The sequence below is a fragment of the Salmo trutta genome, chromosome 21 (genome assembly GCF_901001165.1).
Source record: "Salmo trutta chromosome 21, fSalTru1.1, whole genome shotgun sequence".
Classification (NCBI taxonomy): domain Eukaryota; kingdom Metazoa; phylum Chordata; class Actinopteri; order Salmoniformes; family Salmonidae; genus Salmo; species Salmo trutta.
Window position 1 is genome coordinate 25,216,854 of NC_042977.1, and position 138,317 is coordinate 25,355,170.

The window sequence follows — 138,317 nt, forward strand, 5'->3', positions numbered from 1 at the left end:
ATTAATATATATTCAAATTTCTGTCATTTTACTATAATACAAGGCAAATTACATGCATTTTAATACTCACATTTGAATAAATCCTAATTTATCTGATTTGGGGGGTTTTGCAAAGAGAAATACTGTAGGTGTCCCCAATGCAAAGCATAGCCACCAGGGGTCAGACAAGTGTCAAATGGTTTTGTTCAAACTGCCATTCTGATATTCAAACCAAGTCCAGAAATATAATATATAATCTAATTGATTTATTTTGTGGGCTCATGAAGTCATGCTAGTGCCATGCGCAACTTCACCAAAGCACTATCAGTGACAGTTACATTTCAAAACAGCTGTCATTCACAACATTTTACTGCAGGCAAAATACTAATATTAGGCCTGATGGAATATAAAGTAGATGTGGGTTTGCCATCACACCGGGAAAAGCCTAGTTATGATTATACTATACAAGACAACACAAAAAGTATTCAAGAAGTATGCTGTGGATATTGAGATATATTAGACTATGTGGAGAGACTGGGATGCTTCATAGACCACGTCCTCCTGTCTCCCCTCGGAGACCCCTAGACCATCTGCCATTATTCTCTAACTGAGTCTAGCAGTCATTGCTGTTTTCTGTTCCGCTGCTTGTTTTCACAGCCTCCTCAGAGAATAAACACCTGTTAAGGCAAACAATGATGGGAGTGGTCTCTACTCTTTTAGCGCTTCACATCTCTCACACTCTTTTATTATGCCTTCCTTCCCTCCATTCTGAGAAAAGTGACTGAGGAGAGGACAGATTTTCCAGTGCTAACTTTACTGGGGCTCAAGGGAGGGTCCAAACAAAATATTGAGCTTATGCATTCCCCTAATGTCTACTGGCAACTATGTCTATGGACGACTAGTTAGCGTTGTATTCTCAAACAGATCTTGAAGGGAAGCCAACATCATGTCGGAAGTTTTAAAACCGAGCTACATCACTTCAGTCCCAGAAGACTAGACTACCCCTCTTCACAATCTGCTATCTATCATTAGCCAGGCACTGCTACACATGATGAAGCTGTACAGGCACTTTCTCAGACTTTACCCCTATGTCTTAATTGAGCAATAGACACCATAGGATTCTGATAGGAGTAGGTGTAATCTGCAGTGGGTTTCAGCCATGCAACGGCATGTATCCAGGCTCTTCTCTGTTGACATGAATAACTGAATAGTTATGAAGGCTCTGATCTCGTTTTCAAACAGAATTCAGAATGCTCTGTGAAAGACTTCTTATTTGAGCTAGGTAGACTAAAGACATATTAGTCATAATACTTTGGAGAATAGGGAGATTCGGAAGGATGAGATAGGCCCTCTGATAACAGATAAACTCTTTCCCAGAAATAGGTTGGAGAAGGCCGTCAGTGAGGTATAAACTGAGCTTTTTTAAAAAACTTTTATAACCCTACTAACAGTAGGGCCCTACTAACAGTAGGGGGGATGCTATGCCTCTGCTTAGAACTATAAGTATAAATATAAGAAATCTAAGCTCAGGGCTCCAGCTATGCATTTGGTTTGCTAACCTTCCAGCTAAATGTCAAGATAAAGCTTCTTGGTTACAATAGAGACATAATTGTTTTTTTGTTTTGGTGAAATAGTGCCCCTTGTGTGCACTTCCGGTAATGCCGTATTCCCTGGAATGGTACAGAAATAGTATGAAAATCTGATACCGCCCAACCCAAACTAACAGTATTAATATTTGCCATTCTAGAGTACAAGGTTGCTTTTATTTCTGCTACAGTCTCTGCTCTTTTTGTTGGGAGAGAGAGATATTTGATTTTGATTAGGATCTCTTTTAGTCCTGATTTGGACTAATCTTCCAAGAGTCCTTAAACATTAAAGCACAATTTATAATACGAACACATTTTCACATATAACACACTGTTACAGACATAATACACTGACATATTGACCAGATAAATACTCTAACAGTCTGAAAAGATAGAGTGATTCCTTCATCTACCATAGTCCCACACAACCTTCCAATTTATTATAATTAAAATGGTTCTAAAGTATTGTATGAATTTATATATTGAAATGTTTCTGGTTTTCTCAGATAAATTATTCAATTTCTTTATTGCTCTAAATCGAAATGTTATTTTGCCTATTTCTCTTTTCTGTCTGGATAACACGGATGACAGACAATCTATTCCTAGTATTTACTGAATGTCTGTCTCTTACCAACTGAATACTGTTGTGAATAGAGTTTGGCTGTTTTAAATGGTGCACATTGTGAAATAAAATAAGCATGTATTTTTTTTCAATTATCTTGTTGATTGATGACCAACCAATAGCATTGAGCATGACTCCAACAGAATAACCATATCTCCACCTTAAAACAATCCTTGCTGCTTTGTTCTGTTCAATCTGCAGCCTCCTAAATTCATTTGCTGATGCATTTCCACAGACCACAGAACAGTAGTTTACCTGACTCCCAATTAGTGCTTGGGTTGTTTGCTTAAGAATCTTTCCTGGTAAATATTTAGCTATCTTTCTGATCATGCATACCTTGGTTTTCTTGGTGTTCAAAACAAGTTTGTTCAGGCAAACCCACTCCCTGATATTTCCCAGATCTACTTGTAGAGCTTGCTGTACCTGTTGAACCAATTGTCTTGCTGTATAAATTGTAGCATTATCTGGAAATATAGTAGGTTGAGTTTCAGATAAGGCATAAGAAAGGTCGTTGGTATATATTAAGTAAAGAAGGGTCCCAAGGCAGCTGCCCTGCGGTATTCCACAGTTTAAAGCATGAGGTGAAGAAAACAACCCATTGATTTAGGTGGACTGTTTCCTGTCAGTTAGATATGACTGTACCCAATTCCATGCTGCCTCCTTAAAAACATAATGCGATAATTCTGTCAAAATTATTTAATGATCCACTAAATCAAATGCTGCACTAAAATCTAAAAATAGTACACCCACAAACCTGACATTATCCATAGCATTAAGCCACTGGTCAGTCATGTCAACCAATGCAGTGGTAGTGGAACTTTTTTTGCGATAAGCATGCTTATTGGCTGTAATCAGATCATTCTTTTCCATGTAGTCCCATATTTTTCTACTCACAATACCCTCCATTATCTTACTGAGTGAAGGGAGTAGACTATTGGCAGGAGTAATGGGTTCTTTGCTGTCTTTCGGGATTGGACACAATTTAGCATGCTACCATACATTTGTAAATGTCCCCTTTTCCAGTTACCAATTAAATATATATTTCAGTGGAGCTGCAATCTGGGGAGCAGCATAGCGAACTAAAAAAATTGTCCATAACCTGTAGATTTACCATCGGATAATGACTTCAATAGGTTTAACACCTCCTCTACTGACATCATTTGTAGACTAAAAGAGCAGGTGTTTTTGCTCATGATATGATCATCAATCCATTGGACAATTGCTTGTTTGGGAGAATGTGTGTTTACATTTTTGCTCAGTAAATTCATTTTCTTTGTAAAAAAAATCTGCAAAATAATTGGCAATGTCAGCTGGTTTTGTGATTGTTCTCCCGTCAACCTCCACACGAGATGGGCATGATGAGATAGATGTTCTAAGTAGGACCTTAACTGTATTCCATACCTTTTTACAATCATTTTTACAATTAAATATTTTTTGTAAAATAAAGTTTTTTTTTCTTTTACGATTTAAATAAACTGCATAATTACGTAGTATTCTATAATTCTGTTAATCCATTTCTAGTTTAGATTTGGCTGCTAAGACTTTTGCCATATTATTTGAGAGAATGCCTCAGCCAGTTATTCATCAATCCATAGAGATAGACGAGCCCCAACAGTACTCTTTCTTACTGGGGCATGATGGTCCATTACCTCAGTGAGCAAATCAATAAAACATTCTGTAGCGTGATTTAAATCATCCTCTAGATAAATCAGCTCCCAGGGTACAGTGGCCAAATCATTTTGAAATAGCTCATGATTAAATGTTTTAAAATTTCTCTTGACCATAGTTATGGTCACAATATTATGGTCTGTCCAGCCCACTGACATTGATCTGGCTTTTAAGCATTGCAATAGTATATTACAGAATATCAGACCAATGCATGTGTCCGAACGGTGACCTAACTTAGTTGATGATCTAGTAGTATAATGAATAATTTGTTTAAAACCACAGCTCTCGGAATATATCATTAAATGTGGTTATATTTGAATTATTATGATCCTTCCAATGTATATTAAAATCACCCAATATAAATACATCTCTGTTACTATCTGTGGCCTGGTCAAACCCAGTGCATAAGTCATCCAGATAGGACATCTTAGAGCTAGGAGGTCTATACACACATCCTACCAATATGGGTGCCTGGTGAGGCAGATGTACTTGAGCCCATAGTGCCTCTATTTGACATACATTAAGGTCATTCGTCCTCTTAAAAGGTATATGATTCTGAATGTACAGTGCTACACCCCTACCATTCCTATTCCTGTCCCTTCTCAGTAGACTATATCCATGGATGTTCATTTTCCCATCATTTACAAATGCATCCAAATGTGTTTCGGTCAGAGCTATAATATGAATAATATTTATGTTGACCAAGTTAAAAACCTCATGTATTTTGTTAGGAAGGCTACATACATTAACCTGAGCTATATGCAACCCTTTCCTTGTCAAGTGAAGATCAATAGATCATGTATTCGTTATAGTTGAAGTTGTCAAGATACACTACAACACACAAACTCGGATTTAAACAATGGATTAAAATAGCCAGGGAGTTACTCTAGAGTCCCGATACAGTTGGATTAAAATAGCCAGGGAGTTACTCTAGAGTCCCGATACAGTTGGATTAAAATAGCCAGGGAGTTACTCTAGAGTCCCGATACAGTTGGATTAAAATAGCCAGGGAGTTACTCTAGAGTCCCGATACAGTTGGATTAAAATAGCCAGGGAGTTACTCTAGAGTCCCGATACAGTTGGATTAAAATAGCCAGGGAGTTACTCTAGAGTCCCGATACAGTTGGATTAAAATAGCCAGGGAGTTACTCTAGAGTCCCGATACAGTTGGATTAAAATAGCCAGGGAGTTACTCTAGAGTCCCGATACAGTTGCCTGTTGATATAAAGTTTATCCATCACCAAGGAGACTCGTTGATTCCGGCAACGCTTTTCCTTCGTGATGGGATATCCGTGGGGAAGTGATCATTCATTCCAAAATCTGTGTTTCTGAGTTCTCTGCCCAGCTCTTCACCATTTCCTTTTGCTTACAATGTTCAAAACATGCAATAGCCCGTGGCCTTTTTCCAGAGGCCTTACTCATTCTATGGACTCTGGAGACAGTGACATTACACACAACATCAGTGGGCAGGTTTAGTTGAGTCGACATAAAGTCTCGGACTGTGTCCTCACAGCTTCTGCTGTTGTCATTCTCTGGTATCCCTGAAAAGATTAGTTTGCCCCGTATTGATCGACACTGTACATCAAGCAAGGTTTCTTTAAGTTGTTTGTTCTCCCTTTGCACCACCTCCACCTTGCCATGAATAGAGTCTACAGTACCTTTCAGCTCTGTGTTCTCTTTCCTTAGATCATCAATCTGACGTTGGCTGAATTCTAGACTGTCACATAATGCTTTGATGTCCTCTCGTAATATATCCAAGATATCAAGTTTGACAAGCCTTTCATTGATGGATATCAACAAGTCAACATCCATATCCGTAAACCTCTCCCCACGCGCGCCCTCTTGCTTGGGGATGGTTTTATGCCATTGTTGATACCGCTTGGCCAACTTGGCTTTGGTTTGTTGCTTGGGTTTGTTGTCCTTAACAGTGCTTGAATCCTCAGAAACCAGCGACAATTTTTCTTTGAGTTCATAAGTATCTCTCGTCAATGAATCGTTCAAGCTCTTCAATGGATTCTGAATCATCCAGCGTGTTTACAGGCAGAGTAAAACAACGGATGTATCTTTCTGGGTCTGTACAGGCCGTCGGTAGATACACCCCCCCCCCCCCCAAAAAAAAAATGTTACGATTGTGTACTCACTAGGACTGTTATATTGAAATATTTCCTGCAAACAATTAACCAAGGGAAAGAAGAGCCAAATTGAGCACAGCTCCCGGGGAGGAGAAACAGACAGGTGGGCAGATGCACTCGGAACAGAATCCGTGACACCCGTTTCAGCTGCAAGGGAGAGAGAGTAAAGGAAAGGAAAGGAGAGACTCGAGAGTCATGAAAGAGTTGCTCTGCCGGGAGACAGGGAGCGAGAGCCTGATGCTGTCATGTCATGTGACACAGGGTGAAATGTAAGGTGTGCTTCACTGGCGTCAGCACTTCTCCCTACAGACAGGAAGCGGAGTGCCCTGTCTGCCAGCCAGCAAATCCATGCACCCACTACACCACCATCTCAACCTCCCTGCCTCTCTGAAAACAACATGATGTTAGACTTCAAGAGCAGCAAAACTGTAGCTTTTACCTTGGACATAACAGCCAGCCGTTTCTCAACTGGAGAGAAAGATAACATTCAGTAACCTTGAGGCAAATCCTTTTCTTTTCAGAATAAAGTGCATTCCTGAATCACATTTGACAACACTCCATTTGGGCTGCATGAATAGAAGTGGTTGGGAGACTACAATAGTTGTTCTCAAACTAGAGGAATATTAACACGTTAACAACAATAATAACGTAAAGTCGTTCCAAAATACGACTAACCCTTTCTGCTTGAGCCAGTATGAAGAAATTGGTTGTGTTTCCTGAAGTGTGTGTGTGTGTTCTGTTTGCTCTGCGACTCAACTTGATCCAATTTGATGCCCTCATCGAACCTGGAGAAGAGGCGTTAGCACTGGGCCCAGTACTTAGCCAGCTCGGGCCCAGTACTTAGACAGCTCGGGCCCAGTACTTAGCCAGGTCGGGCCCAGTACTTAGCCAGCTCGGGCCCAGTACTTAGCCAGCTCGGGCCCAGTACTTAGCCAGCTCGGGCCCAGTACTTAGCCAGCTCGGGCCCAGTACTTAGCCAGCTCGGGCCCAGTACTTAGCCAGCTCGGGCCCAGTACTTAGCCAGCTCTGCAATCTCAGCTGGCATCACTCCACATTTCCCTCTTTTCTTGGTATTCTTGTTCTTGTTTTTCTTCCCAGTGGCCCCTGGAAATAGGTAGTGCAAAAGTTGTACAAGACTTCAACAATCAAACAAGAAATACACTAATGTAGATCTGACATGAATTGTTTATGAAGAAACCCTGGGTTAGAAAAAGGTCTAAACCGGCTGTTGACGCAAACTCACCTGTGTTATTGTGTTCAGGTGCTCCGGGAACTAAGTAGTCTGGTATGTCCAGTGAGTACACCTCTCTTCTGAATTTAATCTCATCATCCTCAATTCTGGTGAAGAGGTTCTGATGAGAGGGTTGCTCAGTACTATCCAACTCCAGAGGGGTATTCCCCCCTCCCATCTTCCTGCTCCTCTTCCTCCAGTCTTTCTTCTTTTCCCTCTGCAAATGGACAAGCAGGGCTCCCTCTGTTTGCCTGGTCAACTGCTGTGTCTGGGACAGCTGTGTCATTATCTTTCTGAACTTTCTGGAGGAATCTCTGAACCTGAAGACAGATCAGGACATGAGTGAGTGATCTGCAAGTACAAGACACAAGCATGAGCAATAAACACTAAATCAACAGAGAAGCATGACAAGTTTGACAACAAAATAATACTTTAAAATAGGCCTAATCAGTGCTGAAGTCATTTCTACTGGGCCTGCAGGATGATGGAGCCATTTGCTGCAGACAGTAAAAACGGCAAGTCTTGCCCAGAAGATCAATTCAGTGAGCTCATACAGAGAGATGAATGGAAAAGCACTGCATTTAAGCCCTCCCACAGTGCGACACTACTTTATAATGTCTCAACTCTGTGCCAACTCAGTAGAAACACACTGATATCTACTTCAATGGTGGGGGAACCTATAACTGTAGGTGAAGCAAGTCATTAAGTTTCTCCTTATTTGAAGTGCTGTTTGTGCACACTCAAGTACTTTGACAAGTTTCAATTTCTTTGGGATAAGAAAATCCAGCACAGTCAGCAAACAGAGAAAAGCAGCATTTCCTAGCGTCTCTATTATGGTGTGAATAAGCATCTGAGTTTATAGCGACCAACTGAACCCTCTGAAGGTCAGCCAGTGATGTGAACTTCCTACATCAGCCGTCCAAAGGTAGTCTTACCAATGAAATGTGACTGACTCAAATAAGCGGATGATACATGAACTTTAAACAGCACGGCTACCCTTGAACCAGTGCAGTGTGCCGGCGCATTGTAAATAAATTCAGTCGGCCGAAAACAGTGGCTGCATGTTTAAAGAGATGCAGTGTGTCAGAGGGTGTCAGAGGAGGGCAGCCCTGACAGGGAGGGGGGTAAGGGGATAGGTGGGGCTCCTGTGGAGTCTTGGCTGCTCTCCCATTCTCTCCTCTGCCAGCGGACACTGAGTGAACACAGGCTACAGGCAGCTGAGTTAGACATGATGCAGACCTCTCTGACAAAGCTTCCCCCGGTGTCAACCACAGCACATCCTCCTCCTCACCACACTCATCCACTTTCTCAGAAGCTGCTATGAACTGTGGGTGTGTGCTCTAACTACCCAGCTACCACCCGGTTACTCAACCCTGCTGCCCTACATACATACATACTGTAGACATGGAATCACTGGTCACTTTAATGTTTACGTACTGCTTTACTCATTTCATATGTATATACTTTATTGTACTCTACTGTATTTTGGTCAATGCCACTCCGACATTGCTTGTCCTAATATTTATATATTTCTTAATTCCATTATTTGACTTTAGATTTGTGAGCATTGTTGCTAGGAACACAAGCATTTTGCTACGCCCGCAATAACATCTGCTAAATATGTGTATGTGACCAATAACATTTGATTTGATTAAAAACGAGGGTGACTATTGGTATTGCTATCTACAATAATTTCTGAATAATTGGTCAAATGTTTACAAGGCTTACTTTTTGAAAGGTCTTGCTCAGCTTGGGCTCTGTGGCATCTCCCTCTTCAGTAAAGAAGGTGCGCTTGTTGATGTGGCCGGATGCTCTCCTACCTCCATGTAGCTTCCTCTTCCTCCCAACCTTCCCACCCTGGTGGTGACTGGGGCTTAAACTTCAGCACACTCTCAAACCTAATACAGCAAAACATGAAAAGAGATTATGTGAGATTGTCCTGGTCAAAAGTTGTGCACTATATAGAGAATAGGGTTCCATTTGGGATGTAGCCCAAGTGTGATGTAGTAATGCTCACGTACATGGGGTCGTGGCTGCGCTTTAATCCCAGTTTATCCCAGGCTTCCTCTACAGACATCTGAGGGTTCTCCTCCACATCCAGTTCATGACTGTGTCAATCAATAGATCAGTAGACATCATTAGCCTAACGAACAATCACAATGATTGAACAAGGCTACATCCCAAATGGCACCCTATTCCCTATATTATGCACTACTTTTGACCAGAGCTCTATGGGGTGCCATTCGGGGGGGCATGCAGAACAATTTTGTTAAATTTCACAAAGCATTGTGTAGGCTTAATCATATATCAGTCCCCAATACCAGCCTTTGGGTTGGAATGGACCATGTGATTCTACAGAATCTATTTCCAGAATCCTTGGTTAATTGAAACATGATGGAGTGTTTATCATTGGACATAAACATCTCCTTAGATCAAACTGAAATTGAAAAAGACAGTGGATAAGGACTTTCATTCCTTCCCCAGGCTGACACTTTTACATTCAATGCATCATAGACAATATTTTAAACCTTTACAGCTTGAACCATAGTTCAATTCAAACCCAGCCAATTGAAGCAGTGATATTCAGAAATACTATATTGGTTGAGCAATAGAGGACAATTCTGAAAAATGAGGCAAGGGATGGATATATAGATACATTATGTCATGTAGCTTACCTCCGCTTTACTTTTGCAATTCTTCTATGTGGCGTTTGATCACCATCGTCACCTTCACTATTAGATGCTCTTCTCTCACTCGATCCATTGTTATTTTTCTGGGAATACCCATCCTGTGTCTGGAGGGAAGAAACGTGTACATTCATTCATCCCTTCAACATTACACTCTACATTCATGTTTTCTGATCAAAAGGATAAAACAGGGAAAAGGAAGTTGGCATGTGGTATAAAACATTGCTACAAAGCCAGATAAAACAGATATACTATGCCATATAAATGAGGGCAGTGTTGTGTTGTATGGGATCAGTCACGGACAGGATGGAAAATCCCAGAGGAGAGGGAGACGTCGAGTCAGGCAGTGGTGCACGCCACTGTTCTCTATGACAAGAAGAGCCATTACAAATGCGTGGGCCTGTGTCACATGGTCCTTTCATTCAAAGGAACACATCTTCGGATAGTATGATGCATTAAATACTCTGACAGAATCAATGCACAGTTTGGAAAAAGGCCAGAATTACAAGGACTAAAATACGTTTTAAAAATGACGTCTGTTGGACATAAAGTCATTTTGAGTAGATCATTGGGCTGCCTGGCTACTCTAATGGCATTGTTAGGTTCTTGATATAATAATTTGAGATAGAAATCATTGCTATGTTAATATAGTTTCAGTCTCCTCAACGATACAGGATAGTTGACTAAACTGAGAAACAGAAAAAGCATGTATATAGGTTGGTGGGGGGACTCATCTCTTGACTCAGTGGACTTGGTGTTTGAGGCAGCTCTTTTGTGATTACCACCATCACAAGGTTTATCATCATTACCACTGACATGGTCTGCTTGCTGTTGGCCCTAATCACACTGGCCAGCTACCACTGACATGGTCTGCTTGCTGTTGGCCCTAATCACACTGGCCAGCTACCACTGACAAAAGTCTGCCCAATCAGATCGATCACTTCACTAGTGCCCACCTGACTTCACTTCAGTCTTCCTCCAAACTCTGACTCCCCTGGGTCACGACAGGGAGTCGGCTCTCCATCGGCTCTGTTTCAATGAGTACACTGCTTGATTAGTCAATGACTATTGCCAATGCTTATATAAATGTGTCTATTTCAAAACAGGATATGAAATCCATGGTATGGAGAAGATTCCAGATGAAGGAGCAGCTCTTATAGTCTATTATCATGGGGCTATTCCCATTGACTATTATTACTTTCTGGCAAAGGTCATCATTCAAAAGGGACGGATTGTTCACTCAGTTGCTGATGACTTTCTGTTCAAAGTTCAAGGTAAGATCTTCACAGTTCCATTTCCCAGTATCTAAATCTAAAAGTGAGATGTTACATTCAGCCCTCTGTATCTAGTTGATCAGTAAAGTGTATAGCCTACAGCTGCCGTAGTCCATTCTTACTACATGAACTACTTAGACCCTAAAAGCAGGACCTTTTCTTGTTCTCTGTAGGGTTCAAGCTGCTGTTGGAGGTGTTCAGTGTCATCCACGGGCCCCAGGAGGAGTGTGTGAAGGCCCTAAAAAGTGGCCACCTTCTGGGCATCTCACCTGGAGGCGTGAGGGAAGCCCTCCTCAGTGACGAGACCTATCCACTGCTCTGGGGGAAGAGAAAGGGCTTTGCACAAGTGGCTATCGATTCCAAAGAGGTACATATTGGTTTTTGTCTCCTGTCTTTGTTCTTACAGGGTGTGTCCCAAATGGCACCCAATTCCCTATATAGTGCTCTACTTTTGCCTGGGAGAGTGGAGGTTCTGCTTTTCCTCCTGGCCCCTCACTGAGATCAAATCAAACGCAGCCTTGGTGCTTTCAACAGTGGGATCCTTCTTCTCCACCTGGAGTGAATGTGGATCTTCTTCATGCAGATTCTCAGGAGCTGCTTCCCAGTGGATGGCATTCTTCCTCATCAACTTTCTCCCCTTCAAGAGAGAGAGCATCGGAGCAACATTATCTTTTTTCTTTCTTTTAGGTGGACTCTATGGTGACGGACAGACATAGGCAATGTTTACTTGCTACTACGTACAGCTCTTTTCTGTGCAGATGAAGTTATGAACTCCACAGGCAGTCCCATGCTTGCCTTAAGTTGGGCTTCTTCATCGATCGGTCCATCCTCCTCTTCAGTCTCTTCATCTTCTGACAGCTCTTCTCCATGCTCATCCTCTGCCTCTGAGAGTGCAACAATAGGCAGAGTTACAGACAAAACCTTCAGTTTTCAAAGCTTGTGAAAAAGTAATCAAAATGCATGTCATTGTCAATCATTAAAAGGTGTGAGGTATGTCCAATGAGCTATACAAATGTACGATCCCTACACACAGGGAGAAAAAGAAGATAGTGAAAAGTGAAAACAGTGCAACACAGTTGACATTGAGTGTTGTACTTGTAGTGAGCTAACTTACTTACTGTACAAAAGCTCTTGAGCACAATTAGTGTATCGTCCCATGATCATCTCCAGCCAAGCTCATTTGGCTAAAAATAATGTCGACAACCACATTCCATCTTCCATTATCAATCATCATGTTGTTCACACTTGCTATCTGATCAAATTCAGACATAAAATATACAAGCTAGCTAACATAAAGCCTATTCTACTGCAGTTCATTCCACACACGTCGTTTTGCCTCGATGACATTCGTTCCTGCTTGTGTCACATGAATAAGGAACCGCTTGAACAAAGAAGACAATAATCTGTAATCTTCCTGCTATCGACTTTCCAAGGGGATCAAACCAGTGCTAAAAAAGTATGTAATTATTTCATTAAAATGTGGTATTGTTATTTATGCAATAACTAGTATAGATGTCCATGCGGTAGCTGTACTAACATTAGCTCGTTATGCATTGATGTCAATGCTAACGTAATTGAGGTCATTCAGTCTCAAGAACTAGCCAACGTTACCACAGAAGTATATATTTGTACCTACTGTGTAAATTAAACGTTTGCTAGGTAATCGAGGGAAATGCGATTCATAACGCGCAGCTTTTTCATTACTGTGTCTAGTTTGCTAAGGTGTCTAGTTTTAAATTGGACTTTAAAGTTGTAGCTCACTAGCTAGTATGCTATTCGCTAGCTAGCTAGTTATTACAGCGCGTTAACGAGTGGTGTCAAGACAGTACACAGCTAACGTAGCTAGCTAACTCCGCTCTCACAACGGGTGAATGAATGTCCTTTACTTTCATTTGTCTTTAGAGTCTGGCCCTGGAATGATCTGTCCCCAATATTATTTACGCTGGAAGAATAAAGGGTTTGTGAAGTATTACCTTTGAAGAACTTAACTAGCTAGCTACATTTTATCATTTTTCGTTCAGTGATGCTGCAAATGCAACCATTTGATTACTTGCTATTTGGGTTGTTTATCAAATAACTGCACTTCATCTAGCTAATTGTTAATTTATGCATGCTGATTTCTTTATTTGTATATTAACCAGCATGTGTAAAACATGCTCTCATTGTAATTTGATTTACTTTAATGTATTGCTATTGTACATTAGCCCTCTTCTCTCCATTCTATACTCCAGGCCTGCCCATTGGCAGATGGTGTCCTCATTCGACTTGGCTTCCTTTGGGAGAGGCTAACTGTGGCAGGCAGAATGTCAAATGGGAACGAGTCCTGCATGTTTGGTGATGGAGATGATTTTCTAGCCTGCCTCTTTCACACATTTGAGGAATGGTCAGGATTAGGACCCCTGGAAGACTATCTGAGCTATCTGGAGTACCTGGCCTGGGTTTTCACCCCTCTGGTTGTCGTTTTCATCATGCCCTTCCTCATTGTGATCTTCCTCTACCTTTCCATCCTCTTCCTCCATGTGTACAAACACAAGAACCAGCTTAGGGAGGCCTACGCCAACAACCTGTGGGATGGTGCTAGAAAAACGCTGGCAACGTTATGGGATGGCCACGGGTTCATCTGGCACGGTATTTATACAAGTGGCGAAGCGGTCTAAGGTACTGCATCCCAGTGCTAGAGGCATCACTACAGACCCTGGTTCAATTCCAGGCTGTATCACAACCTGCCGTGATTTGGAGTCCCATAGGGCGGCGCACAATTGGCCCAGCGTCGTCCGGGTTAGGGTTTGGCCGGGGTAGGCCGTCATTGTAAATATGAATTTGTTCTTAACTGACTCGCCTAGTTAAGTAAAGGTTAAATAAATACAAATTATACGTGTGTGTATGTCAGGGGATGTTGCAGTGTGTTTGTTTATTGCTTTGTTTACTTCCGTTCTACCATGACAATGACTATTGCCAATGCTTATATAAATGTGTCTATTTCAAAACAGGATATGAAATCCATGGTATGGAGAAGATTCCAGATGAAGGAGCAGCTCTTATAGTCTATTATCATGGGGCTATTCCCATTGACTATTATTACTTTCTGGCAAAGGTCATCATTCAAAAGGGACGGATTGTTCACTCAGTTGCTGATTACTTTCTGTTCAAAGTTCCAGGTAAGATCTTCACAGTTCCATTTCCCAGTATCTAAATCTAAAAGTGAGATGTTACATTCAGCCCTCTGTATCTAGTTGATCAGTAAAGTGTATAGCCTACAGCTGCCGTAGTCCATTCTTACTACATGAACTACTTAGACCCTAAAAGCAGGACCTTTTCTTGTTCTCTGTAGGGTTCAAGCTGCTGTTGGAGGTGTTCAGTGTCATCCACGGGCCCCAGGAGGAGTGTGTGAAGGCCCTAAAAAGTGGCCACCTTCTGGGCATCTCACCTGGAGGCGTGAGGGAAGCCCTCCTCAGTGACGAGACCTATCCACTGCTCTGGGGGAAGAGAAAGGGCTTTGCACAAGTGGCTATCGATTCCAAAGTGGTACATATTGTTTTTTGTTTCCTGTCTTTGTTCTCACATTATGTGTCCCAAATGGCACCCTATTCCCTATATAGTGCACTACTTTTGACTGGAGCCCTATAGGGAATAGAATGCCATTTGGGGATAGACAGTACATGTCACTTCTTACTCTCACACAGGAGCATAACTTTATCTGAAATCCTCTTAGATATTTAATGTCTTCTTTACATCTTTCAGCCAATAATCCCGATGTTTACTCAAAACGTCAGGGAAGGATTCCGATCTCTCGGAGGGTTAAGTATGTATGCTTAACTATTAATATTAATTTTAACTTCATTATAGCTCAAATTAACGTGAACATTTTATATTTCTCAGGCTTTTTCAGATGGTCGTATGAAAAGTTCCGCGTGCCGATGGCCCCTGTCTATGGGGGTTTTCCTGTGAAGTTTCGTACATACCTAGGCAACCCCATCCCATACGAGCATAACATTAGTGCAGCAGAATTAGCTGAAAAGGTAAGTCATTATGCAACTGTAATTTAATGGTTACTTACGGTCTGATATGTAGAGCACACAAAAGTCAAATGATTGGGAAAGACGGGGTCAGAGAATTTTCCTTTTCTGATTTACAGACACAGCAAGCAGTTCAAGCACTCATTGACAGACACCAAATAATTCCTGGGAATGTCCTTCGAGCATTACTAGAGCGATTCCACAGCAGGCATAAAGACAAATAAATATCCTTTTGAATAGCCTTTTGTTAGTTAAATGAAGCAGTTACTTGTTTATAAGACAAACTGTTAGTATTATCATGTGATCAATTGAGTGTTTAACTAATTCCCGGTTTCTGTTATTTCACTATATTAGTACTTTTTACACTCAGTTTGTCACAAACCGAGTACAGAAAATAAGGTAAATTGTAAAGGTGTCATATAACCTACAACTGTAACTATAATGGTTAATGTCAAATGTGCAAATTGAAGACATTTGTGCATTGTTGTATGATTCCACAATTGATTTGCACAAATTACTCAAAGTACCACTGGCAACAATTTCAATTTAAGAGGCCTTTCTTTTGCTTAACAACTGCAAATATTGGAACAATATAGCAATTGATATACAGGGAACAATATAGGTATGGAGACTGGGCCATTTTCTTTTCTTTCATCTGTGTACAATGTTTGCCTTTTGATTGAAATAATTATATATCTTTAATTTGTGGATTTTGTACATTGTTGTATTATGTAGGTATGTACTGTAGCCTATGCACTTTTAAAACATATTGAAGTCCATTGTCAGTGTGATTCAAGACGGAAATTATTTGTAATGTTACAATAAACATGTTTTAATGAGTTTTGCTGGTTACAAGTAATTCCTTTAAAAATACTCTTTATACACTGAACAAAAATATAAACACAACATGTAAAGTGTTGGTCCCATGAACTGCAATAAAAGAAAACAGACATTTTCCATATGTACAAATAAAAAGAAAATGTACATCCCTGTAAGTGAGCATTTCTTCTTTGCCAAGGCAATCTATCCACCTGACAGGTGTGGCATATCAAGAAGCTGATTAAATAGCATGATCATTACACAGATGCACCTAAAGGCCACTCTAAAATGTGCTGTTTTGTCACAAAACCCAATGCCACAGGTGTCACAAGTTTTGAGGGAGTGTGCAATTGGCATGCTGACTGCAGGAATGTCCACCAGAGCTGTTGTTAATTTCTCTACCATAAGCCACCTCCAACGTCTTTTAGAGTTTGGCAGTTCATCCAACCAGCCTCACAACCGCAGACCACATGTATAGTGGTGTGTGGGTCAGCAGTTTGCTAATGTCAACGTGAACAGAGTGCCCCGTGGTGGTGTGGTTATGGTATGGGCAGGCATAAGCTACGGACAACAAACACAATTGCATTTTATCGATGGCAATTTGAATGCACAGAAATACTGTGATGAGATCCTGAAGCCCATTGTGAGGCCCATTTTTTTTTTAAGGTGTCCATTGATTAGGACCTAATTAATTTATTTCAATTGACTGATTTCCTGTAGCTCAGTAAAATCTTTGAAATTGTTGCATGTTGCGTTTTATATTTTTGTTCAGTACACTTAAATGCAAATGGAGCCACAGACAGCCATTCCAAGATAACAGTATTTGGGAAGTGGTTTCAAACAGAATATACATATTTCTTTAATAAAACCTCTGGGTAACTTTTCTGCACTAGTGTTTTTCAGGGTTGTAATGTTTCAATAAGACTGATCAAGTAATTATTTCTGGCATATAAGTCAAATGTAACTAATGTGTAAGTTCACTGTAATGTGTAGCCTATACTAAAACCCATTTAGTGTATTTTTCTGTACTAACTTGTCGAATAAAAACACTGCCCACTGATGCCAATCCAAAGTTGAGAATTACATAATATTTCCAATAAAGAATGACGGGATTTCTTCAATGGATTTTGGGGATATTTCTCAGCAGACAAACTCCATCACACTTACATCTCAGTAATGAGCAACACCACAAACTCAGTGTTAAACTACATTGTTACTACTCTTAAGAACAAAGCGAAACTGCTTTGGTTAATCTGCAGAGATGCTTAGAGCTCAAACTCAGGCCTGCAGAGATCTGAGTTATGGAACATTGTTGGCATCCACCTCACATATTGTACAGCTTATTTCAGTCCAGTACTGTCTAGTTATTAGGCTTTGACACCTGTACAGCTCTCCCTGCCTGTCCTGTGTGATATCCTGTTCACCTATTAGCCTCTGGTGGGTTGCAGTAGCCACTGGTTATGTCCCAAATGGCACCCTAATCCATGTAGTGCAGTACTTTTGGCCAGGACCCATAGGGCTATAGGGTCTGGTCAAAAGTAGTACACTAAATAGGGAATAAGGTGCTATTTGGGACACATCCATTGTCAGTGGATACAGCCTCTTCAATAATGAATGAAGAGCTAAATAGCACCTATTATCTAGTATGTCATCATGCAGAATGTAAATTTTACCCACACCTACCTATTTGCATACTGTATACCCACAGTATTCAAAGCCAAGAACTCAATGCACTTAAATGTATCGGGGTGTAAATGTGCTGATCGTTTGTTCATTCACTGCCCATTCTGCAAACACTGCATTATATCAATAACAATGCTGTTGGAATGCTGTGGCTCTAGTGAAAATATATGAATCATAGTATAATACATTACCATTATTCCCATATCTTTAGAGTTGCATGCACATAATGTGACAGGCAACCTGTGTTAACAAAACACAAATTAACTAAGTGGAGGCTGAAAAAATGGCCACAGTGTACTTTATTAAATTAATTTTGGTACTTTGTGTTGCATTAGAATCAAATAAAAATTTACAAAAATCCAATATATACAAAAATGTCATGTTCTGTTTTTACTGTTCAATTTACAATAACATTAGTTTCAATCTGATTTAATGCAGTTCAAGCACTTCAGACTTTCATTACACAATGCAACTTACTTAAAATACCAATAATTAACAGTTTTTTTGTTTTTTTGCATTTTTGTCATTTAATACATCACATACACCACACTATTTTAATCTGTATTACATCATATGTAACTGCCGTCTTGTGGCGGCGACCTCCACCCTTCACAATCAGGACTCTGAGAGGAATGTTCTTTTAACATGTACATTTGCATACATTTATTTACAGTTATATAGTTTTGTTTTTCAATTACTATTGTGATCTTCCGTTTGCAACTGAGACACTAAGGACATCTGTACACTATGCTTTAGAAGTTAACAAAATGGAATGACATTCCTATGTTAATTTGTTACTGTGCTTGTACTAATGTTATATTGGCTACAGTAGGGCTGGAATAGTATGATACAATACATCACTGCTATTTGTCTACATTACTAGTATCTAATGTTGATGAATACCTCAGAACAAAACTCAACCCCCAATAATGGATCCAAATCAATACATAATATTAGTAGTTCCTTTTCTTTGAAGTCTTCAGTATGACCTGCTACAAGAAGGACAATTCCATTTCCTGGGTCAAGGGTTCTCATTTAAACTGTGAGCTTAATAGGTCTATCTTGCATTATGGATAATTATATAATAGTATAAGCACAGTAACTGTATAGAAACACATTGCTATTGGGCCGTGAACAGAGAACTTTGATAAACCTAGAGACCTCACACCACTTTGATCATCATAACCACAAAACCAGAGGACAAAAACAAATCCTTATGAGATTGAAAGAAATTAAACAAAAGCATAGAAATATTTTCTTAAGGCAAACAAAACAGATATAGGCCTAAGCAGCTTAAATAGTCACAACCATGAATTCCTCTTAAACAATGAAGCGGGTTTGTTGACAAGTGCATTTTCCTGTTGTCTCAGTCTGCTTGCTGATGCACTTACAGTGGTAAACAGAATACCATCCACCATCAAAACACTGAACGCCTTATCATTTGTTTCACATTTGGATTTATGCTCTTGGTAAGAAGATCAGTACAATATCATGTATGAATGACGTCAGAGGAGGGTATTCTGTTCAGAAACCAAGTTGAGGTAGGTATATGTACAATTTACACACTTTTTCAGAGATGATGATGAACAATGGTAGTCTGAGATTCATCCCTGGATGTGCTAAAACATTTGTACAACATTTTTTTGTTAAAGAATAAGACGCCTTCCTGAAAAAAGTGTTTCTGTATAGATGGGTTTACAGATGGTGTAATAATAATTTCATCATTATCACCCACAAGACCAAAGGAGATTTTCCCACTCCGTTGTGACAACAGGGAATGTATTTTTGATGTACTAATAATGACTCTTTTGACCTTTCCTGACCCTCTGCCCTATAAAAGTGACTGACACATATTCATATTTAACCCTAAGCTCAACACTACTTTTTTTCTAAAGATAGAACGACTTAGAAATAGTAGAACATTGGCTAGATTGTAACGCACAAGTCTCATATTTTTACAGTGACTTGCAAAAGTATTCATCCCTTTGGCATTTTTCCTATTTTGTTACATTACAACCTGTAATTTACATGGATTTTTATTTGGATTTCATGTAATGGACATACACAAAATAGTCCAAATTGGTGAAGTGAAATGAAAAAAATTACTTGTTTAAATAAATTCTACAAAATTAAAAAAGGAAAAGTGGTGTGTGCATATGTATTCACCCCCTTTGCTATGAAGCCCCTAAATAAGATCTGGAAGCAACCAATTACCTTCAGAAGTCACATAATTAGTTAAATAACGTCCGCCTGTGTGCAATCTAAGTGTCACATGATCTCAGTATATATATACACCTGTTCTGAAAGGCCCCAGAGTCTGCAACACCACTAAGCAAGGGGCACCACCAAGCAAGCGGCACCATGAAGACCAAGGGGCTCTCCAAACAGGTCAGGGACAAAGTTGTGGAGAAATACAGATCAGGGTTGGGTTATAAAAAAATATCTGAAACTTTGAACATCCCACAGAGCACCATTAAATCCATTATTAAAAAATGGAAAGAATCTGGCACCCCAACAAACCTGCCAAGAGAGGGCCGCCCACCAAAATTCACAGATGAGGCAAGGAGGGCATTAATCAGAGAGGCAACAAAGACCAAAGATAACCCTGAAGGAGCTGCAAAGCTCCACAGCGGACATTGGAGTATCTGTCCATAGGAACACTTTAAGCTGTACACTCCACAGAAGAGTGGCCAGAAAAAAGTCATTGCTTAAAGAAAAAAATAAGCAAACACGTTTGGTGGTCAAAGGCATGTGGGAGATTCCCCAAACATATGGAAGAAGGTACTCTGGTCAGATGAGACTAAAATTGAGCATTTTGGCCATCAAGGAAAACGCAATGTCTGGCGCAAACCCAACACCTCTCATCACCCCGAGAACATCATCCCCACAGTGAAACATGGTGGTGGCAGTATCATGCTGTGGGGATGTTTTTCATCGGCAGTGACTGGGAAACTGGTCAGAATTGAAGGAATGATGGATGGCGCTAAATACAGGGAAATTCTTGAGGGAAACCCGTTTCAGTCTTCCAGAGATTTGAGACTGGGACGGAGGTTCACCTTCCAGCAGGACAATGACCCTTAGCATACTGCTAAAACAACACTCGAGTGGTTTAAGGGGAAACATTTAAATGTCTTGGAATGGCCTAGTCAAAGCCCAGACCTCAATCCAATTGAGAATCTGTGGTGTTGACCTAAAGATTTCTGTACACCAGCGGAACCCATCCAACTTGAAGGAGCTGGAGTAGTTTTGCCTTGAAGAATGGGCAAAAATCCCAGTGGCTGGATGTGCCAAGCTTATAGAGACATACCCCAAGAGACTTGCAGCTGTAATTGCAGCTGTAATTGCTGCAAAATGTGGCTCTACAAAGTATTGACTTTGGGAGGGGGAGGGGGGTGAATAGTTATGCATGCTCAAGTTCTGTTTTTTTGTCTTATTTGTTTGTTTTACAATAAAACATATTTTGCATCTTCAAAGTGGTAGGCATGTTGTGTAAATCAAATGATACAACACCCCCCCCCCCAAAAAATAAATAAAAAATATTCCAGGTTGTAAGGCAACAAAATAGGAAAAATGCCAAGGGGGATGAATACTTTCTCAAGCCACTGTAGAGGTGGTGTACTGGGTGAGTCCAGCGGGTGTTCATTCGGGTGGGACTGACAGCAGTTGTTGTATCTGTACATTTTTCGCAATATACATGAATACTGAGGAAACCTATGAGGATATCACTGTATGAGGACACAGTCAGACACACCCCTCTTCTGAAAAACAAGACTCGCGTTGTCTATTTGTGGCCATGACCCCAATAAATCATCAACACTGGGACTCCCACTGAAAATGAAAATAGCAGTTGAAAGCAAATAATGGTATATGAACAAAACATGATAAAATCTCATGTTAACATGGATCAGATTGACTAAAGGAAAGCAACACAAGCTAAAGACATGCAAGGTGACATTGAGAGAATAATTTACTACATGTTTTATTGATGAGGAGATGGAACCAGGCCAAGTGACCTTCAATGATTCACTAGTTAATAATGAGCAAATCATTTGACCTCTTTAAGTGTATCATCAATAGCAGACCTAAATAAGTGATCCCAAGATAAAATAGAACAAAAGCACCAGTGTTGTGCCATTCATGATAATTTGCTCATTTCTAAGCCTGTGCTTTCTTGATTTCTCCCTGTGCCGTTTGGTTTCTGTCTTCATTGTAAATAAATAGAAATCTGCTTATTTTAAATTAACCTTAAAACACAGACAGGTTAATGCAGGGGTGTTAAACTCATTTTGCCCCACAGGCTGCATTCAGTCTTCACCAAGGTCCGGAGAGCCACACTTAAAATTGGTTATATTTCCTCGCCGTCAAAGTTTGCTGAAAATTGCCCTCTATCCATCGCTTTTGGAATTTTTTATGCTCCCTGACTGTCTAGCTTTTCATTTCGGTGGCTGTTCTGTGGTATGTTTTACTCAACTCCATTAAATATTCAGAAGTGAATGCCGCTACACGTTCAAGAGACTCTCCAAAAAGTTTTTCTTTTGTAATACATGCAGAAGCACTGGGTAAAATCATGTCCACAGCTCTGTTTTCTTGGAGTTGAATTCGGTGTAGAGCAGCATAAAGAGACTATAAATGTAAGTTCATTATCATTTCTACAGTTTCATATTTGTTGTTGTTGTTGCCATTTCAATGTCGATTGAGATCGTGTTTCCTCAGAAATAATTCAAAAAAATGTATTAATAAAAAAATATATATACACTCAAACAGGATTGAAGGGGCTCGCGGGCTGGATGCACATGACAGCCCTGGGTTAATGAGAGAAACTGAAAAGATAAGTTGTAATAAAACGTGTTGCACCATTTCTGCTCATCCACACTGAATTCAACTCAGAAGAAGTAAACAGAGCTGTGGACATGATTTTACCCCCAAAACGTTTTTAGAGAGTCTCTTGAATGTGTAGCGGCATTCACTTCTGAATATTTAATGGAGTTGAGTAAAACATACCACAGAACAGAAGGGAACAGACATAACTAAGACAATTTGTGTGATGTCGCAACAACAAGGCAAACGATGTGAAAGCAAATTAAACCAAGAATTTCCCACATACGAACGGATATGAATAATTCAAATAAGACATTTCAACAAAAACAATTCAACAAAAATAAATCTGAACCATTCAGTAGAGATTTAAAATCGAGCTCTAGTCGAAAACAACAGACACATCTTTCTGGACTGATCAATGGCCTTTTCTCACTCTCACATTGAAAATCATGGTTTCCTTCCCTCAATGTGCTCTGATTAATTCCACAGAAGTTTTGTGCTTGTTTTTTTCCCTCCTCCTTGTCACCCTCTTCTCTCCATAGTTCAAACGAACAAGACATAAAAAAGAAACGCTTGTGACCTAGAACTGAAAGAGAAGCTACACACTTTCTTTTTGTGAAGACACCTTTGCAAGATATTTGAAGATACTTTTAGATATCACATCCACAGTCATAGTGCCTGGGGCTTAAGTCAGAGCATAAAAGGTGAAATACTTGTTGTTTCCTGCTCAAAAGACCATCTTGACACCATTGATGTTGGATGTTGACAGCTACCATGATAGTGGTATACACCCTAGAATTGGTACTGATCTTGTGTTGAGTATAGGCTACAGCAGCCTTCACACCATAGTGCTGAAGTGCATGTCTCTAGTTCATTGCACTACAATATATAGCTGCAGACAAACTGACCACTGATTGTAGCATCTACACATACCATCCTGCGCCATGCTTTTCCTCTCTTACAAGCACGCATGAGCGCGCACGCATACACACACACACACACACACTTCCCTCCCACACACACGGATGGCAATACACTTTTACATCAGTTAGGTAAAATGTAAAAAAGAATGCGGCATCTATGATGACAGTAGATCCTGCAGGTGCTTCAGTTATGAGAGTAGTTTGGCTGAAGTGGCTGCTCGTTTGTCTCTTATCCTCTCCTCCTCTTCGTACAGAACAGCACTATATGGCCCAGCAGACTGATCCTTATCAGCCATATGGACGCATGGCAGCCCAGACCACAGCTGGACGAGGCTGGACTGTAAATAGGAGCTGCCAGGAAGGTTTTCTTGGCATGCCGCCTTTTATCCAGGCGAGAACAAAGATGAGGTTTATCCTTCAGTCTCTCCACAATACACGAACATTCCGGTTTTATTTAGCATATAAACAGCATGATTACCAGGTACAGTACTAAGCTTCTTCAAAGTAAATAGCAGTTACTGGCAGTCATAGCCACAACATCCAGTAGTTTCAGACCTTTTGGCACTAGGACAACATGGCTGATGAAATCAGATCAGAACTCATGGACCAGTACACATGTAAAGTATGACAGACACAACGCCCTACTCATGTCGCTAATTACATCGTGTACTACTTTGTCACCTGTTTTCTTTGAATTAGAAATAACTGGAATCATTCTAAATATGAATCAGGACCATTAACTGACCTTTTTTCCCCTTATTTTTGTTAATCAACACGTCCACTATATCAGGGATATTACTTGTATCCTATAAATGTAAACTACATATTTGCAGGTCTAAGATGTTGGTAATAGAAATTAATCTAAATATGAGATATCGTAGGTAAACATTAATAACCTGTTATAACCTGTTACGAACCTTCATAAGGATCTGTTATGAAGGGGCATGATATCATTCATTAGAACACTGCTTTTATTATGGTAGACTATTGGGCTACATTTTTTTAGATACAATAACAACAACATCAACCAAATAAACCCAAAAAGATGAACTCTGTTTAGAAAACATGAATATATCCCTCCGTCACATCAACTAATAAATTGTGTCTATTCTTGCCCATGACAATCAACATCATGGTTCAATGCTAGTATGTAGAGTGAGACAGAGAGCTAATAACTTATTATTGCCACAGTCCTGCTGTAAATCCGAGTTGATGGTCATCCTTTGTTACGGTTTTGCATTTCCAAGGATCCAACATCCAGGCATCCAACATCCAGGCATCCAACATCCAGGCAGCAGTGTAGGGCTACAACGTGGTCTCGTACTCCAGGCGCTCCTGAACTGTAGTGTCATCTTTGTACTGGAGTCTGGGCGGCGTAGGGGAGCAGTCGATGGCCAGGATGGCCTTGCGTATACTCCTGTCCAATACGTGCCTCTCCCAGGCCGGATAGCGGTTCCGACACAGGTCTATTTTGATGACCGTCTCCTCGATGCGTGGGGCACGGGAGGACGGCGTGGAGGGGACGGTGGGTCTCACCTGAAATACGGGCATGCAGCCGTCCCTCTCTGTGTATTTGCCGTCCCTGCCAATGGTGCCGTCCCCCGAGATGAGAGGCGCACCACGGTTGGACCTCAGCGAGTTGGTGGCCCCCTCGGCGGGCAGCGTGAAGGCAGCCGTGGGGTCGTCCAGCACGAGGCTGGGTGAGCGTCCAAATCGGGGCCCGTTGGGGTGAAAGAAGGCGTAGTACATGAGCATGAAGACGATGCCGGTGAGGAAGCTGCTGAAGATGACACAGAGGGCAGGGACGGCAAAGGCGTCGGTGCTCTGAGGGACGCGGTACAGGTACCACAGGGCACTCAGAGCAGTGTTCTCCAGCAGGATAACAAAGTAGTAGATGAAGAGCCTACACCGAGTACGACCCTCCTTCACATTAAACCAACTGAAGATGTAGATGATCCCCACGACCATGTCGAAGACAATCTCCTCCCACTTGGTGATGCAGAACTCGGTCTCACAGTGGACTATCCAGAAGGTCATAATGCACCAGTGGAGGACGATGAAGATACCAAAGTAGAGCTGGAACACGGAGGCGAACAGGGCGAAGGTGATGACACGGGCGGCAATGGTGAAGAAGTGCCAGCAGAACTGGATGATGACGGCCAGGTAGCTGATTGGCTTCTTATCATCCCGGGAGTCTCGTAGGGCTTTCTGATAGGATGCCAAGGCCCAGGCCAGAGACACCAGGGAGGCAGCCGCTGTCATTCCTACGGAGACACAGAAAGGACAAAAAAAACTCATGAGATTCGCAGTCACATTCACAGTTATAACATAATCAGAGAGTGTGGTAACCCAAACTGTTATAGACCTATATCCATCCTGCCCTGCCTTTCTAAAGTCTTTGAAAGCCAAGTTAACAAACAGATAACCGACCATTTCGAATTCCACCGTACCTTCTCCGCTATGCAATCTGGTTTCCGAGCTGGTCATGGGTGCACCTCAACCACGCTCAAGGTCCTAAATGATATCATAACCGCCATCGATAAAAGACAGTACTGTACAGCCGTCTTTATCGACCTGGCCAAGGCTTTCGACTCTGTCAATCACCGCATTCTTATTGGCAGACTCAACAGCCTTGGTCTCTCAAATGACTGCCTCACCTGGTTCACCAACTACTTCTCAGATAGAGTTCAGTGTGGTAAATAGGAGGGCCTGGTGTCCGGACCTCTGGCAGTCTCTATGGGGGTGCCACAGGGTTCAATTCTCGGGCCGACTCTTTTCTTAGTATATATCAATGATGTCGCTCTTGCTGCTGGTGATTCTCTGATCCACCTCTACACAGACGACACCATTCTGTATACTTCTGGCCCTTCTTCTGCCATACAACATTCCTTCTGTGGCCTCCAACTGCTCTTAAATGCTAGTAAAACTAAATGCATGCTTTTCAACCGATCGTTGCCCGCACCCACCCGCCCGACTAGCATCACTGCTCTGGACGGTTCTGTGTTAGAATATGTGGACAACTACAAATACCTAGGTGTCTGGTTAGACTCTACACTCTCCTTCCAGACTCACATTAAGCATCTCCAATACAAAATAAAATCTAGAATCGGCTTCCTATTTCGCAACAAAGCCTCCTTCACTCATGCTGCTAAACATATCCTCGTAAAACTGACTATCCTACCGATCCTGGACTTCGGCGATGTCATTTACAAAATAACCTCCAACACTCTACTCAGCAAATTGGATGCAGTCTATCACAGTGCCATCCGTTTTGTCACCAAAGCCCCATATACTACCTACCACTGCGACCTGTATGCTCTCCTTGGCTGGCCCTCACTTCATACTCGTCGCCAGACCCACTGGCCCCAGGTCATCTATAAGTCTTTGCTAGGTAAAGCCCCGCCTTATCTCTGGTCACCATAGCAACACCCACCCGTAGCATGCGCTCCAGCAGGTATATTTTACTGGTCATCCCCAAAGCCAACTCCCCCTTTAGCTGCCTTTCCTTCCAGTTCTCTGCTGCCAATGACTGGAACGAATTGCAAAAATCACTGAAGCTGGAGACTTATATGTCCCTCACAAACTTTAAGCATCAGCTGTCAGAGCAGCTTACCGATCACTGGACCTGTACACAGCCCATCTGTAAATAGCCCACCCAACTACCTCATCCCCATATTGTTATTTATTTTTGCTCTTTGCACCCCAGTATTTCTACTTGCACATTATCATCTGCACATCTATCACTCCAGTGTGAATTTGCTAAATTGTATTTTTTTTGCCACTATGGCCTATTTTTTGCCTTACCTCCCTACTCTTACTACATTTGCACACACTGTATATAGATTTTTTCTATTGTGTTATTGACTGTTCGTTTGTTTATCCATGTGTAACTCTGTGTTGTTGTTTTTGTCGCACTGCTTTGAATTATCTTGGCCAGGTCGCAGTTGTAAATGAGAACTTGTTCTCAACTTGCCTACCTGGTTAAATAGAGTTAAATAAAAAAAATATTACAAAAAAAAACCTACATGGGAGTAATGTGTGGAGTTTTTCCTTCCTGTAAGTCTGCCATGATGTGATGACTCTTTAATAGATACTGTACCGGTACGTATAATGTCTCAAAAGGATTATTCACAAGAAATGTGTGAAGAAAAAATATATTTCCAGGAAGTATTTAAAGAAGAACATGGATGGCGTGACTTTTCAAAGAGCCACGCAACACCAAACAGAACCGGGAGCCAAACAAACGTTTTTTTTTGCACCAAAACACAAACACAAGCACATTTGGGAGACAAACAACCCTTCAGGAGGAACTGCATAACATTATATATTCCTCCACTCAGTGACTCTCTGCAGCGCAATTAGCTCAATATGAAACCCATTCTTTTCCAAGCTGCCTGTAAAATACAGCAATTCACAAGGCCCACTGGTGGTGTTTAGCTCTGAAATAACTGAACTGAGGGACTGTATTGTTGCTTTGGACTCAGTACAATCCAGTAAAGATGGCTGTGGTGATGGCAGAGGTCCAGGGCTCCCTGGCTGTATGACACTGGGTTTGACACTGGGTTTCTCTGAGGAGCTGGGTGCCATGGTTCCAGTGCCAAGTACTCATGGTGCTGGAGTGATTGTCCTCTATCAAGAGTGAGAGGAGACCATCTCCTGGCCTCGATACCAGAGGGAGACAACAGCCTACACACGCACGCACGCACGCACGCATGAGCACGCGCGACCTCCCCAAGATGTCTCTACGCACACACACACAATACTTTGGTCTGACTGACAAGTGCAAGAGGCAAAGAGCACAAGTGGACAGACTGAATTGACTGCATTTTACTATCTTTGTTAAATCCTATTGAATATATCTACTGTTTATTATTCCTCTGTAACCGCAGGTACTGCAGGATTTTGTTCCAACTTGGCACCACACCTGACCAACTGAGCTAATTGATCAGTTCAGTGCCTAAGTTCAACACGCCTAGTCTTCCAGGTCGGTTAAATCAAAAGCATGAAGTGCCTGCAGCACACCAGGACGAGGGTTGCCTACCCCTGCCCTAGGGATTCAATGGGAACTCTTCAGACTACAATCTGACTGTAAACACTGAAAGTAGGAGCAATAAGAGGTTCATTGGCAGCCATTCAAGTTCATACTACTCTTTAATCACATGGAGGAGGACCCCATGAATATCCTGGGATACATCCAAAATGGTACCCTATTCCCTATAGCCCTCCAACTCAACTCTGGACCTGAAAGCCAGTTCCACTGTGTTCTTTCATTGTTCCCCTCTAATCAGGGACTGATTTTGACCTGGGACACCAAGGTGTGTGCAATGAATTATCATGTAGAACAGAAAACAAGCAGGCTCCGGACCTCGTAGGTTAAGAGTTGAATACCTGCCTTATATAGTACACTACTTTTGACCAGAGCCCTATAGAGCTCTCTGCTGCCAATGACTGGAACGAATTGCAAAAATCACTGAAGTTGGAGACTTATATCTCCCTCACTAACTAAACAACAGCTATCTGAGCAGCTAACCGATCGCTGCAGCTGTACACAGCCCATCTGTAAATAGCCCATCCATCCAACCTACTACCTACCTCATCCCCATATTTGTTTTTTGTTTATTTCTGCTCTTTGCACACCAGTATTTCTACTTGAACATCCTCATTTGCACATCTATCACTCCAGTGTTAATTGCTAAATTGTAATTACTTCGCCACTATGGCCTATTTATTGCCTTAGCTCCTTACTTCATTTGCACACACTGTATACAGATTTTCTATTGTGTTATTGACTGTACTGTTGTATATCACATGTGTAACTCTGTATTGTTGTTTTTGTCGCACTGCTTTGCTTTATCTTGGCCAGGTCCCAGTCGTAAATGAGAACTTGTTCTCAACTGGCCTACCTGGTTAAATAAAGTTAAATAAAAAAATGTAATAAAAAGATCCGCCCACAATACAGGGAACGGTGAATATACAATGGTGCGGTTAGTTGATACATAATGAAGACGGTTTCCTATTAACACAATGAGTAGCAGAATGGGACGTCACCATCCGGCCACTCGCCATTTTTGGGGGGAAGCTTAATAATAAACCATGCTATTCAATCATGTGTAAATTAAAAGTGAGGAACAGTCGTTATTACAGGGCATAACAGCTACTTACTCTTTCCCATAAAGTGAGCCAGAGTCCGCTCAGAAAAGACACTTGCTCCATTGTTTTATTACATCCTCAAGAGCAAAGAGAGAGTGAAGCAAACTGGGAAATGAATACTGGTCGAGCTGTGCCGCATGACCCCAGTTTATCCAATAGTCTAGCGGCCTGGCTGGGTGGACTAGTTCTTGATCAACCTGTGAGCATATTGTGACTTTAAAGGTTATAATAGATCAGACCATATTTAAAATGGAGATGATTACTTTTTATTGCAACGCAGCTCCCTTGACTCCTCTTATAACAAAGAGTTACTACTGTGAATTACCCACAAAGACATCTGGCAACAAGCTGTGCTCTGTCTGGTGGTAGAGCTGTCCCGGATATCTCCGTTTTACTTTTACCAGAGATGGCTTTGATGATGGGGCACAAAACAAAATCCATACTTGACATTCTCTAGACCAAAGACTGTTGTGGGCAGGATACTTGTCTGTCTAATCTAGATCCTGGATTATGATTTGACTGGCTGCTATGGACATTTTTGTCCATGTAGCAACAACCTCATACATAAATCAATTAATTATCCTGGAACTGGATGAATAAATCCAGCTTCAAAAGTTGAAAATGAAAGCCATCCAAACACCCTTTCAAATGTAAATGAAGAGTTTAGATGATAGAGAAAATATAGGACAACTTCAATGTATGTGCATATCAAAGCATCAATATCTTATTTAGAACCTCACTCAAAACTCTTTGGCTCTTTGTGGATGGATATGTATCTGGAACCAATGTCAATCCTGTCACCTCACTCAAGGAGTCTTACAGTACAGCAAAGTGTTACCCAATTACCCTTTCTGTAGATACCCTTTGTGTAATGTCTCCCAAATAGTCCCTATGAGCTTAAGTGTAACTGCAGTATATGCATTACTTATCTCCCTGTTCCTGGCCTTTAACACCCAGGACCATTACAGTCAATTGCATTTTGTAATCAGACGTTAACATATGGCTGACTCCTGTGCTTTTTAATTATTTTCGCTTCAAAGTCAAACTCAGTCAGTTTGTTGAGAGAGACGTCCACTCTCTCTTTTCCAGGATGTCAGAACTGGATGGCGTGATGTATACAGTAGAAATATGACAGAAAATCATTGTGTTCTTCCAGTTCTATCTACGCAACAAAATGCTAACTAGAACCAGCTGTCCCCATCGGAGAGCCCTTTGAAAAACGAGTTTTGAATAACCCTTTTAGGTTCTAGATAGCATGTTTTTGCGTAGACAGAAGTGGAAGAACTCAATGACGTTCTGTCATGTTCCTACTTTTTTCTACTGTCCGTCTCCTGTTTGTATGCCTATCAATAATATAGCTATGCCTTAAGCAGATGCTTTTTATCAACTGTATCTATCTACTATATTGATTGGCCTATCTATTTACATGTTTTGTATTTGTTTGTCATTGATTAATAACAGTCTTTAACCCAGTTAGATGCAGGCCAGGCCATTAGGTGTTGGGGCGTGATGAAAGGGTTTAATGACTACTGTGTGGAGTGGGCTGATTAACAGGCTGAGGCCCGGAGTGGCAGGGGACTGGGAGGGGGATGCCATTCTTATTCTGGAGTGCATGCACGTGAGTGTGTGGGTGTGTGTCTGAGGAAGGAAGCAAAGCCCTTCCTCTGCATGCACGCACGCACGCACGCACGCATGCACACACGCACACACGCACACGCACACGCACACACACACACACACACACCTCGAGGAGGAGGAGGAGGGGAGGGAAGCCAGAGGAATCTGCCAGGCTGCCACAGTCCAGCAGCGTGCTGCCTGGCTACTGGATAGTGTGATTTAACTGGTGATGTAATGCTCCTCCTCTCCTCTCCTCTCCGCTCCTCCCCTCCTCTCCTCTCCGCTCCTCTCCTCTCACAGAAGCTACAGTAATTTGGGAAAGGGGGCGGCTGGGGACCAGGGAGGGGCAGGGTTACGTAAACCACAGCAGCATCACTGCAGCACTGGGGCTGCAATGTACCAAATGGCACCCTATTCCCTATGTAGTGCCCTACCTTTAAACAGACTAGTGCACTATATTAAAGGGAATTAGGGGCCATTTCAGACAGCAAAGGCTTTGGCCAAAAGTACTATACAGGGTACTATATAGTATAAGCACTATGTAGGGAATAGGTTTACATTTCAGATGTAGCCTGTGTGGAAATACCTGCTTCAGCAGCAGCAGGGTCATTACTGTTGGCAGCACTGGGAAATGGATATTGTGGAAATAAAACGTTGATGAGTGTCTGCTTCCTGGTTTACTGTACAGTTGAGATTTTTCAGTGTGAGTGGTTTTCTCCTCATAGACTCGTGCCTTTGGCATTGTCACTGTGTTGCTGACAGTTTCTTTCACTGATTTGCCACTGCTTTTATAAAATGGCACCATATGATATTCTCACTGCAAGCAACAGAGCTGGATAACTAACTCTCTGGATAACTCTCTCAGTGATACTTTAAGTCAGTGAGTGAGTGGGTGAATGAGAGGTGAATGTCTGTGGCCATGGCCGCATGACCAAAATAACACTTTTCTTAACCTCAGGGATTTAAAAAACACTGCCAGGATTGGCCTTCTAAAATACAACCAGAACAAGGGGAGAGTCAGACATACTGTTGTGGTAAGGAAGAAGACATTACCTCTATGAACTTATCTAGCAGAGAGAGGAATGAAGACAAGTGTTTTGAAGAGCACACAGAGAGGGCCTGGGACAGGCCTGAAGCAGCCTTATCAAACCCATTAACACAAGATTATTTGGAAAAGGAGAAAGCAAGCTCTTCCCAACCATGGTGGGTTTTTAAATACATTGCCCAGTTCATCAGATTATAGGATGTATTGTTTTATCTAAATACTTCAGACAAATGAATGGTGTGTGATATGCCACTGGGTTAAATGGTTTCTTAAATCAACACAAGGTATGACTTGACTTGCATTTCATAAAGCTCTCCATGTTAGCTCCCTGTGATAGTGCAGTGTGTTGATGCAAGAGGAGGATTTTAAAACAATATGTCTAATTTCTCTTGTTCTTTTCCAATATGAGAGTCACCAAGTCAAATGTGATTGGATATTCAAGCAATAGGTAACCAACAGTGATGTACCCTTGACTTTGGACCGAGAGGGATTGCTGAATACCACTTATTTTTCACCTGGGATAGTACTTACGATTGCAGTGAGGACAAAGTAGATATAATTCAGGGAAAGTGCTGCAAGAAATACAGTCAAGCTGAAGAATTGTTCACTTACAGGTGCTGGTTAGATAGGCCTCCTGGAGAATATTCCTTTTCCCAGGAAGGAAGTGTGTCACTCTGACAGAGTGTAAGAGAGGAAAAAGGCTGACGACTGATGAGGTCTGGCTCACTGCTAGTGTGGGCTAAAACCACAGTAGCTATGGCAACTTCACTTAGAGAGAGAAAGTGGTAGGGAAATCTAATGAGAACGAATGAGAGAGTGAGTGAGAATATGAGAGAGAGAGCAAGAGAGAGAGAGGTAGAGAGGAAGAGATAGAGGGCTCTATTTCTGGCTGGCGTTAAGGACGGCACTAGTGTCAAACGCACATTAGTTTGCAATTTTGTCATGTAAAAACTTGCACACTGGCATTTTCCAGCCCTAACGCCAGGTTCGGCAATTTACCTGTCTTACATGAGCTCGCTTGCGCTCAGATGGGCAGGGTGGAAATATTTGAGGTGGGTCCTTGAAAACATGATCCAAAGTGCTAATTTCAGGCAGCGCTGACAGGGATATTTAAGGCCAACCTAAAGCTGGTTTTAGCGGTAACACAGTTGGTTATGGCATGAATTTTGACAGCGGAAACGCAGCCTATCCAAGCGTGACGTACACTGCACATGGAACAAGATCAGTGGTGTAAAGTACTTAAGTAAAAATACTTAAAAGTTCTACATAAGTAGTTTTTTCGGCGTATCTGTACTTTATTATTTATATTTTTGACAACTTTTAATTTTACTTCACTACATTCCTACAGAAAATAATGTACTTTTTATTCCATTCATTTTCCCTGACACACAAAAGTACTCGTTGCATTTTGAATGCTTAGCAGGACAGGAAATTGGTCCAATTGTCACCACTTCCGCCGAAGACGGTCCCTCACCTTGTTCGGGCGGCGTTCGGCGGTCGACGTCACCGGCCTTCTAGCCATCGCCGATCCACTTTCATTTTCCATTTGTTTTGTCCTTGTCTTACACACCTGGTTTAAATCCCCCAATTACTTGTTCATTATTTAACCCTCTGTTCCCTCATGTTTGTTTGTGAGTGATTGTTTATTGTATTGCGGTCTGTAATTGTGGCCTTGGATTTATTGACGTGTATTGTGATTATTGTTGAGTAAAATTGCGTACATTACTCATATCTGCTGTCCTGCGCCTGACTCATCTACACCAGCTACACACAGACACAGTACACCAATTCACACACTTATCAAGAGAACATCCCTGGTTATCTCTGTCTCTGATCTGGTGGACTCACTAAACACAAATGCTTTGTTTGCAAAATATGTCTGAATGTTAGTGTTCCCATGACTATCCGTAAATACATTTTTAAAAACACAAATTGTGGCATCTGGTTTGCTTAATATGAGGAATCTGAAATTATTCATACTTTTACTTTTGATACTTAAGAATATTTTAGCAATTACATTTACTTTTGTTTATTTAATAAGTATATTTAAAACCAAATACGTGTAGACTTTTACTGAAGTAGTATTGTACTAGGTGACTTTTACTTGAGTCATTTTCTATTAAGGTATCTTTACTTTTACTCAAGTATGACAATTGGGTACTTTTTCCACCACTGAACAAGAGTGACCTGATGTGCTTTTGGTGCCTGTATACTTCGTATTTAGAAGTTTTTGTCTGCCCATTGCAATTGCGAAGTAGTCAAGACTGTCGATAACAGGTTTGGCTCCTGAAACCGCTTGGAAATAAATCTTAAATCACCAAAGCTTTATTAAAATATGAAGTTTGAGAGGAGAAAAACAGTGAGCTGACATTCCCTTTTTATCTATGCATTGTAGGCAGGCCCACATTATTTTAGCCAAGCAGGTCCCGTTTTGGATGTGCGTGGAACCCTCCATAGTCTGTGTTGTTTTAATATTATATGCCGACATGGAGAAATGATGGTGCCTATAAGTGTGATATAGCCTATTAAAACATGTTGTTGTTTTGTTTAGAATTTGATTAGAATTATTCACCTCTTTTTACGCCTTATCAATAATGAATTGAATCTTGCTTAATGACAATGTTTGGCATGTCCACGCTCAGCCATGATGTAATGTACAGTAGGCCTAGCCCCTATATCAGTGTGAATGCTATTGAAGCCATGCAATTACTTAGAACATTGTGGACTGAAATGGGTTCATGTTAACATATTTAGCAAAGATAGGTCTACATTTTGTTACTTCATTTCTGTAAGTCATTTAACAAACTAACATTGGAATTGAAGTTGATTCCAAGACAATACATAAAAGACCGTAATTACACAACTTGAAACAACCACATATTTCGCCATGGAGCACATTCTGATTGGCCAGTAAGGGGCAAAGCCTATACATACCCACAACTTGTTCATCGTCAAAACCCATCCCGATATTGAACAATCATATTTTCATGTATTTTTATAGAAAATTATTAATGAGCTGAACTGAATGGGGGACTAAAACGGTTAGGTCAAGCCAAGGTCAGCGATGCCACATGGGAGGGTTTTAGGTGCTCTATAAATCCGCCATAATGTCCTCAAGTCTTGGTGAGCCGAGGATGGGATTTTCAGAGCAATTAACTTTCCCCATCAATCCATCCACATTTCTCTGTCCCATTGTACTATAGCAGCCTGTGAATATCAAATGGAAGAAGAGGAACCTATAAATACACTCTCTCTTCTTCTCCCAAGGCTCCTAGACTCAGAGAAGCTACAGTGATTAACATCTTGCATTATGTGCATTTTCCACTTGTAAATCTTATGCAACTCCCACAGTATGAATAGAATTGTTTTGAAATGATGGCTGGAGGGAGACTGACAAGAGGAAATACAACTGAGTGACTACATCCCCAGACTCGTCAGCATCCTCTCCATTGTTTTTTCTCCCTCTCAAGCGCATCACAGATTTTCCAAACCCTCGTCTCCCCGCCGCTAACGTTAGAGGAGGCCAATCTTCTTTTAGGACAGCAGAAAGAGCATAAGTGCCTCTAAAGTGCGGCAAATACTCTACTTTCCGCGGCTCAGCACAGCAGAGGAGAAGGTAGAGCAAAGCAAGGCTGTGGAGTTGTAGGGACGATGGACAAGGGGAAGACTTGTGATAGTGTTCAAGCCCACAGCAGACCTGGAAGCCCTCCACTGGCCTAAATGTGGCCAGCCTTCTTCCCCCCCTGCGTGCGTTTGCTTGTGTGTGTGTGTGTGTGTGTGTGTGTGTGTGTGTGTGTGTGTGTGTGTGTGTGTGTGTGTGTGTGTGTGTGTGTGTGTGTGTGTGTGTGTGTGTGTGTGTGTGTGTGTGTGTGTGCGCATATACGAGCGTGAGGCATGCGAGGTGTGTGTGTGCCAGCCCAGCCAGTGTAATTAAACATGATTCATTGCCCCGGAGAGAGGACCACACTCTTTCTGTACTTAACATTACATTAGGCCTGCATTTCTAAGAGCAGACTTTACATTGATGTGATTCTGTTTACACTAACAAAGAAGTATTCCACACAGGCCTGGACCACAATAGAACACTTGGGTGGTGGTGTTCTTTTAAACCGTGGTGCCCCAGCTTGGGAAACCCTAACAGTGCAATGTGACTGATTTACAACAGACAGAGACAACGAATGGGAATAGTGGGGGATGGAGAGAATATGTGAAAGTGTGCTTTCAGGAAATACATTGGATGGCCTGTGTGTTTACAGTATGTGTATAGTGGCAGATAGATGAGGTGAAAGGTAGAGTGTTAATACAGGGTGTGGGTCCAGCCAGTACCTTGGACGGCCTGCAGTTTGTGGGTCTGGATGATGATGCAGAGCTGCAGGACCAGCTGAGGAGCGCTCTCCAGGAAGGTGGCCAGGAGGTGCAGCATGCTGACGTCAGCAAACTCATACACCATCCTCCAGTAGAACCTCCAGCGGTCATGGTCCCCACTGCGCCGGCTCCGGATGCCCAGGTAGATGGCGTGGAAATACCTGGAACAAAAGGAAACAATACATCCATAAGTCAAATTACAGGACACCTAGTGACCTTGTCAAAAAGTTTGGATCCATTGGCGTAGCAGCTAATGTGCCACCCCTCGACTCCACAGTATGACCCCCTTTGGTTATGCATGTATATAGAGAGTCATATCATATTTGTGTTTATATGTGCCACTCAAATGTTTTTCATCCATTTTCATATTATAATCCTATCTAGAAGGAATTTCACCAAGTCGAACTTCTAAAATTGTGTCTTACAGCTCCTATCCAACAGACTGCATTCAGCAGTAAGAGGGTTTCTGATGTTGTGTTGGGTTATGCTGTGTGTTAGCTATGCCTAAGGATGCACATGAATTTGATGTGAATTATTTAGTGCTGTGGCAGTTGATTCTGTGAATACAGACATAGTGTGGATAGAAACAATAAACACAGAGAAAGTGATGTCATTGTTACATAACTTCAGCTTGGTATTGTAGATAGAATAATGATAATGATACATTTAAGTCCCGGGGGGATTTGGTACTGTGTATGGCAAATATACTACGGCTAAGGGCTATTCTTAGGCACAAAGCAAAGCAGAGTGACTGGACAAAGTCCTTAGCCGTGGTATATTGGCCATATATCACAAACCCCCGAGGTGCCTTATTATTATTATAAACTGGCTACCAACGTAATTAGAGCAGTAAAAATACTTGTTTTGTCATACCCGTGGCATCAGCCAATCAGCATTCAGGGCTCGAACCTCCCATTTTATAAGTACATTTAACTTGTCATTGCAAAGGATTAAATAAATAAAGACCAATTGTTTTCTAAAAGTGGACTTAATTGTTACACATTGAAAATGTCTCAAGTGGCACTTAAGATTAGTTAACCTCAGCATTGGCAGAAACAGCTATCAGCTTGCTTGTTCTAGGCTGAGTTCCAAATGGCACCCTATTCCATTTATAGTCCACTACTACCCATAGGGCTCTGGTCAAAAGTACTGCACTATAGGGAATATGGTGCCATTTGGGACTCAGAGGCTTCAAGTGGATGGAACATCACTTTTAAGCTGCTTGCTATTGCCAGCTAATTAACTACATCTATATTTACAATGCTAATCTAAGCATTTAAACATAAAGGCTTGAAAGAGCTTATTTCTCAAACATACACTTTTACTGTCAGAGAGAGACATGCGCAGAATTAAGATGAGGCTAGCTATTGACTACAGCTCCACCAATCTATGAAATCCTCACACACACACAAAAATAATATGCTCCACTGGCAGTCTGGGCAACCGTCCAAACATAACCGTCCAGAATCTACCGGCTCACCACAGGGCTATTTGAGTACAGCACTGTAAACTGCTTCTACTACTCCATTACCTGAGAACATGTTCAGGGGAGGCCGACATGGTGACCAATTAGTGTCTGTGTTTTGGTGCCCCTATAATTTTTGTAGCTCTCTACATTAAGAGCACTGATATTAAACTAATTTTGTCACAAATAACCACATACAAGTGCCGCATCTGTAAAGTTCATGTGGAAATTATGGAACTGCAGTTGGATGTTTTCGCAAAACTGCTGCTTTCAAACTTCGTGTAGGTGTAAGCTTTGACTGTTAATACTTTCCGTCAGTGCCTCATATTTTGAAAGGACTGAGGTTGAACACTTAGATTTTGTTTATACATTTGTACTTATCACAACATCTCATCTGCGATTGTACCACATTTATCACATTTATATAGCAGAAATACTACTACATCTGAACAGTCAGTGTTGCACATTTAAGTGATATGAATTAAAGGTTTCTTAAGATGACTTAAACTTTCTATGACTCTGTGTAGGCCTTCAAGTCTCCAGGGTTAGCTAGTGATTATTAGGGTAACTGCACTTCAGAGGTTTCTAAGAATCACATTTCTGCTTTAAAACAGAACACAGTAGACAGGATGCTTATGAAATTCTGACTTGGGTTATGGTCATTGCTAAAGGTCTAATGACTGAATATGGCCCTAATGAAACATAGCCAGACTGTGAATTGATACACCGACTGATCCAACTCCTGTTTTTCCAGGACGCAGCTACTGAGGAGCCCTGAATTTGACTCCAACAGAGGCCCTGCCTACTGGCCCCTGAGTTGTATTAATTTGGCCCCAAACGAAGAAAGAAAAGGACTGGAACAGGGAGCAACTTCCTAAACTTGTACAATAAGAAGCGCTTGTTTTCTGTTTTCAATTGATGAACGCTTTTAAAAAAATTGCTATGCTGTGCCCTAATGTATACGACCCTGCCAGCCCTGTCCCAGCACCAGTCCTGCCCCGCGGTGCCAGATGCCCCATTCCCAGGGTGTGTCTGGGGTCCTCACACAGACACATTATCCCCCTGACCCACCTAGGCACACAGCCAACATACTCACGCTCACAGGGAACAGAGGTAAACTAATAGGATCCGCCCCTTTTTTTCAATTTTCACCTGAAATGACATACTCAAATCTAACTGCCTGTAGCTCAGGCCCTGAAGCAAGGATATGCATATTATTGGTACCATTTAAAAGGAAACACTTTGAAGTTTGCGGAAATGTGAAAGGAATGTAGGAGAATATAACACAATAGAACTGGTAAAAGATAATACAAAGAAAAAACCTACCGTTCTTTAGTATTTTTTTTGTACCATCATCTTTGAAATGCAAGAGAAAGACCATAATGTATTATTCCAGCCCAGGTGCAATATAAATGTTGGCCACTATATGGCAGCAGTGTATGTGCAAAGTTTTAGACTGATCCAATGAACCACTGCATTTCTGTTCAAAATTTTGTATCAAGACTGCCCAAATATGCCTCATTTGTTTATTAATAATGTATTATGTTCAAAATTGTGCACCCTCCTCAAACAATAGCATGGCATTCTTTCACTGTAATAGCTACTATCATCCCTAGTTTCCAATTGGCTCATTCATCCCCCTCCTCTCCCCTGCAACTATTCCCCCAGGTCGTTGCTGCAAAGGAGAACGTGTTCTCAGTCAACTTACCTGGTAAAATAACGGATAAATAAATAAAAATAAAAACTAAATAAAAAAAATACTGTAAATTGGAGAGTGCAGTTAGATTAACAAGAATTTAAGCTTTTTGCCAATATCAGATATGTCTATGTCTTGGGAAATTTTCGTGTTACTTACAACCTCATGCTAATCGCATTAGCCTACGTTAGCTCAACCGTCCCCTGTATTATGACATGAATGCACTTCAAACCCAAATGCTTCGTCTCAGTCTTCAGCTACCATAAATCTTTGTTTTTAACGGTTGTAGTACTAAGTCAAAATATTCCCAAGTATGGTTTTTGGCGCAAATTATTTTATTTTGATGTTTGTACAATCAAATCAAATGTTATTTGTCACATGCTTTGTAAACAACAGGTGTAGACACAGTGAAATTCTTACTTACAGGCCCTTCCCAACAATGCAGAGAAGGAAAATAGAGAAATAATACAAAAGTAATAACACATAATAAAAGTAATAATAAATACACAATCAGTAATGGTAACTTGGCTATATACCACTTCCATATTAGCCATGATAATGGTACTTCCTGCTTGAGTTTTGCTTGTAAGCAGGAATCAGGAGGATAGAGTTATGGTCAGATTTAACATATGGAGGGCGAGGGAGAGCTTTGTACGCATTTCTGTGTGACGTAAAGGTGATCTAGAGTTTTTTCGCCTCTAGGTGCACAGGTGACATGCTGGTTGAAATTAGATAAGACATTAAAATCACTGAACACTAGGAGCATCGCGTCTAGATGAACATTTTCTAGTTTGCTTATGGCTCTATACAGCTCGTTGAGTGTGGTCTTAGTGCCAGCATCGGTCTGTGGTAAATAGACAGCTACGAAAAATATAGATGAAATCTCTCTCTGTAAATAGTATGGTCTACAGCTTATCATGAGGTATTCTTTGTATTTGTTAAATATATATATATATATATATATATATATATATATATATATATATATATATATATATATATATATATATATACACATACACACATTACCAGTCAAAAGTTTGGACACACCTACTCATTTAAGGGTTTTTCTATATTGTAGAATAATAGTAAAGACTATGAAATAACACATATGAAATCATGTAGTAACCAAAAAAAGTGTTAAACAAATCAACATTTATTTAATATTCTAGAATCTTCAAAGTAGCCACACTTTGCCATGATGACAGCTTTGCACACTCTTGGCATTCTCTCAACCAGCTTCACCTGGAATGTCTTTCCAACCGTCTTGAAGGAGTTCACACATATGCTGAGCACTTGTTGGCTGCTTTTTCTTCACTCTGTGGTCCAAATCATCCAAAACCATCTCAATTGGATTGAGGTTGGGTGATTGTGGAGACCAGGTCAACTGATGAAGCACTCCATCACTCTCCTTCTTGGTCAAATAGCCCTTACACAGCCTGGAGGTGTGTTGGGTCATTGTCCTGTTGAAAAACAAATTATAGTCCCACTAAGCGCAAACCAGATGGGATGGCGTATAGCTGCAGAATGCTGTGGTAGTGGTGTTGGTTAAGTGTGCCTTGAATTCTAAATAAATCACTGACAATGTCACCAGCAAAGCACCCCCACACCATCACACCTCCTCCTTCATGCTTCACGGTGGGAAGCACACATGCAGAGATCATCCGTTCACCTACTCTGCGTCTCACAAAAACATGGCAGTTGGAACCAAAAATATCAAATTTGGACTCATCAGACCAAAGGACAGATTTCTACCGGTCTAATATACATTGCTCATGTTTCTTGGCCCAAACAAGTCTCTTCTTATTATTGGTGTCATTTAGTAGTGGTTTCTTTGCAGCAATTTGATCATGAAGGCCTGATTCGCGCAGTCTCATCTAAACAGTTGATGTTGAGATGTGTCTGTTACTTGAACTCTGTGAAGCATTTATTTAGGCTGCAATTACTGAGGCTAGTGATTGCACTTGAAGAAACTTTCAAAGTTCTTGAAATTTTCCAAATTGACTGACCTTCATGTCTTAAAGTAATGATGGACTGTTGTTTCACTTTGCTTATTTGAGCTGTTCTTTCCAAAATATGGACTTGGTCTTTTACCAAATAGGGCTATCTTCTGTATACCAACCCTACCTTGTCACAACGCAACTGATTGGCTCAAACGCATTAAGAAGAAAATAAATTCTACAAATTAACTTTTAAAAAGGCACACTTGTTAATGGAAATGCATCCAGGTGACTACCTCATGAAGCTCGTTGAGAGAATGCCAAGAGTGTGCAAAGCTGTCACCAAGGCAAAGGGTGGCTACTTTGAATATCATTTTTTGGTTACGACATGATTAAATGTGTGTTATTTCATAGTTTTGATGTCTTCACTATTATTCTAAAATATAGAAAATAGTACAAATAAAGAAACACCCTAGAATGAGTAGGTGTGTCCAAACTTTTGACTGGTACTGTATATATTTTTTTACCCCCTTTTTCTCCCAAACTTTCGATCTTATCTCATTGCTGAAACTCCCCAACAGGCTCGGGAGAAGCAAAGGTTAAGTCATGCGTCCCCTGAAACATGACCCGCCTAACCACACTCCTTAATACCCAGAAACACTGTTCAACTGGCGAACGGTGTCAGCCCGCAGGCACCCGGCCCGCCACAAGGAGTTGCTAGAGCACGATGAGCCAAGTAAAGCTCCACAGGCCAAACCCTCCCCTAACCCGGACGACGCTGGGCTAATTGTGCGCCGTCCTATGGGACTCACAGCCATGGCTGGTTGTAGCACAGCCTGGGAATGAACCCGGGTCTGTAGTAACGCCTCTATCGCCTCTATCACCACAAGGATAAATAACTAAATAGCTTCCCTGTGGCTCAGTTGGTAGAGCATGGTGTTTGCAACGCCAGCATGATGTGTGCAACGCCAGGGTTGTGGGTTCGATTCCCATGGGGGGGCCAGTACAAAAAAAAATAAAATGCATGAAATGTATGCATTCACTAATGTAAATCGCTCTGGATAAGAGCATCTGCTAAATAACTAAAATGTAAATCACTGCGATGCAGTGCCTTAGACCGCTGCACCACTCGGGAGGCCTACCATGAGGTATTCTAACTACAATGATGTAAATTAAAGGATTATGTTTCACAACTGAGCATCAAAACAACAGTCTTTTATAATATCTAAACTCATGAGAAATATCTCCACCAAGCGAACCCATGATGAGTTATCTTAAAACCCAGACATATGCATATTCTGTGCTCTTTTGTCTTTCTCAATGTGCTAAGGCGAAACATCTTCTGAATCAGAGAAAATGCATCACTCCTCTTAGTGACATCATGCTAGTTCATTTCCTCCATTGATTTGATAATGAGGAAGGAGGCCTTTTTCCCGTCAAGAACTGTGTGCCTCTCCCTTTAGGAAGCCACTCATCATAACCCCTGGCCTGTACTACAGTAAGTAGTACAGTAAGGACAGTAAAATGATGACGATGGAATCAGTACTTGCTTTGGGTACTCTCTAATTGGAGCATCATCTAAAGATATACTGTTGCGTTATAAATAACCTATAATACAAGTGGTCCAACCACTGCTTTAGGTACAAGCCAAGCATCAAACTTCCTTTGTCCTTTCGGCAAATATTTTATTGTTAGGAGTGTGTATCGGAGGCGAAGTCAGGTGCAGGAGAGCAGAGCGCACTTTTAATTCCGGTCAAAATGACAGCACAAAAATAACATAAAATGTGCCCAAAACACGGAACATAGACAAAAAGTAATGCGCGTAACAATATCCACAATATCAAAATACACGTAACACAAACAATCCTACACAAAGACATGACAAGAGGAATAAATACATATGAATTGATTGGGGAAAGAAAACCAGGTGTGCAGGGAACAAGACAAAACAAATGGATACATGAAAAATGGAGCGGCGAAGGCTAGAAAGCCGGTGACGTCGACCGCCGAACGCCGCCCGAACAAGGAGAGGAGCCGACTTCGGCGGAAGTCGTGACATTTATAGAATAACTAAATAGCTTCTTCCACAAACGTTCTTATTACAGAGATGTATGGAGAAGAGAACCTCTGCGTCATACAGAATTATTACAACCCTCCATTACTCTTGCATTTATGCCTCTAATTTGCATTAAGTGTGTTCTAGAAGTGCCAGGATAAATGTAAATTATTTGGAATCCTGACCTATTTTTAGAGGAGTTGAATCTTGCACGGAAATATAGATTATTTTTTTTACTGAGCAATTTACTGAATAGTATCTTTGGGTTAAACGAAGCAGTTTCTGTTATGGTAATGAATAACTAATTAGACTTAAAGAAAGAGACGATAGGATGAGGGAATTTGAAATAGGAGCCTATGATGTAGATTAATTGAAATGATTAGCTGTTTATTAGTCCTCTGCTGATACATTACACTTTAGTATAACAATGTCTGGCATGGAAGCTCTACAAAATCTACATACATGCATGATTACGATAGTGTTAAAATATTGTGCAAACTACAAGAATACTTCCCTCCTGCCCTGTCAATGATCCAATGACCTATTCATGATTTATCAATCAAAACAGGAATACTATTACTGGTGTGTGTGCTAGTCAAGGTCCAGGTCTGCACTGGGGAGTCTCAGTGGGATCTTCCTGCCTGACCTTCTCAATGAATGGGCTTCAGGCCCTGAACAGCATAATGATGCACTCCACCCCACACCCTTAACACTGCCATGAAGACAGAACAGACACTAGCCCTCCTCACTCACTGCTCCTCCACATTGTCAAGGCTAATCTAGAGATCATCTCAACAGATTACTGCTCACATGTTCTCTTGATGAAAAACAAAGCTAATCTTCCAGGTTGATCCAGGACACTACCATGATGAAATACTGTGCAACACCATAGAAGCAAATAGTACTGCAGTACTGAATTAGGACCATTTGTTTGCTATTTCCTTCGAAAACATATCCCGCTCATAGTAACTACCCATTTCATATCATCCCCAGCACCAAGCCCCCCCAGTATGTGAAACGCTGGTTGTGGCTGGATAACTGGATGGGTAACTGGCCTCTGGATGATGTTATTACTGCAGCGGAGAGCCGGGGCTTTGCATGGTGTGGTGATAGTCGCCATTCTAAATGGGATTAGCCAAATGTTGTTGTGCATCCTTCCCTGAAATGGGATTATTTCTACCACTCAGCCAATGCCAGTCTGAAGAGTGGCTCAAGAGACGTGCATAGAGCAACAATGCCTGTGGATGGGCCCATAGCTTACTGTACAGTGTACACACAACACGCCTGCCTGAGTAGACACCCATAATACAATACACACAAAGCAGGCCTGCGTCTATGTTTGATGGCTGAGCTAAGAAACACTGACATTGTCCAAATAGCACCAGACTGAGAAACGTGATGATGACAGGCTCCACACAGGGCTGTGTGACTGACTGACTGTGTGAGGCATGCAGGACAGGGAAGCATCCTCACAGGCCATGCATGCCAACTCACAGGATCAGTGGAGACCGAGCTCTGATAGCTCTCCCAGCTCAGACCTTTGATCACCGTATTTCAAATCAGTAGGGATTCTTAAGACTCTCCTAAAAACATCTGTTTGCTCCTCTTAAGGATCAATCTCTCCAGCTTCTTTTAAGACTGGCCAATGAAGAGTATGGTAAAGTATACTCCCACTCACTGCAAAAGAGGCAGTTATTTGTTTGATTCATTTCTAGATACTGTATATGTCTTAGATATGATTCATTGCTGTGACACGATACAAAACAATCAAGTTATTGTCTGTTCAATGTTTCTATCAGTCCTTGAAACAAACTAAACAATGTCATAAAACACATACACAATTCTCAAACATAACAGCACAAATGCTTAATCAAATACTTGTCTAGTCGTTCCATGTCTCTCATCGGGTTTTAATAACCATGATCGTGCTCATTAGGCACACACAGAAGGAAACATTTCTAAACCGAGAAGGAGCTATTTGAACTTGTCTAACAAGAAAGCTCATCTTCATTTTCAAAAGGTTTCCTGCTGTCTCGTGCCTAATGAACACAACCCAAGATTTTTGCGTCCTGTTTGTTACTTCTCATGCTGCTGGCCTGGGCCTCTGGCTCTGTTCTAATGAACACGACCCAGGTTAGTTCGTCCTGTTTGTTACTTCTCATGCTGCTGGCCTGGGCCTCTGGCTCTGTTCTAATGAACACGACCCAGGTTAGTTTGTCCTGTTTGTTACTTCTCATGCTGCTGGCCTGGGCCTCTGGCTCTGTTCTAATGAACACGACCCAGGTTAGTTTGTCCTGTTTGTTACTTCTCATGCTGCTGGCCTGGACTTCTGGCTCTGTTCTAATGAACACGACCCAGGTTAGTTCGTCCTGTTTGTTACTTCTCATGCTGCTGGCCTGGGCCTCTGGCTCTGTTCTAATGAACACGACCCAGGTTAGTTTGTCCTGTTTGTTACTTCTCATGCTGCTGGCCTGGGCCTCTGGCTCTGTTCTAATGAACACGACCCAGGTTAGTTTGTCCTGTTTGTTACTTCTCATGCTGCTGGCCTGGGCCTCTGGCTCTGTTCTAATGAACACGACCCAGGTTAGTTTATCCTGTTTGTTACTTTTCATGCTGCTGGCCTGGGCCTCTGGCTCTGTTCTAATGAACACGACCCAGGTTAGTTCGTCCTGTTTGTTACTTCTCATGCTGCTGGCCTGGACTTCTGGCTCTGTTCTAATGAACACGACCCAGGTTAGTTCGTCCTGTTTGTTACTTCTCATGCTGCTGGCCTGGACCTCTGGCTCTGTTCTAATGAACACGACCCAGGTTAGTTCGTCCTGTTTGTTACTTCTCATGCTGCTGGCCTGGGCCTCTGGCTCTGTTCTAATGAACACGACCCAGGTTAGTTCGTCCTGTTTGTTACTTCTCATGCTGCTGGCCTGGGCCTCTGGCTCTGTTCTAATGAACACGACCCAGGTTAGTTCGTCCTGTTTGTTACTTCTCATGCTGCTGGCCTGGGCCTCTGGCTCTGTTCTAATGAGCACGACCCAGGTTAGTTCGTCCTGTTTGTTACTTCTCATGCTGCTGGCCTGGGCCTCTGGCTCTGTTCTAATGAACACGACCCAGGTTAGTTTGTCCTGTTTGTTACTTCTCATGCTGCTGGCCTGGGCCTCTGGCTCTGTTCTAATGAACACGACCCAGGTTAGTTCGTCCTGTTTGTTACTTCTCATGCTGCTGGCCTGGGCCTCTGGCTCTGTTCTAATGAACACGACCCAGGTTAGTTTGTCCTGTTTGTTACTTCTCATGCTGCTGGCCTGGACTTCTGGCTTTGTTCTAATGAACACGACCCAGGTTAGTTCGTCCTGTTTGTTACTTCTCATGCTGCTGGCCTGGACTTCTGGCTCTGTTCTAATGAACACGACCCAGGTTAGTTCGTCCTGTTTATTACTTCTCATGCTGCTGGCCTGGGCCTCTGGCTCTGTTCTGTTTGCTGTTTCTCTGTGGGTTCTGGGGCCGGTGGCGGTGGCTATTCTGTTCTCTCTCTGTGTGACAGAGCTGTTCTCCCGATGGCTCTATCCTTCATGTCTCACTGGTTCTGGTATCATACTGTAGGGTCCAGCCTTGTCCCCTTCATCACTGTCTAATTTTACTCCATCCCTCCCCAGCCATCAGTGGCCCAGTGTGGTTATCACCCCCGTTCCCCCGCACATACACACTCCCACTCCTACTGACAGCTCCAGAAACACACACAGGCGCGCACACTTTCTCCCCACCAATATATCTCTCTGCTGCCAAAACCTCAGCAGAGAGGTTTTGGGTCCTGTCAATCACCAGACCAGACTACACTATCTTTTAAAACTTTATACTGTCTCTCTCTGTGTGTGTGTGTGTGTGTGTGTGTGTGAAATCAAGCCACTCAGACATTTTAACTGGTGATCCCATCTATACAGCACTGTATAGTCTAATATCTAGTTCAGACAGTCTCAAGTATTGAGTGACACTCATCTTTCACAGTTGGAGAGCACTTGACCTGCTAATGGTTGCTGGAGAATGGTAACTGGTCAGTGGAACAAGCCTTTGCTTTTATGGGGGAGACTCAGGTGGAAAGAGCCAGGCTCTGAGGTTGACTGGCAGAGACAGGCTACAAGCCCTGGGAGACAGAAACACCATGGAAGAAAGGAACAGAACAGGCAATGTCCCAAATGGCACCCTATTTGCTATATAGTTCAGTACTTTTGACCAGAGCCCTATGGGCCCATGTCCAAAGTAGTGCACTATGAAGGGACTATGGTTCCATTTGGGACGCAGTCACAGGCTGAGGCTGCAGTGCCGGATCACACCTGATCTTTAAGCGCTCCCTCCGTTGCTAAGCACCACCATCACCATCAGCTGCATGTATGCAATCCTCTCTAGAGGTCTGTGTTTCTATAGTGAATTTTACTGTATAGTGGCACGATTTCATGCATCAACTCAGGACCCTCGGGGTAACGCAGAGGAGACAGCAAACACTCATCGTAATTACCAACATGGGCTTGAGTCAAATGGTTTGCAAGGACTATTTCCCTATCGATCTGAATGCCATTTTGATTGGTAACCACAGCAACCACTTTACCTCTACCGTCGTATTCATGAGGATTTCGATACAGCCAGGAGAAGTGTGGAGGGAATTTCCATCTCTCACAGTAAATCAAAGCTTCACTGCCACACCACTGTTGACCAACTAAGTCTGCTAATTACTGCCTTTTCCTGCTTCTCATTGTCAATCAGAGAACATCAGAGAGAGAGACACTACAACGAGACACACTGCACACTACAACCGTGCTCGCTGCAGTCAATTAGAAGACCAGGGTGACATCACAACACAGAAATACTTCACCTCTAATACTACTGATCCTTTAAAGCTAAAATCCTTAGGTTCTACATCCATTTTTGGTTGATTCTTGAAGAATATAACTTATAAATGCCTAATAAGCTTAGTTCAACTGTCGTACCCCATCAAAACCCAAAATATACATTTGTTTTACTCCAACGTTTGTAAACAACATGAACATAAACAAACAGTGGATAAACTCAAAACATGTTTAAAACGATTTGATACAATGGATGGTCAGTCATTGCATCCATAGCTCTGTCTCTGAATTTGAGAGTGGTTACATTTCTCTAGCAATGCTTTGTTATTGTTTGAATTAAGGATTATATCTTTAAGGTCTGTCTCTCTCTGTGTGTGTGTGTGTGTGTGTGTGTGTGTGTGTGTGTCCCTCATGGCTCAATCAATGCCTCATGGAGCCGGAGCCAGCGAATCCCCAGCCTGCAGCTCAGCCCAGTCCAGTCCTGCCTCCTTCCCATACATGATGAATGCCTCCTATGCCGCTGCCAAGAGGAACCCAATCAATTGAACCTTGTTATTCAGCAATTATCAAAGGACCACTTTTTCTGCATGATGCCCAATGAAGAAGGTCAATGGGATTCACCACCATAAATAAAACTCTCACCGGGATATTACTGTGCACTAAATTCTTGACACGGCCATATTTCTTGCATTTACCAGTTACAGCAGACACATAGGTTCCAGGCTTATAGCCATTGACGGTCTGGAGGTAGAATGTCACAGAGAAAACCTTGAGTGATTGACAGCCACACTTGATGTTAAGGATGTACCTGAAGCATAAACTGGACGGTGGAACCAGATGGCTTGTCACTCCAGTCTTTAAATGCAATCCATGAAAATAATTCAGTACGTCACCTTCAATTGTTTTCATCACCTAATAACGGATTCACTTGGTGGCACTGTATGCCATCCTGTCATTTAAAATCTCATTCACTTCATCAGTGGATGCATATAAGATAAATAAATCCTGCAGTTCTCAACACTATTCCCACTAGTATTCCAGATCGATAGTCTGTCCGTTTTCATGTTTTGTCCAAATGTGTCTTATCTATAAACAGAAGGACAGCCATCGCAGAATGTGTTCAGGAGGACGAGGAGGAGGAAGAGGAGGAGGACAAGGAGGAGGACAAGAAGGAGGAGGCAGTAACCATGAAGCCACAGAGAGCCATGTTGTCAGTCAGAGAGCTGGCTGGGCTGCCTGGGCCTCTGTCAGACTGCTCTGCATGCCAGGACCCACAGATGCTATCACTGCTATGTCACAGCACATAAACTTCAGTCTACACTGAGCCCTATTCAGAGAGAGCGGCATGTAACTGTGACACTCCAGTGAGGCAGATAGAAGCCTAGCCTAGCCTAGCACAGCCCCTACTAGCCTGAGAATCAGCCGGCATAAAGGGGCTCTGCTGTCAGTGCTTTGACTCCTGGACACATTGAGTCAACACAGACACACACACACAGGCACACACGCACACGCACACACACACTGCTGTACAAGGCATCCTCCTTTCCAGTTAATGTGTCCCTCATTAGGCACATGGAGAGCCTGTCCCCTCAGGTCAGACTGCTCATAGTGCTGAGTGTGGACTATGGGTGCTTCAGCACAATCGTCATACTGTATGGGCCACATTACCAGACTGTACAGATACTGTACTCTTACACCTGCAAATTTCCCTCCAATGCCCTCTCCTCTCCCTCCATGTTATCATCCCAATTAAAATCCCTGAAACAAAATGGCTGAGTGTGTGAGGTGCAGCGTGCACATGGCATATGCACCCAGAGCAGTGCACACATGAGTAACCTAGAAGATTACATTCAGCCAGTAGTGACATCCAGGCATGTCCAGCAGCCGTAAGCCCCTCTCTCCCGTGGTTCCTCTGAAATTCACCCTCAAGGTGCCAAAGATGTTCCCCCTCTCTCTCCTGTGGCCGTTTGGTCTTGTTCATATTTTCTTGGTTATAGCGGAATAGATTTGAGACCATTTTATCGGCAGTAAAGATTAGAAGATCGGTGAAGATAAGCAAAGATTCCCAGTTGAAATTCATGCAGAGATGGAATCTATACTGAGGCTAGCAAATAGAGGTGTATAATGCCTATGGTCCTGTACTGTACAGCCATTAAGTATAACATCACATTATAGTAGGTACAGTACACAGGGTTACGCATAGACACCCACAGTTTCCATTAGTTTCCAAACATTTATGGCAAACAGGCCTCCCTGAAAAACACTTTTTTTTTGCTGTGCAAGCAATGATTCCTAAGACCAGAGGGCAATTTGTCACTAAAGCAATGTAACAGATGGCCCAAATTTGTAACTGTGGTATTGGCTCTATGACAAATAGCTGGGGTATTGAGATCTTTTGGTGCAACCTGCAGAATCTCAGTTTGAAAACAAAAAGAAAAATCCTTGTTTCTTCTATCTTCTTCCCCTTTGCCACTAACTTGATACTGCTTAAAGTTCATTTGAATTGCTTCCAATGGTACTACATTACCGTAATTTCCGGACTATTGAGCGCACCTGAATATAAGCCGCCACCCACTCATTTAAATGTTTATTTTTATTTTGAACATAAATAAGCCGCACATGTCTATAAGCCGCAGGTGCCTACCAGTACATTGAAACAAATTAACTTTACACAGGCTTTAACGAAACACGGCTTGTAACAAAAATAAATAGGCTTTAACGAAACACGGCTTGTAACAAAAATAAATAGGCTTTAATGAAACGGCTTGTAACAAAAATAAATAGGCTTTAACGAAACATGGCTTGTAACAAAACATTTAAAATTAGCAGTAAACAGTAGCCTACCAAGAAAGTCATTGGTCACTATCTTCCTCCTCCTGTGCACTGAAACCACTGAAGTCATCTCCTTTCAAAAAAAATTGAAAGCGGGAAAAATCCATATATTAGCCGCGTCATTGTTTAAGCCGCGAGGTTCAAAGCGTGGGAAAAAAGTTGCGGCTTATAGTCCGGAAATTACGGTAGACACTATCGCATAGACTAACTCCTCTGCATCCCATGTGGCTTATGAGTAACTACTGGACTCAAGAGTTGAAAGTTGATAATCACTGAGAGCATCCGTTTCGTGCAGCAGTACATATATCAAAAACATCTGACCCTTAATTATCCAAATTCATCGCATTAACATTTGTTAACTCAATCATAATAATGATGTATAGAACACCAGTATTTGAACTACACATAAAACACACATGGATTTGAGTCTTAAATATAAATACAAACCAAATAGGGCCTACTGTATAATATCTTCATGCTTTGTATGCGACATTTAACATTTATTGATGTATGACTATGGATGCAGGGGGTTTTGTGTGCGTGCTTATGGATGGTCAACTGAATCAAAAACCGCTTATTAAACCCAGATGGATGGACCGGATTCCTCTCCAAATCTGCCTTAACTCTCTTTGTAATCCTAGATATGAGATATCAGGCCAATTCATTTCCTCAGGGGGGTAATGATAGAGATTAAAGAGATGAGAACACCTTTTGGTGCTTGCGCTGCTTTGGCTGGCTGAGGAGGACTTTCATTGAACCAGTACTGTCATAACATAAGATGCAGTGCTGCCCTGTAAACATTAAGTATTGATGTACAATATATCTTGGGAAGGAACACTGGTCTTCATAGACATCATGCAGAGTGCCGGCTGTAAAGTGCAGAAATCATAATTGGAATATGTATTGTTAAGTATTATTCATCTTAAAAAGGGCTGACGAAATGAAACCCTAGACAAAGAACAAGCTAAAGTACATACTGTACTTGCTGTGTGGCTAATCTACTACATCATCCATCCAGAGACAAAGAAATTCCATTCATTGTTGAAAGATAAAACATTTCTAATACATTGTATTATTTCCCTGACTTCTCCTGTCCTGGGACAAAAAAGGTTGACACAAATGCAATACTGTCTGCGTGATTTCAACCAGTGACACACTGACAATGACACCTTGAAACCAACAATAGAGTGTATTTGCATACATCAGGGTGTGATGTATGTCCATCCATCAGCTGTGACAGAAGATGTGATCGGGGTAGGGTCACCCACGAGGGCTGATCTCATCTGAACATTATTGTCAATACATTGTCATTACTGTGGTCATAATGTGTGTGTTTGCATGTGTGCGGTTTCGCCTGTGTGTTGGAGTAGCTGACTCAAGAGGATGGGAGGGAGTGGTCCCCCTGGAGGATGCTGGTCCGTCTGACCCATTTGGTAATTTCACTGCCCCTCCCCCACGCCCCCCTTCCCTTTGAGAAGGGGGCAATTGCGGCCTGCAATTCGGGGCATTCCTGCATGTGGTCATTCCTGCATCTGCAGGAACCCCTCTTTATACTTCTATTGATACATTTTTAAAGCTATGACAGGCAGGAGGCGGGGACGCTCTAGTACAGTAGATGGTGTTAATGCACAATAACATTGGATGCCAGCCGTTGATAAACCCCACAGAAGAGGGGTGGGGGCGACAATGGTAGCTAGCTAGCCGTACAACAATAGACAGTGTGCTTCGTCCCCGCCTGTCGGGCACTGTTTCCTGCAGTTCTGTTAAGGACAGCGAGGGCAGGTGTTCGGCAGGCGGGAGCGAAGGACACTGTGTGCTAGCTTAGCCAGCTAGTCCGGCACACCGGAAGTGGGGATGACACCGTGTGCTAGCTAGCTAACTAGCATGCTAGCTAGTACATGGAATCCCTAACTAGCAAGCTAGCTAGTTAGCTAACACACAGTGTCGCCCCGGCCTCCCGCCTGCTGTGGTAGCGGGAGGCGGGGGTGACAGATAGACAGTGTCCTTCGCACCTGCATGTCTGGCACGGTTTTCTCCAGATAACAGCAGGTGGGAGGCAGGGGCAACACCATGTGCTAGCTAACTTGCAAGCTAGCACTCGGTGTCGCTAACTAGCAAGCTAGGTAGTTAGCTAGCACACAGTGTTGCCCCAGCCTCCCACCTGCTGTGCTAGCGGTAGGCAGGAATGACACCAATAGACAGTGTCCTTCGCCCCTGCCTGTCGGGCAATGTTTTCTCGCAGTTCTGTTAACGATGGTAAAGGCAGGTGTTCAGTAGGCGGGAGCGAAAGACACTCAGATAATACTTACTTCCCTTTTGACCCACATTCAAAAGTGTCACAAGCATGAGGATGTCATGCTCTAGGGGGGATGCACTCATGCAAATGGTCCCATACACGTGTTTAGCAGATCTTATTGCGGGTGTAGCGAAATGCTTGTAAACCAATGGGATGATTGAGGGGGAGTGTTCATGAAGGAACCAAATGGGAGAATTCCCACATTCAGAAACGCCCCGAATTGCAGGCTGCAGTTGCACACCATTGTTCCCTCTTCCGTCTCCCTTCCCCCCTCTGTCTCCCCTCCCCGGCCCTTTCCGGCACACAGGCTGGGCTGAGGCCCTCCTCAGGGGGACATTACAGCAGCTGTCTGCAACCATCGATCCCAGACGATAATGTCCCAGTCTGGGCACAGGAGGCCCATCACTGCCTGGTCCCCATGCCCAGTGCTACTCCACAAGGTCCATCCATCACAAAGTGACATTGGATGCAGCAGCTTAGTCCCATTTGATCAATGAAACTATGATTTGATTGATAAATAATTTACACAAAAATGATAAGCATATAGCATGACAACTAGATCTTATAAGAATATAGATGAAAAACATTATCAGGGTAAAACATTCTGATACTGAGTGACAAATTACTGGATTCATTTCCCTAATTGGTCCCTTTCTGTTCATTATACCTGTTGTTCAAATGCTGAATTTCTGTCTAATTTGTCATTTGACTATCAGTCATGTAATAATAAAGGAGACCGGACATTTTGTAGAGACAAAGACAAAGGGAATGAAACATTTGGCAAATTGAACGTACTGCTTTTAAGATGTTGCTTTAAAAAAGGTCCATTGCAGCCATTTTTATCTAATTCCAAATCATTTCTGGGTAACAATTAAATACGTCCTCCAGCAATTTTTTTACTTTTACTGTTGAAAAGCGATATCCCAAGTATGAATACAGTAAAGTACACACACTTAAGGGTCCAAAAATATTTTTGGGCAAAATAATGTTTTTTTTACACACAACTGCAAAGTTTAAGGAGTAGGGCATTCAAGGAGTTGGTCTGATGGGAAGTCGTAATGTCATCGGCCTCCCCCTTTCTTGATGAACAATAGAGGAGCAATAGAGAACAAAAGTGGATAGGCTTGTGCTATGTCATGACTTACCTGGACCACCTATTGAGATGTACCTTTTATTAAGTAAATCAGGTGATAAATGAGGTGAAAAGGAGACTAGAGTGTCACTTTAAGTGCCTTACTCTTGTGTTACTGACTTGTTGCACCCTCGACCACTACTATGATTATTATTATTTGACCATGCTGGTCATTTATGAACATTTGAACATCTTGGCCATGTGCTGTTATAATCTCCACCCGGCACAGCCAGAAGAGGACTGGCCACCCCTCAGAGCCTGGTTCCTCTCTAGGTTTGTTCCTAGGTTTTGGCCTTTCTAGGGAGTTTTTCCTAGCCACCGTGCTTCTACACCTGCATTGCTTGCTGTTTGGGGTTTTAGGCTGGGTTTCTGTACAGCACTTTGAGATATCAGCTGATGTAAGAAGGGCTATATAAATACATTTGATTTGATTTGATTATTTTTACCATTTTAATTGAAAACAAACAAAAATAGCTTCTTAGCAAAGAGCAATTTCTCAAGCAATAATTTTGCTAGGACTGTCTGGAAGTGGTCTGAGTGGGGAGGGGAAAACTGAAAACTAGCTGTTATTGGCCAATAGGTTTGGAACTCTCTTATTGGTCTATTAACTAATTTAATGACGTCACCAGGCAGGCCAAAACTCCATCCCACCAAAACTGAAATTTCAGGTGGTCTTCTCAAACACCTCTTACACTAAAAAAGCATTACCATAATTTTCACAATTTCACAGTATTATTCCAACCTCATAGTGTGGAAATATATATCTGTCAACTGCGTTTATTTTCAGCAAACTTGTGTAAACTTGTGTAAATATTTGTATGAACATAAGATTCAACAACTGAGACAGAAACTGAACAAGTTCCACAGACATGTGACTAACAGAAATGGAATAATGTGTCCCTGAACAAAGGGGGGGGGGGTCAAAATCAAAAGTAACAGTCAGTATCTGGTGTGGCCACCAGCTGCATTAAGTACTGCAGTGCATCTCCTCCTCATGGACTGCACCAGATTTGCCAGTTCATGCTGTGGGATGTTACCTCACTCTTCCACCAAGGCACCTGTAAGTTCCCGGACATTTCTGGGGTGAATGGCCCTAGCCCTCACCCTCCGATCCAACAGGTCCCAGACGTGCTCAATGGGATTGAGATCCGTGCTCTTCGCTGGCCATGGCAGAACACTGACATTCCTGTCTTGCAGGAAATCACGCACAGAACGAGCAGTATGGCTGGCGGCATTGTCATGCTGGAGGGTCATGTCAGGATGAGCCTGCAGGAAGGGTACCACATGAGGGGGGATTTCTTCCCTGTAACGCACAGCATTGAGATTGCCTGCAATGACAACAAGCTCAGTCTGATGATGCTGTGACACACCGCCCCAGACCCTCCCCCTCCAAATCGATCCCGCTCCAGAGTTCAGGCCTCGGTGTAACACTCATTCCTTCGACTATATACGCAAATCCGACAATCACCCCTGGTGAGATAAAACCGCGACTCGTCAGTGAAGAGCACTTTTTGCCAGTCCTGTCTGGTCCAGTGACGGTGGGTTTGTGCCCATAGGCGACGTTGTTGCCGGTGATGTCTGGTGAGGACCTGCCTTATACAACAGGCCTACAAGCCCTCAGTCCAGCCTCTCTCAGCCTATTGCGGACAGTCTGAGCACTGATTTAGCGATTGTGCGTTCCTGGTGTAACTCGGGCAGCTGTTGTTGCCATCCTGTACTTGTCCCGCAGGTGTGATGTTCGGATGTACCGATCCTGTGCAGGTGTTGTTACACGTGGTCTGCCACTGCGAGGACGATCAGCTGTCCATCCTGTCTCCCTGTAGCGCTGTCTTCGGCATCTTTCTTTTGGTATTTATCAGAGTCAGTAGAAAGGCCTCTTTAGTGTCCTAAGTTTACATAACTGTGATCTTAATTGCCTACTGTCTGTATGCTGTTAGTGTCTTAACGACCGTTCCACAGGTGCATGTTCATTAATTGTTTATGGTTCATTGAACAAGCATGGGAAACAGTGTTTAAACCCTTTACAGTGAAGATCTGTGAAGTTATTTGGATTTTAACAAATTATCTTTGAAAGACAGGGTCCTGAAAAAGGGATGTTTCTTTTTTTTGCTGAGTTTATAACACAGGAAATCAAGTTTTGACTTCACTGGGCCTTTAACTACCGACTTTTTCTCCCAGACATCCCTTGCAGCAGAGCTCTTTCAGTTTCAAAAAAATATCATTTATACACTATACACAAAAAATATCATCTATACACTTCATTCTCGATAAAGTATTTGAAAGTTAAATCTATGAAAATGTAGGAGATGTCCTTTAGATGGACATAAGGAACTTGGTATTATGTCCTTGGAAGCCCTTTCCCTGGGTTGATTTTGTCCAGCCTAACACTAAGTGCCCTTCAGCAGCGCATTGATAAAAATGTGTTATCACCATGGGATCATTTCTGTGGGCAGGCTTGGCACTGTGACAACACTACAAACACTTGCAGTTGGTTGCCAGTTTCGCCAGACAGCTTACATATATACAGTATGTGCATGATATATGAGTGTAGGTTATAGTGACGTGTTTGGTGTTTGCTTTGGAACAAAGATACAAAACAGAACATCAATTGTGGCGAGTGGCGACACTTTCTGGATCAAGATGAATAGTTGTGGGTCAGATGATCTGAGATCAGTAGTGGACCGTTGTGGTTAGGTAAACAGTACACAGTGATTAGGAGTACTACAGACCCAGATAAAGTGCCACAGCTACAGTCAGCTGAGCCCCATCCTGACAGGAAGAAATATAATTGAGCCCTCCGGTTGCCATTAAATGTAGCTCGTCTCTGGCTACAGATCAAATTGAAGAACAGATTTCCCATTGACTTGGCTGGAACACTGTGAGGGCATCACTCAATATCTGTTTCTAGCCCAGGATTGCTAGGGAACATTCACCACCTCTCTAACCAACGCTTACTACACACCCAGACCGGAGAGGATCAATGGTGCTACCAACACATAGAAAATAGTGATTTTTAGTAAGTGAAGAAAAAATTCTAAACATTGATTGAGTTATTTTGGAATTAAACCTGAATGTTATATTTGGAGAATACTCTACAACAAAAAGCAAGCTTGCAACCTAACCACTTCTATTCAGGATTCAGTTCTATTCAGAATATTACTGAAGGTTATCTGAGGTTTTTGTAGCTGTAGTTATAGCGGTAGGTAAAGATGTTCAAGGCAAGCCATTCACAATTCCATGAACTGCATAATAGAGAGAGTAAACATTTCTATAGATGTTCGTCATATACTGAAATACGCAATGTTCTTTTCAGTAAACCACTGAACATTTGAGGCATAAGAGACATGTATAGAACTGGCATAAGAGAAATGTATTATATCCTTACAAACGTTATTCACAAAATACATTCCACATACCTCAGCTGTCCCTCATATTTCTCCAAGCAATGTATAAAACACTGTCTGTCATTTAATACGTCCAACAGTCCCCTTGACTAAAACCCTTTGATATCCGTTGTCAAATGCAAGGACGTTTACATATCATCAAAGGCAACATAAATAGCTCTCTATGACATCAAAAGGAAATCTGGTGTTTGGGATTCCTCCTAGACCAAGTCTAATCCCTGACTTGAGATGCATTCATATCCCTCAAAGTTTGTCACCGCCTCGCCACACACCGGCTAATAAACGCTGCATCCCCCTAAGCCATAAGGAGCATGGGAGAAAATAGTTGTGAGAGAAACTTTGCATTGTTTGCTGACAGCCATTTGCCTCTCATGATCACATAGAACAATTTTATCCACAGGAAGGAGGGTAGTAAACAACTTTATTCTACTTCAAAAGTTTAATAAAAGTACTATTTCTGGCAACCTCACCCCACTGTAAGTCTAGTCATCATGTCTTGTCATTAACCTCTTGGACTTACCCTAGGATAGGGGGCGCCACAGCGCATTTTGAAAGAAATTCGTACCCATTTTAAACGGCCTACTAATCAAACTCAGAAGCTAGGATATGCATATAATTAATACCTGTGGATAGAAAACACCCTACAGTTTCTAAAACTGTTTGAATGGTGTCTGTGAGTATAACAGAACTCATATGGCAGTCAAAACCCCGAGACCGATTGAAACAGGAAGTGGAATTCTGAATTGTGGACTCAACTTCAGATCTTTGCCTATTAATCACACCGTGAGCTATGGTTCATTGAGCACTTTCTATTGCTTCCACTAGATGTCCCCAGTCTTTACAAAGTGGTTTGAGCCTTCTACTGTCGAAACTGAATGAATGAGACGCTGTGGAAATTGGTCACAGGGGGAGGGCCATCACCATTATGACGCCGGCGGCCCTGTCTACCCCCTCCTTTCGAAACGTTTTGAAACACAATACAATCGTCCCCCTCGAATCTTATTGGCTCTCTTGTTGAAACAGGCCCTGAAGATTTATGTTATACAACTTTTGACATGTTTGAACGAACCTAAATGGGGGGAAAAATGTTATTTTTCGAAACGGCTGTCCCGCGCCCGACGGAGCATTTGGATACAGCCTTCAGACGCGCTAACAACAGCAAGCTAATGGAACATAAAGGATGGACTTTTTCGATTGAAAATACATTTGTTGTGGACCTGGGATTCCTGGAAGTGCTTTCTGATGAAGACAACTAAAGGTAAGGGATTATTGACAATAGTATACAAGATTAGATGTGATATGCGATTGTTCCAAGATGGCGCCGAGCTGGATTTACTAGCTAATTTTCTGAGTATCGCATCCCCTTTTATCGCAAAGTGTGATTACCCAGTAAAGTTATTTTTAAATCTGGTATGACAGGTGCTTTCAAGAGATATTCATCTATAAATCTTAGAATGACAATATTACATTTTAAAAATGTTTTCGAATAGTAATTGAGTAAATTGTAGCACTGTTTCCCGGGATGCATTTGAGGGAAAATAGTTAGTCAACGTCAGGCGCCGATGTAAAATGCTGTTTTTATATATAAATATGAACTTTATTGAACAAAAGAATGCATGCATTGTGTAACATGATGTCCTAGGTGTGTCATCTGATGAAGTTTGTAAAAGGTTAGTGCTGCATTTAGCTGTTTTTTGGTTATTTGTGATGCATGTGGTTGGTCGGAAAATGGCTATGTTGCTACTTTTACCATGTACTCCTCTAACATAATCTAATGTTTTGCTTTTCCTGTAAAACCTTTTTGAAATCGGACGACGTGGGTCAATTCAGGAGAGGTGTATCTATAAAACGATATGAGACAGTCCTATATTTGAAAAGAAAAAATTTTTAATTTCGTTATGCTAATGTCGATAGGAGTTTTTCGCTGGATGTTGATGGGAATAAGGCTCAGCTAGTTAACCTCTCTGGGGTATGTGGGATGCTAGCGTCCCACCCGCGGGACACACTATTCAACAGCCAGTGAAATAGCAGGGCAGCAAATTCAAAACAACAAAAAACTCATAGTTGAAATTTCTCAAACATTCAACTATTATATCCCATTTTAAAGATACACTTCTCGTTAATCCAACCACATTGTCCGATTTCAAAAAGTCTTTACGGCGAAAGCATAACATTAGATTATGTTAGGACAGCGCTGAGACAAGAAAAACCACACAGCCATTTTCCAAGCAAGGAGAGGCGTCACAAAACAGAAATACAGCTAAAATGAATCACTAACCTTTGACGATCTTCATCAGATGACACTCCCAGGACTCAATGTTACACAATACATGTATGTTTTGTTCGATAAAGTTCATATTTAAATTCAAAAACCCCATTTTACATTGGCGCGTGATGTTCAGAAAATGTGTTACCTCGAAAACTTCCGGTGAATGAGCACATCAATTTACAAAAATACTCATCATAAACGTTGATCAAATTTACAACAGTTATTGAAAGAATTATAGATACACTTCTCCTTAATGCAACCGCCGTGTCAGATTTCAAAATAGCTTTACGGCGAAAGCACATTGTTCAATATTCTGAGTACAGAGCTCAGCCATCAAAGCAAGCTATACAGTTACCCTCCAAGTTCTGGAGTCAACAAAACTCAGAAATAGTATTATAAATCTTCACTTACCTTTGCTGATCTTCGTCGGAATGCACTCCCAGGACTCCCACTTCCACAAGAAATGTTTGTTTTGTTCGATAAACTCCATATTTATGTCCAAATACCTCCGTTTTGTTTGCACGTTCAAATCACTATTGCAAAGGCATAATGCGCGAGCGCAAAACCCGAGACGAAAAGTCAAAAAGTTCTATTACCGTTCGTAGAAACATGTCAAACGATGTTTACAATCAATCCTTAGGGTCTTTATTTTTAATTTTTTTCTCATTGGTCACAGGCAGTCATCTTGGTAAGTCAGCTCTTATTCTCTCCCCAGTAACAGTAGAAGCATGAAATAAGGTTCTAAAGACTGGTGACATCTAGTGGAAGCCTTAGGAAGTGCAAAATGAACCCTAAGTCACCGTATACTGTATAGGCAAACCCTTTGAAAAACTACAAACCTCAGATTTCCACACTGGTTGGATTTTTCTCTGGTTTTTGCCTGCCATATGAGTTCTGCTATACTCACAGACATCATTCAAACAGTTTTAGAAACGTCGGAGTGTTTTCTATCCAAATTTACTACTAATATGCATTTCTTACCTTCTGAGCCTGAGTAGCAGGCAGTTTGCTACAGGCATGCCTTTCATCCGGACGTCAAAATACTGCCCCCTACCCTAGAGAAGTTAAGGAATAAGCCTTCTCTCTTCACTGACTCAACACTCTGAGTAATTTGCTACAGCTGTTTCATTGTTAGATAAAGAGCTTTGTCCCTTATTTGGTTATTTGGTAAGGGTGATGGTTCTATGTGGAACCATAATGACTCAAATAACCCTTTGAGCCCTTCAACAGTTCTTTGCAGATCAGAAAAGGTTTCTTTCATCTTTTACTACTAAAATGTAGGGGCGTACAAATATTTTGGGGCTTGGTCTGCTCACAGCTCTTTTTGTGCAACCGTGAGTGAGAATTTTATTCCAGTTCACCTAATCTGTTGTGTTATGTCATTACATGTTAAACGTCACTATGGCCAGTAATGGTGTTTTGTGAAAGTCTCACAAAAGGTCTTGTGTTTTGAGAAACGTTGACTAAATCATTGGTTCTTAATTCTATCCTCAGTGAGCCCCAGCCATTCCTGATCTCGTTCCAGTACACTGGATTTAACGTGAGAATTAAAGTAACTGCCCAGTGAACATCTCACTTGCTATATATATATACATATATATATATACTGTTTAAGACATGCTCTGGAACTTTGGCGACTACTAAGTATTTTTTAAACATCCCACTTTGGGCTGAATGTGCCAATGTGTAATTCATACATGCATCATCTATGAGCAGAATTACTGTCTTACCTCAATTAGCCATGAAATCACTAGTTTGAAAGCAACGTTTTTTTCTGGAAAATGTGCAGCGCCCTTTCCCTACATTTTCCCCCAACTGGTCCAGCACCATTGCAATTTGAGTTCAGCCAATGAGCTTCAGCACCTCACCATACGAGTGACAGCTAGCAAGATGCACATCATGCACACACAGAAGCGCAAGAGAGAGCGCTATTACATGGTGCACATATCTGCACATATGTGACATAGTATGCAATTTTCAGGGACCACTTTTGGCTCGTGAATGCTACTTTCAGAACTACTGGCTAAAAAGTATAGAAAAGTACCGGAGAATTCCTTCAACTCATATCCAAATGATGTTGTTGACTTGTCCTATAGTTGTATGTCGCCAAAGCATAAATTGGAGGGGAAAAAAACACTTCAAAAACCCACGTCAAACTTGTATCTCAAACAGACCGTTTAAAAAATGCTTGCTATTTCCTTATAGAACATGATGTCATCTCCCTGAGGAGGAGCTAGCCAATCAGCGGTCTAGAGGAGGATGAGCTGGCCAATCAGCGGTCTACTTGCATTAATATTTTTAATGACTTGTATACACCCACACACCATTCTATTGTATTTAACTAGGCAAGTCAGTTAAGAACAAATTCTTATTTACAATGACCGCCATCCCCGGCCAAATCCAGACAATGCTGGGCAAATTGTGCGCTGCCCTATGGGACTCCCAATCACGGCCGGTTGTGATACAGCCTGGAATCGAACCAGGGTCTGTATAGGTCACATTTTATAGAAATCTGGAAACACTGGGCAGTTACTTTAACACAATAATAACACCTATGTAATTTTAACTATATAATACAGTGGGGGAAAAAAGTATTTGATCCCCTGCTGATTTTGTACGTTTGCCCACTTACAAAGAAATGATCAGTCTATAATTTTAATAGTAGGTTTATTTGAACAGTGAGAGACAGAATAACAACAAAAAAATCCTGAAAAACGCATGTCAAAAAAATGATTTGCATTTTAATGAGGGAAATAAGTATTTGACCCCTCTGCAAAACATGACTTAGTACTTGGTGGCAAAACCCTTGTTGGCAATCACAGAGGTCAGACGTTTCTTGTAGTTGGCCACCAGGTTTGCACACATCTCAGGAGGGATTTTGTCCCACTCCTCTTTGCAGATCTTCTCCAAGTCATTAAGGTTTCGAGGCTGACGTTTGGCAACTCGAACCTTCAGCTCCCTCCACAGATTTTCTATGGAATTAAGGTCTGGAGACTGGCTAGGCCACTCCAGGACCTTAATGTGCTTCTTCTTGAGCCACTCCTTTGTTGCCTTGGCCATGTGTTTTGGGTCATTGTCATGCTGGAATACCCATCCACGACCCATTTTCAATGCCCTGGCTGAGGGAAGGAGGTTCTCACCCAAGATTTTATGGTACATGGCCCCGTCCATCATCCCTTTGATGCGGTTTAGTTGTCCTGTCCCCTTAGCAGAAAAACACCCCCAAAGCATAATGTTTCCACCTCCATGTTTGACGGTGGAGATGGTGTTCTTGGGGTCATAGGCAGAATTCCTCCTCCTCCAAACACGGCGAGTTGAGTTGATGTCAAAGAGCTCCATTTTGGTCTCATCTGACCACAACACTTTCACCAGTTGTCCTCTGAGTCATTCAGATGTTCATTGGCAAACTTCAGACAGGCCTGTATATGTATTCTTGAGCAGGGGGACCTTGCGGGCGCTGCAGGATTTCAGTCCTTCACGGCGTAGTGTGTTACCAATTGTTTTCTTGGTGACTATGGTCCCAGCTGCCTTGAGATCCTTGACAAGATTCTCCCGTGTAGTTCTGGGCTGATTCCTCACAGTTCTCATGATCATTGCAACTCCACGAGGTGAGATCTCGCATGGAGCCCCAGGCCGAGGGAGATTGACAGTTCTTTTGTGTTTCTTCTATTTGTGAATAATCGCACCAAATGTTGTCACCTTCTCACCAAGCTGCTTGATGATGGTCTTGTAGCCCATTCCAGCCTTGTGTAGGTCTACAATCTTGTCCCTGACATCCTTGGAGAGCTCTTTGGTCTTGGCCATGGTGGAGAGTTTGGAATCTGATTGATTGATTGCTTCTGTGGACAGGTGTCTTTTTTACAGGTAACAAGCTGCGGTTAGGAGCACTCCCTTTAAGAGTGTGCTCCTAATCTCAGCTCGTTACCTGTGTAAAAGACACCTGGGATCCAGAAATCTTTCTGATTGAGAGGGGGTCAAATACTTATTTCCCTCATTAAAATGCAAATCAATTTATAACATTTCTGACATGCGTTTTTATGGATTTTTTTGTTGTTATTCTGTCTCTCACTGTTCAAATAAATCTACCATTAAAATTATAGACTGATCCTTTCTTTGTCAGTAGGCAAACGTACAAAATCAGCAGGGGATCAAATACTTTTTCCCCCCACTGTATGGCTAACCAGTGTAAAAAACCCTGTATGGTTCTTCAAAAGGTTCTTTGTTTAACCTTTGAGATTGAAAAAGGTTCCTTATATAACAATTCCCCATAAAGGTTCTATAAATAAAAAGTGTTGTAACCATAGCGGAACCCTTTTTGATGCTATATAGATCCTTTCTTTAATGGTTCTTTGTAAAACCTTAGGAAAGGGTTAAATGTTCCATTTAGAACCTTATGAACATGGTTCTTTATAAAGCCTTCAAAAATGGGTTCTACAGTGCATTCGGGAATTATTCAGACCCCTTGACTTTTTCCATATTTTGTTATATTACACACTTATTCTAAAATCGATTAAATTGTTTTTCTTTCCCCCTCACAATACCCCATAATGACAAAGCAAAAAACAGGTTTTTAGAAAAACTGAAATATGACATTTAGATAAGTATTCAGACCCTTTACTCAGTACTTTGTTGAAGCACCTTTGGCAGCGATTACAGCCGTGAGTCTTCTTGGGGTATGACGCTACAATTTTTTATGTAACCTTCATTTAACTAGGCAAGTCAAGCTTGGCACACCTGTATTTTGGGAGTTTCTCCCATTCTTCTCTGCAGATCCTCTCAAGCTCTGTCAGGTTGGATGGGGAGCATCACTGCACAGTTATTTTCAGGTCTCTCCAAAGATGTTCGATCGGGTTCAAGTCCAGGCTCTGGCAGGGCCACTCAAGAAAATTCAGAGACTTGTCTCGAAGCCACTCCTGCATTCTCTTGGCTGTGTGCTTAGGGTTCATTGTCCTGTTGGAAGGTGAACCTTTGCTCTGGAGCAGGTTTTCATCAAGGATCTCTCTGTACTTTGCTCCTTTCATCTTTCCCTCGATCCTGACTAGTCTCCCAGTCCCTGCCACTGAAAAACATCCCCACAGCATGATGCTGCCACCACCATGCTTCATCGTAGGGATGGTGCCAGATTTCCTACAGATGTAACGCTTGGAATTCAAGCCAAAGAGTTCCATCTTGGTTTCATCAGACCAAAGAATCTTGTTTCTCATGGTCTGAGTGTCCTTTAGGTGCCTTTTGGCAAACTCAGAGCGGGCTGTCATGTGCCTTTTACTGAGGAGTGGCTTCCGTCTGTCCACTCTACCATAAAGGCCTGATTGGTTGAGTTCTGCAGAGATGGTTGTCCTTCTGAAAGGTTCTCCCATCTCCACACAGGAACTCTGGTTCTTGGTCACCTCCTTGACCAAGGCCCTTCTCCCGATTGCTCAGTTTGGTCGGGCGGCCAGCTCTAGGAAGAGTCTTCTTGGTTCCAAACTTCTTCGATTGAAGAATGATGGCACGTGTTCTTGGGGACCTATAATGTTGCAGAATTTTTGGTGCCCTTCTCCAGCTCTCAGAGCTCTACAGACAATTCCTTCAACCTCATCGCTTGGTTTTTACTCTGACATGCACTGTGAACTGTGGGACCTTATATAGACAGGTGTGTGCCTTTCCAAATCATGTCCAATCAATTGAATTTACCACAGGTGAACTCCAATTAAGTTGTAGAAGCATCCAGGGGCGGAAATCCCGGGGGGGGGCGGGGGTACACGACCCCCCCATCCTGGGAAAAATATGATTTGTCCCCCCCAATATATCACTGAAACATAACTATGTAATTTAAATAATATTAATAATACGCAATGAAAGCAATTGTGCTGATTATAGACACATAATAGCGCGTTTTTAAGTTTCAAAAGATTGCAACCCTCCCAACCTTTGACTCACAATGGTTTGATCCACTGCCAGTTCCTTAGTTGGCAAGGTAACAGAGGGGTCGTGTCTACTGTCTGAAAGGCACTCAATGAAAGTAACTGACGTGAGGTTAATCTAGTCAATCGCGCACACACACTAGCTGAATATGCAGAGCTAGCGCGCAAATATTAACTATTAAGCTAGCTAGTACCTATTCCATTTATGTGGCGTCGTCAAAGATGGAATCTTTGCTATCGTCAATTTATTCCAAGATCAGCATGCAGATGATGTAAGTTAGTGCTTCAAAGTCCCTGTGATAAGGTTAGCGATAAACTGAAGTCCAAACTGAACAGAACTACACTCTCTTCTACCATTGTTTTAAATATATTTAATGGTCTCGTTGCAAAAGCTAAATTGTCGCAAGGGAACTTTTATTTATTTATTTTATTTCACCTTTATTTAACCCGGGTAGCAAAGATTATAGCAAACACCACTGAAACGGAATTGGTGCTCGCTAGCTTTGCAATTCAGCTATTGTTGGAAGCCAGCCAATATGAAACAAACTATTAAAATTACAAAAGGTTGCAGCATATGTTGTGTAAATGGTGAACTCATACAGCTGTCAACTCTTGTCATTTTAATCCGTTTCACATTTGCTAGCTACCTTTTAGATCGAAGCCCAAATAGAATGATAGAAGATAAGATGATAGAAGCCCATCTCCTACTGTAAATAACCTACACACTGTGTGTGTGTGTGTAGCCAGCCAGCCAGTCAGGTAGTAAAAATGGCCGGACATCAGAGTATTTTTCAGTACACCAAAACGCAAAGTAAGAACCCTAGTAGCCTAATATCTCAAAGACTAGTTGATAAAATGTTCATAAGAAATGAAATTCTAATAGAAATGTTTCACAATGATGTCATTAGGCAGAGCAGGCAACAGATGGCACACAGACAGCAGAGTTGGGGACAGATATGCAGGGACAGACTGGCAGAGACAGGGAGTCTCAGGTAAGTTTGTTGAGTCTTTGTTTGGCAACATTATGAAAGGTTCTCAATTTTTTTTACTTGTAAAATAGGAACATAATTGGAAAATGCCATGGATACCCCCACTCTCAACTTAAACTGGTGACTGAACTAAGATTTGTTAAAGGCAATGGTATTGCTGTTGTGATTAGTTGTGTAGTTTTGGGTACCGGTAGTTAGGAGTACGGCAAACACCTTATTTCTTTGGTTCCTCAATATACATTTACCATATTACAATGTAGGCTATGTGTTACAGCACTACTTTTGGTGTCCCCCTCAAGAATTGCTCTTGAGAGAATTTCATGTAATTGTCCCCTCCAAAGTTGATATCAGATTTTCGCCCCTGGAAGCATCTCAAGGATGATCAATAGAAACAGGATGGACCCGAGTTCAATTTCGAGTCTTATAGCAAAGGGTCTGAATACTAATGTAAAAATGGTATTATTATTATTTATTTTATTACATTTGCAAAAAAATCTAAAAACCTCTGTTCACTTTGTCATTATGTGGTATTGTGTGTAGATTGATGAGGAAAATGTTTTATTTAATCGGTTTAGAATAAGGCTTTAACGTAACAAAATGTGGAAAAAGGTTCATGGTGTGAACACTTTCTGAATGCACTGTATATAGCAGCAAAAAGGGATCCACTATGATTACAAGCCAAATAACCCTTTTTTGTGTGTGTTTAGCACCATGTTCACAATGAAAACTCTTTCTCATCCATCAAATAAGCACAAGGGCCTATCGATTTACTTCATGTGCATGTTCTTAGTAATGTTTACTGTCACACCCTGATCTGTTTCACCTGTCCTTGTGCTTGTCTCCACCCCCTCCAGGTGTCACCCATCTTCCCCATTATCCCGTGTATTTATACCTGTGTTTTCTGTCTGTCTGTGCCAGTTCATCTTGTTTGCCAAGTCAACCAGCATTTTTCTCCTAGCGCCTGTTTTTTCTCGTCCTCCTGGTTCTGACCCTTGCCTGTCCTGACTCTGAGCCCACCTGCCTGACCATTCTGCCTGCCCCTGACCTCGAGCCTGCCTGCTGCCCTGTACCATTTTGGACTCTGAACTGGTTATGAACTCTTGCCTGTCCCCGACTTGCCTTTTGCCTACCTCTTGGACTATAATAAATATCAGAGCTCAAACCATCTGCCTCCCGTGTCTGTATCTGGGTCTCGCCTTGTGTCATTATAGTTTACTGTGACAGTAGGGGTGAGTGGTTTTAAGGCAGGCATGATGAGGTCAGAATGGTTTGACTTGACAGTGGGGACTGCAGCAGTAGGATTAGCAGGAAGTGAATGTATCAACACCAGAGCCTTGGCCTGAATAATCAAGCCCAGAGTTACCTCTGTAGAACTGTCATAGTGAGATTCGGCATGCCTCCTCACCGCCTGGAGACAAACTCAGAGAACACAATCAACGAGAAGTGACAGCAGCAAACTAGACTACTGCAGCAGTGACAGAGCCCCTGTCACTCGCCTGCTATCGGTTGATAATGGAAGAAGTGTGGTGTGCTAGTTTCTTTCTTTACACTGGTCCAATCTTACGTTTCTATTTTTAGAAATGAGAACTATTTTGTATTTAACAGTTTGATATAATATTGGAAAAGTGTGCATTCAAGATCACACACACAACACACTCAAGGTCAGGGGGATGGTGTCCTGTGAGTGTAGGGTTGTCTAGTGAGCCTAAGGTGCCGGGACCCCTGACACTACAATGGCCCCCCAGGCCCTGTGATTGGATAGCAGCAGGCAGCAGTATCCTGGCTCTGAGGAGAGGACTAACTGCCTGCACATCATGGCTCACGCTGCAGCTGTCCTGCTGACAACGCACTGTTCCCTGGCCTGGCCTGCACACAGCCACAGTCACACACACAGCAGCCTTGCTCTGACTGAGGACTCAGGGAGTGACAATCTTCAAAATGCACATAGCACAGGTCCTCTTTAGAGAGCATCTCTGTCACACAAACAAAAAACATGCACAAACACCTCATATGTTAGTAAAGGTAAAGGATGGAATGACAGAAAGTGTCCGCTTATGAAGTGGCTAGGGAAAATCTAGTATCTATTTTCGGTACAAAATTGAATATGTAAAACATGCAATACAACAACTGTTTTGCTTTAGGCCATTTCATAGATCAGAGGAAGAGCCTTAATATTGTGAGCTTGAAAGTAGTGTGGGTGTTTGATAGCAGTATGTAGGTGATTGTAATCTGTTTCTGTGAAAACATTTTCTTTTTCAGATTTCTGCCAGTTACCATCAAACAACAGACAGTGTGTGATGACAATCACTGCTGATGTAATTCTATCACCACAAAATACCATTAATGAAGCACATGCTTACATATCAGCCATTTTTTTTTTACATTTTTGTCATTTAGCCGACACTCTTATCCAGAGAGACTTACAGTTAGTGCATTCATCTTAAGATAGCTAGGTGGGACAACCACATATCACAGGCATAGAAAGTATTTTTTTGCATCAGAAAGACACGGACAGACAGATAGACAGACATACAGACAGGTTAATTTCTCAACAACATCAGAAATGAAAGAAAGACAAAGAAAAGGCATAGCCATTAGTCTCTACCTCCATTGCCATGGAGACCAATCAACTCGGCAGGAGCCTATGTTAAAGACCATAATCTGAGATGCACAGGACAGAAGCCTGCCAACCGCAAATATGAGCACCCCTGTAATAATTTGTAAAAAATATAGAGAGAGATCTGAAGTCTTAATGCAGGCAGTTCATCATAATGTGTTACGATTCTGAAGTCATTCATGTGTTTGAAATATTTAAGTCGGTCAGATTTTTTGTAAAGAACACTTTTATCACTACATTCGTAAACTGTGAGCATAATGCAAGGGTTTAGGGATGAAACGATTAGTATTACCGTTTCAAATGTGAATGATCATTAAAACCGTGTTTCATTACCACGGTTTGAAAAACTCACGGTAAATACTGTCCAGCATCAACCAAAGTTAGCAACAGTCTGACGCAGGCGCAGCATGCAACGTGTGAAAAAATGCGGAAGGCAGTGACAGCGCCGGGAGATTTTCAGCCTTCTAAGAGGACCAAATCTGAAGTGTGGTCGTATTTTTAGTTTTACAAGAGTGCTGAGGGAAACTTAATCGAAGATGGTCACCCTGTCTGCAGAACATGCAAAAAAAGTCGCTGCGAAAGGGGGCAACACTCCAAATCTCTTGAGTCATCTTTGTGATCATCACTCACTACTTTATAGCCAATACAAGGTAAGTTAACTTTTACCTCAATGCATGATGTGGGGACTTCGGAACGGGGGAAAATGTCATGGTTTGTCTGTCTGACTTGGTAATAGCTTGTCAATAATGTAAACTGAAGCTTTCAGTGTTACCTACTCTTGTAAAAACACTACACGTTGTTCTGCTGCTGTATGCGTTGGGTGTCTGCAGACTCTATTCACCCATTGCACACAATAACACGTCATGTAGTTTAGTCACCCAACCAACATATTTTGTTCATTTAAAATCCGGCAGACGTCGACTTGGTTGTAAAAGTGTTCCAACAGGAGAAACACTATAGACTCCTATACAAGACTCCTGTATTTATGTCAATTGTTGGGCTCATTACAATTACTATCACTGTCTTCTTAAGACTCATTTGTATTTATGTATGTATGTGTGTGTGTGTGTGTGTGTGTGTTTGTGTGCGTGTGCGTGTGTGTGTGTGTGTGTGTGTGTGTGTTAATAATAATGTAACACAATAATAATAATAATACATTTACTATTCCCTTGTTTACAGAGTGGGCGAGCAGCAGGCAAACCCAGTGATGCTACTGGTCCCTCCTCATCTACAGTTGTGACACAGACACTCGAGCAAGCATTTAAAAGGCAGGCTGCTTATGCACCCACATCAAAACATGCTCAAGACCTCATTGCAAAGGACATGATGCCATTTCAATTTGTTGAGAGGCTTGGCTTTCTGAGGCTGATGAAGGTTGGCGTGCCTCACTACAAAGTGAGTGCTGCTAATTTTATTTGTTTGTTTATTTGCTTACTTAAGGTTGTGTATATTTAAATCTGCACTAGGGAAACTTTAACCTCTCATGGCCACATGGTGCCATCTTTAATGTTATTATTTTAATATTTATGCACATAAAAAATTCATAGTGCTGCTAATTTTTTTTGTTGTTAATTGGTTTTCAATATAAAACTTGGTGAAATTATTTCAGTGTGTGTATCAGTACTTTTTGAAAATGTCCAGCACATTTGAATAATATTGATAACCGTGATAATTTTGGTCACTATAATCGTGATATGCCATTTTCATACCGTTTCATCTCTACAAGGGTTAATATACTATGTAGTGGATCTATTCTGTAATTGCCCATAATCAGAAGTTACTGCACTTTATTAATAGATCAAGAAGCTCCTGAAACACGTCATCCTGACTATCTTGTGTCAGCTCTAAGCCTGGGGTATATTCAACATCCAGGTGGTGGAGAGAGATCCTAACGTCCCCCCACGTGGTGGGCAGATTGTAGAGGCATGGACCCAGGACTGCCTGGCACGTTGGCCGATACCCAGGCCTCACACACCATAGAGATCCTATAATTCTATAATGCACGCATGCACACGCACACACACATGTGAGACGGTTGTTTTCAAATGAAGCCTCTGTGTGCCAATTCAAGACTCTGGCACACACACTCACACCGACATGGAGCCTGGGAGGGCGGGTGCTAATCTTTGAAAGATGTGCAACCTGCTGGCCAGCCTGAAGAGCTTGTTGGCACCATGACTGCTCTATTATTGGCTCTACTCTGGGAGGCCATTTCGGAGAAGTAGCTGTAGTAGTTTCAAATCAAATTTTATTTGTCACATGCGCCAAATACAACAGGTGTAGACCTTACAGTGAAATGCTTACTTACAAGCCCTTAACCAACAATGCAGTTTTAAGAAAATCTCTAAAAAAGTAAGCGATAAGAATAACAAATAATTAAAGAGCAGCAGTAAATAACAATAGCGGGGCTATATACAGGGGGTACCGGTCCAGTGTCAATGTGCAGGGGCACCGGTATTGGGGTAATTATGTACATGTAGAGTTATTAAAGTGATAGATAATAACAGAGTAGCAGCAGCGTGAGGGGGGGGGTGTAGCCATTTGATTAGCTGTTCAGGAGTCTTATGGCTTGGGGGTAGGAGCTGTTTAGAAGCATCTTGGACATAGACTTGGCGCTCCGGTACCGCTTGCCGTGCGGTAGCAGAGAGAACAGACTATGACTAGGGTGGCTGCCTGTTTGATGGTTCGTGGGAGGGCATAGCGGGATTTCTTATAAGCTTCCGGGTTAGAGTCCCGCTCCTTGAAAGTGACAGCTCTACCCTTTAGCTCAGTGCGAATGTTGCCTGTAATCCATGGCTTCTGGTTGGGGTATGTACGTACAGACACAGTGGATACGACGTCCTCAATGCACTTATTGATAAAGCCAGTGACTGATGTGGTGTACACCTCAAAGCCATCGGAAGAATCCCGGAACAAATTCCAGTCTGTGCTAGCAAAACAGTCCTGTAGTTTAGCATTTATTGACCAAGTCACTGGTGCTTCCTGCTTTCATTTTTGCTTGTAAGCAGGAATCAGGAGGATAAGAGTTATGGTCAGATTTACCAAATGGAGGGCAAGGGAGAGCTATGTATGTGTCTGTTTGTGGAGTAAAGGTGGTCTGGAATTTTTTTCCCTCTGGTTGCACATGTAATATGCTGATAGAAATTAGGTAAAACTGATTTAAGTTTCCCTGCATTAAAGTCCCCGGGCACTAGGAGCGCTGCCTCTGGATGAATGTTTTCCTGTTGCTTATGGCGGAATACAGCTCATTGAGTGCGGTTTTAGTGCCAGCCTCGGTCTGTGGTGGTATGTAGACCGCTACGAAAAATACAGATGAAAACTCTCTAGGTAGATAGTGTGGTCTACAGCTTATCATGAGATACTCTACCTCGGGCGAGCAAAACCCTGAGACTTCCTTAGATATCATACACCAGCTATTGTTTACAAATATGCATAGGCCCCCGCCCTGTGTCTTACCAGAGGTTGCTGTTCTATCCTGCCGATAGAGAGTATAACAAGCCAGCTGTATGTTGTTCAGCCACGACTCGGTGAAACATAAGATATTATAGTTTTTAATGTCCCGTTGGTAGGATATACGTGCTTTCAGTTCGTCCCATTTATTTTCCAGCGATTCAACATTAGCTAGCAGAACGGAAGGCAAGGGCAGATTAGCCACTCGTCGCCTGATCCTCACAAGGAATCCTGATCTCTTTCCACGAAACCTACGTTCCTTTTTCCAGTGAATCTTAGGGATCTGGGCCTGGTCGGGTGTCCATACTATATACCTCGCGTCCAACTCATTGAAGAAGAACCCCTCGTCCAATTCGAGGTGAGTAATCCCAGTTCTGATATCCAGAAGCTCTTTTTGGTCATAAGAGATGGTAGCAGCAACAATACAGTTGAAGTCGGAAGTTTACATACACATTTAAATACAAATACATTTAAACTCACTTTTTCACAATTCCTGACATTTAATCCTAGTAAAAATTCCCTGTCTATGGTCAGTTACTATCACCACTTTATTTTAAGAATGTGAAATGTCAGAATAATAGTAGAGAGAATGATTTATTTCAGATTTTATTTATTTCATCACATTCCATGTGGGTCAGAAGTCTACATACACTCAATTAGTATTTGGTAGCATTGCATTTAAATTGTTTAACTTGGGTCAAACGTTTCGGGTAGCTTCCCACAATAAGTTGGGTGAATTTTGGCCCATTCCTCCTGACAGAGCTGGTGTAACTGAGTCAGGTTTGTAGGCCTCCTTGCTCGTACACGCTTTTTCAGTTCTGCCCAAAAATTTTCTATAGGATTGTGGTCGGGTCTTTGTGATGGCCACTCCAATACCTTGACTTTGTTGTCCTTAAGCCATTTTGCCACAACTTTGGAAGTATGTTTGGGGTCATTGTCCATTTGGAAGACCCATTTGCGACCAAGCTTTAAGTTCCTGACGATTGTCTTGAGATGTTGCTACAATATATCCACATAGTTTTCCTCCCTCATGATGGCATCTAATTTGTGAAGTGCACCAGTCCCTCCTGCAGCAAAGCACCCCCACAACATGATGCTGCCACACCCCCGTGCTTCACAGTTGGGATGATGTTCTTCGGCTTGCAAGCCTCCCCCTTTTTCCTCCAAACATAATGATGGTCATTATGGCCAAACAGTTCTATTTTTGTTTCATCAGACCAGAGGATATTTCTCCTAAAAGTACGATCTTTGTCCCCATGTGCAGTTGCAAACTGTACTCTGGCTTTTTTATGGCGGTTTTGGAGCAGTGGCTTCTTGCTTGCTGAGCGGCCTTTCAGGCTATGTCGATATAGGACTCGTTTTACTGTGGATATAGATACTTTTGTACCTGTTTCCTCCAGCATCTTCAAAAGGTCCTTTGCTGTTGTTCTGGGATTGATTTGCACTTTTTGCACCAAAGTACGTTCATCTCTAGGAGACAGAACGCGTCTCCTTCCTGAGCGGTATGACGGTTGCGTGGTCCCAAAGTGTTTATACTTGCATACTATTGTTTGTACAGATGAACGTGGTACCTTCAGGCATTTGGAAATTGCTCCCAAGGATGAACCAGACTTGTGGAGGTCTACAATTTTTTTTCTGAGGTCTTGGCTGATTTCTTTTGATTTTCCCATGATGTCAAGCAAAGAGGCACTGAGTTTGAAGGTAGGCCTTGAAATACATCCACAGGTACACCTCCAATTGACTCAAATGATGTCAATTAGCCTATCAGAAGCTTCTAAAGCCATGACATCATTTTATGGAATTTTCCAAGCTGTTTAAAGGCACAGTCAACTTAGTGTATGTAAACTTCTGACCCACTGGAATTGTGATACAGTGAATTCTAAGTGAAATAATCTGTCTGTAAGCAATTGTTGGAAAAATTACTTGTGTCATGCACAACGTAGACGTCCTAACTGACTTGCCAAAACTATAGTTTGTTAACAAGAAATTTGTGGAGTGGTTGAAAAATGAATTGTAATGACTCCAACCTAATTGTATGTAAACTTCCGACTTCAACTGTATGTACAAAACAAGTTAAGAACAATGCAAAAAAACAAAGAACAAACAAAAGTTTGTATATAATGGGGATGGTAAATGGAGGGTCTGGAAACTTCGCAGCTTTGTTGGAGCCGCCTGGAGCGGAAGCAGGCCCCTCTGGGCTTCATGGACGGGCCTCGTCGCGCTGCACCTCCACCGGGGGGGGGGGGGGGGGTGCTTTATGGGGTAAGAGTCTTCATTTTAATCCAGAGAACAAGTGGACAGTGACAGGTCCATCAAAAACTGGAGGGGGTGGGTTGAGGGGGGAAAATGGAGAAAGAGAGACTCGATAGGCTGAGCATCTGGTTAAATGTTCATCCAAGGTGGACATCCCTCCCTGACGGAGACACTGCTCTCCTCTACTCTCCCTGTGACTCCTTCAGGTACAAGAAGTGCTGTGTTATGCCATCAGTGGGAGAGCAAATGCTTCCTCTATCCTCCCTTTGACTCTTGTGTTCTGATTATAGGAAATAGAGGAAAAAGAAGCACAGGTCATAGTCTTTATGGAACCTTGTGTGTCATTGGCTGGTGGGGAGATGATTTAAAAAACTGACATGGATGAAAGTGGCAGAGGGGGTGTTGGAGCAGTGTTGTTGATGTAACACTCCAGCCAGGTATCCCCCTGGGAGCCTTGTGCATTATGGGACTTAGAGTGTGTTGCTTGCTCCCGCTCTGTATTGACTGGAGCAGTGGGTTCCAATCCTATACAATCCTTCTACTCCTTGAATGGGGAGTATGTATCAGCTTTAAGTCCCCCATGCTGCTAAAGCCTACAGAATTCCTTCTCCATAATGGAGGAGCTCAATGGAAGCAAGCTGCTCCACTCATGACCACAGCAATACATTTAGGAGGCTTACTTGTTGGGCCATTCACTGGTATAAGAAGCAGTCTCTCTGAAATGTGGCAGTTTAAGGAAACAGCTTTCCTCTATGAGGTACGTAGCGCTCAGGAATTTTCCTATGCTTACCGATTATAAATTGAATCAACTTCCATTTGCTTTGTAATTCCTCAAGTTAATATTCAATACAGCATATTCAAACAGATATGGTTAAAACAGAGGTTTAAATTTGTCACACCTTTATTTTGGACATTGAGTCAGAGGTATAATATTGTTTTCACTATTTCCCACAGTTAACTTACTGCATTATACAGAATAACCATTATCTGTTTTATTTCTACACAATCTATGGTTTGACGACTCTCACAGGGGATGTTACGGTCAATCACGCAATCATACTTTATAGTCCACCTTGTACACGTAGGCGCAATCAAGCCATACAGAAATGAAATATTAAACTGACAATAAACCATCAGGAGCATCAAGACCCACTAAAGAGGGCTGTAATGCATCACAAACATTCAGGACCAAGTTGCTCTTTAAGTAGAGATTCTTAATGAAGATCAATATGGAATACACAGGGTTAGCCTGCTGTGTCATTAAATTGCCCCCACTAGGTCAGTCAGTCATTAAATGTATTAGCCTGACAGTGAATATAATAAACAAGTGGTAGCTAAGTAGGTTTGTCATCATTGTTTTGTCCGAAGGCTGACCATCCCAAAGCAGACAGGACATACATGCAGGAAACTGTAAAAAAAAAAAAACATGCATTTCACAGGGTGTTTCCTAGTAAGACATCCTTTTGGAAGGATGGGGGTCTGCAGTGAATAAATACACATTATTATGTACACAGCGCACCATGGCAGCACTGATTAACTTTGAAGTTGTTTGTTTGTTTGTTAAATGAGGCATGTTGCAACATTAATTAAAAGAAAGGCTCTCAAACTGCAGTACTGGAAGGGAGCAGAAACAACCTGTTTCACTATGGGGCAATTAGGAGAGAGCGACACCAGTTGTTGGGGTTTTTGTTTCCCATCTGGTGTGTGTGGCCTCTCCCTCCCCCCTCTCTCTTTCTCTCCCTCCCAGCACCATCCAACATCACACCACAATACAGGTAGGCAGTCTAGTCATCCAGACTAACTAGCCAGCAGGTGTCAACAGGTAAGCATATAGTATGACGTAATCGGAAAACTACTAATTAAAAATAATTGCTGTGGTTTATTTTCAGCTGCCTCAACAGCATTGCAAGTTATCCTCTAGAATGGTGTTCTGATGTTATAGCAACAGCTTGTCCCACACTAGGTAAATAAATACATGGTCTACTGGGATTGAGTGGGCAAGTACTAATATACTGTAATGTATAAGTGAGAGGAAGTAGGTTTGACACAGTACACACTGTATTTTACACAAAAATGACAGTTTGTGCACCTTTAGGTATACTTCAGTATGTAGGAGGGCATCATATAACCATAAGTAGCTTATGTAGCATCATATGATTCAATAAAATATAATCTAATTTTATTAGTCACATGGGCCGAATACAACAGGTGTAGTAGACCTTAGTGAAATGCTTATTTACGAGCCCCTAACCAACAATGCAGTTAAAAAAATATGGATAAGAATAAGAAATAAAAGTAACAAGTAATTAAAGGGCAGCAGTAAAATAACATAGCGAGACTATATACAGTGGCTTGCGAAGGTATTCACCCCCCTTGGCATTTTTCCTATTTTGTTGCCTTACAACCTGGAATTAAAATAGATTTTTTGGGGGGTTTGTATCATTTGATTTACACAACATGTCTACCACTTTGAAGATGCAAAATATTTTTTTATTTGCGAAACAAACAAGAAATAAGACAAAAAAAAGAACTTGAGCATGTATAACTATTCACCCCCCCCCCTACAAAATTCAATACTTTGTAGAGCCACCTTTTGCAGAGATTACAGCTGCAAGTCTCTTGGGGTATGTCTCTACAGTGGGGGAAAAAGTTTTTGATCCCCTGCTGATTTTGTACGTTTGCCCACTGATAAAGAAAGGATCAGTCTATAATTTTAATGGTAGGTTTGAGATCTTGTCAATGATCTCAAGGCAGCTGGGACCATTGTCACCAAGAAATCAATTGGTAACATACTACGCCGTGAAGGACTGAAATCCTGCAGTGCCCGCAAGGTCCCCCTGCTCAAGAATACATATACATGTCCGTCTGAAGTTTGCCAATGAACATCTGAAGGATTCAGAGGACAACTGGTCAAAGTGTTGTGGTTAGATGAGACCAAAATGGGGCTCTTTGGCATCAACTCACCTCGCCGTGTTTGGAGGAGGAGGAATGCTGCCTATGACCCCAAGAACACCATCTCCACCGTCAAACATGGAGGTGGAAACATTATGCTTTGGGGGTGTTTTTCTGCTAAGGGGACAGGACAACTTCACCGCATCATTTGATGGGGCCATGTACTGTCAAATCTTGGGTGAGAACCTCCTTCCCTCAGCCAGGGCATTGAAAATGGGTCGTGGATGGGTATTCCAGCATGTCAATGACCCAAAACACACGGCCAAGGCAACAAAGGAGTAGCTCAAGAAGAAGCACATTAAGGTCCTGGAGTGGCCTAGCCAGTCTCCAGACCTTAATCCCATAGAAAATCTGTGTAGGGAGCTGAAGGTTCGAGTTGCCAAACGTCAGCCTCGAAACCTTAATGACTTGGAGAAGATCTGCAAAGAGGAGTGGGACAAAATCCCTCCTGAGATGTGTGCAAACCTGGTGGCCAACTACAAGAAACGTCTGACCTCTGTGATTGCCAACAAGGGTTTTGCCACCAAGTACTAAGTCATGTTTTGCAGAGGGGTCAAATACTTATTTCCCTCATTAAAATGGAAATAATTTTATAACATTTTTGACATGCGTTTTTCTGGATTTTTTGGTTGTTATTCTGTCTCTCACTGTTCAAGTAAACCTACCATTAAAATGATAGACTGATAATTTCTTTGTAAGTGGGCAAACGCACAAAATCAGCAGGGGATCAAATACTTTTTCCCCCCACTGTATAAGCTTGGCACTGGGATTTTTGCCCATTCTTCAAGGCAAAACTGCTCCAGCTCCATCAAGTTGTATGGGTTCTGCTGGTGTACAGCAATCTTTAAGTCATACCACAGATTCTCAATTGAAATGAGATCTGGGCTTTGACTCGGCCATTCCAAGACATTTAAATGTTTCCTCTTAAACCCCTCGAGTGTTGCTTTAGCAGCATGCTTACGGTCATTGTCCTGCTGGAAGGTGAACCTCTGTCCCAGTCTCAAATCTCTGGAAGACTGAAACGGGTTTCCCTCAAAAATTTCCCTGTATTTAGCGCCATCCATCATTCCTTCAATTCTGACCAGTTTCCCAGTCCCTGCTGATGAAAAACATCCCCACAGCATGATGCTGCTATCACCATGCTTCACTGTGGGGATGGTGTTCTCGGGGTGATGTGAGGTGTTGGGTTTGCACCAGACATTGCATTTCCTTGATGGCCTAAATGCTCAATTTTAGTCTCATCTGACCAGAGTACCTTCTTCCATATGTTTGGGGAATCTCCCACATGCCTTTTGGCGACCACCAAACGTGTTTGCTTATTTTTTTCTTTAAGCAATGACTTTTTTCTGGCCACTCTTCCGTGGAGTGTAAAGTGTTCCTATGGACAGATACTCCAATGTCCGCTGTGGAGCTTTGCAGCTCCTTCAGGGTTATCTTTGGTCTTTGTTGCCTCTCTGATTAATGCCCTCCTTGCCTCATCTGTGAATTTTGGTGGGCGGCCCTCTCTTGGCAGGTTTGTTGTGGTGCCATATTCTTTCCATTTTTTATAATGGATTTAATGGTGCTCTGTGGGATGTTCAAAGTTTCAGATATTTTTTTATAACCCAACCCTGATCTGTATTTCTCCACAACTTTGTCCCTGACCTGTGTGGAGAGCTCCTTGGTCTTCATGGTGCCACTTGCTTGGTGGTGCTCCTTGCTTAGTGGTGTTGCAGACTCTGGGGCCTTTCAGAACAGGTGTATATATACTGAGATCATGTGACACTTAGATTGCACACAGGTGGACGTTATTTAACTAATTATGTGACTTCTGAAGGTAATTGGTTGCACCAGATCTTATTTGGGGGCTTCATAGCAAAGGGGGTAAATACATATGCATGCAATATTTTTACGGTTTTTATTTTGGGGAATTTTCTGAAGCAAGTCATTTTTTTCATTTCACTATTTTGTGTATGTCCATTACATGAAATCCAAATAAAAATCCATTTAAATTACAGGTTGTAATGCAACAAAATAGTAAAAACGCCAAGGGGATGAATACTTTTGCAAGGCACTGTACAGGGGGGTACTGGGGCACCGGTTAGTTGAGGTAATATGTACATGTAGTTAGAGTTAAAGTGACTTTGCATAGATGATAACAACAGAGAGTAGCAGCGGTGTAAAAGGGGGGGGGGGGGTGCAATGCAAATAGTCTGGGTAGCCATTTGATTAGGTGTTCAGGATTCTTATGGCTTGGGGGTAGAAGCTGTTTAGAAGCCTCTGGGATCTCGACTTGCCGCTCCGGTACCGCTTGCTGTGCGGTAGAAGAGACAACAGTCTATGACTACGGTGGCTGGAATAGGTTTTGTCGTGCCCTCTTCACAACTGTCTTGGTGTGCTTGGACCATGTTAGTTTGTTGGTGATGTGGACACCAAGGAACATGAAGCTGTCAACCTGCTCCACTGCAGCCCTGTCGATGAGAATGGGGGCATGCTCGGTCCTCTTTTTCCTGTAGTCCACAATCATCTCCTTTGTCTTGATCACATTGAAGGAGAGGTTGTTGTTCTCGCACCACAGGGCCAGGTCTCTGACCTCCTCCCTATCGGCTGTCTCGTTGTTGTCAGTGATCAGGCCTACCACTGGTGTGTCATCGGCAAACATAATGATGCTGTTGGAGTCATGCCTGACAGTGCTGTCATGAGTGACCAGGGAGTACAGGAGGGAACTGAGCACACACCCCTGAGAGGCCCCTGTGTTAAGGATCAGCATGGCAGATGTGTTGTTACCTACTCTTACCACCCGGGGGCGGCCCATCAGGAAATCCAGGATCCATTTGCAGAGGGAGGTGTTTAGTCCCAGGGTCATTAGCTTATTGATGAGCTTTAAGGGCATTCTGGTGTTGAACGCTGAGCTGTAGTCGATGAATAGCATTCTCACATAGGTGTTCCTTTTGTCCAGGTGGGAAAGGGCAGTGTGGAGTGCAATAGAGATTGCATCATCTGTGGATCTGTTGGGGCGGTATGCAAATTGGAGTGGGTCTAAGGTTTCTGGAATAATGGTGTTGATGTGACCCATTTCCAGCCTTTCAAAGCCCGTCATGCCTACAGACGTGAGTGCTAAGGGTCGGTAGTCATTTAGGCAGGTTACCTTAGTGTTCTTGGGCACAGGCACTATGGTGGTCTGCTTAAAACTAGTTGGTATTTCAGACACAGACAGGGAGGTTGGAAATGTCAGTGAAGACACTTGCCAGTTGGTCAGCGCATTCTCGCAGTACACGTCCTGGTAATCCATCTGGCCCTGCGGCCTTGTGAATGTTGACCTGTTTAAAGGTCTTACTCACATTGGCTGGGGAGTGATCACACTGTCTTCTGGAACAGCTGATGTTCTCATGCATGTTTCAGTGCCATTTGCCTTGAAGCGAATATAGAAGTAGTTTAGCTCGTCTGGTAGGCTCGTGTCACTGGGCAGTTCTCGGCTGTGCTTCCCTTCGTAGTACGTAGCGGTTTGCAAGCCCTGCCACATCCGATGGGTGTCAGAGCCGGTGTAGTACGATTCGATCTTAGTCCTGTATTCACGCTTTGCCTGCTTGATGGTTTGTCAGAGGGCATAACGGGATTTCTTATAAGTCCCGCTCCTTGAAAGTGGCAGCTCTGGCCTTTAGCTCAGTGCGGATGTTATCCGTAATCCATGGCTTCTGGTTGGGGTATGTACGTATGGTCACTGGGGACAACGTCATCTGGGGACAACGTCATCGATGCACTTATTGATGAAGCCAGTGACTGATGTGGTGTACTCCTCAAAGCCATCGGAATAATCCCGGAACATATTCCAGTCTGTGCTAGCAAAACAGTCCTGTAGTTTAGCATCTGCTTCATCTGACCACTTTTTTAATTGATCTAGTCACTGGTGCTTCCAGCTATAATTTTTGCTTGTAAGCAGGAATCAGTAGGATAGAATTATGGTCAGATTTGCCAAATGGAGGGCGAGGGAGAGCTTTGTATGTGTCTCTGTGTGTGGAGTAAAGGTGGTCCAGAGTTTTTTCCCCTTGCACATTTAACATGCTGATAGAAATTAGGTAAAACTGATTTACGTTTCTCTGCATTAAAGTCCCTGGATACTAGGAGCGCCTTCTAGATGAGCGTTTTCTTGTTCACTTATGGCGGAATACAGCTCATTCAATGCTGTCTTAGTGCCAGCCTCTGACTGTGGTGGTACGTAAAACAGCTACGAAAAATACAGATGAAAACTCTCTAGGTAGATAGTGTGGTCTACAGCTTATCATGAGATAGTCTACCTCAGGCAAGCAATACCTCGAGACTTCCTTAGATATTCCTTAGTTATTTATAAAAATACATAGCCCGCCGCCCCTTATCTTACAAGACGCCGCTGTTCTATCCTGCCGGTACAGTGTATAACCAGCCAGCTGTATGTTGATAGTGTCATTGTTCAACCACGATTTACAGTTTTCAACGTCCTGTTGGTAGTTTAATCCTGCACGTAGGTCATGCATTTTATTCTCCAACGATTGCACGTTTGCTAGCAGAATGGAAGGAAGTGGGGGTTTATTCGATCGCCTACGAATTCTCAGAAGGCAGACCTCCCTTTGGCCCCTTTTTCTCTGCCTCCTCTTCACACAAATCACGGGGATCTGGGCCTGTTACCGAGAAAGCAGTATATTGTTCGCGTTGGGCTCGTCAGACTCGTTAAAGGAAAAAAAGGATTCTGCCAGTCTGTGGTGAGTGATCGCATGGTGAGTATTGTCCAGAAGTTATTTTCGGTCATAAGAGACGGTAGCGGCAACATTATGTGCAAAATAAGTAAAAAAATAAGTTACAAAAACAAATTAACAAAGAAAAAAACACAATTGGTTGGGCACACGTAAAACATCTGCCTTCTTCTCCAGCGGCATTTTTAGCTGTTGGTATTGTCTTGCTAGGGCAATTTAATTTAATTGCTTTCTTTTACCTTTTACCTACCTTTTACCTTTCTTTTACCTACTTAAATCATTGCTCAGTACTTGTGACTGTTGCTGTGGACTAGTTTCAGGCCTATTTGTCTAACAGTCTTGCTAATTTGTGGGTGTGTTGTATGTTAGGGGGTGTTTTCTTCACCTCTACTAGGCAATCAGCATCAGTGCTGGGAGGTATGTCTTTCACCTTTGCTAGGCAATTAGTGTTAGTACTTTAGTTTCCCCTGTTTTTTCAGTGGCAGCTGTAAATGGTGGTATTGTCAAACGACAGTGTTGTCGCCGAAACAAAGACGTTCTGCCGAGTTGTTTGAGGAAGTAAAGAGAGGAAGGCTCCACATCACTCTCTCACTTGAGTATCTTACCTAGTTATTTTCTGATGATCTCATTTAGCTCTTTTGTAGCTTTGGCAAGTATGTGCGTGATTTCTATCCCAGTTCGCTCCTCTCCCTGTAAGTTTTAAAGATGCTCACGACCCGGTGGCTGCAACCCTTATAATTTGTTGTACCCTGCGTGCACAACCCATGTGGATTTCCTATTCTCCGGCAGCATTTGGAACTGCCAATCTGCGTTCAATAAAGCGGGGTTAATCTCAGCCTATATTGCCCTTCAGTCCATACACTTTTTGGCACAGACAGAGACATGGATCACCCCAGAGAACGCTGCTACTCCAGCTGCTATGTCGTAAATTGACTAGGTGTTCTCTCAAAGTCCGAGAGCATCAGGTCGTCGCGGTGGTGGCACCATGCTACTCATTTCTGGAGATTTTCTATTTTCTCCCTCACTCACCTGTTCATCTCCTAATTTGAATTCCATGCAGTCACTGTCACTTGTCCACTCAAGCCTAACATTGTTGTCATCTATTGCCCACCAGGTGCCCTTGGAGAGTTCCTCAATGAGCTTGAAACCTTGATAAGCGAATTTCCCGACGATGGCTCACCACTCATCGTACTAGGCGACTTCGACCTCCCGACGTCTGACTTCAATTAATTTCTTTCCACCTCTTTCTTTCCCCTCCTTGCCTCTTTTGATCTCACTCTTTCCCAGTCACCTCATACTCACAACGCAGGCAATATGTTGTACTTCATCTTCACTAGAGGCTGTTCGCCTACTAATCTCACTGTAACCCCCCTCCGTGTCTCTGATCCCTACTTTGTTTCCTTTTCTCTCCATCTCCCATCCATCCCTACCCACTCAGTCCCTACCCAGATGCGCCACTGCAATCTTCGCTGTCTCTCTCCCACTACTCTCTTCTATCCTATCCTCTCTCTGCTAAATCCTTCTCCCTCCTGTCTCCTGACTCTGGCTCTTCGACCCTACTTTCCTCCCTGTCCCATATCCTCCCGGCCGGCTCGATCCTTCCCCTCCTGCTCTATGGCCAAATGGCTCACTGCGTGCTAACAGAACAGGGCTGCTGGCAGCTGAGCGGAAATGGAGGAAAACTAAACTTCTGGAGGACCTATCATCCTTCCACTCCCTCCTCTCCACCTTCTCTTTCTCGGTATCTGCTGCTAAAGCTGCTTTCTATCACTCTAAAAGCTTCTGCCTCCAGCCCTGTGAAACTCTTCTCCACTTTCTCTTCCCTCCTTAATCCTCCACCTTCTCCCCCCCCACTCTCTGCGAACAACTTTGTCAACCACTAATGAAAAAAAGGTTGACGGCATCTGCTCCTCATTCACTCAGCCTACTGAGCCCACTAATCCCACTCACACAGAACTACCCTACACCTTGACCTCTTTCTCCCCTCTCTGTGACTAGTGACTAGTGATGTCCGGCTGGGCAGGTGAACGGTGTTTCCTCCGACACATTGGTACGGCTGGCTTCCGGGTTAAGCGAGCAGGTGTTAAGAAGCACGGTTTGGCGGGTCATGTTTCGGAGGATGCATGACTCGACCTTCGCCTCCCGAGCCCGTTGGGGAGATGCAGCGATGTGACAAGGTCGGAATTTGGGAAAAAAGGGGGTCTTTTATATTTATATATATATATATATATATATATATATATATATATATCCCTTCTTTATTTTATTTCCAAACCACTTGAGCCTGCTGTCTCTGACCAACTCTCTCGCTATCTCTCTCAGAATGATTTTCTTGACCCTAACCGGTCAGGCTTCAAGGCAGCTCACTCAACTGAGACCGCTCTCCTCTGTGTCACAGAGGCTCTCCGTTCCGCCAAAGCTGACTCTCTCTCCTCTGTTGTCATCCTGCTAGATCTATCCGCTGCCTTCAACACAGTTTACTATCAGATCCTCCTCTCCACCCTCTCAGGATTGGGTGTCTCAGGCTCTGCACACTCCTGGATTGCATCCTACCTGGCAGGTCACTCCTACCAGGTGGCGTGGAGAGGATCTGTGTCTGAACCATGTGCTCTCACTACTGGTGTCCCCTATGGTTCGGTTCTATGTCCTCTCCTTTTTCTCTTTCCACTAAGCCACTCGCTATTTTTAAAACAAGCCATAGAAAGTTGGTTGCAATTTCAATTTAATTCACCAGAAAAGACAGAACAAACAAAACTCAGATATACGTTTTTTTTTATGTTTATAAAAAGGTATAATCTTCGTAAATTATATCATAAATACGACTGGTGGAGGTGTCATACATGCAGCTAACTAAAACATATGGAAATATCTGTTCTACCCAAAATGAAAACCAACTATTTGCAGTATTACGCAAAAATGGAAGAGGAAAGTGGAAGGGGAAAAAAGTAAGGAACTTGTCTGTCGGCCCTGCATTAAAGACCATAATTGGTTCAAGAAAATTGTGATAAATAAAAAAGTATACCAGTTTCATTTAACCTCTATGGGCAAGCGTCCCACCTACTCAACAGCCAGTGGAATCCCGTGGCGCGAATTTCAAATACCTTAGAAATGCTATTACTTCAATTTCTCAAACATATGACTATTTTACACCATTTTAAAGACAAGACTCTTGTTAATCTAACCACACTGTCCGATTTCAAAAAGGCTTTACAACAAAAGCAAAACATTAGATTATGTCAGCAGAGTACCCAGCCAGAAATAATCAGACACCCATTTTTCAAGCTAGCATATAACGTCACAAAAAACAAAACCACTGCTAAATGCAGCACTAACCTTTGATGATCTTCATCAGATGACACACCTAGGACATTATGTTACACAATACATGCATGTTTTGTTCAATCAAGTTCATATTTATATCAAAAAACAGCTTTTTACATTAGCATGGGACTAGCATGTGACTAGCATTCCCACCGAACACTTCCGGTGAATTTACTAAATTACTCACGATAAACGTTCACAAAAAACATAACAATTATTTTACGAATTATAGATACAGAACTCCTATATGCACTCGCTATGTCCGGTTTTAAAATAGCTTTTCGGTGAAAGCACATTTTGCAATATTCTAAGTAGATAGCCCGGCATCACAGGGCTAGCTATTTAGACACCCACCAAGTTTAGCCCTCACCAAAGTCAGATTTACTATAAGAAAAATGTTATTACCTTTGCTGTTCTTCGTCAAAATGCACTCCCAGGACTTCTACTTCAATAACAAATGTTGATTTGGTCCCAAATAATCCATAGTTATATCCAAATAGCGGCGTTTTGTTTGTGCGTTCAAGACACTATCCGAAGGGTAAATAAGGGTTACGCGCCCAACGCGTTTCGTGACAAAAAAATTCTAAATATTCCATTACCGTACTTCGAAGCATGTCAACCGCTGTTTAAAATCAATTTTTATGCCATTTTTCTCGTAAAAAACGATAATATTCCGACCGGGAGTGGTTGTTTTCGTTCAAAGAGAGAGAAAGTAAACATGGTGTCAGCTCGGGCACGCGCGCCCCAGTCTCATTGTTCTCAGATCGACCACTTACAAAATGCGCTAATGTTTTTCAGCCAGGGCCTGCAAAGCCACCATTCAGCTTTCTGGCGCCTTCTGAGAGTCTATGGGAGCGTTAGAAAATGTCACGTCATGCCAGAGATCCCCTGTTTTGGTTAGAGATGATCAAGAAGGCCATGAAATGGTCAGAGAGAGCGCTTCCTGTTTGGAATCTTCTCAGGTTTTGGCCTGCCAAATGAGTTCTGTTATACCCACAGACACCATTCAAACAGTTTTAGAAACTTTAGGGTGTTTTCTATCCAAATCAAACAATTATATGCATATTCTAGTTACTGGGCAGGAGTAGTAACCAGATTAAATCGGGTACGTTTTTTATCCGGCCGTGCAAATACTGCCCCATAGCCCCAACAGGTTTTAAGGACCAAAAAATTGACAGCCGTGCCATATAGATTGCAAAATAGTTGGGAAGAGATTGAGGTACCGATTCCATGGCACATGGTTTATGAACTGATGCGCAAAACTTAGCATTTTTTTATTTAAATTATACAGAATTCTTGCAACCAATAGAATGTTATTTATATGGGGGATAAAACCTTCCCAACTCTGCAGATTTTGCTGTGAAGAGGCAGAATCATTAGATCATTAGTTTTGGTACTGTCCATATGTAGCTTATTTTTGGTCACAGGCCCAGGAATGGCTGAAGAATTGCAATATTTACCTGGTGCACTACTGGGCGATCTGAAAAGTCATAGTCAATCGATTAATAATATAATACTTTCAGCAAAAATGTTTACTTTCAATTTACAATCTGTAGAAACAATGAGAATAGAAAGGTTCAGAACTTTTGTGAAACATCACAGCACAGTTATGTCAAATAGAAATCCAATATGGATGGTGTTAAGAGATTGATGGGATGGATTTAATGGAGCTGAAGTTTGGGACTAATAACAACTAATAACAACAAGATAACGAATGTAAAACATATTGTGCCCGTGAAACATATATAGGTTAAGAACTTTTTTGAAAAGAGCACAGTTTGAAAGATATGGCAAATAGAAATCAAAACGGATGAACATCATAAATATATGGGAGAGGTTGAGGAAGGTCAAGAGTTAAAAAAAAAATTGAAACTATTGTAAAATAGACTGTGTCCATAAAATGTATATAGTATGTATAAGCTGGAAATACAGGCCTAAGCGTTGTTGTTCACTAGTTTGCTCCAATTGGGGGAGGGGTGGTAAGGTTGGAGGGTGATAAAGGAAATATATTTTTTTAAAGATTGTGTGTGTGCGGGTGCGTATGTATGTATGTATGTATGTATGTATATTTGCAAAAAAATATATGGGGGATTGGAAGTGATGCAGACAATTACATTGGTGGAAGCTACAGTCTTTCTGCAATATTAAAGTTGATCTACCCCCTAATATTTTGTTTATGTCACTCGGCTCTGCCAGACCTTCACATGGTCTCTCCCATCATTGCTTTGCAGATTACACTCAACTACCCTTCTCCTTCCCCCTTCTGACACCCAGGTGGGGACACGCATCTATGCGTGCCTTGCATACATCTCAGCTTGGATGTCGGCCCACCACCTCAAACTCAACCTCGACAAAACAGAGCTGCTCTTCCTCCCGGGGAAGGCCTGCCCACTCCAAGATCTCTCCATCATGGTTGACAACTCCACAGTATCCTCCTTCCAGAGTGCAATGAACCTTAGCGTGACCCTGGACAACACCTTGTCATTCTTTGCAAACATCAAAAAAGTGACTTGCTCCTGCAGGATCATAGTCTACAACATCCGTAGAGTAGGACCTTTCCTCACACAGGAAGTGGCGAAGGTCTTAATCCAGGCACTTGTAATTTCCTGTCTAGACTACTTTATCTCTGTTGGCTGGGCTCCCCGCTTGTGCCATCAAACCCCTGCAATTTATCCAGAATGCCACAGCCCGCCTGGTTTTCAACCTTCCTATATTCTCCCATGTCACTCTGCTCCTCTGCACACTCCACTGGCTTCCAGCCAAAGCTTGCATCCTCTTCAAGACCCTGGTGCTTGTCTATGGACCAGCAAGGGGAACTGCCCCTCTTTACCTTCAGGGTATGCTCAAACCCTACATCACAACCCGAGCACTCTGTCCCGCCACATCTGGTCTCTTAGCCCTCCCACCTCTACGGGAGGGCAGCTCCCAACGCAGTCAAAGCTCTTCTTTTTCCTGGCACCCCAATGGTGGAACAAGCTTCCCCCTAAAGTCAAGACAGCAGAGTCCCTGCCCATCTTGCGAAATGTCTGAAACCCTACCTCTTTGAATAGTTCTTAAATAACTCTCACAGCGCCCCTGACGAACAGGGGACTGTTAACTAATCAAAACATGAAAACTATTACCATAGAAGACTATGCACGTGTTTTAATTCAGAACTCTGTGAAATAGTGTTGACAGTTGTACTCCAAAAATAAATCAACAGCAAATATCCCTCATTCTCTGTAAACAGAACTTGAAACTACAACCTGTGATGCATACTATGCACAGATTAGAAATATGGCAGTCTTCCAAATACAAAATAGCCTACTAGCATCATCCTACACAAAATGTAGTCATTAGTACAGATTGAAGATACACTGATGCTATCATAAATCACCTATACATGGCGTCCTAAGAATGATACTTCACACACAAGACAAGGGCTGCGTCCCAAATGGCTCCCTATTACTAATATACCGCACTACTTTTGCTCATAGGGTAGTAGTGCACTACATAAGGAATAGGGTGATATTTGGGACGTATCGAACGAGAGGCATCATCTCCATGACAGGATTCAGTACACATTCATTATGCACACAGTGGTTGACAAAATGAGGATGCAGCTAGAGAATGCATTGGATTCAATAAAGAGTGTTGTACTGTATATATTGCAATGTACATTATAGCTCTATACATAAGGGACTGACTCGTGAGGTTACAGAGTTGTATAGCAATATACAGTATGTATAGCAGAAGCCTGACCCATTGACCCGTTAAACTATACAACCGTTATATGATCACCCTGATTATGATCAATCTTCCAGAGATAGTGTACTTCTACAGTAGTGAGAGATAACATGGACACTGGGCGTGACCAGAAAGCAGAACTCTAGATGTTTTCTTCCAACGCCAGTGAATTCTGTGCTTAAATGATGTGTTCCGAATCCAATCGCCAGTGAGCTATCGTAGAAAAGGTGGGTGGTGGCACAAGAGGATCTGGAGCGAAACCTCAACGGTTTGGTCCAGCTGGTAGACAGTGGTGGAAAAAGTACCCAAATGTCACACTTGAGTAAAAGTAAAGATACCTTAATCGAAAATGACTCAAGTAAATGCCACCCAATAAAATGCTACTTGAGTAAAAAAAAAACAGTATTTGGTTTTAAATATACATAAGTATCAAAAGTAGATATAATTGCTAAAATATACTTAAGTATCAAAAGTAAAAATCATTTCATATTCCTTATATTAAGCAAACCAGACGCCATGATTTAGTTGTTGTTTTAATTCACGGATAGCCTGGGGCACACTCCAACACTTCCACAATCATTGACAAAAGAAGCATGTGTTTAGTGAAACGGCCAGATCAGAGGCTGTATGGATGACCAGGGATTTTCTCTTGATAAGTGTGTGAATTGGACCATTTTCCTGTCCAGCTAAGCATTGGAAATGTAACGAGTACTTTTGGGTGTCAGGGAAAATGTAGACTATTTTCTTTAGGAATGTAGTGGAGTAAAACTAAAAGTCATCAGAAATAGTAAAGTACAGATACACTAAAAAACCGACAGTGCATTCGGAAAGTATTCAGAATCCTTGACTTATTCCATATTGGTACGTTATAGCCTTATTCTAAAATGTATTAAATCGTTTTTATTCCTCATCCATCTACACACAATACCCCATAATGATGACGCAAAAACAGGTTTGGCAGCGATCACAGCTTCAAGTCTTCTTGGGTATGACGCTACAAGCTTGGCACAGCTGTATTTGGGGAGTTTCTCTCATTCTTCTCTGCAGATCAGCTCAAGCTCTGTCAAGCTGGATGGGGAGCATTGCTGCACAGCTATTTTCAGGTCTCTCCAGAGATGTTCGATCAGGTTTAAGTCTGGGCTCTGGCTGGGCCACTCAAGGACATTCAGAGACTCGAAGCCATTGCTGCGGTGTTTTGGCTGTGTGCTTAGGGTAATTTTCCTGTTGGAGGTAGAACCTTCACCCCAGTCTGAGGTCCTGAGAGCACTGGGGCAGGTTTTCATCAAGTATCTTTCTGTACTTTGCTCCGTTCATCTTTCCCTCGATCCTGACTAGTCTCCCAGTCCCTGCCCCTGAAAAACATCCCCACAGCATGATGCTGCCACCAACATGCTTCACCATAGGGATGGTGACAGGTTTCCTCCAGACGTGACGCTTGGCATTCAGGCCAAAGAGTTAAATCTTGGTTTCATCAGACCAGAGAATCTTGTTTCTCAGGGTCTGAGAGTCTTTAGCTGCTTTTTGGCAAACTCCAAGCGGGCTTCATGTTCCTTTAAGGAGTGGCTTCCATCTGGACACTCTACCATAAAGGTCTGATTGGTGGAGTGCTACAGAAATGGTTGTCCATCTGGAAGATTCTCCCATCTCCACAGAGGAACTCTGGAGCTCTGTCAGTGAACATCAGGTTCTTGGTCACCTCCCTGAACAAGACCCTTCTCCCCCGCTTGCTCAGTTTGGCCGGGCGGCCAGCTCTAGGAAGAGTCTCGGTGGTTCCCAACTTCTTCCATTTAAGAATGATGGAGGCCACTGTGTTCTTGGACTTTTAATGTTGCAGAAATGTTTTGGTACCCTTCCCCAGATCTATGCCTCGACACAACCCTGTCTCGGAGCTCTACGGACAATTCATTTGACCTCACATCTTGGTTTTTACTCTAACATACACTGTTAACTGTGGGAACTTATATAGACAGGTGTGTCCAATCAATTGAATTTACCACAGATGGACTCCAATCAAGTTGTAGAAACATCTCAAGGATGATCAATGGAAACAGAATGCACCTGAGCTCTATTTCGAGTCTCATAGCAAAGGTCTGAATACTTATGTAAAAAAGGTATCTGTTTATTACATTTGCAAAAATTTCTATAAATCTGTTTTCACTTTGTCATTATGGGGTATTGTGTGTAGATTGATGAGGGATTTTTTTTAAATCAATTTTAGAATAACGTAACAAAATGTGGAAAAAGTCAAGGGGTCTGTATACTTTCCGAACGCACTGTATATACTGTATACACTGAGGCTGCCTGGCTGCTCATTTGAAATGCAATCGTGTGTATTCCATTGAGATACAGTACACACCTATTTATTTCTGGGTTTCTTTATTTTTACTATTTTCTACATAGTAGAATAATAGTGAAGACATCAAAATTATGAAATAACACATGGAACCATGTTGTACCAAAAAAGTGTTAAACAAATCCAAATATATTTTATAATTGAGATTCTTCAAAGTAGCCACCCTTTGCCTTGATGGCAGCTTTGTACACTCTTGGCATTCTCTCAACCAGCTTCATGAGGTAGTCACCTGGAATTCATTTCAATTAACAGGTGTGCTTTGCTAAAAGCTAATTTGTGGAATTTCTTTCCTTCTTAATGCATTTGAGCCAATCAATTGTGTTGTTACAAGGTAGGGGTGGTATACAGAAGATAGCCCTATTTGGTAAAATACCAAGTCCCAATACCAAGTTCAACGAACTTTGAAAGTTTCTTCAAGTGCAGTCGCAAAAACCATCAAGCGCTATGATGAAACTGACTCTCACGAGGACCGCCACAGGAAAGGAAGACCCAGAGTTACCTGCAGAGGATAAGTTCATTAGAGTTAGCTGCACCTCAGCAATTGCAGCCCAAATAAATGCTTCACAGAGTTCAAGTAACAGACACATCTCAACATCAACTGTTCAGAGGAGACTGCGTGAATCAGACCTTCATGGTCGAATTGCTGCAAAGAAACCACTACTAAAAGACACCAATAAGAAGAAGAGACTTGCTTGGGCCAAGAAACACGAACAATGGACATTAGACTGGTGGAAATCTGTTCTGTGGTCTGATGAGTGCAAATTTGTGATTTTTGGTTCCAACCGCTCTGTCTTTGTGAGATGCAGAGTAGAACGTCTGTGTAGTTCCCACCATAAAGCATGGAGGAGGAGGTGTGGGGGTGCTTTGCTGGTGACACTGCCAGTGTTTTATTTACCAGCATGGCTACCACAGCATTCTGCAGTGATACGCCATCCCATCTGGTTCGCGCTTAGTGGGACTATCATTTGTTTTTCAACAGGACAATGACCCAACACACCTCCAGGCTGTGTAAGGGCTATTTGACCAAGAAGGAGAGTGATGGAGTGCTGCATCCGGTGACATGGTCTCCACAATCACCAACCTCAACCCAATTGAGATGGTTTGAGATTCGTTGGACCGCAAAATGAAGGAAAAGCAGCCAACAAGTGCTCAGCATGTTCATAAACTCCTGTTGGAAAAGAATTCCGGGTGAAGCTGGTTGAGAGAATGCCAAGAGTGTGCAAAGCTGGCAAGGCAAAGGGTGGCTACTTTAAAGAATCTCAAATATAACATATATTTTGATTTGTTAAAAACAAATGGTTACTACATGATTCCATATGTTATTTCATGGTATTAATGTCTTCACTATTATTTTACAATATAGAAAATAGTACAAATAAAGAAAAACCCTTGAATGAGTAGGCGTGTCCAAACTTTTGACTGGTACTGTAAGTGTCAATCCAAAGATGTGACGTATACAAGAAACATCTGGACTTCTGATGATACATTTATGATAACAATGATTGTGGGGGCTGTCTTGTTAGACTTCAGTGCAGCTTTTGACATTATCGATCATAGTCTGCAGCTGGAAAAATGTATGTGTTATGGCTTTACACCCCCTGCTATAATGTGGATAAATAGTTACTTGTCTAACAGAACACAGTTCTTTAATGGAAGCCTCTCAAACATAATCCAGGTTGAATCAGCAATTCCCCAGGATAGCTGTTTAGGCCCCTTGCTTTTTTCAATTTTTACTAACGACATGCCACTGACTTTGAGTAAAGCCAGAGTGTCTATGTATGCGGATGACTCAACACCATACACGTCAGCTACCACAGCGACCGAAATGACTGCAACACTTAACAAAGAGCTACAGCTAGTTTCAGAGTGGGAGGCAAGGAATAAGTTAGCCCTAAATATTTCTAAAACTAAAAGCATTGTATTTGGGACAAAACATTCACTAAACCTCAACTAAATCTTGTAATAAATAATGTGGAAATTGAGAAAGTTGAGATGACTAAACTGCTTGGAGTAACCCTATATTGTAAACTATCATGGTCAAAACATTGATATAGTAGTAGCTAAGAGGGGGAGAAGTCTGTCCATAATAAAGCGATGTTCTGCCTTCTTAACAACACTATCAACAAGGCAGGTCCTACAGGCGCTAGTTTTGTCACACCTAGACTACTGTTCAGTCGTGTGGTCAGGTGCCACAAAAAAGGACAGCATGGCTGGCCCTTGGATGTACACAGAGAGCTAATGTTAATATCATGTCAATCTCTCCTGGCTCAAAGTGGAGGAGAGATTGACTTCATCACTACTTTTATTTATGAGAGGTATTGACAAGTTGAATGCACCGAGCTGTCGGCCTAAACTACTGGCACACAGCTCGGACACCCATGCATACCCCACAAGACATGCCACAAGAGGTCTCTTCACAGTCCCCAAGTCCAGAACAGACTATGGGAGGCGCACAGTACTATATAGAGCCATGACTACATGGAACTCTATTCCACTTCAAGTAACTGCTGCAAGCAGTAAAATAATATTTAAAAAACACCTCACGGAACAGCGGGGACTGTGAAGCAACACAAACATAGGCACAGACACATGCATACACACACGATAACATATGCACTATACACACACACACACACAGATTTAGTACTGTAGATATGTGGTAGTGGTGAAGTATGGGCCTGAGGGCACACAGTGTGTTGTGAAATCTGTGAATGTATCGTAATGTTTTTAAAATTGTATAAACCTGCCATAATTTTGCTGGACCCCAGGAAGAGTAGCTGCTGCCTTGGCAGCAGCTAATGGGGATCCATAATAAATACAAATACTGTATGGGGAGGTTTGACAGCCATATTATTAACCCTACAGCTGCAATTGAAAGGGGAAAACCTTACTGAAAAGCAATTTACATTGTGTGTGTGAAATTAGCTCAGTTGGTAGAGCATGGTGTTTGCAACACCAGGGTTGTGGGTTCGATTCCCACGGGGGGCCAGCACAGAAAAAAAATGTATGAAATTGTATAAATGTATGCATTCACTACTGTAAGTCGCTCTGGATAAGAGTGTCTGCTAAATGACTAAAATGTAAATGTAAATAATACAGAAAATGTAGTTGAAAAAAGGTTACTCATAATTCAGAAATAACTGAATTATTCAAACCATAAACCATTTCCAACGTGAGTGTTGGGAGAAATATCTGATGGAAACCTGTTTGGATAAACAATTACAGAGTCATCGTGCTAATAATACACATGGTGATGATGTCATGTCATAACTGTTGTCAGGAACCAACATGGCTAACACTGGGTCTGATGAACTTCATTAACACACAGCCATTTATAAAACCTTGTCTGTGTCTCAAATGGCACCCTATTACCTATATACTGCACTACTTTGACCAGGGCTTCTGGTCCAAAGTAGTGCACTACATAAAGAATAGGGTGCCATTTGGGATGCTGCCCCTCAACTTTGCCTGATTTCCCCAGACTACTGTGCTCACTGCCGTGTCTCAACAATACCCTGTCTACTCTCTGAGGATACACACCCTGGTGGAGTCAGATCTACAGTATTCTCAATGCACCAGACAATGTGACATAACAATGATGAAACTAAATGGGGCGGCAGGTTGCCTAGTGGTTAGAGCGTTGGGCCAGTAACCGAAAGGTTGCTGGATCGAATCCCTGAGCTGACAAGATAAAAAATCTGTTGTTCTGCCCCTGAGCAAGGCAGTTAACCCACTGTTCCCCGGGCGCCGTGGATGTCAATTAAGGCAGCCCTCCGCACCTCTCTGATTCAGAGGGGTTGGGTTAAATGCCGAAGACACATTTCAGTTGAAGGCATTCAGTTGTACAACTGAATTTCCCCTTTCCCTAAATACAAAAGTGTGCTCAAGTGCTGAAGTGTGGCAGTGTCAAGGAGTTACATAAGGAGTCAAGGGTGCAAGCCCCCATGAAATGTACATGATTGTAGATGATGTGATGCCCTTATCATGCATGGCCAGGAGCTAAACAGAGAATCAATAAAACATAATATCACATGCAAATAATAATGCATGTGCGAACACACCCACATTAAATTAGCCCAGTCGCAGATAACATGTGGCCTACTGTAGACTGTGTGTGACTGGAACAGAATGGATACAAAAAAATAGGATGGCACCAGAGAGAAATTGAATTGAGAATGGAAGCAATATCCACTAATAGCTTGTTACGACCCCTGTATTTAATTAAATAAATTCTTGAAGTTAAAGCTCAATCTCATTAATAATGGATTTACAATGTGGTTTTATTCAATACCATGCCTCAGTATATGTTTCTATCAATAGATTTTGAACTTGATGTGGGTGAATTTACAATCCATTTCTTCTGACATGACATGCTTTTTGCAAAAGAGTGTGTATTGATGCCCTGGTCCACACACACACACACACACACCCACACACACACACACACACACACACAATAAACACACAGCATACCCTCACCCTCAATGTTCAGAACCCAAATGTCTCAAATACATATTTGATATATTCTTAATTGAGGGAGATCAATGTGGTTTATTACTGTTCCTTTCCTCACACATGATGTACTTGTTTGTAAATAATAGGCTTAGTTGTAAAGAGTTTGCCATTTGTATACTAAGCTGGGCTACATACATCTAGCCCTATACTGTATGGTGTGAGGAATTCAATTGAACATGCACAACTTCGAGCTCGCCATTGGACCAAGCACATTCACAAGGATACCACATCATGAAACATGATACCATTTTGTTTTACGACAGACTATTTTCTCTCCCTATGATTGTTTATTTAAGATATAACACCTATAACCCACCAAGAGGCTACTCAGGGTATGCTACTCAAAATGCTTTGCAGTGCGCGTAAAACCTGAAATGTTAGACGTTCTATGGCAGTCGGTGCCTAATAATTAATAACAGTAGACCCTCTTGGGCATGATGGGAGCTAAGTGTAGGCTATGAGGTACGTGCAGTCAGAAGTTAACACACGTAGGCTAATGGGGTGCTACTCTATTCATTCGAAAGAGCATATAAAACGCTTACCTCCAAATCTGCCCAAGCTGCAAGATGTGGGTGACGGATTGCGCGGACCATATGAATACTGAACAGGACGCCGACCTTTTCTTATTAGTCGGGGTTGCCGTGCTGCTGTTGCTGTTGGTTGTGGTGTTGCTCTTGCTCGCGGTGGATGCCTGTCTTTGAGGTGTGGACGGTTGGGCGCCCACGTCTCCATGTGAAGCAGAACCGCTCAGCAGCTTCCCGTCCATGTGGGATGAGCAGTTTGCCGCACCGGCGGCATTGGCGCTCTCGTCGGTGCTGAAATCGTGGACGAACCATCGGAAACTAAAGACTTGGACGGAGAACGACCCTAGCACAACAAAAAATAGCGTGAGCCCGAACCACCAGTAGTCGCGACGGAGGTAATAGTCGACAGAAAGCCAGATGTCGGTGCCTACATCGGCGAAATACACCACCACTGCAGCGAGAATCCATAGACAGTCCCATATCGTGTATTTTGTTTGCTGCTCTCTGCCAAGGCGAAGACATGTCGAATTAGAACCACAGCACCGCGATTCCCCATTCACGAATTCCCCATCCCCGGTTCCCGAATCCGGCTGCGATCCTGGAACGAGTCCTTGTACTGAGCCCGAGTGGTCCGAATTCTGCAAAGGCGTGAACGCTACATCGCTCTTTCTAATTTTCAATACCCCATCCGATTTAGCGGCCATTATCGTAGCTTTTTCTTTCTCCTCCAGCCAATACCGTCTTTTCTCCTCCCGTTTTCTCGTCTCCCCCTCGGCTTCTGTATTCCAGGCGAAGAGATACTGGGCTGGGCGACCTCCTCTTCCGCCAGCTACAGCGCCGCCTGTTCATAACAAAGCAACCCTACCGCTCGGCAGCGGGTACGAACCATATGCTCTCCCATGGCACAGACTTGAAACTATGACATCATTGCTTCGCAACTCTTCCTCAGTCGCTCCTCACCTCACATTTCTCCTCAATAGCCACAATAGAGCTACAGCATATTGCAATTCACTCTGATAGGCCTAATTAAAGCAAATGTATAGGCTAATTAAAATATATATATATATCCCAAAGGATTGCAATAAAATGAATCGAAGGCCTGGCCAATATTTCAGGTAGGTTATACTTGACCAACGATGATCAAAATACAATAGGCTATTAACCTAATCCAGACCCATTAGGCAAAAACTGGTTGAATCAACGTTGATTCCACATAATTTCAACCCCAAAATGCAATGTGATGACCTGTGAATCAACGTGGAAAACTGATTGGATTTGCAAAAAGTCATCAACTTCAGAGAATTTTGTATTTTTACACCCAAACTTGAACCTAACCACGTTAGTTGACAACTCAACCAAATGTAAATAAAAACTACACGTTGGACTGACGTCTGTGCCCAGTGGGGAGGGAATAGGGTTCTCCTGCTGCCACTATGAAATAATATAATAGCTATAAATAACTGGAGCAGTGACGCACGCACCCACTAGAAAGTGTTGATTTGTGGTTAAGTAGTCAATTATCCCACTATTCACATATGTAGCCTATTTCTCATCTGGGGTATTTTGGTAAAGTGCGTACAACGGTTCAGCACCATGGACAGCTCCCGCGTCAACTCACTTTCATACTGTAGCCTACTGCTACCCTCATACAGAATGCGCCGGTAAGCAATCAAGTCCCGTCATTTATTACTAGAGGGTCCCGACACAGTCATTGACTGCGATTTTAATGAATGATCTCCGCAGTTATAACAGGCTATGCCTTGACCGTACGCACCATAGGCTATTTGAAGCACAGCCGCACAACCGCTATGATTTTGACACGCCCTCCTCGCAGCTTGGCTGCATTTATGGCCAGAGGACGACCAAGCTATATAACTGCACAACCTCAAAACATGACCACAGCCTTGCTTCAATGGTATTTCGTTGAAATGCTGAACAGTGACACTAAAATATTATTATTTGAGATTTAAAACTGAGAGATTGCTTGTATTAGCTGTCTAAAATGAGGAAAATAGTTAATGAATTGTGTGCATGTGTGAGGGATGGAGACCATCCAGATATAAATATGGACCCTGTCACAAAGAAAAATCTATCCATGCCCCATGACTGATTGACAGACAGGTGATGCTACAGAGGCGTGAGAATGAGGAGATGGGGGGGAAAGAGGACAACACTATAGCTCTATATTCCTAAACACTATAATACACCCGTCATGGCTTATATAGTGGCACTGCGGCACCTAGGGGCCCCGAATGACAACCTTAGCCTCCCTCTCAGGTAGCCAATCTGCGACGCATGGTAAATCTTCAAAGATGTGGCCATCTGTCATTAGTGGTGCAGGGGAGGATAAATACCTTGGCGTGACTCGAACTGCTAGCGTTTGGCAGATCCCATTTCAAGCCCCACTGACGTGAAGATGAGCGTCACACATCTCCTTCCACCCCTGGCCAGTGTTGTGCCGTGTTGCTGTTCCTGTGGCCATCTCTCTCTCTCTCTCTCTCTCTGACTGCCACAGCCACACCACCTATGGGTGACTAAGCCAGAATGATGGTGCTGTCACCTTACCTGGCTACCCAGACTCCTTGCTCTGGCCAAACGCTACGCCATACCCACAGATGTTAGTTTCTTCTCCGTAATGAGTCTGGTTCTGAGGGCCTCCCCAACCCTTCACCGAATGTGAGAACATTCAGGGCCGTCTGATAGGTCCAGAAACCGATGGGTTGGGCCAGAGCCAGAACACACGTGGGTAAAGCAGCGGTGTGGACTCTGCCAAGTCCACAACAACTGGATGTTCTGGTTTTCAGGGGAAATGAAAGAGAGCCTGTGGCGTGGCTTCCGCTTTTGGACATTAAGAAGGCAACACTCCATCTTAACTCCTCCTCCACATTTACTGGATTGGTTGAACAGCGCAGAAGAGAACCTCCTCTGCCAGTTTTTTTCCCATCTTGTCAAGACCAGTATGTAGGGGATCTAGTTTCAGGCGTTTCTTTTCAAGCCTGCTACGATGGGTTATAAAATGAGTCATTGGCTTTGATACTCTGATTGGTTAGAGACGATCCGATCACTGTCAACGCCCTTCGTGCACCTCGTCACCATAAAGAACTTCCATGATGGCAGTCTCGGACTAAAGTATGTAGCGAACGACAGAGCAGCGAGATCATTTAGTGTGAGTTGTCAGGCTAGCTGTCACCTGGTGCTGGATCCTCTCCTAGCTCACCTGTCTGTCACATCATAAACACAACACACTGTGGCGGAATGGCTCACACCGTACCAACCAGAAACAGACTTTCCTAAATGCAGTTTGGGCAAATGTCAGATGGGTTGGTCCATCTTTGGCCAAGTGGGCCTGTCTGAATTGCAGGTTTTTGAGCATAATGTTTATTTGGAAAACAACAGGGGCCTCTAGAAAGAAATTGCCTGTTTGGTGGCCTCAAGGAAAAAAATGGTCCGGTGTGTTTGCAATGCCCGGGCCGATTTCTGGTCACGGGTACCAACACTACTGTAGTAGAGAACCTCAACAATCTATTTATTCTCATTAGATGGAACTCATTAAAGAGGAGGGCTGCTGTGAGCTGTTTACGTTTTGCCTGGATGAAATAAGGGCCACCTCACAGAACTAGGGACAGCCCCCACATTATCTCACCCATGTTTTATAGCTGTGCTTCCTACCTTTACCCCTCACCTCTTGATTTGAAGTAACTGAAAATGTACATTATTCATAACTGTCTGCAGCAATGAATTCTCACACATATTCATGTTTATCATGTGGAATTCTCACTTTCAATTACTCCACCATAAATCCCTGTTAAAATCTTTCAGCAGTAAGCATATTAGTTATTCAAGAGAGACCCCTGTTCTGTGGAGGAGACATCCCTCCCTATGCAACCACAATTTAATTACTGCTGTCTACTCTTATTGATTTGAACAGGCACTCTGTCAAATGGATAGCTATGCCTAGCTCTGAATTCCATCATTAATTCCTCCTAATGATTTCCAAGGTTAATTTTTTATGACAGGAGCAATCATACAACTCCACTGGCCTCTTGAATCAGTTGCATCAGTGGCAACCAGCAAATAAACACCCATCTGAATGTACTGGGAAACGGAAAGGAAAGGGGGATACCTAGTCAGTTGTCCAATGGAAAGTATTCAACTGAAATGTGTCTTCCGCATTTAACCCCTCATTGTCTGTTACTGTTAAGTACTGGACACAATACAAACTCACTGGAGTCTTTTTTTATTTAAAAGACGTTTCCAACCTAGATTATTTCTTTATCATAAAAGAAAGCAGTCGCTAAATATTCATGCTTCGTTTGTACTGTATATTAAAAGATCCAGATGACATTGTCTATTCAAAGCCCAGTGTTGCATCAAATATCTGGGCCATATCTACAGTATGAAATATTAATAGAGCAGCCCTCAGCATCATACGTCATCAGAACCAGGCAAGCTGCCGTGATCCTCTCCTAAAACACATGGTATCAATTCAATGGATACAGTCTATTTACTGTAATTCACATGCTATACTATAATTACTATACATATATTCTACAGACATATCCTATTCTAAAATATACCATCCTGTAACAAACATGATACATAAACTGAGTTTCAGATCAGTCTGACCTTTCTGTCATAAGGGTTTGGGTTCATTTTACACTTGCTATCTGCAATGATTAGATTATGTAAAACACACACAGATGCAGAATTCAGAGGTGATGAATATTGAAAAAATGTATATTGATCAGCAGATCTGGTAGAAAACTTGCTCATCATTCTGAATGTGAATGAAATGTGTTAATTTTGTCAAGCGAAGAATCTTCTTCCTTTGTTATTAATGACAGCCGTAGTTGCTCAGCAACAAACCCCAACATTTCAAACAGAGTGAGGACCTGCGGTGAGACAACATGCCATTGTGACAGGTCCGTTCGAATAGTAAGAAAGCTGACATGCTAAAAGTGGGACAGTAGCCTTTGCTATCTAGAGCCGCTCTCAGACTGGCATCTAACTGTAAAGATGGTGACACAGGGAGGCTTGTCCACTGAACCAAACAAGGCTTGTCATGAGAAGAGGCTTCGTCTGAAACTTTTTCAAACTGGGTTAGACGTCTTGGATTTACAGTGCCTTCAGAAAGTATTCATCGTTTTTTTTCTCTCACTCATCTACACACAATACCCCATAACGGCAAAGTCAAACATGTTTTTAGAAATGTTTACAAATGTATTGAAAATAAAATACAGAAATATATTGCATAAGTATTCACACGCCTGAGTCAATACACATTAGAATCACCTTTGGCAGAGATTACAGCTGTGGATCCTTTTGGGTAAGTCTCGAAAAGCTTTGCACATGTGGATTGTACAATATTTGCACATTATTCTTTTTAAAATTCTTCAAGCTGTCAAGTTGGTTGTTGATCATTGCTAGACAGCCATTTTCAATTCTTGCCATAGATTTTAAAGCCGATTTAAGTCAAAACTGTAACTAGGCCACTCAGTAATATTCAATATCTTCTTGGTAAGCAACTCCAGGGTATATTTGGCCTTGTGTTTTAGTTTATTGTCCTGCTGAGAGGTGCATTTGTCTCCCAGTGCCTGTTGGAAAGCAGACTGAACCAGGTTTTCCTCTAGGACTTTTCCTGTGCTTAGCTCTATTCCATGTCTTTTTATCCCACAAATCTCCCTAATTGTTGCCGATGGCAAGCACACCCATAACATGAAGCAGCCATCACCATGCTTGAAAATATGAATAGTTGTAGTTAATTTCTTTGCCACATTTTTTGCAGTTTTACTTTAGTGCCTTATTGCAAACAGGATGCATGTTTTGGAATATTTGTATTCTGTACTGGCTTCCTTCTTTTCACTCTGTCATTTAGGTTAGTATTGTGAAGTAACTACAATGTTGTTGATCCATCCTCAATTTTCTCTCATCACAGATATTAAACTCTGCAACTGTTTTAAAGTCACTATTGGCCTCATGGTGAAATCCCTGAGCGGTTTCATTCCTCTCCAGCAACTAAGTTAGGAAGGTTGACTGTATCTTTGTAGTGATTGGGTGTATTGATACACCATCAAAAGTGTAATTAATAACTTTACCATGCTCAAAGGGATATTTAATGTCTGCTTTTTTAATTTATACTATCTACCGATAGGTGCCCTTCTTTGCGAGGCAATGGAAAACCTCCCTGGTCTTTGTAGTAGAATCTGTGTTTGAAATTCACTGCTTGACTGAGGGACCTTACAGATAATTGTATGTGGGGGGTACAGAGATGAGGTAGTCATTCAAAAATCATGTTAAACACTATTATTACACACAGAGTGAGTCCATGCAACTTATTATGTGACTTGTTAAACACATTTTTACTCCTATTTAGGCTTGCCATAAGAAAATAATTGAATACTTATTGACACAATGTCACGACTGATTTGGACTGGTGTAGAGGCAGAATCAGATGCAGGAGACAGAGGTGCTGGAGGTGAGTGTCTTTTAATGAAATGACACACACAAAGGCCGTAAAGCACAGGGCGCTACACAAAGTTTGCCTGGGAGAAACACTTTCCCATAAAACACAAAAAAAGTATATATTCCACGGCACAAAAGGCAAGGGGCGCAGCCCGATAAATGTTTTGACAAAACTGTCGGAAACACAACGTACAAAATACGTCCCACCGTCCTGAGTGGACAATAAACAATCCCGCACAAAACCCCAACTGAAAACACACACTAAATAAGCCCCCACTAATGACAGACACAAAACAGGTGCGGAACAGACAGACAAAACTAAAAGACACAGAAACAACGATCGGTGGCAGCTAATAGGCCGGCGACGACGACCGCCGAGCGCCGCCCGACCGAGGAGGGGCGCCACTTTCGTTGGATCCTGTGACACACAACATTTCAGCTTTTCATTTTTAATTAATTTACAAACACTTCTAAAAACATAATTCCACTTTGACATTATGGGGTTTTGTGTGTAGGTCAGTGACACAGAATCTCAATTTAATTTCTTTTAAATTCAGGCTGTAACACAACAAAATGTGGAAAAAGTCAATGGGTGTGAATACTTTCAGAAGGCACTGTACTATAATATAAAATGGCAAGTGTCAAAATATTGAAAAGCTATGGTACAGTGCCAAAATAATGTGGACAAAATAGTCAGCGGAAATGGGTTTGAAATACCCAAACCATTGGAGTGTAACAAGTCACTAACCAACCAATAAAGGTTCATTTTCATTAGCGTCATTCTGAGCGAGAGAGAGGGGTAGAGAGAAGCAGCAGACAACAACAAAATCAAAGACCCGCTGTCAACTGCCAACTCAGCCAATGGGCTGAGTACAATATTCTAATTATTTCTCAATCTGTCAATCTGTCACTCGTTCTGCTTCGTAACTCCCACTGGCAGGGGAACACTGTGCCTGTCTGGCCTAGCCCTTCTGAGAGATCTTGTCTGGGTACTGTCTGTCTGGCCCCTGGGTATGAGACCAGCTCACTGGGCACAGATGTCAATTCATTGTCTATTCCACGTTGGTTACACGTCATTTCATTGAAATTACGTGGAAACAACGTTGATTCGGCCAGTGTGTGCCCAGTGGGAGGGTGCTTGTGATCCATGGTCTACTAGGGGGGCTGGCTTGGCTAGAGGAAACAGGGGGGCAACATAATTAATTAGCTCAGACTTAATTGCCATGACATTTCAAATGAGGTGTTTTCATTGGTAAACAACACAGAATGATGCATGTATCGCTGACATTTATGAAAAAGCAGCTACTTACATGCTGACTTGTGCTAGATTGTGGTGTATAGGAACAGGTCCAAAGTAATAACAACGGTCCTTGGAGTTGCCAACAGAGGGCTTTTGGCAATATCTTGGTAATACAGATGGGTTGTTTCACTAATTAAGTGCCTTTTGAGTAGTGTAACCTTTTATTTCACCACATTTCTCCCATCTCAAGAGGTTAAATAAACAAATTACTATAGTAAGTGCCTATTAAGTGCCAAATAAAGTAACAGGGTTGACAGTAACAGGGTTGACAGTAACAGGGTTGACGATTTCATCTTAAATCAGCCATATATGCTTCATGACAGGGGGAATGGAAGCTTGTTGTGTGCATAACATTTCTAGCCTGTATATCTTTGGGTAATAGAGTTGACCTATAATGTTCGACCCGCTCAGTTTTTTACCACAAAACATAAGAAAATGTCCAAAAGAGTAGAACCAGCTCACCTGCATACTTTTACACTATGATTTGACTAGATGTTCAATGTTTCACCATATTAAAACGAGAGTTCAGTTTACGTAACAGGGTTGACCTTAAAAAGTTGGACATGTATTTTTTTAACCTTAAAATGAATCACTCATCACATTAAATAATTTGTAATCTTCAGAAATGACTTTGTCAAAGCAAAAATAAAAAAACTAGGGCTTTACAATGATAGTGAAAACTTGGGAAAATGTTGGGGTTAAAATCTTCCTAGAAGTCACAGAGGATGCACAGAGGGACAAAATGCAGAATTTTATTCACATAAAAAAAAAAAGATTTATTGCATTTTCCATGTGGTCTATATTAAAGGGCATCTCATTTAATAACAGGTTTTTCTAATTCAATATTTGTGCACAATTTCGACTTAAAATATCAAAAGGACGCAAAAGGCACTCATTTCGTGGAATGACCCAGAAAGAAATGCAAAAACTCAAGTGCTGCTTCAATTCAATAAAATTCAACAGCAAAAGCTCTATGTTGACATTGCATGGAGCCCATGAGTGTTCTAATCTAAAGGTCTATTTGGAGAGAATTGCTGACCCTGTCCCATGCCTTGGCCCTGTCTCTTTCCAGCAGGATGATCTGTAGAGGAGTGTGAGAGAGGGAGTGACATGCCTGGGTGGCGGTGCCCAGACCCTCAGGGCAATACCAGAGTTCAGGCGAAGAGATGGGAGGAGTCAAGCTGGCCTCGCTGCCTCCCTCACTGCTGCAGATTGGCTAAATACCCAGGCCACCGATTTCTGTGGACAATTACATATCAGCCACATAAAAATATAGACTACTCCCTCGCTCTCTCTCTTCAGTTTGTATTTGAATCTCTCACTTGAACAAGTTAGCTAGCTTTTACAATGGTAAGATTGGCAAGTACAGTTGAAGTCGGAAGTTTACATTCACCTTAGCCAAATACACTTAAACTCAGTATTTCACAATTCCTGACATTTAATCCTAGTAAAATTTCACTGTCTTAGATCAGTTAGGATCATCACTTTACTTTAAGAATGTGAAATGTCAGAATAATAGCAGAGAGAATGATTTATTTCATATTTTATTTCTTTCATCACATTCCCAGTGGGTCAGAAGTTGACATACACTCAATTAGTATTTGGTAGCATTGCCTTTAAATTGTTTAACTTGGGTCAAATGTTTCGGGTAGCCTTCCACAAGCTTCCCACAATAAGTTGGGTGAATTTTGGCCCATTCCTCCTGACAGAGCTGGTGTAACTGAGTCAGGTTTGTAGGCCTCCTTGCTCGCACACGCTTTTTCAGTTCTGCCCTGTTGCCTCCAGCATCTTCACATGGTCCTTTGCTGTTGTTCTGGGATTGACTTGGACTTTTCGCACCAAGGTAAGTTCATCTCTAGGAGACAGAACACGTCTCCTTCCTGAGCGGTATGACGGTTGCGTGGTCCCAAAGTGTTTATACTTGCATACTATTGTTTGTAGAGATGAACGTGGTACCTTCAGGCATGTGGAAATTGCTCCCAAGGATGAACCAGACTTGTGGAGGTCTACAATTTTTTTTCTGAGGTCTTGGCTGATATCTTTTGATTTTCCCATGATATCAAGCAAAGAGGCACTGAGTGTGAAGGTAGGCCTTGAAATACATCCACAGGTACACCTCCAATTGACTCAAATGATGTCAATTAGCCATCAGAGGCTTCTAAAGCAATGACATTTTCTGGAATTTTCCAAGCTGTTTAAAGGCAGTCAACTTAGTGTATGTAAACTTCTGACCCACTGGAATTGTGATACAGTGGTGAAATAATCTGTCTGTAAACAATTGTTGGAAAAATTACTTGTGTCATGCACAAAGTAGATGTCCTAACCGACTTGCCAAAACTATAGTTTGTTAACAAGAAATTTGTGGAGTGGTTGAAAAATTAATTTTAATGACTCCAACCTAAATGTATGTAAACTTCCGACTTCAACTGTAAGTACTGATGACGCCCAACCTGCTTGATACATTAAACAACAGTTCGATATTTTAGCTTTTAATTCATTCAGTGTTGACAGTAAAATACAAAAAATATGTATTGATAGTTTATCAACGGTACTAAACCTATTGATTTCATAAGGATGTCCTTTTAGCTGCTCATCGTGGTTTTAACCAATCTAGACATACTGCACTCAGTTTTTACTGTAGCTTCTCCCAATCTTACAACCTGATTGGTAGATTCCATTTCACTTCCATTTCAGCAAGCCCGAGGACAAGACTTGACTGTTAATAGTGATGGTATAAAAATTGAACTTGCAAACCATTTTGTCAGACCCCTGACAGAAAACCTGTTTTATATGTCAGCCCATGCACATGCCAGTCAAAAATCCATCCAGTATGAAGCACTTGATAGTCAGCTTGACTTGTACTGTAGGCCTATTATGCAGCAAAAAAATCTGAGTTATGGCTTCTGTAACGCTATCACAACCCGCATCAGTGTAATCAATATTGTTGTGGTAAACAAACGTTTACCTACCACTACGTATATTTTATGGTCTCAAGCTTTTGGTTTACCATTTCCCCACTTGATGATATTGGTGTTTTTCAAGTTCACTTGTCATCCTTCAGTTTTTGCCCCTTGACACACTGAATGTTCTCATTTAAAATGTATCTGATGGAGCCAATTTAGTTTGACACAGCTGGCTGATAAACATTCCACAGATACACTTGCTTTGCAGGGCTGCTATCTGGCTGTGGATAATGAAGGTCAAACAGGTCTTGTGGTGCATGTTAAAAAGCCATTCCCTTCCCCATCATCACCAACCCCAGTCAAACTACCCCAGAGGTCAATTCCAGAGCAGATAGAGCAATAACACAATTGATATAGCTTGGCTGAGCTTGAAATAAAACTTCATATTTCATGACAATTCTGGCTTAGGTTAACCTAAATACCACGATCTGAAGGTGTGTGTTATATGTTAGGAAAACATGTTGCCATATAGTGTATTTCCTATTTTGTTCATTTCATCAGGACCCCCGTCTCTTCAGGGCACTCACTGGATGGTTGGCCTAAGCAGGGGGTACAAATACGAGTTCTGACTTTTGGCAGTGTGCCTTGCTCTGTTCCAACGCCTGCCCTGTGGCACAGAGACACCATCACAGAAGTACCCATAAACCTGCAGGCTCTCCCTGCCCCCTCTCCACTTGTCTCTGATCCTTCTGCCGTACCGATATCTATCTCAGACAATGGCTGCTTCGCTTCCCAAAACATCCTAGAGACAAGCACAAGAGAGTTCATCTGTCACAAGACATTAGCAGCCATGTCAGCAGCTGACTCATCTGACTTCGTATGGGAGGAGTGAAAAACAGCAATACACGTATGATTATTCATGTTTGAGCCGTCATTAGGCTTGTTCAAGCTCAGATGTTTTGAAAAACTCTGACCGTAAAATGTCAAGGCTGCTCCTTTTTTAATAAATATGATTTTATGCAAACAATTGAGAATATACATGTAAGTCAATAAGCACATTGAAACCCGGTGTAGAAAAAAATGCAATTTCAAAAGGTCTGAGTTAAAGTACTTGCTCTGTGTGTTTTTCAGTCAGAACAGTGAATAACAGTGGCTGCTAATCATAGCGCTTGGGGCTGTAACACACAGTGGGCCACATCCTTTATAATCAGTCCCACATTAGTCATAGCCAACTTACACAAAGTGATATTCAGTCATAATTCACTGACACTGAAGACAAACGCAATTAAGGGAAAACAATTAATATCTCAAGTAAAATCTGACGTTTATTGTAAATGATTGTGTATGATTCATTTACTGTAGAAATACTTCACAATGATACCTGGAGGGGAAACAATCTCCAGTTTCGAAATGTCCAGTCTTGAAGCGGAATCCTACCTCTGGCGCTGTACTGGTCCAACCCCCCCCCCCAAAATTCCAGTAACTATGTCAACCCTGCAGTTATTCTGAGCACACAACTACCTCCCTTACAGCAAGCATACCAGGAACATTTTGGATAAAAAAGCATGACTGAGAACCATAGTGGATGATTGATCTTTTGGTTTATTGCAGGGCTCTCCAGCCCCGTTCCTGGAGTTCTACCCTCCTGCAGGTTTTCAGTTCAACCTTAGTTTTAACTAACCTGATTCAGCATATAAACCAGCTAATTATATGTGTGCTAGATTAGAGTTGGTGTGAAAATCTAGTGGTTTATTGGGTGCTTAAATATATATATATATATATATATTTTTTTTTTTCTTCCCCAGACAGAAATATACAGTTAATAGCATGCACCTCCAGACTGTGTGCAATGAAGCGATGCCTCTAAATATAACTGGTTATTTAAGCTGTAACCCTGTTATCAGTCTTGAAATGTTATGCACACACACACACCCACTCTCATACTTCTCTGTTTTAAATGAATGTGCAACTGAGCATTTGTCCCTAATATAGATTCATAAATAACTGTAGCACAATAATGGGGATGTAAGCATAGCTTTCTGCTGTGTGCTGTAACAGTCACATTGACGCAAACACATTTGATGGCCTATTGAGCCAAAATCCCAACACTCAATACTAAAAACACTTCAACGAACATACAAGTAGTTTTCATTTCTTCCGTGGAACCTTGTCTCCAAGTGGTACTTCATCAATAAGTTTCTGAAATAAGATTAGAAATGTTCAAACCAAATGACTAAATATTTGGAAAAAGACAAATCCCTCCACAAGGACCATCAAAGCATACCTCCAGTATTCGTGTATAGTACGTCACGTCGTCCTCCAGCTCCCCCCGGGTGTCATCCACTTGGTATCTCCGACAGGCCGGAACCAGCTCGTTGGCATTGAAGAGAGGGGCCGGGTCGATGGAATGGCCATTGATGAGGCTCACCAAGTACTCTCTGTAGTGTTTCCTGGAATAGATTAGACAAAAAACAGTTAGTTACGTCGATGCATGTTTATCATGGGAGCACTCTGTTGTGCTCTAAAGCTCCTTTGAGTCCTTGAAAAATACTGGTGGTGGCAGTGAGAGGTAACATACTCGCAGAGTCCTGCATGGCCAGGCTGAGTTTGAGCCCCACAGGCCGAGTCCGTCTGCTGCCCACTCTCATCCTTCTGCTCTATCACTCCGCACAGCCCTGAGATAGAGAGAAAGAAAATTATATATCTTAGTATTTCTCCGTTTCAGTTTTTCTAAGTAAAAAGAAAATAACACATAGAATCTTACCTGCTTGAGTTCCTGGAGGGGTGTCAGTATTGAACTCAACACCCTTGTTCTGCAAACAGACAATAACAATAAACAATCATTTTAATGCGGTCCATCTACAGATATTCTTGCAATAAAATCAGTTATAACTGAATGTGAGTCAGGGTGCTATAACGTGGTTATGGTGATTGTAATGGAGTGTGAGCATCCATGTGTGTGTGAGTGTGTGTGTGTGTGTCTGTCGTGTGCGCCTCTACCTGCAGCAGGGCTTGTAGTCTGCCAGGCTCCCAGTCCCTCAGGTAGAAGAGACAGTCTCGAGGGTGATGGGCATGCAGGCCTGTCACACTACAATGGATCACTGCACAAGTCTACAGAAGAGGGAGGGAAAAGGAAGGAGAGAAAGAGAGAGCGCAAGAGAGAGAGAAAAGAAAGAGAGAAAGGGTGGGAGAGGGAGAGAGTGGCAGAGAGAAGGAAAAACAAACACCCACATTAAAGTGACATTCAAGTCAACTCCCATAAGATAAAACCTTGCCAGGAACTAGCACAATTGATGACGCACAAATGAAAGATGCACAAATGAACAACACAAACACACCAAGCCATTTAAGAGACTTACAGTATGGAAGGGGTTGTTGCATCCACTGCAGAACTGGTACCTGCACTGGGAGCAGCTGAAGTGCATACAGCCTCCTTTGGACAGGGCATACTGGAACCTGCAGTTTGGACACGCTGAGGGAAAGAGGAAGTCAATTCAGGGAAACGACTCCCGGGTATTGGGAGACTACACATGAGAATGCATCAGGGAAAGGAACTAAACGAGTTTTAATAATTCCCACAAATGAAGGTCATGGAAGAGAGTGTAATTATTTAAAGGGTCTAACTTGCTCTAACTTGGTAAAACAGGGTCTAAAGGTAAATACAGTAGAACACCTACTGAGGTGCAGTAGAACACCTTCTGAATGTCGATGAAAGGTAACAATTCAACATGAATTGTCGAGAAATGAACAGAAAATGACAGACAATATTCTATGCGGTCAGAGGCGATAGGAGGGCCAACTGCTGCTTTTAACTGTTCGTCGGCACAGTCCGGTTTGTCCTTAGTCTTCTGGCTTAGTTCAGGCAGAAGGCCTACAGTACCTCTATGGGGATGTTATTCATGATCCTAATGAAGTGTACTGGTTTGGAGGAGGAACTATGAGTGAGACCAATTTGATCTCTCTCAGCCCAACACCTAGTAAAGTGTCTGGCCATTCACACCTCCGCAAGTACCTGCCTTTCCTGGTTAAATGCTACAGTAGCTCTCAATGGAGGAGGTGTTTAAGGAGGTGTGTGTGTGTATATGTATGTGTGTGTGTGTGTGTGTGAGAGAGAGACTTACTGATGCCGTTGTCACGCAGGTATCCGGCCAGGCCTTGCCTCTGGTACTCTGGGTCATTCTCTCTCTTCCAGGACTGGTACCGTTCACACGACAGACCACCGTGCTGAGACTCCCACTAGAGAATGCAAGGTGACAGAGACAAGAGAGGATGATATACAGATTAGGCTCCAGCTTCACTCCAAAGAAAAATCCCCTTCTATCACCCTCTCTCACACATAAATAGAGTGGATGTTTGTCACTTACAGGTTTCTTGCATTGTGCGCAGAAGCTGTTCCTGCACTGGAAACAGGTGACCTTCAGTTGGTCTCCATCATAGATGAACCCATAGGAACACTGACAGTAGGAAGGGGAGGGGAGGAAAGGGAAGACAGGAATAGTTAATGAAATAAAAAACAGAAATACCTTTGCTATCAGACTCGAAATTGAACTCAGGTGCATCCTGTTTCCATTGATCATCCTTGAGATGTTTCTACAACTTGATTGCAGTCCACCTGTGGTAACTTCAATTGATTGGACATTTGCACATTACACATACCTGTCTATATAAGGTCCCACAGTTGACAGTGCATGTCAGAGCAAAAACCAAGTAATAAGGTTGAAGGAATTGTCCGTAGAGCTCCGAGACAGGATTGTGTCAAGGCACAGATCTGGGGAAGGGTACCAAAAAATGCCTGCAGCATTGAAGGTCCCCAAGAGATCCTTGAAGACAACCTGCTCAGGACCTCAGACTGGGGCAAAGGTTCACCTTCCAACAGGACAACGACCCTAAGCACACAGCCAATACAATGTATGAGTGGCTTCGGGACAAGTCTCTGAATGTCCTTGAGTGGCCCAGCCAGAGCCCGGACCTGAACCTGATTGAACATCTCTGAAGAGACCTGAAAATAACTGTGCAGCAACACTCCCCATCCAACCTGACAGAGCTTGAGAGAATCTGCAGAGAAGAATGGGAGAAACTCCCCCAAATACAGGTGTGCCAAGCTTGTAGCGTCATACCCAAGAAGACTCGAGGCTGTAATCACTGCTAAAGGTGCTTCAACAAAGTACTGAGTAAAGGGTCTGAATACTTATGTAAATGTGATATTTCAGTTTTTTTATTTTATAAATTTGCAAACCTTTATAAAAACTGATTTTTTCTTTGTCACTGTGGGGTACTGTGTGTAGATTGATGAGGGGAAAAAACTATTTGATACATTTTAGAATAAGGCTGTAACTTAACGAAATGTGGAAAGGGGTCTGAATCCTTTCCGAATGCACTGCATTTCTTAGCTAGTGAAGTGTGATTACTGTGATTTTTTTTATGACAGCCTCAAATGGGGATTAGCAAATTATGTCTGGAAACAAACATATTAGAACATTTTTCCTTTGCCTTTGTACACATAGGAAATAAACTATAAAAACCCACTCAAGGCTATTGTGTGATTAGAACTCACATGACTGCACCAGAGGAACTTGGGGTCCTTGATGAGGGCTTGTTCAGTCAGCTTCTTATGAAACAGATCATACACTTCCGGCTCCAGACACTCCCGCAGCTGCACACACACACGCAGAGGAAAATATGATTACAGGTGTTACCATCATACACACACCCAGAAAACAAAACTATGATCTCGTGAGACAACACTGACACCAACAACAACTGCATTTTGAAGGGAGAGAAGCCTCTGAAATCCTGGAATTGTGTTTTTTCTCGCAGTTTCTTCTCTCTTCAAAGAGAGAATCTGAGGAAGATGTTGTGTGACGTTGTTCTCTGTGTGATGTACTACCTGGATATCCAGGGTGGAGAAGTAGCTGTTGAGGTGTTCGGGGTCGTTGATGTCAGGCTCCCAGCAGACGGGACACACCATGTCTCTGATGTGCTTGTCTCTCACTGCGATGGTGAAGTGCTGCTGGAAACAGCCACAGCACACCGAGCACTGACAGGAGGTCAGAGACTGCATCTGAAACAGGGAAGGAGAGAGAAGAGAGAGGAAGAAAGGATTAGGAGAGTTGGGGGGGTTGGATACTGCAACAAAAAAAAACAAAAAAAAGAGAAAAGCTTCTGCTACATTTTGAGTAAAGACAAGCTTGTGCTATGACACACACACTTGAGAGAGTACCTTGCTGTGGGGAAAGTCTGACAGGCAGATGGGGCACTCTTTGGCCAGCACCCGGCGGATGAAGTCTCGGTCATGTGACTCGCGTACGGCCTGTACCACGTCGTCTAGGGAGTAGGGGGCGGTGCGCTCCTGCAGCAGGGACAGGGCCAGCTCACAGCGGCCCCAGCTGGGCAGGTCATACACCGCCAGCAGCCTTCGGCACACACGCTGGCCCCAGAGCGAAGAGGGAGGGAGTGGAGGGGGAAGAGTGAGAGAGGTAAGAGAGATCAGACCAGGGAAGTGGACAAACAGATACAGAGGAATGATGAAAGGAGAGATATGCCTCACTCAAAAATAACTCTTATCACTGTAAAACATCAATGTACATGAGACATCAAGCAATTGTCAAGATGACTGAAGAACATGTATGACCTGTGGGCCTTTCAAATGGTGGTAGGTATAAGCAGATTATCATCAATATAGCTATTCTGTGTTCAGCTAAATGTATGACCAGAATAAAGCACATAGTGGAGTTCAGAGTGCCCCAGTGACCCACCTGTTTGTCGGGGTGGTTGATGTCGATGGGTGGCTCAGGTTGGTCGCTCCACATGCGCTGGTGGAAGGGCTCCATGAGGGGTCGCTGCAGCAGAGATAGAGCCCCCCGCACCTCTCCCTCGCTCTGCCTCAGAACCTCCTGACACCGCACCTCATCAGTGAACCCCAGAGAACACAGCTCCTTTACCTGCAAAAGTACATGAGAGATCAAACCCTTCCTTGAGTGTTTGAAGGTAATCTCCTACATATGGGGCCAATTTCCCACACCAAGATTAAGCCTAATTCGGGACTCAAAATAGTTAGTAGAGAATCTTCATTGAAAGTCAGTTTTAGTCCAAGACTAGGCTTAATCTAGGTCTGGGAAACCAGCTGTCAGCAAAGTGAAAAAAGTGATGTACAACTGACCTTAGACCATTTCTTAGCGGGCAATAGACTTTCTGACCTGTCTCTCACCTTAGAGTGTCTGTCTCTGAGAGCCTGTTTCGCTGCTCTCTCAGTGTCTCCCCCTGCAGACAGCCAGGCCAGCTTGGCCTCAGCCCTGGACAGGGTCACTCCTCCCCCTCTGGTCTGCTCCTCCTCCACACCTGTATCCTCTGCAGTACCAGCACCGTTCTGGTTCTGTCCGGCCTTCAGGTCTGCTGCTCGAGACGAAGTGGCACAGATCTGGTCGAGCAAGTGAGGTAGCTCCGCTTTGAGCCAATCACAGGGAAGGATGTTTCCGTCCCCGGAGACGCGCATGCCTGTGTACACCTCCTCTGGACTCACTCCTTTCTTCTCTCCATCCTGAGAGCGAGAGAGAGCGAGAGAGAGAGAGAAATAAAGAAACCAATCTGTCATACATATTCACTAAGCCTCAGCTGCTGCTACTCACCACACTGTATATTACACACCTAGAGGATGCTAAGGTTATTTTTACACAATGTTTGTTTTCTGAAATCTGTAGTCTGTAGTTTTAATAGTACTGCAACCAAATTGGCTAGCAATGGTACAATAAAGACTTTTCTGAATCTAAAATTAACTAATAGCTTGCAATATTACAAGTAGTGGGGTAATGTGATTATACACCATATTATAGATAAAACAGAAAGCTTTCACTCACTCTAATGAGCTGGATCAGCTTTAGCCCCTCCTCCCTCATCAGTTTCTGTCTCCTCAAATCAGGGTCCTCCATGGGCGGGTCTTTGGGTTTGACGGACAGCACGGGGACCCTTTTGACCTGGGACGGAGGGTGGAGTTTGACTCGCATTTTGGCGGGCTCGGGGCGGGCTCGGTCACACATCTCACACACTGACGCTGGAGTGTAATTGACGTAAGTACAGAACTGACACATCCACTGCAAAAGGATAGGAGAAGAACAGATCATTTGCGTGAGCTCAGACACTCATAGGAATAGAGGAACAACATCAACTGTAATACATGGTGATAAAGGCACAATCTGAAACATTCATTTCAACTCAAAATGTGCTGCTTCTGCATTGACTTTAACAGCAGTTTACCTGGCTGTCTGGGTCTCCTGGCATACCCAGTACCGGAGCAGCAGGCCGGTTGGGTGTAGGAGGGGGGCGTGTGGGGGTTGCCGGAGGCTTGGTGGCCAGGCGGGGGCGCTCACACACCTCACACAGGATACTACTGCCCGCGTTCACCACCGTACAGCTTTTACACTGCCACTCTGGTGACATACATAGCGAAAACACACTCAACAAAGGACTATGGAAGAGGTGAATATTAACTCAACAGCTCATATACACCAAGTGTGTCTATCCATTTTTAGACAATAAACAAGTATACATAAAAATACAGAGGAGTGAGACTGATTGGAGTGCAAAAAAGGCAAACCACCACTATTAATACACAAACATTGTTGGTTGGTTGGGTGTGTGTGTGTGTGTGTGTGTGTGTGTGTGTGTGTGTGTGTGTGTATACTGACCAGTGATGGTGAAGGGCTGTGGGAACTCATCCTTAGCAGAGCCAGAGGAGGCCAGGCGTGGTCTCTTACATGTCTCACACAGTATGTCCTGGTGGGAGTTGACCCTGGTGCACTGGGTACAGTGCCACAACGGGTGGGAGCTGCTGGGAAAGAGAGGGAGGAAGTGAATCTAGTGTCCAACACACAGGGAGTTGCATTTCAGCAATAATCACCCCCTTTGAAAATGTAGCGATTCTCACCCTTTCCTGTCAGTTTCTAATTTGTCTTACTTGTCATGTCTTACCTGTGGTTCTTTCGCATTTTAGAGGATGTCACGACAGTCCTGTGGTGATTGGCTCGTTCTGCAGAGGAGTGGTACAGTCTATCACATTCAGTACACAGCCATTGGACACAAGAGTTACAGTGGGCAGCCACTGGGAATATAGCACAGATAGTGCAGTTGTCTGCGAAGGGGAAGAGAAACAAGGAAAGTTGAATGCAAGTTTCAGATGTAAAAAATACACACACACACACACACTTCCAACCTGTGTGTCTGGTAGAGATAGAGGTGGAGGTTGAGGCATTAGCGGTCCGTACTGGAAGAAAGGCACTAGTAGGAGACTGAGACAGGGAGGCCAGAGACATGTACAGGGGCTGGCTCTCTCTGAGGCTGGAGGGAATAGCTACCGCATCAGAAATGGGTCCGAAGTCATCCTGGAATCATAAAGGAGAATTCAGTCATCTGATGGTGGTGGAAACTACCAGGCACAAAACCACACAAATATAAAAACTGTCTGAAGTAGAGAAAGGCAAATAGGGTGAACATTTTTTTTTGTAGACGGCAGAGAGGAAGAGGATAGGTTATGGGAGAAAGGAAAAATACCTTTTGGTTCAGTGATGGGATAATTCTCTCAAAGAACTCTGGGTGGGGGTGAGCCTCCTGTGAAAACATCAACAACGACTCAGTAGTTCAACTGACTTTAGAAACCTCTTTGAAATATTTCAGAATAACTGCCATTGGTCCAGACCTTGATGAGCATGTCCAGTTCCATGCGTAGACTCATGACCTCCAAGGTGACCGCTGCGACCTTCTCAATATCAGGCTCCACGACCTCATCAGGGAAACTCAGGCCGTCTGGCTGCTGATTGGAGTAACCATAGAGACAGAGCACTGCCCTTCCTCCCTGGGGTAGAACAGAGTAGAGGAAAGGATATAGAGGGTTTTATGCAATACTATTGGTATAACGTTAGTGTTGTGGTGTGTGCACAATTAACTTCATTAACAAGGTAGTAGGCTATATACTCATATTTAACTAAGCCTATATCAACATAATGCCAATAAGATAATAGTGACAAGACAGTAGACTACATATCACCACCCAGAATCTCACCTGCCTGTATTGAAGACATCCTCACCTGAATGGCATCTACTGTTGCTCTGAAGACTGGGTTGTTGTGCTTGACAGCACGCCAGTACTTGGGCCTACTGGAGCTGGTGAGGTTACAGCCATATTTCTCCAGAATGTTCAGTGCTGTGGACAATCTCTGCAGGGAACCTATGGTCTGGCAGGAGAGAGGACAAAGACGAAAAAAGTTTGATACAGAAAAAGTTTGAGAAAAGAATAGATAGTGAAGAAAAATATGAACACAATGTATAGAGAGAGAGAGGGAAAAGGAGTTCACTATTCCAAGATGTAGGCTAAGTTAAGGTGATTATGTCATTGTTATATGGACATTGTTTACTGTTTCAAGCACACTCTAACTCACTTCTTTCCTGTTGTTATTGACGCCGTTTTCAATTATCATGGTCTCTGCAGCAATGTAGCGGTATTTGACCGATGGCGGTAAGGGTATGTTGGCCATGGCTGATATTCCTGCACGGACCTCCAGCACTGAGCCAGTGGAATACAGACAAGCTTCCGCATGGCATCGTACCTGCTCTAGCTGGTCTGAAAGGGTACTAGGCATCCTGGAAAAGAGACATCAGTCATCATCATCATCATCATCATCATCATCATCACACAGATCAGATAGCAAATCATTGAGGGCAGTGCCACACCACAGGCAGGGTTGACGAGCATGAGCAAGATGCTTGCCTTACTGACATCCATTCATTCATTCATTCATAAGACGTTACCTGTAAGCCCCGACAGTGCGTGGCTGTTAAATCACAAGGCTGTCATATCAAGGGACACACACAGCCACCAGAGACTTTTACTGCATCTGCAGTACTCTATATTTGCAACAACACAATTACTAGCTAACTAAAGTTGAAGTGGAAATGATATCTCTACCTATGTGAAAATACTGTCATATAAGCTATCTGCTTACCCAGTGTTTTCGTTCAACTGTCTGCAGTGACAGCCATTGAATCACGATGAGATGGCATTTCATTCACAAGCGGGTGCTTTCAAAACACCATGTCACGCACCTCAATACAGACTTGTGCGCTAAAAACATGTATTTATATATATTTTTTATATCAAATGTTATTCTAAAAAAAGTAGTAACAGGGTCGTAGTAAAATCTAGCTGCAGTACTAGCTACGAATGTAAAAAACTGCGTGAGAAAAATGCCGTATTCTGCTTTGCGCAAAGAAACTAACCGCCGTGCACCGCCATTGTGTGTCAAAACCTAGTTCTCAAACAGAGATCCCGGAGCCAATATGGCTTGGACTGAGGAAACGTCGCAAAGCTGCAGTGCAGTACATGGTTTGTGAAGTTTTGGTGTCACCTTGTGGTGAAAATGACTAATTGCCTAATTTGCCTGTCGGCTCACCTGAAAAATATCCAGTTGATTACACGCTAATTGGTGTGGGGCGTGCGTGTTGCGAATGCCCACGCGCAGTAGGTGATAAATATGGTGGGGAGGGTGAAGGAAGAGAGAGTTTTGTGTTGCTCTCGTTTCGTGCACTCCTACGGTCTCACGGTTTGTTTTTTTGTTGGACCGTCACGGTCACATGTAAGTCCTTATACATTTCCCCCCATGTCATTTTCATGTGTATAACTGTAATGTAATAGCATAATACATATTTCTTGTTGTTCGTGGATGCAGTCAGATTGTCGCCTTATTTGAATGGAAGGCATGGCCTCTACAACACTACCAGTTTCTACACCGATTTAGGATGACCATCTAATGATGTGTGTAGGCTTACGTTAACTTTTTGTTTCCTATTTGCACTAGAATTGCGGTGTATAATATCCTGTGCTGTGTCTTTCAGCCTTGACCAAGCAATGGAAGGTGATTGTTATTAATCTACTGGGTTTTATTTATTAGTCTACTGGGTTTGATAAATTGTAACATTACTCAATTGATTATTTGTGGTGAAATGAAGTGTCAAATCCAACTAATTCATTTCTCGTTCCATTCAGATATGAATAATCCTTCACACTCAATGGGAGTTGGGCAACCACACCATCCAACTAATCACACAAGACCATTTTTCTATGTTCAACCACCAACTCAACCTTATTATAATATGTACCAATGGAATATGAACCCATATGGCCAGTATGGTCTTCCCCCATCAGGTAAAATAGCACACATTGTTTCTAGAATTAAAAAAAATGTATTTACATTTTAATAAAAACATTCTTTATTTCCAGTTATTCCTTACGTGCGTCCATATATGGCTCCATATCCATATACTGGTATGCAGTATCCTGGCTATGTGGTTCCCCAGGCTCCGATGCAGCCTGTTGATTACAGTAGGGTGTTTAACCCCCACATCTCCTCTGCGACCTACGACGTCCAGTACCGCCACCACTACCAGCAACAGGCCTGTGTACTGCGAGAGACCGCATGTTCAGAGGTTCAAACTGATCCGAGCGACACTGTCCACAAGCTGATCGACAGTCTGGACAGGCTCAGAACCAATGAGAAGCCACCTGAAGACAGTGAGCTAAACCCTAAATCTGACCTAGGGTCCCTAACCTCTGAGACAACCATCTCTTCCTCTGGGATGACCATCTCTTCCTCTGGGAATGTGGAAAAGGAATTCAGTGGGAAGGGTAGGGAGCTGGAGTTGAGACCTCTGCCACAGAGACAACCCCAGCAGGGTAAGAGGAGGCAGAGGGACTCCCCTCTGTCCAGCAGTGTATTCAGTGACTCCACTATTACAGCAGTGGTCTATGATGCAGAATCTAGCCAGAGCTGCCTGGAGATGGCCAAGCAGAATTGCTGGTCCCTGGGCTCTGGGGTGCTGCCCATCGACAGCTCTTCTGTCCATGAGGAGGAGAGTCTGGAGGAGTCTAGGCAGCAATGCCACTCTGAGACGCTCCACCTGAATACTGAAGAACCTGGGATTGAGGGGCAGTCCAGAGAACATCCTAATACTACAGAGGATGTAAAACGTGACTCTGGGGCCTTGACACAGAGCCTTGAACTGAATGGGGCTTCACATGACCACCACTCACTTGACTGTCTGGCTCCAGAACTAGATTGCGACAAGGTTCTGATTCCATCCCACTCCGCCTCTGATCTGAAGGACCCTGTAGAAAATCTAGCCTCCAAGGCAGAGTCCTCTGACTTGCCTTACAGAACCCTCAGGCTGCCCTGTGATCAGGTTACAGGCATGCTGCTGGACGATCCACTGTGGTATGTTGACTCTGCTGCATCCAGTCTGGTGCCTCCACCGCAAAGCCATCTGTCCCCGCTTGGGAGTGCCTACTACTGTAGCTACTACCCGCAAGTGGCCCAGGAGCGCCAGAGTGTCCTCAGCCCATCCATAGACGAGCTCTCCTCCAGAGACGAGCTCTTCTCCACTGATATCGAAGATGTGGACCTTATCTCTGGTGGTCACGTGTATGTGGGAGGCGGCAAGCTAGCCGAGGCAACCTGCGACACACCTGACCTCTCTGGTAAGGAAAACGTACCAACTCAATCCAACCCAGTAGAAGGGTTTCCTGCTTGTTCTAAGACCTGTCTCAGCTGTGGCCTGAGCCTGGCGGAAGAGTCGAGGCCAGGCGACTCACAAGGGCCATGCCGTTATGTTGAGCGGGAGGAAACAGATGAAGATGTGCTAGAGGAAGATGACTACAATGAGGGAGGGGAGCTGTTGAGCGCCTGTCAGGTGCCTGTGAAGAAACCACATCACCCTAACAGAGTGCCTCAGCCCTCTGCTCGCCAGTTTCCTAACAGTAAACCAAAGAGGGGCTGCTGTGAGGACCACCATGAAGTCATGTGTCACGAAGAGCATGAGCACGGTTACCTCTGGAGTTTTGACTACTGTGAGGACCATAAAGCTACTGTCAAAGCTGACAAGTATAAAGGGAAAGGAGGACAAAGAAATGCCCCATGCAGGCCTTATAATGGTAAGATTTTTTTCATCTCTTGACGTCTGATGTCTCCTCCTAAATAGTGTTTTTACTTTTAATCCTCCTGTCATTCATTACAAATGTGATGTGAATTTGTCATTTTTCCCAGAGAAACCTTGGAGAGAGGGCACTATGGCACCAGACCAAGATAGCTGGGGGAGTTCTGGTGCCAAATATAAGCCAAAGTCTTGGAGACCGTACAATGGGTCCCAAGAACAAAGTGAGTTTCCTTTTCAAACTGCCGAGTTACCCATTGCCTTTGTCAGTTCTCTACTTTTCACTAGTCATTCAATGTTTGACCTGGCAGTTATTGGTGTCCCAGCTCATGCCTCCCCCTCTATTCTTCAGTGAGACCCCCACGCAGAAGGCCATTTGTTCAGCAGAGGCCCCGAAGGACTGACTATGACGATCATGAAGAATCAGAGTTCTCTCGCTGCCAGAGGGGCAGAGGTAAGGGTTGTGTTGCAGTATAGAGCTACTACTACTTCTGTCATGGTTCAAAATGATCACTTTTTTTCCTTTTTTTTTCAGGGACCACAAAGAGAAGGGGCACAAGATATTAGCCTATTTAAGAATTGCACCGCTCATAATATATTTATTCTAAATGTATTACCTAATATAGAAATTCACTTGCACTATGAAATGCACACAAAACACATTGTAATAAATTAATAGACACTCGTAATGTTTGTATACGTGGTTAAAAAAGAATCTCAGGCGGCAGTTCAACAACTAGCTACACAGTAGATGCCTGCATTTCCATTGCTTGATGGTAGCCATGTTGGACGCTGTGTGTTCATCCTAATCACAGCCTGGGCTGCAGCCTCACAGGCCGTACTGTGACGCTAACCCCCATGTTGACCTGCAGACCAGAATGGACCTGGGAGGTGTAGGTCCAGTCTACTCTGCAGCTTTTAAACTCTTTTCAGTGTCTGTCGTTCACTGAGGATGAAGCCCAGGTAATAAGATGTATCAAGCAGTGGAAATGCAGTGGCAAAATAATTGTTGGGCTAGTTTGGAGCTAAGAGCCAGTCAGTCTAAATGTGTCTTTTTATTATTGTGCAGATATTTTAAGCATTGCAGTGTAATGTTGACAAACTGACATCTACTTGTCTGCACAGTGTTGTTGTGTCATTAAAATCCTTGCATTGCACTTTAAAAAATGACTTATTATTTTGAGACGAGGGCTACATTCATCATGAATAATAGTTTGATGCCTCAGTTTCATGAAAGGTGTGGATGGTGCTCTACAAGTTGGATCAGTAATTGAAAGGCCCAAAATGTAATTGATGGCTATCCTTGCATTATGGACTTCATGGAAGAGCAGACCACTTTACATCTGTACTACTACAGCCTTAATCATTGGCATGTCTCTGAATTGTTCAAGGTAATCTGGAAGCTAGCACAGCCTTGTGATCACCACAGTTCTTTATTCTGACTGTAATGGGTGACATGTTGTCTGATGACCATTAACGTCACACCTGAAGTTTCAACTTGATCATTGTAGACATAACTATACTGGACAAAAATATAAACACAACGTAGCCAGGGGCGAAAATCTGATAACTTTGGAGGGGACAATTACATTAGATTTTCTCAAGAGCAATTCCTGAGGGGGACACCAAAAGTAGTGCTGTAACACACAGCCTACATTGTAATATGGTAAATGTATATTGAGGAACCAAAGAAATAAGGTGTTTGCCATACTCCTAACTACCGGTACACAACTAATCACAACAGCAATACCATTGCCTTTAACAAATCTTAGTTCAGTCACCAGTTTAAGTTGAGAGTGGGGGTATCCATGGCATTTTCCAATTATGTTCCTATTTACAAGTCAAAAAAATTGAGAACATTTCATAATGTTGCCAAACAGACTCAACAAACTTACCTGAGACTCCCTGTCTCTGCCAGTCTGTCCCTGCATATCTGTCCCCAACTCTGCTGTCTGTGTGCCAACTGTTGCCTGCTCTGCCTAATGACATCATTGTGAAACATTTCCATTAGAATTTCATTTCTTATGAACATTTTATCAACTAGTCTGAGATATTAGGCTACTAGGGTTCTTACTTTGCGTTTTGGTGTACTGAAAAATACTCTGATGTCCGTCTTTTATTTTTCTAGCTGGCTGGCTGGCTACACACACACAGTGTGTAGGTTATTTACAGTAGGAGATGGGCTTCTATCTTATCTTTTATCATTCTATTTGGGCTTCGATCTAAAAGGTAGCTAGCAAATGTGAAATGGATTAAAATGACAAGAGTTGACAGCTGTATGAGTTCACCATTTACACAACATATGCTGCAACCTTTAATTTTAATAGTTTGTTTCATATTGGCTGGCTTCCAACAATAGCTGAATTTGCAAAGCTAGTGAGCACCAATTCTGTTTCAGTGGTGTTTGCTATAATCTTTGCTACCCGGGTTAAATAAAGGTGAAATAAAATAAATAAAAAGTTCCCTTGCGACAATTTAGCTTTTGCAACGAGACCATTGTTTTAAATATATTTAATGGTAGAGTGTAGTTCGGTTTGGACTTCAGTTTATCGCTAACCTTATCGCAGGGACTTTGAAGCACTAACTTACATCATCTGCATGCTGATCTTGGAATAAATTGACGATAGTAAAGATTCCATCTTTGACGAGGCCACATAAATGGAATAGGTACTAGCTAGCTTAATAGTTAATATTTGCACGCTAGCTCTGCATATTCAGCTAGTGTGTGTGTGCGATTGACTGGATTAACCTCACGTTAGTTACGTTCATTGAGTGCCTTTCAGACAGTAGATACGACCCCTCTGTTACCTTGCCAACTAAGGAACTGGCAGTGGATCAAAACATTGTGAGGCAAAGGGTGGGGGGGTCGCAATCTTTTGAAACTTAAAAACGTTCTATTAAGTGTCTATAATCAGCACAATTGCTTTCATTGCGTATTATTAATATTATTTAAATTACATAGTTATGTTTCAGTGATATATTGGGGGGGACAAATCATATTTTCCAAGGATGGGGGGGTCGTGTCCCCCCCGGGATTTCCGCCCCTGAACGTAGCGTTGGTTTCATGAGCTGAAATAAAAGATCCCAGACAATAGCAAAAAAAGCTTATTTTGTGCACATTTGTTTACATCCTTGTAAGTAAGCATTTCTCCTTTGCCAAGATAATCCATCCACGTGACCGGTGTGGCATATAAAGAACCTGATTAAATGGCATAATCATTACATAGGTGCACCTTGTGCTGGGGACAAAAAGCCACTAAAATATGCAGTTTTGTCATACTGCCACAGGTGTCACAAGTTGACGGAGCATGCAATTGGCATGCTGACTGCAGGAATATCCTTCAGAGCTATTGCCAGAAAATTGAATGTTCATTTATTTAACAAGCCTCCAATGTGGTTTTAGATTTTGGCAGTACGTCCAATCGGCCTCACTTGGGCAGGTCCTGTACCCTACCTGCCAGCGCAGGACCTCCAGATCTGACTTCACCTGCAGGATCGTCTGAGAAAGGGCAGCTGATTAAACTGTGGGTTTGAACAACCAAAGGATTTCAGCACAAACTGTCAGGGAAGCTCAACTGCGTGCTCGTCATCCTCACCAGGGTCTTGACCTGACTGGAGATTGGCATCGTGACCGCCTTCATTGGGTAAATGCTCATATTCGATGGCCACTGGCACACTGGAGAAGTGTGCTCTTAATGGATGAATCCCGGTTTCAACTGTACCGGGCAGATGGTGTCTCGTGGGTGAGTGGTTTGCTGATAATTTTGTGAACAGAGTGCCCCATGGTGGCGGTGGGATTATGGTATGGGCAGGCATAAGCTACGGACGACGAACACAATTGCATTATACTGATGGCAATTTGAAAGCGCAGAGATACTGTGACGAGATCCTGAAGCCCATTGTCGTGCCATGCATCCGCCATCACTTCATGTTTCAGCATGATAATTCACGGGCCCATGTCACAAGGATCTATACACAATTCCTGGAAGCTGAAAATGTCCCAGTTCTTCCATGGGCTGCATACTCACCAGATGTCACCCGTTGAGCATGTTTTGGATGCACTGCATCAATGTGTACTACAGTGTGTTCCAGTTCCCTCCAATATCCAGCAACTTTGCACAGCCATTGAGGAGGAGTGGGGCAACATTCCACAGGCTACAATCAACAGCCTGATCAACTCTATGCGAAGGAGATGTCGCTGTGCATGAGGCAAAAGATGAACACACCAGATACTGACTGGTTTTCTGATCCATGCCCCTACATTTAAAAAAAAACGTTTCTGTAACAAACAAATGCATATCTGTATTCCCAGTCATGTTAAATCCATAAATTAGGGCCTAATGTTTTTATTTCAATTAACTGATTTCCAGTTATATTTTTGTGAAGTGTATTTTGTAAAGCAAATGAAAGTTGGGTTTAATCTGGCTTTTCTAAATTTACCAGTAAACTACCAAATGTTGGTAACTTTCAAGTTTTTTTATAACATGACATCTAGTGGCCTTTTTAGGTACTTCAGATTATTACAGGTGTCACAGGTGTACTTATCTCTGGCCCGTCTGTGGTTTTATCATATAATAAAAATAGAATGACAAAGCTGTTAAACCTTATCCTAAATACAAACCATCAACTTAGTGAATACAATTGGTGTTTAAAATGAGGGTTTTAGCATGAATTTTGAATAGTGATGTTAACCTTTCTGGTTGTAACATTTTTTTTCTTCTCATCAAGACAGATCTTCCAAAGGTGGGGGAGTTGCAATCTTTACCAAGGATCACCTTCAGTGCTCAGTTGTCTGTCACCAAACAATTTGATTGGGTGTTTTTAAACAAACTTTCAAATAGCTCTTTGTTGACTGTTGCTGGGTGTTATCGTCCTCCATCAGCACCGGCCTGTACCCTACGTGCCCTAAGCTCTCTCCTGGCCCCTTACACTAAGTCTGAATTTGTCCTGCTAAGTGACCTAAACTGGGACATGCTTAAACCACCCGACCAAGTCCTAAAGCAATGGGACTCCCTAAATTGTTCTCAGATTACTACTAATCCCACAAAGTATGACTCCAAACACCCAGAAAAGGCTACCCTCCTCAATGTTATCCTCACATATAATCCTGATGGGTATCAGTCTGGTGTTTTCTGTAATGACCTTAGTGATCACTGTTTAACAGCCTGGGTTCATAATGGCTGCTCAGTGAAACGACCTGTCCTGATTTGTCATAGACGCTTGCTAAAAAACTTGAATGAGCAAGCCTTCCTTCATGACCTGGCCTCTGTAAAATGGTATAGAATCAGCTTGATCTCCTCTGTCGAAGACACTTGGACCTTCTTTATTTGATATTTTCAGTGGTATTGTCAACACACTTCCCCATAAAGAAAATTACAATTTAAAACAGGTTCAGCCCCTGGTTCGACCGTGATCTTGCAGAGTTACTCCACCTCAAGAATTGCATTTGGCGAAAGGCTTGGCACACGCATACTTGAGAAATAAATGACAAATAAGTGCACTCAGGCTATTCGGAAGGCCAACGTTAGTTACTTTAGGGAGCAGTTCTCTCTCTGTGGGTCTAATCCTAAGAAGTTCTGTAAAACGGTTAAAGACCTGGAGAATAAACCCTCCTCCTCACAGCTGCCCATGTCCCTTAATGTTGATGATGTGGTTGTTACTGACAAGAAGCACATGGCTGAGGTCTTTAATCGCCACTTTATTAAGTCAGGATTCTTATTTGACTCAGCCATGCCTCCTTGCCCGTCCAACATTTCCTAATCTCCCACCCCTTCTAATGCGACTAGCCCTGACACTTCTCCCTCTTTTCCCCTGCCCCGTTACAAAGTTTATCCCTGCAGGCTGTCACTGAGTCCGAGGTGCTAAAGGAGCTCCTGAAACTTGACCCCCAAAAAACATCTGGGTCAGATGGGTTTGACCCTTTCTTCTTTAAGGTTGCTACCCCTATCATCGGATTTTGTGTTAAACGCTCTACAACATAGCTTTCTTAGTGTCCAACAAGCTTTCTTTGCTCTTAACCTTGTTCTGAACACCTCCAAAACAAAGGTCATGTGGTTTGGTAAGAAGAATGCCCCTCTCCCCACAGGTGTGATTACTGCCTCTGAGGGTTTAGAGCTTGAGGTAGTCACCTCATACAAGTACTTGGGAGTATGACTAGATGGTCCTTCTCTCAGCACATATCAAAGCTGCAGGCTAAAGTTCAATCTAGACTTGGTTCCCTCTATCGTAATCGCTCCTCTTTCACCCCAGCTGCCAAACTAACCCTGATTCAGATGACCATTCTACCCATGCTACAGTAGATTACGGAGAGGTAATTTATAGATCGGCAGGTAAGGGTGCTCTCGAGCAGCTAGATGTACTTTACCATTCGGCCATCAGATTTGCCACCAATGCTCCTTATAGGACACATCACTGCACTCTATACTCCTCTGTAAACTGGTCATGTCTGTATACCCGTCACAAGACCGAATGGTTGATGCTTATTTATAAAACCCTCTCTTAGGCCTCACTCCCCACTATCTGAGATATCTTCTGCAGCCCTCATCTTCCACATACAACACCCATTCTGCCAGTCACATTCTGTTAAAGGTCCCCAAAGCACACACATCTCTGGGTCGCTCGTCTTTAAGTTCGCTGCACGAGACTGGAACGAGCTGCAACAAACACTCAAACTGGACCGTTTTATCTCAATCTCTTCATTCAAAGACTCAATCATGGACACTCTTACAGACAGTTGTGGCTGCTTTGCGTGATGTATTGTTGTCTCTACCTTCTTGCCCTTGGTGCTGTTGTCTGTGCCCAATAATGTTTGTACCATGTTTTGTGCTGCTACCATGATGTGTTGCTACCATGTTGTTGTCATGTTGTGTTGCTACCATGCTATGTTGTTGTCTTATGTAGTGTTGTCCCTCTTGTTGTGATGTGTTTTGTCCTATATTTATTTTTTTGTTTTAATCCCAGCCCCCGTCCCTGCAGGTCTTGCCTAATTAAATAAAGGTACAAAAAATTAAAAATATCCTTGATTTTTTTGAAAATGTCATTTACTATGTCAATATGTGTTTGTTGTAAATGTTTTGCCACCAAACTGGTGAGAGTTGTCAAAGTCAATAGTTAGAAGAGTTGCAAAGTTAATTGAAAATAATGCCATTGTTGATTATATGCCTGTTTCATTAATTAGGCTATTTTCTCTTGAACCATATGGTCTAATCCCCCTCAAACTCAACTCTGGACCTTGAAGCCAGTTCCACTGCATTTTGTCATTGCTCCCCTCTAATCAGGGACTGATGTAGACCTGGGACACCAGGTGGGTGCAATTAATGATCCGGTAGAACAGAAAACAAGCAGGCTCCAGACCTCGTAGGATAAGAGTTGAATACCCCTGGTCTAACCACTAGAAACTCAAGGACAATATGGACACCAATATAAAAAAAAGTATACTATATGAATACATTTTGTAAAAAGTTATTAAAGTGTAAATGACCAAAGTTACCAAAGATTGCTATGGACTACCTGTTAATGACCTAAATTACCAAGAATCCCAGTAACTTTGGTCAATTACCGGTAGCTTTGCAACCGGTGGTAAACCAATCCAAATAATGAACTGTTTTTCAAACTGAAACCACACCTCTCATAATCATCTACTTAATGCCAGGTGTGTCTAGTTTCCACTTTCAATCAGCGTGTTAGGCAATGCAAGTTGATCTATTGTTTTGGTGGTGATCAGATCATTTCTTACGTTTGTGTGCTCTGTTTTGGAGTTATTTTCTTATTCAGGGAAATTGGAGTTAATTATTGTAGTGTCACCATTTGTAAGATGTACTTATTATTCAATGAAATTGATTGAATTCAGGTCATTAATTAATCAGAATGTCAGACTTTTCATTGATTCAATGTATTTCCTTATAGTTACCATCTCTTTCTTTGCCTAGCTGAGTTATGGCAGCAACCCCGTTTGAAAATGGACAGCATGGTCGACATGCGGTAGCAAGGCCCCTTGGGCCACGCCAGCCAGTTCGTCAGCCTAACCCTGGTACACGGCACCCAGTGCATGGACCCCAAGGAGTAGGGCCTCATCTGACCGAACATCCGACCCATCATGTGCACCAGCCTCGACCCTACTTCTATGTGCAGCCTGTGCAGCCCCCTCCTCCTCCCTTCTACCAGTGGCCTATGCCCTACAACCCATACTCTGGCTTTCCAGGGATGGGTACGCTTGAATCCTTTTTCATACTCCGTAGTATTAAAGCTATGAAATGTTTAGTCTGGGTGTATAAAGTAATGATAATTAAACCAAATGTTTGTTCTGATTAATCTACTACATTGTACAAACTCAAAATGTACACCTCCATAATTTGAGGAACCCCATGTTTTTCAGCTGTCTTTTATTTATTAATTGATTCAATTCAATGATACTCATCTCTTCTAATTCTGTCTTTAGGTTACGGTATGCCGGGTATGGTTATGCCACCGTTCCCTCGTCACCCTTACATGGAGGCTCCAGGTTATTTTCTTCCCCATGCCCAGCTGCACCCTGCTGAGTACAGACAATACCAGTTTCCTCCTGCTGCCATGGTCTACCAGAACCACAACAATAGGTTGAGAACATTTTACCAGAACACCACACCCAGAGAGACGGTCAACTCCGAAGTACAGACTGAACCACCACCTGAAGCGGAGAAAGACTATGCTGCCCCTCTGGCTGGGTCAGACTCTGGAAGAGGCACCAACTCTACCAACTCCACCACCCCATCCTCGCCAAGCTCCAATGCAGAGAAACAGAGCTGCCTGGAAGTAGAACCTAATTCCCCCATTGCCTTCAAAACTGGATTCCAGGGGATAGTAAGGGGCCAGGGTACTGGCACAGACCCACCTGCAGGAACCAATACCATCCACTCACGTAGGACCTCTATAGAGGCACTGGGGAAGCCTGTCCATGGTGGAGGCCACCTAGTGCATCATGATGTGTGGTCAGTTAGCTCTGCTGATGGCATGGTCCCCATGTGTAGCTCCTCTGACCAGGAGGATGAAGTTATCATGGCTGAGAGGTGTGCGTCCTCCTCCTTCCCAGATGTGTTGACCAGTGGAGGTTCGTCATCTTCCAAAATGGAGAGGGCACCCAAATGTGGTCAGACTCTTACCCAAGAAATTACACATGAGAATACCACAGAGGGCTCCAATGTGGTCATGACAGGAAGCTGTGAAGGTGTTCCGAACTTAGACAATTGCCACTACAAAATACTAAAGCTACCTTTTATCTTTCATGATTTGATGACGGAGTCAAAGGTGAATGAGTCTGTGTGGTCAGTGGAGTCAATGGCACCATACATCCCTTCTACAGAGTGGCTGATACAAAATGGACTGATGGCGCCAGAAGATGTGGCACAGAAGTCGTCTGAGAAAGTTTCAGCTGATCAAAGCCAGATGTCCTTTCATTATAGGCAGGTACCGAAAAAGTTGAATGCGTCAGTATGGTCAGTGCAGTCGTTGGCCCCGTATGTCCCCTCCAAGGAATTGCTGATAGAGAACGTCCTTATGAATCCTGATGTGGTGACTGAGAAAGAATCTGATCCTGCTAACGTCAATCAAGGCCTCAGAGCCAGTCAGGTCATTGATATAACAGAGAGGAGGAGAAGTCGGCGGTTTTCACTGACTTTAGAAAATGTGAAAGAGGCTGAGAAAATGTCTGTAGAGAATGCTACTCCATGCCAGGACTCATTCCACTATAGGCAAATACAGAGAAATGCTAATGAGTTTGTTTGGTCAGTGAAGCCTGTGGAAAAAGCCAGTGTGGATGGTTCACCTATTATGCTCTCAAGCAAAAGTACAATGATCCCAAGTCTTGAAGGATCATTGAATAGCACTCAAGGGTCACTGAAACCCAAGGCTCAATGTTGCCCAAATCTGAAGCCTCTGGAAGTTACAGAGCACAGGGCTCAGAGCCCTCCCTGCTCTCCAGGTGACCCTGAAACATATGCCTCTGAATGTATGGCAGGAGACAAAGAGCCCGGTTACAGTTGTCCAGGTCCCTGCAACCAGGAAATGGAGATTGAAGAGAAGGAGCCTGCCAAACAGACTGGGCCTGTTGTGCCCAGTCGACAGGGCTGCAAGCAGATGATCGCAGATATTAGAATGCTAACGGTTCCTTCCTCAAACAGACAGTTCAAGGTGTGTAGTCTGACGTGTTCAAAACTACAGGAGAGGAACTGCTCCTGTCGTGAGCCGACGCTAAACGTAGAGAGTTTCAGGAAGAGCCCCACAGGCAGACTGAATGAGGGAAATGTGGCCCCTGATCTCAAGCCTCAGGAGCAGCAGTGTGGCATTCCACAGAATCAGAAGCGACAGATGGGTAAGAGAGCAAAACCTATTTTTTTAAATATTTTTTTATAATTTCATAAACTGGTCTGAATTACTGTGATTTTGATGTACTCTCAATGGTTGAAAAAGTACCCAATTGTCATATTTGAGTAAAAGTAAAGATTCCTTACTAGAAAAATACTACTTGAGTAAAAGTCAAAAAATATTTATTTTTAAGTATACTTAAGTATCTAAAGTATATGTAATTGCAAAAAAATGCTTAAGTATCAAAAGTAAAAGCATAAAACATTTCAAAAAGCTTATTATGCAAACCAGACAGCACAATTTTCTTTTATTTATTTACCGATAGCCAGGGGCACACTACAACACGCAGACATAATTTACAAAAAAGCATTTGTGTTTGAGTCCCCCAGATCCGAGGCAGTAGGGATTATCAGGGATGTTCTCTTGATAAGTGTGTGAATTGGGTCCTTTTCCTGTCCTGCTAAGCATTCAAAATGTAATGCATACTTCTAGATGTCAGGGAAAATGTATGGAGTAAACATACATTATTTTCTTTAGGAAAGTATGAAGTTGTCAAATGTAAATAGTAAACATACTTTAAAGTACTACTTAAGTAGTATTTTCACTTAAGTACTTTACACCACTGTGTATTCTTACACAAATGCACATTTGAAACGATGCTGGAAAATGACATGTATATTTTACCTTTCTCCTGCAGATTCCAGGAGAGCAAACAAGGCCAGGCCTGGTCATGAATTTGGTGAAACTGGATATGGCCCGAACAATAATAAAAAGAAACGGAGACCATGGCAAAATGGACCACAGGGTATGTTCAACATATAACTATTTTCCACTGTGTTGGTGTTTTCAATGCTGAATACCTGTTTGTGTTATTGGTTTTGTCTACAGACAGAACACAGGCACAGACTAACCCATCAAACTCCCTTGGACAGTGGAACACCCAGAGGAATGGCTACCAAGAACCCTGTAATGGGTATTATGGCAGATCTGGTAAAACAAGAGGCAAGTAGAACCGTTTAATGATCTTCATGAATATTCCAAGATGAAGCCTTATGCTGGAGTTCTGATGTCCTTTTTGAAAAGACAAGCAAATCCTATATAGAAGATATTAAAATGGCTCAATGATCATGAAAATTAACTATTTTGAATTAATTATATTTTTCTCTACAGGAGCAAATGGAAAAACACAAGGTACCGACTGACCAGACAGAACAAATGACTAAGATATTTTAATAACCCTATTTATAGGCCTACCTACAACAAAATTAAACTTTTTTTTAAATAATTCCTTGTATTTTGGTCTTTTGGAGTAGTGGAGGCATTTGAAATGAAAATGTGGATGGAAATGATTTTTTTGTACGCTTTATCACATCTGGCCGTGATTGGGAGTCCCATAGGGCGCGCACAATTGTCCCAGCGTCGTCCGGATTTGGCCGGGGTAGGCCGTCATTGAAAATAAGAATTTTTTCTTAACTGACTTGCCTAGTTAAATAAAGGTTATATTAAAAAAAAGTGTGGTAGTTTGCTAATGATGACAGCTGAATGCTATAGACGCACACAACAATTCGAAAGTAAAATGTATTCACTGTCAATTGCGAGAGGCACAGCAAATTCATTGTCTAGTAGTTCCAAATGAAGGATGAATTCAGTCTAATCTTTCTGATAGGGCTGTGAGATGGCCTAATCAACATGTGGTAGGCGCGGACAACTAAATTCGGGACAATTAGTTATTATACACTGGCCAGCGTTGAACCAGACAATGGCCCGTCCAGTCATCCGGAGGAGCGCAATGCTCAAATCGAACAGTAATCTGTGCCGCTCGGACATGTCAACCAGGCAGCATGGTGTATGGTATGGAAACATGCATCTCTTTTACATAAAATACATGTTTGAATTTACAAACTAGTTTTAATTTGGAAGGCAGAAAGCGTTTTTTATCAAAAGCAATTAGTTTTACATGTGAAAACACAGAATCCTAACTACTACACGTGCTTAATTACGTTACTTGTTTAGAAAATATTTAGTCGTTTGGCAGACCGGGGAGCCTGGCTCTCGCTCGGTAGTAAGCCTGGTTCCAAATCGAACACAATCTACTTTCAGCTGGTGGAAAACAGGCCCACATGGGCGCCATGGAGAGATTAATAGAACCACCTCGTGTGTGTAATTTGAGAAACAAGCGGGCTACAAGAATCACGTGATAAAACAAGGAACAGACGTTTCCTTGGGACTGGCTCACACTGGCTTCACAAAGTCCGGTAAAATGGTCTGGATGTCGGTTCCTCAGTTGCCGAATGGTAGGCAGTGTGACATTTTGTTGCTGAATGGTACTGTGAAATTCCAAACCTTGTTCACTAGGCTGTCTACCTGCTAAAATTGGCTCTTGTATTCTTGTCTCAATTCAAGTTAAAAGGCGGATTATGTCTGCATGCTCCAATGCCAAAATTCAATAAAGGAATTGCACTGCTTTTATCAATGGGGGAAAAAAAGGCATACATTTTCATGGCATTCCTTGTTTACATAGGCTTAACTTGACAAATCACATTTTGTCACTTGCGCAGAATACAACAGGTGTAGAGTGAAATGCTTACTTACAAGCCCTTAACCAACAATGAAAGTATTTACTAAAATAAACTGAAGTCAAAAATAAATAAGACATTGAAAAATAACAATTAAGGAGCAACAATAAAATAACAGTAGCAAGGTTAATATACAGGGGGTACCGGTACAGAGTCAATGTGCAGGGGCACCGGTTATTTGAGGTAATATGTACATGTAGGTAGATGTAAAGTCACTGCACGGATAATAAACTGAGTAGCAGCAGTGTAAAAATGGGGGTTGGGGGGGCAATGCAAATAGTCCGGGTAGCCATTTGATTAGCTGTCCAGGAATCTTATGACTTGGGGGTAGAAGCTGTTAAGTCTTTTGGACCTAGTCTTGGCGCTCCGGTACCACTTTCCATGCGGTAGCATAGAGAACAGTCTATGACTAGTGTGGCTGAAGTCTTTGGCAATTTTTTTGGGCCTTCCTCTGACTGACACCGCCTGGTCCTGGATGGCAGGAAGCCTGGATGGTAGGAAGCTTGGCCCCAGTGATGTACTGGGCCATACACACTACCCTCTGTAGCGCATTATGGTCAGATGCAGAGCAGTTGCCATACCAGGCGGTGATGCAACCGGTCAGGATGCTTTCGATTGTGCAGCTGTAGAACTTTTTGAGGATATGATGACCCGTGCCAAATCTTTTCAGTCACCTGAGGGGGAATAGGTGTGTTGTGCCCTCTTCACAACTGTCTTGGTGTGTTTGGACCATGATAGTTTGTTGGTGATGTGGACACCAAGGAACTTGAAGTTCTCAACCTGCTCCACTACAGCCCCGTCGATGAGAATGGGGGTGTGCTCTGTCCTCTTATCTGTAGTCCACAATCATCTCCTTTGTCTAGATCACATTGAAGGAGAGGTTGTTATCCTGGCACCACACTGCCAGGTCTCTGACGACCTCCCTATTGGCTGTCTCGTTGGTGATCAGGCCTACTGTTGTGTCGTCGGCAAACTTAATGATGGTGTTGGAGTCGTGCTTGGCCATGCAGTCGTGGGTGAACAGGGAGTACAGGAGGTGACTGAGCATGCAACCCTGAGGGGCCCCTGTGTTGAGCATTAGCATGGCGGCTCTGTTATTACCTACCCTTACCACCTGGGGGCGGCCCGTCAGGAAGTCCTGGATCCAGTTGCAGAGGGGAGGTGTTTAGTCATAGGGTCCTTAGCTTACTTATGAGCTTTGAGGGCACTATGGTGTTGACCGCTGAGCTGTAGTCAATGAATAGCATTCTCATGTAGGTGTTCCTTTTGTCCAGGTGGGAAAGGGCAGCGTAGCTTGCGTCATCTGTGGATCTGTTGGGGCGGTATGCAAATTGGAGTGGGTCTAGGGTTTTTGGTATAATGGTGTTGATGTGAGCCATGACCAGCCTTTCAAAGCACTTCATGGCTACAGACGTGAGTGCTACGGGTTGGTAGTCATTTAGGCAGGTTACCTTAGTGTTCTTAAGCACAGGGACTATGGTGGTCTGCTTGAAACATGTTGGTATTAGAGTGTCAGGGACAGGTTGAAAATGTCAGTGAAGACACTTGCCAGTTGGTCAGCGCATGCTCGGAGTACACGTCTGGTCCTGCGGCCTTGTGAATGTTGACCTGTTTAAAGGTCTTACTCACGTCGGATATGGAAGCGTGATCACACAGTCGTCCGGAACAGCTGATACGCTTATGAATGCACGCTCATGTGTTGCTTGCCTCGAAACGATCATAGAAGTTATTTAGCTCATCTGGTAGGCTCGTGTCACTGGGCAGCTCGTGGCTGTGCTTCCCTTTGTAGTCCGTAATAGATGTGGCAGGGCTTGCAAACTAACGGGAGTTGGAGCTGGTGTAGTACGATTCAATCTTAGTCCTGTATTGATGCTTGCCTGTTTGATGGTTCGTCGGAGGGCATAGCAGGATTTCTTAAGTGTCCGGGTTAGGGTCCTGCTCCTTGAAAGCGGCAGCTCTACCCTTTAGCTCGGTGCGGATGTTGCCTGTAATCCATGGCTTCTGGTTGGGGTATGTACGTACGGTCACTGTGGGGGCGACGTCATCCATGCACTTATTGATGGAGCCAGTGACTGATGTGGTGTACTCTTCAATGCCATCAGAAGAATCCCGGAACATTTTCCAGTCTGTGCTAGCAAAACAGTCTTGTAGCTTAGCATCTGCGTCATCTGACCACTTCCTTATTGAGCGAGTCACTGGTACTGTGCTTTAGGAGGATAGAGTTATGGCCAGGTTTGGCAAATGGTGGATAAGGGAGAGCTTAGTACATGTCTGTCTGTGGAGTGAAGGTGGTCTAGAGTTTTAATTAAAAACCTCTGGTTGCACATTTAACATGCTGGTAGAAATTTGGTAAAATGGATTTGTTTCCCTGCATTATAGTGCCCGGCCACTAGGAGCACCACATCTGGATGCGCATTTTGTTTGCTTATGCCCTTATAAAGCTTGTTGAGTGCCATCTTAGTGCCAGCATCGGTTTATGGTGTTAAATAGACAGCTACGAAAAATATAGATTAAAACTCGCTTGGGAAATAGTGTGGTCTACAGCTTATTATGATACCTCAGAGCAAAACCTATTAGATTTTGTGCACCAGCTGTTATTTACAGATACACACATCGCCACCCCTTGTCCTACCGGAGGAAGCTGTTCGATCTTGCCGATGGACCGAAAACCCAGCCAGCTGTATGTTATCCATGTCGTCGTTCAGCAACGACTCGGTGAAACATAAGATATAACAGTTTTTAATATCCCATTGGTAAGATGGTCTTGATCAGAGCTCATCCCTTTTGTTATCCAATGATTGCACGTTGGCTAATAGGACTGATGGTTGAGGGGGATTACTCACTCGCCGTCGGATCCTTGCAAGGCACCCCGACCTACGTCCCCGATGTCTCTTCATGCGAATGGAGATTTGGGCCTTGTC

The 138,317-nt window shown here is 42.6% G+C and overlaps 6 protein-coding genes and 1 long non-coding RNA gene across 14 annotated transcripts; 4 read left to right on the forward strand and 3 right to left on the reverse strand.

The window, feature by feature from the left end:
* Positions 1-5,811: 5,811 nt before the first annotated feature.
* LOC115157028 (trimethylguanosine synthase-like) lies at positions 5,812-12,413 on the reverse strand. 3 transcript variants are annotated; one of them, XM_029704888.1, is made up of 8 exons: positions 12,298-12,413; positions 11,975-12,063; positions 11,733-11,816; positions 9,894-10,012; positions 9,240-9,326; positions 9,039-9,116; positions 7,231-7,538; positions 5,812-7,091 (listed from the first exon to the last, which is right to left on the reverse strand). In XM_029704888.1, the coding sequence occupies exons 1-8, from the start codon at positions 12,341-12,343 to the stop codon at positions 6,982-6,984; spliced, it is 921 nt and encodes a 306-aa protein (XP_029560748.1). In that variant the 5' UTR covers positions 12,344-12,413; the 3' UTR covers positions 5,812-6,981. The 3 variants fall into 3 exon arrangements, with proteins under 3 accessions (XP_029560748.1, XP_029560750.1, XP_029560749.1); XM_029704890.1 differs by lacking the exon at positions 11,733-11,816; XM_029704889.1 differs by lacking the exon at positions 11,733-11,816 and having other exon boundaries at positions 11,921-12,063.
* A 106-nt stretch (positions 12,414-12,519) lies between these two features.
* Positions 12,520-16,035, forward strand: LOC115157027 (transmembrane protein 68). 2 transcript variants are annotated; one of them, XM_029704886.1, is made up of 8 exons: positions 12,520-12,635; positions 13,082-13,136; positions 13,411-13,807; positions 14,170-14,337; positions 14,511-14,704; positions 14,921-14,981; positions 15,059-15,198; positions 15,315-16,035. In XM_029704886.1, the coding sequence occupies exons 3-8, from the start codon at positions 13,483-13,485 to the stop codon at positions 15,417-15,419; spliced, it is 993 nt and encodes a 330-aa protein (XP_029560746.1). In that variant the 5' UTR covers positions 12,520-12,635; positions 13,082-13,136; positions 13,411-13,482; the 3' UTR covers positions 15,420-16,035. The 2 variants fall into 2 exon arrangements, with proteins under 2 accessions (XP_029560746.1, XP_029560747.1); XM_029704887.1 differs by lacking the exon at positions 13,082-13,136 and having other exon boundaries at positions 12,551-12,635.
* A 5,627-nt stretch (positions 16,036-21,662) lies between these two features.
* LOC115157029 (XK-related protein 4) lies at positions 21,663-98,798 on the reverse strand. Its single transcript, XM_029704892.1, has 3 exons — positions 97,865-98,798; positions 36,577-36,776; positions 21,663-25,702 (listed from the first exon to the last, which is right to left on the reverse strand). The coding sequence occupies exons 1-3, from the start codon at positions 98,548-98,550 to the stop codon at positions 24,744-24,746; spliced, it is 1,845 nt and encodes a 614-aa protein (XP_029560752.1). The 5' UTR covers positions 98,551-98,798; the 3' UTR covers positions 21,663-24,743.
* Positions 70,240-71,649, forward strand: LOC115157030 (uncharacterized). Its single transcript, XR_003868375.1, has 2 exons — positions 70,240-70,696; positions 71,226-71,649. It is a non-coding gene; the product is annotated as an uncharacterized LOC115157030 (long non-coding RNA).
* An 11,015-nt stretch (positions 98,799-109,813) lies between the features above and the next one.
* Positions 109,814-119,811, reverse strand: rnf31 (ring finger protein 31). 5 transcript variants are annotated; one of them, XM_029704896.1, is made up of 23 exons: positions 119,503-119,811; positions 118,939-119,140; positions 118,588-118,734; positions 118,200-118,355; positions 118,055-118,111; positions 117,717-117,885; positions 117,476-117,533; positions 117,193-117,332; positions 116,762-116,934; positions 116,365-116,598; positions 115,719-116,048; positions 115,267-115,452; positions 114,732-114,938; positions 114,399-114,572; positions 114,066-114,164; positions 112,876-112,965; positions 112,633-112,747; positions 111,871-111,983; positions 111,512-111,622; positions 111,276-111,324; positions 111,090-111,186; positions 110,796-110,961; positions 109,814-110,710 (listed from the first exon to the last, which is right to left on the reverse strand). In XM_029704896.1, the coding sequence occupies exons 2-23, from the start codon at positions 119,137-119,139 to the stop codon at positions 110,660-110,662; spliced, it is 3,123 nt and encodes a 1,040-aa protein (XP_029560756.1). In that variant the 5' UTR covers position 119,140; positions 119,503-119,811; the 3' UTR covers positions 109,814-110,659. The 5 variants fall into 5 exon arrangements, with proteins under 5 accessions (XP_029560756.1, XP_029560755.1, XP_029560753.1 ...); XM_029704895.1 differs by having other exon boundaries at positions 117,193-117,335; XM_029704893.1 differs by having other exon boundaries at positions 117,193-117,335; positions 117,476-117,635; positions 119,503-119,810.
* A 215-nt stretch (positions 119,812-120,026) lies between these two features.
* buc (bucky ball) lies at positions 120,027-123,649 on the forward strand. The gene is made up of 7 exons (XM_029704898.1): positions 120,027-120,132; positions 120,355-120,411; positions 120,543-120,701; positions 120,777-122,483; positions 122,596-122,706; positions 122,835-122,936; positions 123,018-123,649. Exons 2-7 carry the CDS (start codon positions 120,405-120,407, stop codon positions 123,047-123,049), a joined length of 2,118 nt encoding a protein of 705 aa, XP_029560758.1. The 5' UTR covers positions 120,027-120,132; positions 120,355-120,404; the 3' UTR covers positions 123,050-123,649.
* Positions 123,650-130,169: 6,520 nt separating this feature from the next.
* Positions 130,170-132,531, forward strand: LOC115157743 (uncharacterized). Its single transcript, XM_029706182.1, has 4 exons — positions 130,170-130,290; positions 130,411-130,688; positions 130,920-132,437; positions 132,518-132,531. The coding sequence occupies exons 2-4, from the start codon at positions 130,418-130,420 to the stop codon at positions 132,529-132,531; spliced, it is 1,803 nt and encodes a 600-aa protein (XP_029562042.1). The 5' UTR covers positions 130,170-130,290; positions 130,411-130,417.
* Positions 132,532-138,317: the final 5,786 nt, after the last annotated feature.

What these genes read in the sequence shown, in the direction of transcription:
- LOC115157027 (XM_029704886.1), top strand. Translation starts at nt 13,483, where the DNA reads ATGTCAAATGGGAACGAGTCCTGCATGTTTGGTGATGGAGATGATTTT. An exon ending in TGGCTATCGATTCCAAAGTG is followed by an intron (nt 14,705 to 14,920) that starts GTACATATTGTT and finishes TACATCTTTCAG; the next exon opens with CCAATAATCCCGATGTTTAC. An exon ending in CAGCAGAATTAGCTGAAAAG is followed by an intron (nt 15,199 to 15,314) that starts GTAAGTCATTAT and finishes TCTGATTTACAG; the next exon opens with ACACAGCAAGCAGTTCAAGC.
- LOC115157029 (XM_029704892.1), bottom strand. Translation starts at nt 98,550, where the DNA reads ATGGCCGCTAAATCGGATGGGGTATTGAAAATTAGAAAGAGCGATGTA. An exon ending in CAGCTTGGGCAGATTTGGAG is followed by an intron (nt 36,777 to 97,864) that starts GTAAGCGTTTTA and finishes CTTTTGTTCCAG; the next exon opens with GTATTTCCACGCCATCTACC. An exon ending in CAAACTGCAGGCCGTCCAAG is followed by an intron (nt 25,703 to 36,576) that starts GTACTGGCTGGA and finishes GTGTCTCCGTAG; the next exon opens with GAATGACAGCGGCTGCCTCC.
- buc (XM_029704898.1), top strand. An exon ending in CAATGGGTCCCAAGAACAAA is followed by an intron (nt 122,707 to 122,834) that starts GTGAGTTTCCTT and finishes TCTATTCTTCAG; the next exon opens with TGAGACCCCCACGCAGAAGG. An exon ending in TCGCTGCCAGAGGGGCAGAG is followed by an intron (nt 122,937 to 123,017) that starts GTAAGGGTTGTG and finishes TTTTTTTTTCAG; the next exon opens with GGACCACAAAGAGAAGGGGC.
- LOC115157743 (XM_029706182.1), top strand. Translation starts at nt 130,418, where the DNA reads ATGGCAGCAACCCCGTTTGAAAATGGACAGCATGGTCGACATGCGGTA. An exon ending in CTCTGGCTTTCCAGGGATGG is followed by an intron (nt 130,689 to 130,919) that starts GTACGCTTGAAT and finishes TTCTGTCTTTAG; the next exon opens with GTTACGGTATGCCGGGTATG.
- LOC115157028 (XM_029704888.1), bottom strand. Translation starts at nt 12,343, where the DNA reads ATGATCATGGGACGATACACTAATTGTGCTCAAGAGCTTTTGTACA. An exon ending in ATGAAGAAGCCCAACTTAAG is followed by an intron (nt 11,817 to 11,974) that starts GCAAGCATGGGA and finishes TCTCTCTTGAAG; the next exon opens with GGGAGAAAGTTGATGAGGAA. An exon ending in AAGCGCAGCCACGACCCCAT is followed by an intron (nt 9,117 to 9,239) that starts GTACGTGAGCAT and finishes TTGCTGTATTAG; the next exon opens with GTTTGAGAGTGTGCTGAAGT.
- rnf31 (XM_029704893.1), bottom strand. Translation starts at nt 119,139, where the DNA reads ATGCCTAGTACCCTTTCAGACCAGCTAGAGCAGGTACGATGCCATGCG. An exon ending in CAACAGTAGATGCCATTCAG is followed by an intron (nt 118,356 to 118,587) that starts GTGAGGATGTCT and finishes GTTCTACCCCAG; the next exon opens with GGAGGAAGGGCAGTGCTCTG. An exon ending in TCAGAGACAGACACTCTAAG is followed by an intron (nt 115,453 to 115,718) that starts GTGAGAGACAGG and finishes GTACTTTTGCAG; the next exon opens with GTAAAGGAGCTGTGTTCTCT.